Below are 136,102 nucleotides of genomic sequence, written 5' to 3'. Positions count from 1 at the left end.
TCTCTTCTCTTCTCTTCTCTTCTCTTCTCTTCTCTTCTCTTCTCTTCTCTTCTCTTCTCTTCTCTTCTCTTCTCTTCTCTTCTCTTCTCTTCTCTTCTCTTCTCTTCTCTTCTCTTCTCTTCTCTTCTCTTCTCTTCTCTTCTCTTCTCTTCTCCTCTTCTCTCCACTTCTCAGTTGTACTAAAGTTTATATGCAAAATAAAAAAAATGTTGAAAACAAAATTAATGTTGATAAACAAAACAGCATTTCACAAAACATTCACTTTTTTTTCTGTTGTCTGTTTTGTAAAAGAAAGGGGTGGATAATTCCTATGTGACCCATAATTCTGTTCTAACAGGCAGGGCTCAGTTGGTTTAACAAAGAGCTAATTCAGGATAGTTGTGAAGTGTAACAAACAGAATAAGAGCTGGGCTGTTTCATGAAAGTTTTGAAAAGCATTAGTATTTTTTACTTCCTTCTGTTCAACTTTTATGTGAATACAGGCTGAAACATTTCAGGACTAGGTTAAATATTGCTTGAAACGTCCCCTTTCAAAGCTCTGCGTCCCCTAGGTTTTCCCTGTCATGTCTTCTCTGAATGAATGTGGTTCTTGCTTCTAAGTAAATGAGATGTCTTTGAACTGCTCTTGTTGCTTGGTTTGCCCATGTGCGTGCTGTTTTAGGCTAAAAGCTGTCTGCATTCACGCCTGGCTGCGCTGGAAATTTCCCTTGAAGCCAGCTTAGACATTCTGACTTCCCAAGCTGGAGCCCCTGGGGTACTGCTCCCCTCCAGCAAACCCTCTGGGGGTGGCAGGCGCCTCGCCCCCCACACCCTCCCTTCCTGAGGTCCTGGTGCTTGGTGCCGTGTGATGGAGGGGGCTGTGTGGGGCAGGACCCCAAGGCAGGGCTGGCTTTTGGAGGGGAGCAGCCCAGGCAGCACGACTTGAGGCAGGGAGTGGTGCCTCACCTAGCTGGAGCTTTAACAGGCACTTTCCCAGTTCGGCTTTGCATGGTTAAACAGAGATTGAACCCTATTACGTGACCTCTCGGGTCCTCGCCTGTCAATTGAGCCACTTCCCACATGCTGCTCTCCCCATTTACAGCTAGCACCAGACCTTGCCCTCTTAGAAAAGCATCGTGTGAGCGTGACCTACTGCTATTTTAAGTGAAACTCTGCTGTTACCAGCTATTCAGTGACATCTGTAACCAAAACCTGCATTTTCCCTCCCTTCCCCAAAGCGGCCTGAAAACCAGGTCTGAGATTTAACTTCTCACCTGTGTGCATAATGAAAAAGAGAGATTGTTATTTCTGGGCTGATCCTACCCTGCTTGGTTTGCCTTGCACTGGTGCACAGCGCTCTGTCAAGCTCTAAATCTGAATTTGAGGCTTTCCATGCAGGCTGGCTGGGGGAAAAGAGCAGTGCTCTCCCTGACATGTCCCTGGGACATGCAGGCCATGGGTGTTTGCTCCCAATATGCAAAAGATGGGAAAGAAGAAAGCAGCCAGCCCCGTCGCCTCTTGTCAGGTGTTCCTCCATGTCCCTGTGCTGGGAGTTGTGAGCTGGTTTCCAACTTTGCACTGCCAAAGCGCCCATGTCGGCATCGTAATGTCCTTCATGCCCTACTGAAATATGCATGTTAAGTAGTAATAATATAAAGAATTAATGATGCTTATGCTTCTTACTACATGCAACACAATCACTTAAGAAGACATAAGCAAAGCCCTTTTATATCAGAAAATTGTAATTACATCAACATGTGCAGCGGGTCTTAGTCTTTTCAGTGACTCTGGCAAATTCATCTGAAAATATTTTAGGTGCATACAGGTTTTTATTCTGAGAGGTGAAATGAACAAAGCCATTGTACAGGTTCCTACAGTTGTGTTTATTACATTTTTTTGTATGTCTACGAGAAGTTAATGGTAAGTGAAAGCAATGTTGTTAGGGAAACAATAACACTTTTTATCTCTTCTGATAATTGGTTCATCTGAGAAACACAACAAATTCCAAAATAAAGGCATTTATCATCCGCAAATCTCCTGTTGAGAGACCTACAGTAATCTTTCAGCCACGATCACAGTTTGTACTCATACATAACACAAAATCAAGTCGAGAATGCTCTAACCTACCATTTTTAAATGGCGTTGCTCTCTGAAGTGGTGTTGCCCCCTGACATGTGCATTGCTCGTCTGTCCCGCAGGTGTTTGATGCGTCAGAGGGGTGCAGCCATCTCGCTCCAGGGATGAGAGGAGGGCTGCAGCCACAGAGGGGATGGGATTTATAGATCCCCATATCCGGAGGAGCCCCATGTCTAAGGCTGTTTTCAGTGAGATGGTGCTGTGGGGAATAGTGAACGAAGAAGCTGCAAATTCAATGGTTTCAGTGTTTTTTTTTTTTTTTTTTTTTTTTTTTTAAGAAAATAAAATATCAACAATAACCTTCTTAATGGCAACCTTGACTAGCAAATGATGAATTGCTTTAGAAATTGCTAAAAATTACTGTTGTATTTAAGAGATCTACTTGATTACATAAACTTCATTAAAAGCTGTTTTTCTGTTTCAGAGTGGCTGCTGCGAGAGCAAGGTCAGAGCCTGGGTGCCAGTCTGGGAAGCAGGCTCTCCCCTCGGCTCGGCCATTAACTGGATGTAAAACCTGAGCTATGTCCCTTAATCTCTGTTTTGCCTTTCACCTTCTTGGATTTCTGACCTGAAACAGCTTTGATAGAAGCAATAGCGACTCACCAGGGCCATGGCCCCACAGAGTTTAAGGCCAGACATGAGCACAAAGCAGTCCTAGCCTGGCCCCTGTAAATCACAAGCTATTAAGCTGTTTCAGCGGCCCCCAGCACATCCTGCCACTGGTGGGCTTGGCCTGGATGAGCTATTCCTGCATCCTGCCTGTATCATCTTGCCCTGGCAGTAGGGTCCTGCATGCCCCCATACGGTTGAAATGTGGCATTCAGTTCAGGACCCAACCCGTGCTGCTCTCCAGCTGGTGCTGGGAAATCTTTGCAGCTTCTGCAGGCACTGCCATCAAAGATTTCTCACCTGCTTTTGGAATATTGATTAAAAACAAAACAAATAATGTCAGACCTAGTCCCTGCCCTGCAAAAACCCCATTGGATCTGACTCCATTCATGTTCTAGGACCTAGAGAGCCCATTTGTGGTTTGCCTTCATGCACAGCTAACACAGGATTGTTTTAGAACCAAAATATCCATGTCTAGGCTTTGCTCTTTCAAAATCCTGAAGGACAATGTCTGTAGATGGGACCTTAAATATAAATATAAATCAGAAGCAGTCTCAAGGCAAAACCTCCTTGTATTCTCTCACTGCTTGTACAAAGATACATTAATGTAAATACGGTGAGTGACTCTATCGGGTCTGCTAATAGTCACAGCAATCTGAACTGTGGTTAAATGAAGATAGACTCACAGAGGGGAGAGTTCACTGCTGCTAATGTTTTCTTGCAAACGATCATTTTCTTTCAAGCTACCCGTCAGCATCTCGACCTGGCTGAAGGCTTGAACGATGCCTCTGTAAGCCCTACCAGGGACACCCAAGGCCCACAATGCAGTGTCAGTGCAGGATGAGTGGGAACAGCAGGGGGACAGCCACAGACTGCACCAGAGGGGGCAGGAGGAGGGGTGTGAGCCTTCCTGGCTCATCTCACGTTCACAGCGTAATTAGGATCACATAAATGCCAGCGCTGTTAACAGCCACAGCAATGACTGTTGTATCAGAAAAATCCCCCTGCCGCCCGCCTCCCAGGTGTTTGCACTTACACATCGCTCCCCATTAAAATGGTCTGCGGGAGGCGCCGGGGGTGTCAGGGCTGGGTGATGGAATTGAATTAGTTTGAATAACTGAATAAGTTTTAGATTGTGGACTGACAGCTTGTTCACATACATTTTAAATGCCCAGCAGCAGCTGCATAATTTGTTTTACCCAGGCACGGCTGCTCACAGCAGCGAGGCAGGGCTGTACACGGCTGCTGCCTGCTTTTAGCCACACTGCCCTCTCCATACCTTCCTTGTGCATCCTTTGGGGGATGAACCAAAAGAAGCAAGATCAAATAGTCAACTAATTCAGTTCTTGCATTTTTCTTTTACACATATATATATTTAGTGTGGGGAAATGGGGAGGCCTGCAGTTTCTCAGGTACAGGGTAGCTTCAGATTGCCTTGGGGAGTGCTCCCACTGCAGCCTTGCAGAAGATAGCACATGTTCTGCCCTGGGTCTGCTCATCCTGCACAGCACAGGCACTGTACTGAGAAGAAAAGAGTCAAAGAAAGGCATTCTTTTTATCTTCCTCTGAAATCCATATCTGCAGATAAAATAAAGACCAAGAAATAAGATTTTGAAGAAAAAATTAATAAATTATTGTGTACTTGACACCTGTATAGCACCTTTTATCCATGGTTCTTAAAAGACTTCAGACATGTCAATAAATGATACAAGCATAATAACATTGTATTTTAATAAAGCCATTTTGCATATCTATAAACATGAGGAAAATGCATTCCTATCAAGATGAATTGTTTTGTCTATAACCAAAAAAAAGGAGCCTGAAACAAAATGGGATGTAAATGCAGAAATCTTTGTTTCCATCGCCTTCTGGTAGTTTTTAAGGAAATGTGTAGCTTTAGGCAGAACCATTATTTAATACTTAACCAAAAATACCTGTCTGACTGTCATTTATTACTCACGGTGCTTATAAAGCCTCCTACACGTGATGGACGTTTGCCCTCCCGCTTGGTAGCCTGCCAGCAGAAAGGGCTTTACCTCTGTGTAACGCAGCACGGTGGGGCCTCTCTCTCTCTGATTAGACTTGCCTGTGGATATTTTATTCTATATGTTACTGATAAGTAAGATGCTGTCTGTGAAGTCTTCCTCCCGCAAATGCAAAACAGGTGATGGATGGCCATGAACACGGGAGCCACTGCATCCTCAGTCCACCCTGGAGTTTCAATTTCTTTTAAAGACGGCATTGTTTCCTTCCATCATCTGAAGTACATATGGGCAAGTTTTGAGTTTTTAATTGAAGCCTTGCAATAGGTTTTTCAACTTACTGACAGGAGTTTATGCTTTAATAAGGCACAAAGGAAATCAGAGGAAGGAAAGCTACCCAGAACAACAGGCCTCATTCACTGGGAGCTGCTGTGTCCTATAGAGATGTCCTACCACAGCTGTAAGTGCTACAGCAGGACACCTTATTGCAATGTGGCTATTGCCCTGCTGGGGAAGTGGATTCAGAAAAGTTCCAAAAAAATCCATATGACCTCAGTACAATTTTGAGACTCTTTTGCTGTAATCCTTTGGCCTAAGCACAGGATAATAATAATAATAATAATAAATGAACCTGGCTTGTGAGTATTTCTATTGTGCATCAAAGTAATTGAAAATGCAAAAATTAAATGGAACTATTCAGAAGGAAAATGTCTTAATGCACAAAGGTCTTCAAGTAAGAATGGTACACAAAGTACTTAGCATTAAAACAGTGTTATTTGCCAGTGCTTACCACATAGTGGCATCTGAGATGTTATTCTGATAAACTATTCTAAACAGATGGGTTAAGTGTGCCTTCTTAGACCTTCTTGGGAAATGCACTTTTCTTAATTGCAGCAGAATTACCTGCTTTAATGGACATGGCAGGATGTGGGTGAATATGTGCTTGTACTTAAAGCTCTCAAACATTTTCCACACTGCAAGAAGCTGCTTGCTGTTTTATGCAGCATCACCAGGCATTGTCCACCAAGAACACAGGGACCCTGGTTTGGTGGAAAAATGGTCTGGGCAGCTGCAGAGAGGCAGTTTCTCCCTGTCCCATCTGAAAATCTCAAGCATGCCTTGTCTTGAAGTTTCAGAGGTGCTCTGCAATACCACAAGCTTTTGAAATGGAGTAAGGGATTAGGATGGTGATAGCCCAGTGGAAATCCTTTTGATTCTGACTGCAACACACACTTCAGGAAGTATGTAAATATACAATCCAAGGAAATTTGTTAGCATCTGACAACAAATCTTGATGCTCTCATACGCAGACAGACAGGCTAACTATGTGTTTTACCATGTAGCTTTGCATTCCTTTTTTCCTTAGCCTGGTAATTTTCCTCTCTTCCTTAATGTGTTTTTCAGCTCAGTACTTGCTTCAGTTACAGAAGACCTATTTTATTTTTCTATTAAACATAGAGTATTAAAAATGTGTATAAAGATGCAAATATCTGATGGGAACGATCTAGGCTCTCCTCAGTGGTATGCAACAACAGGACAGCAAGCAATTGGCACACAGTGGAATACATGAAGTTATTTTTAAACATAAGATTATTTAATTGTTAGTTTGTTTATCTTGCAGTGGAGATCTAATGGAGGAACAGGTCACCCACAGACGCTGTGACATCTCCACCCATGGAGATACTCAAAACCCATCTGGACACGGTCCTGGGCAGCCTGCTGCAGCCAGTGCTGCTGGAGCAGGGGGCTGGGTGGGATGGTTTGTGCAGGTGCCTGCCAGCCTCAGCTCCTCCATGAATACATCTGGGTTCTGTAACGTGCATAAAAGTGTACTGAAGATTTATGATGCCAAAACATGTCCCAGGGACCTGTGCAAGCCTATGACTCTGCCTGGCGGTCTGGCTTCCTCTATGGCTTGGTCAGGGTCCAGCGGGGACCGAAAACATCCTGAGACGAGAGGAAGGAGGAAGACGGATGTGGCTGGGACTGGGGACCTTCTGGCCTCCTTGGCAGCTGCCTCCCCTGCCCCGGTGGTGAGGCAGCCAGGCGGGCAGATGAGAGGAGGCCGCCACACCTGCATCCCACCAGTGGCTGACACTGGGCACCCACGGGACCTTCCCTTCCCTCTCCCAGCACCGGCAGAGGTGGCAGCCCTTCAGTCCCGAGGGCCACCAGAACCAAGAACAAACCCGTATAGAACCCTCCACAGATAAACAGGTAGAAAAGCTGTGGGAAGACCACCCCAGCTACTTTGACAGCAGCAGTGCAGCTGATGGCTGATTAGAGAGGTAGCTCACCAAAGCCCAATTATAATCTAGTATCTAATTGCTCCCGGCCAGTGCCAGTCCCCCCGGGCAGGAGGCAGCTGGCTGCCTGAAGTCCTCAAACCCCTCAGGAGAAGGGGAAAAAACTTATCTGGCTCTGTGGGTTTTTCTCTTTGGCACAACTTGGGAACAAATCACTCATCATTTTTATTGCTGTAAATATTACGCTTTTTTTTTTTTTTTCCTCTTTACGTGAGGCAACCTCTAATTAGCTGCATGAGTAAGACCATCCTGTCTCTCTTAAATGACTTAAATTCCAGCCTGATAAGGTTGTTTCTTTTGTGGGAAGATAGCAGTTTTTTAGCCCCATCTACTCCTACCCTCCTCGTGGAAAAGCCTACTCCCTGTTCCCCAGCAGAACAGTTTCCTTCCCAACCAGTGCTGCCAGTGACCTTCACATTGCAGGGAGTGGTGGCACTCCCAACCATCCCTGAGACCCTGGGGCAGTGATGAACCTGTGGAGGGAGCCCCCGCCTTGTCCCTGACACCTTGAGCAGCCCCTGCTTTTCCTGGCAAAGTCACACAGAGCTAAAAAAGGGTCAAAGGGCTGCTTCGCACCACATTCCCTACTGCTAGAAAACCTAATTTTTGAAGGGTCAGGGAGAGAAGGGAGAAAGGACTTGCAATCATCAGCTCCTGAGCAATGAACTTCATAAAGGACCACTGCTGAGAACTACTTGCTGTACCAAGAACTGAATATGTGCATTTACATTGTAGTATAATATCAAGCTGTGTATAGACTTTAGTTTGCTTGGTTTTGCTTTTTTTTTTTTTTTTTTTTTTTTTGATTTTGTTTTGCTTTTCTGTTGCTGGTGTCTTGGCTGGTGCCCAGCCTGGCACCCATGGTGTAAATGCACCACACTGAGGGGCTGTGCAAGACCTCTCCCCCTAGGGCATCATTCCACCCCTTCCTGCCCTCAGGCCAAGTCTTTCCCTTTCATTCTTCTTCTGCCCTGTGGAAAAGAACATTTTTGTTCTTTTTGCTTGAAATGGCCATACCTGTGAGCCTGCCCTATATGGAATTCCTTCACATAAGACCATTCTTTTTCTTTTAAACATTTTTCCTCCTGTGTTTCTGCCACCTAAAGTTGCAGGCTCTGGGACTGCACCTTTCCTGAAAGCTGTCCATTAAACAAAGCTATTGGGAAGAGGAGGTGGCTCCTGGCAGATGATGGTGACCTGGGGACGAGGTCCCTCCTGCTTTAATTTCCATATGATGCAGTCACTGAATTTAAAGACTTACTTTCTTTTTGGCCAACTCTAACTATGAGTGAAGTCTAGCATTGTAGCTAGTAGTCTGATCTCTAGATAGACTTGTTTTTCTTACTTTTATTGAAAAATTACGACAAACAAAGATCCTTGAGTTGCATTTATTATGCAAAATGGCATGTATGTTTAAAAGCAAACACTCTGGAGCCTATTCAGTCTTCTGCCAGTCAGCCTAATGCATTTCACATTCTGGGTATTGAGAAAATCCTATATCATTTTGATTATGGGTGAGATGGCTTCTGGACAGTCTCAATAAACTATATGGTAAGTGATTGAGTCAGAGCCCCAGCACTGCAGGCTGACTAACTCATGGCTTGCCTCCACCTTGGAAAGACCCTGTCTGAAAGTTAGGTTTCACTGCATTGACTAATGTAGTATGAATAACTCACATTGGAAATGTGGTTGGCTGTATAGGGTTTTTAATCACTATATGCATGCAGTTATGGGTTATTTAAATGTACAGCCTAACAATAAAGGGGAGCTTCTGTGAATTATTAAAATCTTCAGTAACAGGGCACCCAGTGTAGGCAGTTTTAGGAGAGTGGGGATGTGAGATGCACTTCTACTCGGAAAGTGTTTATATAACAATAGTACAGCTCAACGGGCTTGATTACCTGTCAATTTTAGAGATGAAATTTCATCTAAAAGCATTTTAGCCCTGTTAGTACAGCAGAGCCAGTACATGGGGCTGTACTCTGTCGCAGGCTGCAGAGCCACATCCCATTCCTCTATCCTTGGTGCTTCCAACAGGCTGGTGAGGACAGTCTGTAAGTGCCACAGAGGGTGACCACACAGGGCTATAGACCTGTGAGCAAAGCTGATGGAAGCGAGCGCTGAGCTGTCATCTCGCCTTCACTGGCATGGCACTGCTGTAAGCCCATGCAGCTCTGCCAGGTAGGTCCTCGAGGTTCCTGTCCTTCAATGAGGGCTGTTTTTATGGAGGATCTGGGGCCATCTGCTCTGGGTTGGTTTGGAAGAAGCTCAGCATGATTTTCATGTGTTAAGCATGCTTTCTTCAGGAGGGACCTTGTCCATAAAAAACAGTGGTTTGGGCCCAGTTTTAAGCCCAGGAGCTCACGGAATGAAACCATGCCTAAAGCTGAACATTCCCCTGGACCAGTGGTCAGTTACACTGGCGGCAGGAGTGCCAGCTTTTCCACAGTGCTCTGCCCTCTACTCCCAGACACCCTGCTGAATTTAGTTCCCCAAAGTTCACATTTCCGCACCAGTGGCAAATGCCAGCCCTTGGCCTACCAGCTGCCTGGGCTCTGTGGGCCTAATGAAGCTTTGCTGAAACCTGAGGATGTCCTTCTGTGAATTCTAACCCTAGTTGCCCACAACTACAGCACTGAAATGCGACAGGGACCTTTCCCAGTACCAGCCCTGGACAGTCACTGTGTGTGCTCCAGTTTGCCACTGTCCCTCTCTCTGCTCCCAGGATGAACAAGAGGGGAAAAGCCTGGCAATAAGGGCAGTGCAGCAGGGTTGTGCATACGGCCTGCACTCCTCAGACTCCATCCCAGTAACATGGGGATAACCGTGGGCTGCCCTGCCACCTTCCAATGATGCTGAGGCTGGACAAAACTGAAAATAAAGCCATCATCTTATGTCGGGTGCAGCTGGCAGGGTGGGGGATATCAGTGCACCCAGCTCAGAGAATAAGGATCTGTCAGGACTGAGGAAAGGGTTTTATACTACGCCACTGTTGTCAAATCTAAGATTGTGCTAGTTGTGAGATTAAAAGAAGCCATGTGAGAGAGGCATGCGGGCAGGTAAATTTAGATGTGGCTCTCTATTGCTTAGATAGAGAGCTGGTTTTTCCCAGCTAGAAACTGCGCCTTTTCAGCTAGAAAGAGTGTAGGGACACACTGCTTGCACACAGGCAAGGACAAAGTGCTCTTCTCAGAAAGTCACGTTCTTGGACTTTAATGCCCTGGTCTTTCTGCAATACACCCATCCAGGTCTCTGATTAGCATTGCAGGCTCCATACCAATGAGAAAACACACTGGGCCAGGTGTGAAGACTGTGAAGCCTGAAATATTGCTCTGAGGACTCACAGTCATTGCTTTTCCCTTTTCTGAAACAATTGGGCTTGGGGTGAAGAGTCTTGGTTTGGATCAAAGTTTTTCTTTTCTGTTTAGAGAAGACATTTGATTATCAAAGAGAAAAATGCCCTTCAGATTGCGGGTTGCTGTAGTACAGACCTGTGCTGTTCTTGTCGATACCATCAAAAGGTAAAATTGGCCAGCAAAACCAAACACCGCACCAAAATAATAATAATAATAAAAAAAGGGGTCAGGAGAAACACATGCACACACACAAGTCCTTGAACTTCCACAAAGAGATATCGTGTTACATTTTGCAGTGTTTCCTAGGAAACCAGTTTAGTGTAAAACGAACTCTTTGTCTCCTGCTCTTTGCAAAATTGTTTGAACCACCATATCTCATAAAAGGCTGCTTCACAGGCAATTTAAGCAGCATTAAAAAAAGCTCAATCTGCAGTTTGCTGCACCAACAGAGGCAATACCTTTATCAGCAGACTGAATACTTCAGTTTGTTGAGAACTGATAAGATTATGTCATCATTTCTAAGTCAGAGAAATAAAATCTTGGTTCCCCCCCATGCATACACATAATGTGGAGGGTCTTTCACTGCACACCAAGTCAGCATTAAAAACAAATTAGAAGTTGTTACAGAAAGCTGTTGCCGGTGCCTTTACACTAGCATGTTGTACTTCATTTTTTCCTCTTTGACCACAGGAGAGGCTGAAACAGGGTTTCTGTGAGCACGAGTCTCACTCCTGGGTGAGCAGAAGGCAGCAGCAGTGGACTCATGCCCCCAAACCACATATGCCAGAAGGCAGCAGCAGTGGACTCATGCCCCCAAACCACATATGCCCCACATGTAGACCAGGCCAAGAACCTGCTGAGCCCTGCCCATGCCCATTGCTCTCCCTCATGCCCAGCATATGGGGTCTTCTCCTTCGTCCTAAGGAGGGTGCACATGGGGGCAGGTGGTGCCTGCACTGCTGCGGGCCAGCTGCCGTGTACTCCCCCAGCACTCTGCTTAAAGAGCTGACCTAGCGAGTTTGGGTCCCTGTCATTTATAGTTGTTATAATTTCCTGTCAGAGCTGCTCTTTTCCTCCCCCCTTGTGATATTGCAGGGTTCAGCTCTATGGCTGATGTGCTCTGACTGCAGCCTGCTAGATTTGTCTTCGTCTTAATATATTATTTATGATGCTATTATTCCTTGCAGTGGACTGCCAGCCACATTCTGCCTACAGTTGCTGGCCTTCCGAATACATCATGGCCAGCAAAGGAAAACACTGACCTAATTGAATTAACAGTGGTGCTGTTAGCCTTAATAGAGTTTGTCATGAAACACTAAGCAGATGTGACAATGATCTTGGTTAGTCATATTTTTGTCCCTACTCCCAGACACGGTAACTGTTAGCCAGATCAGTGGGGAGGATAATTCTCCTTTGCTGATCAGTAATTGTGCTTACCTAGACATGTGGCAATCGCTTTGGACTGATGGTTGAAATAAGCCAAGGACTTGAATAGCAGAAAGTTTTATATTCTGATAATAAACTTGGCTAATTAAAACAAGATGCAGATGGTACTGCCACCTAGCAATTTTCACCTCACTTACTCTGACTCCAATTATAGCCTTTCCCTACTGACTTACACTGTTTAAATTACAAAGGCAGGGGACAGATGACTATTTACCTGTTTCTATTCATACAAAGAAGTCTAACACATCGTTTTCCTGCACAAGGCATGTGATGATAGTCTTAGTGCTTATTCCAAAAAGAGAAGTACCTCCTTTCTTTAAAAAGGGAAAAAAAGTAGTAAAAAGACCACTCAGAGACTCATTAGCAGGCACACACATCAGCAGGAAATGTATGAATATTACACACACAATGTGTTCCTCTAACACTTGTTGGTTGGAGCAGGTGCCATACTTCTGGGAAATTAACTTTAATTGGATAAATAGAAAACTCATCTTAACTAAGCCAGTACATCCCACTGTTTTAGCTTATTATTTTCTTTAGACACTCTGAAAAGCCTGGTGCCACTCCCTTGGGTGGTTTTTGCTTCCTCCTGGAGTAAACTGCTTTCACAAGGAGAGGTTGGACAAACAGCTGACAAGAATGGGTTAAGCTTGCTTGGTCCTGGTGCAATGCAGCAGGGCAGACAAGACTACCACTTTGGGTCCTCTACATTTCTCTAAACAAGATCTTTAAGCAAGATGTGTAGAGCAGGAATCCATGTCTAGCCTCAGGAGAGAGCACAGAGCAATCCTACCGTGGCTGTTTTTGTGTTGGAGGAATGATCTGGAGTCACATCCCAAAAATGACTCAAACCATTGGCTGAACCACTTGTTCCCAGTATTGGTGCATCACTGCTGTAGTACCAACTCCTGTCATGCAAAATCACCTGTCCTTCTGTATGTAAACAGCTCTGAACAAGCTGTGCTTTTGCTGTGTTTCTGCCTGCAACTTTGCACCTGAGGATCTTTCAGATGCAAAATATTCCCTGTTGTCAAAGCTGCAATGGGGCAGGACTTAACAAGGTTGTCTTTGAAATTACACTCCTCTGTAGTTTGAAAAGGTGTCTCTACTGGAGGGAGAGGAGAGTGGAAGGCAGTGGAACATGACTTTTTTTATCTTTGTCTTTGAGTAAATCAGCTAGGTTACCTTTCTGTAAAAAAGAATTGTTGAAATTAATGCTGATTGGAAAGGAACTTCCATGCATCCTCAATGACATGTTAAATGAGGCTAACATGAGTACCATTAGTACGATAAATAAGTTAACATTAACTCAATCAAACTGGTCAGATCATCATCCCTGCTTTTCATGTGTATCTTCTTTGTCCAGGCCAAACCCGGTGATTTCCATGGAATGGCACCAGTGCTTCCTGCAGGGGATGGATCTCACCATACAGCTAACTCAGAGTTTTCCTCCCCTGTCAAAAGCCACCCTGCTGGATCATCTGAACTGAAATGCTGAGGGCACTGCCTCTCCTGGGCGAGCTGTGGGTGCTCAGTGGAGCAACCTGTCCTTGGCAGCATCCTGCTGCTTCACAGGCCCAGGTCCCTGTGTCCTTCAGTTGGTCCTATCAGCACAGCCATATGGTGAGACAGCTCTCCTGGTGACTATGTGCATGGGCCCTGGGGAAACGCTGAGAAGGAAAATTGCCTTAAGGGTTCACGCCCCCATTTGTGAAAAAATCTGTGGCACATGAGCAGAACAGTTGCAGAGTCTATTGGGCTCATGCATTAGGGCATCCCCATCCGGCACTCCCTCCTTTGTGCCCATGCTTTAACATGACTTTCCTCTCACTGGCAACAGCGGGATGAGCCTTGCAAGAGAGTCAGCTGGTGCTGCTGCCAGAGGCGATCCTCGTGCCTCTCCGCAGGCCAAGCCCGATCCATGGGAATGACTGAGACTGGCAGCACAGCACACAGCTGAGGGGCACCTTCAGCAAGACCAGGGGTCATTTAACTTAGAAAAACAAACAAAAAGGACCTATGAAGCAGCTGCCTGCAGTTGTTATAGAGGAATACTAATATTAATGTTAATATAGAGGTATCTCTATCTTTGCATAGCTTCCTTAGATGCAGCTTGTATGAAAGCTTTCAGAACAAGCTGGACAGTGTGTCTTCACGGGGGACCAGGTGTAGACTGAAAATGACACATGCTGCCAGGTTTCTAGCAGGTAACACAAAGCTGTGTGGCAAAATAAAACTACTAAGCCCAGTTACTAAAGCAGATGAGTGTTCAGCTTCAGGAGAGAGGCTGTGAGTATGTCTGCACTTACACAAAATCCATGCAGAGGATGTTGGTATGTTTTAATCACTGTCAGGACGACGGACATTGTATATGCTTTTGTTATTTATCTGTTTACTACCATTTTCTTGCAGAAGTAAAGTCTCAGGCAACATCCTCTAAACCAGGCCTATAAAGCAAAATAGATTTATGTGTGCTAAAAGAAAACACAGGCTCCCCCATTATTAATGTGCAAAACCTGGAAATGAAGTCATATCTGTATGATGATCTATTTTGGTGGACCACGTGTGCTTAAATCCCATCCTTGATCTCTTAAACTATCAAGTCTGCCATAAATATTTGATGATGAACAAGCTCATAAAAAGAAAATGTAGAATATGAATAGAGGGAGAGCAAATGTGTGATTCAATTTTTAATTACCATCGCCTTATTCTAAAGTCAAGTTCATCTTTAAGAGACAGAAAACAACAAATTTATTTCTCTAACCTGGCCTAAATGATCAGCATTGCATTTATTTATTTATTTATTTATTTATTTATTTATTTTGAAGGGAAAGGATGAATCCTCACAGAAACCAAACAATAAGGACACAAGAAATAAGGTAGAACAGTCTGGTTTTATTACCATATGTAATCAAGAGCTTTTATTTCCCCTTATTTTCTCATTTCTTTATTTTTCTTTCCCGCTTTTTTCTTTTTCTTTTTTCTTTTTTTTTTCTTTTCTTTTTTATTTTTTTTACAACATACATTAAATTGTGAATCAGATGTTAGGGGGATGTGGAAATGTAGGGAAACTGGTGACATCACGATACTCTACAACTTTACAACAAATGAGAGTCTGAATTTGTTGCATCTACCAGTGTATAGCAAGGGTGGAAAGCAAAGGCACACATAGGTTTATGAACCCCTCAAAACAAGGGGTGGAAGGGAACCGGTGACAGGGAAGGACAAGAAGAGAAGACCCGCTGAGCACCAAATGAGAATTTCAAGGTCAAGCTGGTAGCAGACAAGATGTATATTACAAAGGCAGATCTCTGTACAAGCTGCTGCTGTGATTATTTGCTTCTGCATTTTGACAGGACGCTTTGCTGAGTCATAGCAATGGGGCCCGTGCATTTGGTACTCAGGGGGTTTGGAGCTTGGTGAAAGAGTTGTGAGTGGGTTCTCTTCAAAAATGACCTTGCTACCTATGGTTTTCAAAGTTTTTTTTTTTTTTTATTTTATTTTTTTGTTTTTATTAAAACAACACCATTGCTTTGGATACAGATCTATCTACTCCAGTCTGCATAGTTCACTAAGGGTGAACAAAACTGTTTCATAAAAGAAGCCATGATGAAATGAAAGAACATGCAAGCACCCTTGTTACACACTTTGGTCTAGACCATCCAGACTTTATATATACCATCTATAAGCTAATGGACTTAAAATCTGTCTTTTCAGTCATTCAGAAACAAAACCAAAACCCTGAAAAACAAATGGAAGTATAAAATTTTAAAAAACAAATTGAAACAGAAATAACCACCTTACTCAAACATACTGTTCAGTAGATATATATATATATAAAAAGCTTAGAAGCGATCCCCATCTTTTGTCTACAGTATGTTGACACAGTTATTGTAACAGATTAAAAACACATCTACGTTTTTGCATAAACTGAAAGACTGGAAAGGAACTTACACACCTGCGCGCACACACACGCACACACCTGTGTGCGCGCACACTCCCACACTAGCTACATGCACAGTCACACAAAAGAAACAAAGGAAAAAAAATACACTTTTTTTCCCCGGAGGAGTATATGCAGCATCCTTCTGGAGCAGCAGGTAGCTGCAGCAGGAGCCCGCCTGCCTGTCCTAGCTTCATGTGGCCTGCGTGCTGCGGGACGTGTGGCGGGGCGTGCTGCAGGGCTTGGCCCCGCTCACCACCACCCATCCCCAGCCAGGCAACACGCCGGCCCCGGGGGACAAGGGTGTTTGTAGCTTCTGTGGTGCCCAGGGACATGATGACTGGAGATGGGGCACGGGAGGCAGGGGAGGGTGGCACGGTGCCTTTGGGGCAGCGCAGCTGGAAGGTGGTTTTGGGAGAGGACTTGGCACAGCTGGAAGTGGGACTGACCCGGAGGGTTCGGCACTGGCCCGGTGTCTTGAGGGACGTGGGGTTGTGCCGACAGCCACTACATTCTTCTTCGAATGTCTTTGCTCTGATTCTTGAGAGGGCTTGGAGGAGGAAGGACCAATAAATATTTGCATTACTCCAAGGAGAAAAAGAAAAAGGTTTTACATACTACAGCTCACAATTATACACAACTGAGGGTGTAAGGCACAAATTTACATGTGGAAGAAAACAGGCTATTCACAGATATATTCCCACGAAAAACCCGTGTGATAAGACCATAATTTATGCATGGTAACAGCCGGCATATTAACTAGTTCACACTGTTTGAGGATTTTGTTTGCCGTCTCACATGCAAGGTGAAATGAGATGGCACATCACAAGCTGGTGCCTTCACAGAAAGTATTAGCTACTGACAAAGCCATGTTGATAGCAATGGTGCACAAATGTGCGGCTTTTAAGAGTTTCTCTTGCAATTGCGTTAGAAGTTATGAACTTGCGGTATTTGTTTGTTGCTGTCTTAGGTCAGAGGCCCAGCCGGCTAATTAGCTGAGAGACTTAAATATATATCCCCGTTTTTTTTCAGCTAATCAGACAGTCCAGGCACAAAGTTCAGAATTCCAGCTCCAACTTATTTAACTCAGTGGATTTATTGGAAAAATAAAAGAGTTTTAGTTACTCCAGTTAATGGGTTTCACGTTAAATACGTATAACTTTCAAGGTACTTCTCTGAAGAGCTGCTCACAAGATGATATGCAGAAGTCATTTCCTTAGGAAAAATGAAAGTTGAACAATAAATAAGAGGAGTTACTTGCGTTAACAGTCACATGTTATTCATTAAAAGAGAAGGGTAGCAGAAATCTATGACATAGTTCGCCCAGCATGGCATTTAACTGCTGTAACCAAATGGCTGTAACACTGATGGGCATTTCACAGTACCTGCACTTAGTAAACTTCTGCCATTGTTAAGTCAGAGTTAGCTTTATCAATGCATTCTTTTTTTTTATTATTTTTTTATTTTTTTTATTTTGTTTTTGTAATTATTGGTTTTGCTTTTCAGAGCACTCTTTGCCAGTTCAGGAATGCACTGTGCAGTTGGGGGGGTGAAATGTCACAGTCATTTTTCACCTGTGTGCTTTTGGCTCAATGTTTGTGATGGAGAGTTAGTCTTTTGAGCAAAGAACCGGAGGGCTGTGGGGGCGAGTCCTGCAATCGCAAACCTTTAACCATGGGTCATATGGCTCGGGTTAAAAAAATATTCCACTTTTCCCAGAGAGCAGAATCAACACATCCTCAGCTTGCAACAACCATCTTCTCAGAGGAGCAGTTGCAGAACACTGGCTTTCAAGGGCAACCTCTGCTTAATTGCTGTTCTACCCCCCACCCCACTGTGATTATGTACACGCGTCATTGGGCTTCATGGATGTGGAGAGTGGAGCGAAGGAAGGTTTGGGAGGTACGTCTGGTTTTAGTGAGGGTGTGCGTTTCAGCCCAGACCTTGTCAGAGAGTTGTACGTGGTGAGACTTGGCTGTCGAGATACAGTCACAGCCTGTGCCTGCGCGGCGTGGACCTGTATGGAGTCCACTCGCTGCGGAGCGGGTGGCGGGTTGTCACCCCTGCCAAAGCTCTGATTTCGGGAGAGGTGTGACGAGTTAGAGGAGTTAGTATTGTTTCTTTTGAGAGTTGATGCCTGGTGACTTCTTGTGAGCGAGTTTGTCGGGTAGTTCCTCTTGTAGTCCACGCTGTAGGCAGAAGAATGCATTTCCAGCCGCTTGCTCAGGCCGCTCTGGGACAGCGAGGTGCTCGGGGGCCCAAGGGAGGCTTCCCGCTGGGGCACCTTTGGTGGCATGCTGTCGAGACTCTCCACCAGGTTAACCCCATGGCTGGGGCTTTTGCTGCTGAGATGGTCCTTGATGGTTTTGTACTCAAGGGTGGCATTCTGGTCCTCCACAGACATCTGAGCCCCATCGCTCATTTTTGGCTGGTCAACATACTCGTGCTGGTAGCCTTGCTGGGAAATGGGCAGGACCACAACGCTGGGGATGTGGCTAGGAGAAGCCCTGAGCGGCAGGTCAGTTGGGATAACAGGCGAGGCCATTGGAGGGATATCTTTTGTGCAGGCATTGATGAGGTTCTGGTTTCTTTCCCACTCCCTGCTGCCACGGCTGGGCTTCCTCTTCTGTTGCAGGGTTGGGGTAGATTCAGGGGTTGGCAGAGCAGCCAGGTCCAGGTGGTGCTGGTCGGCCTTGATTAGCATCTTGGCAGTGCTGCCTGGGGTTGCCAGCTTGCCGTTGTGCATCAGGGGCGTGAGGATAGCTTCAGGCTTCGGCTCCTTGGACTGAGCATCTCCGAAGAGGCCGCTGAGCTTGGTAACACTGCTCATGGAGCCGCGGCGGGAGTGGGTCAGCTCTTTCTCCTTCCTCTGCACAACAGCCACATCTCTGCGGCGGTGGTCGCAGATGCAGTACACTATGATTCCCGAAAAGACGGCCCCCATGACAAAAGCAAGAATTACTGCAATGGCCAGCAGGGTAACTGGCACCAGCTGATCATGACCCTTCAGGTAACTCTCCCGAATCACTCCTGAAATAAACAGCATACAATGGTTAAGTAAACCAAGGACAGGGAAAAGCCACTTACCAATAACTACTTCATTCAAAGGCACTCCTTGGGAGGTCTGTTTGTGTTCTGCAAGGTGATTTTTGATCAGCTTGCCCAAATAATAGAGACATACCTGCCAGCTACATCTTACATGCACAGCCTTGTGCTCTCAGTACAGCTTTCAGATCTGGAGCTGAACACTATCAAGTTCAGGGAGAGAGAATTCACTTGCAGGGCAGTTGCAATCAGTTTGAAATCCATGCCCTGGGCAAATTCACACTGACTTCGAGAGGTCAGAGCTATTAGTTTTCTTCCTCTGACATACTGCTCATTCCTCCCCTCCCTCCATCCCATCTCTGCTCAGCTAATGACATCTTATTTTTACTACTGTAAATTGTTCAGACTGAAAATCCTGTAAAAGGAAGAGAGGAGAGAGAAGCTCTACAAATATCAGAGAAGTGCATCCCATGTTGTTTAAGGCTTGTCATTCTGTTATCTTTGTCATGTGTTTTAAAAGTCACTGTCACATGCCTGACCTTCAGGAGGATGCTTAAATAACCATGAAAGACAGAGCACAGTGTGGAAATGTACTGAGCCTTGCAGAGGATTGTCCTTGCTCTTCCAATTTTTAAAGCTCTCTCTTGCTCTAGACTCATGAATAGGTTGACCTCTGCGGTGAAGCTTATCCTTCTTCAGCTGAAAGCTCTGACTTTGAGGGCCTCATTTGGTGGTTCTGTGCTGTGGTCTGAGATTAGTGTCAAATCTTACTTGGCCCTCCAAGCACTCCCTGTCAGTGAGGGCATCTTTGGCAGAGTGTGTCTCCTCAGTCTGAAGTCCCTAACACAGCATTAATCAATACTCTGAATTTCTAAAGAAAGGAACTTTTTCCTGACATAGTTGGGCATCAAGCCAGCAGCACTAATGAAACACAAGCACAGAGCTTGCTTTTTTTTTTTTTTTTTTTTTTTTTTCCTTTTCTTTCTTTTTTCCATTTCTGGTTTTGTTCTTAGTGCTTAACAAGGCACAGCCACTGCCTGACAAGGAGCTGAAGGAACGTCTCTCCCACCTCTTTCTCCAGAGAGCATCCAAATGCCAGGGCATTAAAAGCTCCACATGCTCTAAGGAAATATAAGCCACATCCTTATTAGAGGAGAGACAGCAAGACAGGAAGAAAAGTACCTCCAAGGCTCTCCTGGGACCTTGTGAAGATACAAAACTTTCATTTCATAAATCACCTCCTCCTTTAGAATAATGTCTTTTTGTGTATTTGGCAGACAAGGTATTTGTGGCCCAGAATTAGAACCAAATGCAAAATACTCCTCAGCAAACTATGTTAAAAGAGTACTGAAAAGTTGCCATTATCTCACAGAAACCTTTGATAAGTGTTCTGGGTAGATACAGTTTTGCTTCCACAGCATGTATTTTCTGTCCCCATTTAATTACAGTGTTTAGTTGGACAAGGGATATTTGCTTACAAGATAGGAACTTTATTTTTAAAAGTAAAACAGCTCTTGAAATCATAAGCTTCTGCTGGTGACATCACAGCTATTTGCCATGGAAATTACCATTCTGTGACAACCAGAGGGTTGTGATTTCATGAGGAGAATAAGGAGCAAGGGCACATGATCCCTTAGGAAGCTTAGAGTCTGCATTCATATAAATGTCTTCACAGTAAAAGAGTAGGGGGAGGAAAGAAGACCTCAGGAAACAATGTCTAAGTAGAAACAATCTTTGAATCAAATGCTTCACAGAATACTCTTTCAAAGCCCAAAAGCTTTTTTTTTAGGCAGGCTTTTCTACTCTTTGTCAAGAACACCTAAGAGAAGGTGGTAGTGCCTAGCCCTGTAATTTACATCCACACACAAGGCTCCTGTATATAGTCCAGAAGCACAGTCTGGTGGTTGCAGCATCATCACTAGGAACACCATTTCATTGTGAAGGTGCCAGTCTACTATGAACCTTACACCTGCCAATATTTACTTGCTAGTACACCATAAATTTCAGACCAATTTTTTTCACATTTTAAAAATTTCCTGTGGTCATTAGTTGGAAAACCAAAAGTGGGAAGTCTTGAATGGGTGGTAAGGATGGTCAGGGAAGTGTTAACTCTTATCAAGAAATGCATTGCTAGGCACGATATTAAGGAAAAATTCAGCTTAAAATGCCTGATTTCAGGGACACCTTTCATGGACAAACTTCTCAGAGAAATGCTCCTTTGAGTACTGAAATCTTATGTTGTTTGTTTGTTTGTTTGTTTGTTTGTTTTCATGAAAAAGACTCAAAATCCTGGCTCAATGCCTACCTAAGCACCTACAATCATTAAGTCTGTCTGTATCTGGAAGCAGAAGCCATCCATATCCCAAGAGGAAGGGGCAGGACTTTTCACAGAATCACAGATTGGTTTGGGTTGGAAGGGACCTTAAAAATCATCTAACTCCATCCTCCACCCCCTGCCATGGGCAGGGACGCCTCCCACCAGACCAGGTTGCTCAGCCTAGACTTTTCCTAGCTTATGCATTTTTAGCACTTTAACCATCATTTGCAGTTGTGGCACAGAGGCAGAAAACAGGAGCCTTGTCTTCAGCTCTCCCTGTCTGCTTTTGTAGAAGGACTTGAACCCAGGTGACACAAGGTATGAGAAGCTTTCTCTAATCCCCACATGTGAGGAAAAAGAAACTGACTAATCACTGGGACAGAGGTTTATCTCACATGTTATACCTCTTTCCAATAAGGCGTTACAGCAGATAAACTAGTTTGCGCTGAGGAAGCTTCCTTGCTCTGTTTGTAGCCTGGTGTAACAATGATAGATAGATGGGTGCTCCCTGCCTGGCACTTCCTGATGGCTACGTGAGGCTGCTCTCCTCACTCAGCCTTCTGCTTCAGGCTATTCTACATCTGACAGCTGTAAAACAGAAACCTGCATCCCTGCATACAAAACCAGCATGAAATCTTGCCATCAGTTTTACATTACCAATGGATATGGACTCATTACAACTCACGTTACAAAATTACCACACATTTCAAACTGAGTGACCATGTGTACTCAAGAAAAGAGTAGCTGAAATGCTGCAGCTTGCACTGCAGGTGTTTTATGAGCAGAGATTTATGAGGGCCTTAGAACAGCCTGATTTCAGCTAGTTCCTCCTGAGCTCATACCTTCCTGAAGTTTGTTAGGTTTCCAACACTAGAGTGAAAAGATATTTAACTTTAGTGGCTTTGCCCTAGGCAGGTGGATCTTCTCTGGACACAATCTCAGGTCAATGAGGTAATTTAGTTTTTATGATGAATCACATTCAAGTGTCTATTGTAAGTAATCCCAACAACTTTAACTTAAATAAAATGATTAGGATTGGCATGATTTCACCTGCATTAATGATTATGAACCAGATACAATTAAGTAATGAATAAGTATGAGGAATGTTCAGCATCCTGCTAGCAAGATCACAGGGAGAGAAATCTAATATGAAATAGGCTACCGCAGTTGTCAATCAACATCTCAAGCCCCTAGCATCAGTAGTAACTGCCTTCACAGAACTGGATGAATAGGCAAGTGTGTGATCCTAATGATGGGCCCAGAATGTGCCAGTCTGAAAGCAAACAGTGTTTGTGCCACTTTATATACTTCATTGTGTGTGGTTTTACACATCCTGCGGTTCTTAAAGAACCGTTCACAAGGTTCAGTTCGGCATCATTCATTAGCACACATTACTGAAAGGATTAAAATAAATGAAGAAAATAGTTGAAAATACGTAGGGTCTACATTTCTGAAAGTCAGATAAAATATTTCAACCACCAGCTTTGAGGAAATATCTGTTACTGAAAAGTCTTATAGCTGTATATTATCTGTCATTCTTGACATGGTGTACTGGAAAATTGACTAAGCTGGCTGCATAAAATTCTATGGAACCAGACTGTAAAATATGATAGATATAAATACTGTTATATTAGTTTCATCATATATTTAATAATAAAAAAATATGTGCAAAATACTATTACCTTGCACTTTTAAAATATTCTGTCTAGCACTTTGCTGTTCGCAGTACATTCTTTCCAGATATGAAAATGCAGTATTTATTTCATTTAATGTAGTTAGCAAGTACTCATCCATACTCTTGTTTGTTTTCTGTAGCACCTGAAGACATATCACCATAGATAGTAACCAGCTACTCTCTATTAAGAGAATTACCTGTACTAACACTATACTTGGGAAAGGTCTGGTGGTAAAATAGCAGTAAAACTCAAAAAGCTTCAAAGACATAGACGAGGTTAAATATTTGCACCCTCAAGGATCAGGCTTTACATCTAATGCCACAGACACGCTGGCACTTATCTGTCTCCCTGAGGTCTTCCACTGAAGACAAACTCTGTTGCTCGTGAATCACAACTGGGGTTATGAATGCAGAGTCTTCCGATGTGTGATGTACTATTATTTCTGGCTTTGAAAAGAGCCAGGCTAGTGACCTGATATTCTCCACTTTCCATGGCTATTGTGATTCTCACAGACAACCTGATCCTTCTTCTTCCACTAACTTTCTGAAATTTCACCCCATGTCCTTTTGTTTGTATCATCTAACATCAACATTAATTTTTCTGAGAATATACAGTATACTGTACTGTACTGTATACTCTGGAACACAAAAAAATCACCACTTCTTGCTAATCTAATGAAAGAGAAGACCTGATATATAACTCACTACTTCTTCCAGCAGAGCTTATAGGTAAGATACAGAGAGCTGGCTGATCGGTTGGTTAAGAAGACACTAAGAAAAATGTTTCGGAACATCCAAAGTGTTTCAGTTCTGAAATGAGTTAGTGCTTGCATAAATCATATTACTAGAATATTGATCTAACTTGTTCCCCAAAAGGTAGCTGGGGAAAAAGCAAAGAGACATACATTTTATGCCAGTAATATAAATAATTTTTCTAAAGTTCTGGAAAAAGTGAGAAGCAAATTTTTTGAACACCTCTGGATGAAAATAAGAGAGAAAAGATAAGATGTGATGTAATGACCTAGATCTATGGAACAGTAGATAGGAAGTAGGAAAGAGATGAGGCTTCCTCTCATCAGCTAACAAAAGTATTCAAGGGTTAAGACTTCACCTGGACACCTGTTAAAAAGCAGTACAACAAGATATGCACAGTGCTTAATGTGTTACCACATAGAAATGTTGATGGCACTATTCTCTGCATGTTCTGGTTGTTCTAATTCTAACAGAAAGAAACAAAACAAAACAAAACAACAACAAAAAAAAATAACACCAAATTCTGAGTGCAGAAACATAATCAGTTTCACTTAAATAAAGGAACAGAGTTCATCAACATAAGAATATATGGCATGAGTATAATAGAATAGGAATAATGAATGCCAGTATGTTAAGTTTGAATAAAGAAGGACAAATAATGAAAGATACAGAGATTGAAGCATTTACAATTTTTTCTGCTTTACTTTTCAGCAAGAATCCACACCCTGGTCTGTGATCAGAAATGTAACAAATTCAGGCAATGCAGTGCTGACCAGAACAGAGAAAAGAGACACAAAAATTCAGATCATGTGTATGTTTTCAAATTGTGTAATGGAATTGGCCAAAGCAGTTTCTAGACACTGTGCAGGTTCTTGGATGATGCTGAAGGAACCATGAGCAGCAGGAGCTCTGGAAAAGGGCAAGCAGTTTACCTGTCTTTGGGATGGGCTAAAAGGAGAACCTAGCAGACAACAGACCTGACAGTCCAATTTTTAGAATGGGAATGACAGTAAAATGAATGATCAAACTATCAATTTTGTAATCATTCTAAGGATAATACAGTCATTATATACATATAAGCTGAAGAAAATTTGCCAAGAGTAAATTACATTAAACTAGCTAAAATTCCTTCCTTGACAGGATAAATGGTTTACTTTTTGTGGAGAAACATTAAGTATGATACATTTTGACTCATTTTGTCACAAGCAAATAAAAGTGAGCTAACACCTGCTGAAAAGCTGCACTTGAGAAGTATTGATCGATGATCTGCTTGGAAAGAGACCTGAAGTAGGTTGTCCTCCACAGGATTCTCTGTTTAGACAAAGGGAAGTCCAAGGAACCCTTGTTCAGCTGTGGTAAATGGTTTTGTTTCTGCGGAAGGAGGTGCAAACTTTCACAAGCATGTGAAATCAATGCTACAGAATTAAATGGTGGAAGTATGACAAAATAAAGAACCAAAACAGTTCCTTAGAAAAAGGTGGATTGGGTAGTATTATAAATGCAATGGCTCCACACGGATTTTTATTACTCTTGGAGCACTAGTTTCCTTATAACTGTTTTGAATGAACTGTCTGTCTCAGGAGAAGAGCAATTCAGAGGCATCTGCAGGAAGGAGACCTCAAGTCCAGAGGCTTAACAAAAGAGATGTATCCCTTTAGCATGTGCAGCACAAACAGAAGTCTTTTGTGATGAAGGCTGTTTTTCTTTCATCTGAGATCAGGGATAGAGATGGCAAAACCTCAAGATGAGTCCCATAGTCACTTTTCCTCTAAATCTGTTTCTGTCTATGCTTCACAAACGGAAATTCCAGCTAATAACACCCACAACTGCTTGATGAACAAAAACAAACAACCCGACTTCCTAGTTTGACTAGCTTAATGTGAGGCTGCTTTAGTGATACAATAGGCCGGATGCGGCCTGCTTTTATGACCAAGCTAAAGTCAGCGAGAATAACAGGAGCAGGGCAGAGAGCAATATCTGGTCCTGTAACTACAAGTTCCTGTGTGTGAACAACCTCATTACCTGTCATCAAAAATAATGCATTTCTGTTTGAGTACTACAGCTAGCTGTGGTATGGATACAAAGACACCTCTGTTCCAGATATGATTTATGGCCCTGAGAGGTGCATGCTGGACAATGAGGTGACCACATGCCATGTGCATCAAGAACGCTCTGTGAGCATCTCTGCAGGGAGCTCTCATTGTCTAGTTTTCCAATATTGCCTGTGACAGATGGTAAAGTAATAACCCCAAATGGTGGCACACATGAAACTGAAAAACAGAGGTGGGAAATGAAGAATGATGTTTTGGCAGGGAAGTGGGGGAATAACTACCAAGGAATAAGGTAATATTTAAGCCTAGACCACACATTAACAGCAGTCAGGGAGTGGGTGTCTTTGTTGTCTTAAACTTCACCTCTCTAAATGGAAATCAGCCCACTTCCATCTCCAACACCTACAAAATCACTTGAGACTTTCCACAGAGCAAGTCATTGTTCCACAAAGGCACAATGGTTTCGTTATTGTTGTTATTTAAGGAGAAAACCTTCCAGTTAATTTCTTTCTTCAGTTCAGGCTTTTCTGTCTCATGTATGTCTCCGTCTGCTTAGACTTGCAAGAATGCTGGTATAGGCTCATTATGAATGGAGGTTTTTACAGGCTTCAGAACATCTTTTTTTTTAAATGCCACTGAAAAGGTTTTCAACATGTGTCTCCAGGTGTTAGAACTGTGTTTACAGGCAGTCTCATGCTGCTGAAAGACTATTTCAGCCTGGAAAATCTCTGCAGGTATTAACAAGCTTTCTTCTCTCTCTCTCTTTTTTTTTTTTTTTTTTTTTTAAACCAGACATAGGAATAAAAAAAAATAAAAAAAATCAGATGAATTTAGACTGGACACTCAAAATTAAAGTGACAGCAGGTTCAGGAATGACCAGAGTTTACCATGCATTTCTGAGATCTCATCTTATTGTTTTTCTTGAAGAAATAATTTCAAGGTTTCAGAATAAACGAACCACATCATAATCCCAATGATTTGATGTTAGCCACTGTATTGGAACTGCTTTATTGACAAAGATAAGTAACCTCTTACTTAAAGGTAAGTACAGCCCCCCCTGTAAAGCTGTATTGTTGATTTGTAAAGGTCTGTAACCATAAGTTTTGAAGTTTTGCATGACTGCTGAAAAGCACAATCCATCTCCTTATGAATCCAATGCCTCCTCGTGGCTCCTAAAGCTGGTTGCCCAAGCTAGTTCAGATATTTAGCAAACAAAAAGAGAATGCATGTGCTTCGAGGGAAGAATGAGTTTAGCAAGAAAAAGCCTTCAGTTGCAAGAGGCACAAGGATCCTCAGAGGTACAAAGAGAAAGTGTACTTCAGAACTCTGAAAACAAAATCGATACATAAAATGTCTGAACTAACATGTAACAAGCCTGAGAAGGATATAAGCAATCAGATCAGACACAGAGGCCTCTGTCAAGGTATTTTGGCCCATAGTCAGACCAATTTCAGAGGCAATACCTCCAGGACAGGTTCATCTATTGACCCTTAAGGTTTTACTTTTTCAAGCAGTCCAAATTCTGTTACTTCTCCCATCTAATGAATAACTGTCAACAAAACTCTCCATAGAAAAAAAGTTGGTTGCAACTTCCTACAGGGGGTGAGATCAACACATAGCTCTGCTCTCAATGGGAAGATGCAGAATATTAATTCCTGCATTTCTTATGATATATAAATTATGCAAGAAAGTTTAAAGAAATGACTCCACCAAGTCCTTATGAGATAACATATGAGTCTTGAAGTATCATTTTCAAACAAGTTTTCAATTATCTGTTTTTATGAGCTTGCAATCCAATTTCTCTGCATGTCACAGCAGCCATACGAAACCTATACAATTGTCATATATGTGAATTTTGACAAATTAGAAGGGAGCAGGCCTTTTCTGAATGGGATTAATATAGATGGAAATTACAAGCTCTGAACTAGCAAATTAATGCCCAGATTATCTCCCACCCCACTGAAATGAAGGGCTGGCAGACTGGAAAATGACCAGAGCAGCAAGCTCTTAGAATATTTTAAGTTGCATTACTTATAAGCAGTAACTCTGTAAATAAGCCAATTTATTAAGTTTTCAGATATGAGAGGAGCTTTAAGGTACAGAGCCCCCTGGATCTACAATGCAATGAGAGTCATCACAGTCCAGAAAGCCAGTCCAATTTTATTTGTTGCAGTGGCTTTGCTGAAGGCCAGCTTTTGCACTAGAAAGCACTTGAGAAACTTTCTCCCACTGGCAGACAACATGCAGTGACTGATCACTTTGAACTTTCCTGATTTCAGTACTTTCCTTCACCTCTCACCCTTTCCCAGTGAGCAACAATTTTTTTTTTTTAGATGCCAGTGTGATGGGGAATAAGCAGATATAGCAAGTCCCTTAAAACAGTAAACCAGGCGTCTGCTATAGTTGAAAAAAGATGCATAAAACCCAAATGTCAACGAAAATTAATTCTTTTGTAGCCTGTCTCGGTAGAGGCTAGCTTTATACTGCTTTGCAGCTTAAAAACACAAATTTCCTTTAAAGTCTGCTGTGTTTCCTCTAATGACGTAAAAGAAGCTCAGTGCACATTCTGGGACCATTCTACTATGCCTGGGATGAGCTTAAACATACCCAGCTGCTCTTTATTAGTTTACTTCAGGGGATCTTTCACAGCTGGGTTAAACCAGATTTACATATGTTTGGCTGAATATGCATGATTTCAGGGCTCCAGAGAAGTTGTCCTAGCCTGCAAAGTGAATCTCTCATCTTCACAGTTCCCTTTTCACTGCATGGAGCTCTTCTGACAGTGCAGAACAAATGATGGTGCTTTTTTTTTTTTTTTTTTTTTTTTTTTCCTGGTGTGGGCATTATGTATTCTAGGCAACCCAGTGCCTTTCTGGAAGCAGTTTTTATGTACAGTGTCAAGGAAAGAGAAGCTGTCAGTGAGAAATTCTGTGGCTTTCCTTTTCCTTTCTTACAGCCTGTTTTGAACTATGGCCTTTCTGCACAACAGGGAGAAGTGAAGTTTTCTGAATGTCAACAAGAGCAGCTCTGCTTAGCAGGCTGAAGCTCAAAGCAGCCATACAGAAGAATTGGGGTTAAATTTCAAACACTTTATACGACCTAGAAACAAAAATTCTTTCCTCATCAGGTCTGATCTTCTTTAAATACACATAAAATGGAAACGATGGTTTTAAGCGGGTGACTAAACACATCGCAGCAGAACTACCAAAGCAGCCATCTATTAAACATCCAAGACATTTAAGTAAGACTGTGCTCTATCTGCTCTATTCCCCGAGGTCCTTGGAAAGGATTATTGAAGTTGAACAGCTAGGTGACCAAGCCTATCTATAGTATCTATATTTACTGGTGCATATTGACTGTACTTCCTAGAGATTGTCCTCCTGTCCACAGCTGGGTTGCTGGTTAGGAACGTAGCTGGACCCCATGTTAGGCCTCCTCTTTTAAAGAGGGCATATGAAACCTCTTCCATCACTTATATGCCTAAAATGTATATTTTCTGACAGAAAGCAATACTGTGGATTAATTCTTCATTTTCCCTACACTCATGCAGGTATTTTCTTCAAGACCTGGACTTCAGAATTAAAACATGCTCCCAGTGGTCGGTTAAAGACCACTAGAAATATTTACAGGGCTGGGTCTGTAGACCAAAAATAGCTTATATATGGCTGGTGTTTGGTATATCTTTTCCCTCTTTATTGTAGTCCCATAGTCTCACCTGTCACTGAATACATTAAGTGACTGGGAAATTGCAGTGAGTTTGAAACCCTGGCCACAACAGTCAGCAAGACAGATTTTACCTCTAGTTCTTTCTCTGTATCTCAATACTCTTCCAATATAAGTATTAGAAGCCTTATTTCCTCTCAGTTACATTCATTCAGATCTGCAATCCCTACAGTAAAGCAAGCAGGGTTACTCCAGTTACATCCTGAGGCAAAAGACAGCATTTTCCTACTGTTCTTCTCATCCTGTTGCCGCTATCATTTCTCACTTCATTCTCTGTCTCCAGTGCTGGCTTCTTTCATGCATTTTTCCTTTTGTCTGTCAAGTTTCTCTGCATTTTTTTACTTAACTTTTAAAATCTAATTTTTTTACCATCTCCCCATCTTGCAGAAACTGCATGCACATCTATGCTTTGATGCTGTAACTTCACTAACACTTCGTATTTGTGAATTTTTTAACGTGCTCACTGATAGCAGTGGCCAATCTGCTAAAGTGACTTCTGTAACTTCATTTTACGGTGCATGGTATGGCAAGTAGGTACCTGACCTCCCTTTGAGACGGTTGCCCTGGGGCCAGCACCAATCTTGCCACAGTGGCATGCCCAAACCAGCTTCCTCTGCAACACACTCACAGCCCTTCCAGGTGCCCTCTGGCTGCCCAGCTGCAGGCCAGGCATATTTGCTTTATGGCACATCTCATCATCATCAGCGTGTCTGCATTACAACAACTTCCCCAGCCTTCCACTTGTTTCTGGTACTGTTTCTAATCCTCTTTTTTTCTGGACTTACAGTAATGTTTGTTCATTTTCTGCTCTTGCTCTTTTTTAGGTCAGTATTTCCCACCGCTGCAAGCAAACCAGGGATGCTTGCACGGCTAATTAATCAACATGAAGGTAAGTGCTAGAACAAGGAACTGACCAGCTTTTCTCATATCTGTAGGCTAGTTTTCAATATATGTTTACTGGTCTAGAGATACACAAATTTCCATGTGAGAAGTTAGCATCTCTCTTTTTTTATTTTTATTTTTATTTTTATTTTTATATTTTTTTATATTTTTTTTTTCTGGCACTGGGACTGTAACAAGTTTTATCACAATCTCTATGATACATTTTCTCTTTCCTCCTTTCTAAACACAGTGCAGGCAGGTGAGTCCAAACCTTTCAGGGAAGCATATGTGATGTTATCAAGTTGTCTTGCCATGAGGAAGCACAGATAAACTGTATTGTCTTTTCAGGTCTGGATGCTGGGTGTCTGAAAGTACCTGCTGATAATACTAATTCGGTTCAGTGTGTGAGAACTGCACACCAAGCCACATAACTACCCCCAGGGACCACTGGGTATTGCAAATTACTTTGTCTTACTAGGTGAATGCCTCGGGGCATTGCTTGTAGCCTGGTCATATTTAGACTAAAAACATATAAAGTGCTGCAGGACTGTAAGACATCTTTAAGATGCTGAATAAAGACTAGTGTTTTGCAGAGATAAAGATGAATGTTATCTACCAAACAAACAAACAAACAAACAAAAAAGAGCAGCACTCTTTATGTTCTTTATTATAAGCTGAGATTGCCCAAACCTCTGGGCAGGCTCTGTGGTGAATGCAAGAGGTTCAGTGGGGAGTGCACACGGAGGAAGGGACAGAGGGCACCCCTGCTCTGTGCCCTTCTCTGAGAACATGGGAGTCACTCAGCTGTGAACACACACGGAGAATGGTTGAACTGTTTGGTGGAAGCTGTACGCTGATGCGAGATATTAGATTTCTCCCGTGCTGACCACAGGCTCGAAGCAACTACCAGCTGCCTTTTCTGCACCGAATGACAAGACCACTAGCTTCTTAAAACAATGACAACTACAACAAAAAATGCTACTCAGTTTTTACACAGCTTTATGACTTATGCCTCGCTTACCCTTGTCAGCTAGCTAGACTGAGTTTAACTTTATAAGCAGAGGTAGACAGGTGCCTTGTTCTATTTTTTTCCATAGCTTCTTGTAAAACAAATTCATTGTATTTACTGACATGAATGACTGTCCTAGATTTTTTATTTTAATTAATTAATTATTATTATTATTTTTTTTTTTCGCCAGGATTATAGCTATGTTTGCAAACAGTAACTCAGTAGTTTTCTGAACTTTCCAATTGAAAACAATTGGAAAATATACTCTTCTCAAAGGAGTTTTGGCTTTATCTTGCTGAAGGCTTTGGTGTACTGCCATTCAGGAGGTGTTTCTTTGCAGACTTAAATTCAATGTCTGAGTTGGTATTGTTTGTTTTAGCAATTGCATATCTTTTGGGCTCTCAGAAAAAAAAAATGTTTCTTTCTGGAAGAACGTGATAGCGAATAGCTGTAAGGCTTTAAAAATGAGTCTCTGTCCCCCACCGTACCCTTCCCTTCTACCCCCCCCACCCCCCCTTTTTTTTTAACAGCTGCTCTATTATTTTCTATCACAATTGTGGGTAAGATGGGATGGAGTATGAACAAGATGGAATATTATTGACTACATGCAGCTGGTGTTATTTTCCAATTAAAAAATTCCTTGTTGGGCATATGAAAGAACTGCCTCATTTATGCCCAGTTGTGATGATGTTATCAAGTTGCACCTTCATCTGAGATTTTATTTCACAGAAAATAGAAATCTCTGGTTGTTGCTGGAAGGACTACAGTTTAATATCTAGGGCTATGCGTTTTGGTAGGCATGGGAGGCTGGGACTGGTCTATCCATTGGGACTCACTGTTTCAGAGCATTACAGGTACTCTTCCTGGTCAACGTGAAGTTGATGATTAATGTGCTGCTGGCCATTTCCAAATGTTTGCTGTATTGTACAGCTGTGCCAGAGATGCCCCTTAATGCTCCCTGAGCAACTTCTCTATAAACTGCCCTAAGCTCTTCTAATGTCAATGCAGCTGTTAAAATTTACTTCAGCAGAGAATCTGACTTACTCTGATCTGCTGGGGCAGTGAGAGCTGTCAGACTATCAGCTGGATAGCTAAAGTGCTTATCAATCATACCGCCAATACTCAGTGTACACGGAGTTGTCTGTGTATTTAGCTGCCAAATGGTGACAAGTGTCTTCTGGGTATGAACAGACTGAGGTTTTTCAACAGCTTAGAACTTGGCCAGTGGAGCTATTTTTTTTTTCCAAACAGTTATGTCAGGATGCACATTTTTGATATAATGGTAAATTTGCTCTATTCTCTTAAAAACTTCACAATAAAATGTCCATAAGATTCTGTTTTGTAAGAAGAGAATAAGAACATATTTTTCTCTCTCCTCTTTCCTAGCTACTCGCACAAAAATCTTGGAACACACAATTAAAATCTAGAAAGTCATAGCAACAGTAATTGGAGACCAGAGACTATGGTGTCTCACTAAATTGTTAAGTAGCTCAAAGTAGCACTTCTCTAAACACCTGGCTAAACTAAAGATATTCATAGAAAAGACTACTTTCCAAATGTGACAACACTTGTTATCTGTATTTAATGCTAAATATGATTAACATGGCAAAATCTAAATTATGACCTCTCCGGTCTTTTTTTTTTTTTTTTTTTTTTTTTTTTTAAATTAACAACATTCTGTAATCAGTACACACCAGCCCATTTTGATGTAAAAAATATGCTTGCTTTTTGACAGTCTTAAAGAAAATTAAGTAAAAAAGGAAGACAGTCAGTCAGTATCTTACCCATGGAAAGAGATATAGATACTGTTCACTGTAAGGTTATCTATATGAGAAGAAATTACGTGGTGTTTTATACAGAGTCATGTAATTAATAAACATTTCACAGTCCACATATTATATTGAAAGTGCTCTGAACCAGGACTGTCATTGCTTAGGTTGTTGAAAATTTACTACAGGACATCTTACCTATTAATTAATACAATTATTGAAACTATGCACATCCTATGTAAGAAAAATGAATTATTCAATATCTTTAACAGCATATTGACATTTTAATTACACTGGCATTAATTTAACACCAAAAGGCACTTTAAGACTCTTTTGGCTGTAAGATTTTCTGCTGTTAAACCCCTTCACATTTTGAAACCTTTTCAGAAATCTCTTACTTAAAGGGCTAAGTCCTTTCCTGCCTGTTCAGCATGTTTGCATTGCACAGTGCCTCCCTGTACTCAACATATACATCCTCAGAATGAAACGTGGTGTTATTTAGCATCTTGAACACCAATTATTCCTCACAGCTTCCAGAAAGAGTAGTGGCCCTGTAGGGCTAGCATACCCTACAGTGAATTCCCAGCCCTTGATAAATATGTCAGCACTACAAGGGTCAAACAAGAGCAAGAGGCAGCCTGTGTTTCTCCACCAGGCTGTCCTCACCGGGTGACTGTGGATGAACACAGCTGGGAATCTCGTCCATCACACAATAGCTCTAATGCCCTGAACTCTGAGCAGCTGCCTTGACAAATTAGACATGGCCTCTTTTATTGAAAAAGTAGATCAAGGTCCTGGGGCAATGACAGTTTTTCCCTGTTTTAGTAAGACATGCTTCTGCTGCTCATTGCAGCCTGTAAATGGATAACCTGACCTTAAATCTATGCAGGTGGACAATTACAGGTCAAGGACACCCGCTGTTTCCTGCAGCCATTTGACATTTGATGAGCTCTATTTTAAACTTCACCCTTCCTTTATTTGGAGAATTCTGAAGTATGGGGGCATATTTACAAAGGAAAACTCCATTGCTGGTTTTCATAACCAGGACTTGCACATCAACACAACCACTCTTATTATCATATAATCTATATTTTTTATTTTTTTTTTCCTTTTTTTTTTTCCTACTGAATAAATGATATGTCACTTGACCCTGGGTTCAAAGCTGACTATTCATACTTCCACTTTCGTTAGTTAAATCTGAAATCCATACTGCTAGTGAAACATGGAAACATTTTGATTTCTGCAAAAAGCAAGCTAGATCCAGTGATGAAGGATAGTTATTTCTTTAGGTATAGCACAGACGCTTGGTGTGTGTTGGAATATACCCATTCCCTTACACTATTTTACTCTTCCTTGATCATATGAAACACAGAGAAAAGTGATCATCTTCTTACACTTTCAAAAAGATCCTACAGAATATCTGTGACTAAATGAACTAGATTTTATTTTATTTTATTTTATTTCTAATGTAAGGTTCAAAATGAAGTCTAGCCACAGATAAGACACACTAAACCACCGCCCTTTATTCCTATCACAATCCCTATTTTTAAGCTAAAATGGGTTTAAGGGTATGGAGCTGCCCATGGACTTAGTTTCTTGTTGTCTTTTCTGCATGCTTACTGTCCTCACTGTTTCTTTACTCTTGCTCTCATAGAAACTTAAAAACCATAATGAAAGCAAGTTTGAAGAAAATCTGTTGCCAGAAATGTTCCTTCCAGCATTCTTCTTTCATCAATTTCACATACAATTCCTATTTTACTTATTAGCTCCTAGTTCTCTCCTCCCAGTGTTTGAACTCAGGGATGCAATCTGGGATGATTAGCTGTCGCCAGCTCTTGGACCAGATCTTGTACATACAAGACAGAACAGAGGAAGGATCAGTGTCACTCCTCTGGACGGACAGGTCTGGTGTGCTCCCTTAATCCTGACTGCACAGTGTTCTTGTCTGTGTCACAGAGTACCTGCAGCTCCAGCAGGGAGAGCTTATCAACCTCCTGGCATGTTTGCGAGTTATTAGCCTGGTCTTGTGATACAGATATCTGGCTAATAGAGCTCTTCTGAGAAATTTGGTCTCATTTAACTGTTATCAATGGTTTTCTGGTATTGATTTGGTACAGAGCTAAAATGGCGTCCTACAGAAGGTTTCTGGTATGCTGTGATTAGTCTCTGAGACTATCAGTTTCTGGACAAGTTGCTTTTTAGAGGTATTCTAAACCAATATGTTTGTTTGTTTGTTTTGGTTTGTTTTTAAATATTTTAATATTCCACCAAAGCAGCTAGTATATGTGACAAACATAAATAAGGTGCCCTCACAAAACAGGGATGTTTACAGGTGCTAATTTACCTAAGAACATTTAACAAATAAAATCTGTAGGGCTCTGTTAGCATGTACTCATCCAACCAGCCTCTGTTTAAATCCTAATGGGAAAAGTAATTAGGTTTTAGTTTAGATGTGAATCTATAAAAACTTAAATGAACTAGGTCCATTTAAGTCTTGTGTACATGAAATCCCTTTGTGAAGCATTACAGCTCGAAGTAATCAAACCTCTCACTTCAAGCCTCAGCTAAATGCTTCCAAATCATATACAGTCAGGACAAATTAACTACTCCCTTTCTTACACCACTCTTTTACTGGACTGTGGGCAGAAATGTACGGAAAATGAAGGATCAGGTTTGATTCTATCTTCATTGTTTCCTCAACACTTGAAAGTGTTAGTGAATGGCAAAGTACTTGCAATCTGTTTTATGTTTGTGTGGACAGTGGTTTGAGACAGGGAAAAGAATAGCAATGTTTGTAATATCTTCCTCCAGGGCCATATGCTTTGAATTTACAGTGCTTCCTGAGCCACATCTAGTCAGAGCTGACTATGAGCCTCTCATCTGATTAGCCTAACACTTTTTTAGGAAGCAGTCAATTCCTTCTGACTTTGCCAGAACTATGACACAGATAAAATACAGGGTATTTGCTTCACCTTGAAAATCCAAGCCCTTCCCCTTCAGACCTGTAAACGCTGACTCCAAAAACAGCCTTGACAAATTCTGTGCCACTTTAAATCCTCTTCTGAATTATTACAAAATGCCAGTAAGATAATAATGACTTCTCCCTGCTTCCTCTGATAAAACATGTTTTGAATCTTTTAGATCCTTGCACATATCAGAATACAACGTTCTGTGTAAAAACAGACTGCAAATGTACTTCCTGGTGCAAAACTCAGCCTTCCCATGATCAACACTGGCTGCTTAATTTATGCCAAAAGAGTCCAAAGCTTTGCTTTGCCACAGATATTTTACCACTTTTTTTCATGTCTATGTGGAAAGTATCTTGTTAAATCAGCACTTTGCGTTCTTTGTTATAACTATACCTGAAATTTCATACAATTCTCCCTCCCTGGAGCAGAATCTGCTGTAACATTTGCAGACTCTCCAGAGACAAGCATTGTCAGCACTTAGCAGGTCTTTCAAGTAGTGATAATCACAGTAAAAATTAGTAACACTGCCACTTGTGTACAATAAGAAACATCTTATGGAGTCAGATTTTGAAATGAACAGCCCTTGGGCACCCCAATAACACAGACTTCTCCAAATTGTTCACTACTGCTAATGACACCTAGGTCTGTACCACCCAAAGGGCTGCAGTTGTTAACAGTTATGTGTAAAATAATATACTCTAAAGCACGACATATCTACAGGAGTATTCTTAACATTTAAATACACCAGCAGGTCTTAACCGTATAAACTGTGTGCAGCACGTCCCACTTCCAGACAGTTTTTTTAAGATTGGCATGTGGCCATTGACAAAAGTTTTGTTAAGAAAAGGAGACACCACCTCATAATCTTCACTTAATGAGTGTTGAGACAAGTAAGAATACAAACATTAAACCTGTTCAAAATAACGCTACACTTTAAGCAGTCAATGCCCAGCTAAACCATGTCCACCTGAATGCGTCAGAAAAGAAGCTGTGGAAAGAAATCATAAACCAAATCTACAACCAGTTTATCAACACTGTGATTGAAAGGTAAGCTCCGTATGTTTAGGGAGTAAATAATAAAACTAAGCAGTTGGCTACATTGTACTAACAAACCAGGACTAGAAAAACATGAGGCATTTCTAGAAGGAGGCAGAAGGGACAGGAGACAGCAGAGAAGGGCCAGCAGGGTAATGAGGGAGCAAGGCCAGTTACTCCTGAAGAAAATTACTTTGTTTTCTTCATGAAGGCCTCTCTGCCAGCAGTGCGTACTATTTTTTTCTACTCCCCCTTCGTTAGTAGAACAACTACAGAGACACAGTACTAGGTCACTACTGGGGTGTACAGGGTAAAGCCTTGGAGTGCTCCACAGGAGGAGCTTCATGACTGCTGAGGGCAGGAGGGAGGCTCAGTACAATGGCAGCAGAAGGGGAGGTTAGACTGCAAGGTTAGGAAAACTCTTTTGACAAAGGTGAGAAACACACAAATTAAGACTAAAACACAGCAAGAAAGGAAACCAAACATAAACATACTCTAGAACATGTTTTTTTCTTTTTTTTTTTTCTTTTTTTCTTTTTTTTTTTTGGTTGTTGGAGGAGATGGAGAAGAGGAAAGAGGGTGCAGTTTACCCAATCAGAGCTGATTTTTTTTGTTTGCAATGCAAAGGGCAGATTCCTTAATGGCCAAAATGAAAATGCAAGTTTGAAGGCAACACATAATTCCCACTCTATGGGTTGCTCTACACATTTTCATCTTGGCAAGAAATATGAGGTAGCTCAGAAACAACAATTCCAGAGTATATTTAGCTACTAAAGCTGTGGCACACAAATGTCACATTCCCATGAGTCAACCCTTTTAAAGAACCCCCTCTTCACGCCCCCACAGATATTCCCCAAGATGCCTGCACTGAATTAAAAGTGAAGCATATGGATGGATGTGACATCATCAAAGCACCCGTGTTACAGAAAAAAAAAAAAGAAAAAAAAAAAAAGCAGCAAGTGGATTCTGTACAATTAGTACAATCAGAAGGAAGTTGTTTGTGAGTACAGGAAAAGAAAGAAAACACTGTCCAAATGACTAGACACAACCAATGAAGAACACCACAAAGCACCTTGCAAAGCAAAGAGAAAATGTTAAAAAAGAAGAAAAAAAGAAGGAAAAAAAAAAGAACAAAAAAATAACATTTTTTTTTTCTCTCTGAATGTGCAAAAATGAAAGAAACCACAGCAAAAGTGAAAACAAAACCTTGATGAAAGGATAGTAAGCTTAACATTTTCTGATTTAATTTTGTGCAAGTGTCCTTGTGTCCTTTGCCCTTTAAAAACAACAAATCAATAGCAATTTTGGAGCCAACCAGCTTTGATTGGGCAAGGCAAGGAGTAACAACACACAGGTAGATGGTAATCGTAAACAACCATGCGGTCACCTCTGCCGCCATTGTTTTAATTGTGTGTAGACTGCTTCCAGCTTTGTCAATATTCATAATTAGGCAACAAAGAATGCATGATATTTAAATGACCCTGTCAAGAGCTAATAAGGATCTTTGGTAACCATCACTCCCTGAGGAGGGAACTATTGAATGCAAGCCACCTCATCAGTCAGTGAATTGAAGTGAAAATTATTCGAATCCAACAGCTATACGTTTATTAATATTTTCACTGCATGCTCCTCTGAAAGCTGATGCTGGCATACAAGATGCTTTTAAGAGCTAGCTTTCCATTTACTAAGCACTACTTTGCAAAAGATTTGTAAAGTACAGATCCACACATAACAAATAGTGTCATTAAAATGCATACACATCTGCACGTAAAGGGCCAGATCTTCTGCTATTGGTGATTTCTGACCTAGCATCCCTGACTGACACTGCAGAAGAGCTGGGTTCAAGGATCTGTTCCTTCCTTCCTCATCAAGTCTGCTTAATGACATCCCCTCTTCCCAGGGAGGAGGAGAAAAACACCACTTACTTTCAGGAGAGGGAACACTATTTTCTAGGAAATGTTCTCTCAGCTTAAGAAGTTTGAATACCAGGTGTTACCAAGAGGCCAGACAGAAAAAGAAAAAAAAAATAGCTGTCGGCATTGTCATTGATTTATTTCTCTTATAAAAAGGAGTGATAGGTAAATCACATCCATCTTTAGAAGACCATGCAGGGTTATCTGCTTTCTCTCCTCTATGTACCTGACACCCAGAAATAACATCTTTTAAATTGCCATTCTGCAGCTGAAGAGCAAGGTCTGAGGAACAGAGTTCAGATTCAAAAAATGAGGATGATTTCTCAAACTGAGCGTAAGTAGGGATTTGGAATCTGACCTTTTGTCTTCAACACCCCAAAACACTTGCCCCTTGCATTATGGTTTTGAACCAGAGTAATGCAGCTGCCTGAAATTCTTCTGCAGAGACTCTGCAGCTCACAGGTCTGCGTGGTGCAGGGGAGCTCTGTGCTTACGTCACAGGTAAGTCTGATCAAATTCATATTTTTATTTATTTATTTATTTTTTTCCTTTAGATTTGCAGCTAGTTTCCTATGCTGATCATGTCTCCATGATCAAGCTCAGAAAAAAAATATAAAAATCTGGGAACAGTAGTCTCTTCTGAAATCCAGCTGAAGGAAAGAGTACATGGGAGTTCCTCATTTTTTTTTTCATTTTTTTTTTTTTTTTTCAGGAAAAACTGCTGGTAGGTAGGAGACAAGTCACACCTTCTGATCTTCTGCCTGGGGGAATTCAAATATTCCTATTCTATTTGCTGCCATCAAGCCTAAAAGCCAAGGATACTAGATTAATTGTCTCCTTGGCATCTCAGGAAATTTTACTGCTTCTCCTGCCTAATTTGACCAGCTTATTGGCTGGAAAGCTTCTTCAGACTTTGTCTTGGGTGGGCCAGCCAGGTGATGCACACTGCCGCTGTGGACAGGAGCTGTGAAGGCTCTTTGAGGAGAGTTCAATGAGAAATCTCCGGGATATCCCAGGACTACGGGAGACGTTGTGTGTCTGGTGCTGCTGTGAATGCCAGGCACTGAGTTTACAGTCCAGACCATTGCAAGCTGCTCGTGAATCTCTGCTGAAAACTGTGTTGCAATGTTAACATGCTCATTACCCCCTGCTGAAAGTCTCCGCAGTGAATGCAGAGAATTCAAGATTCAGTGGGTCAGGCAGAGGGGAAGGAATATGATTTACTAACCTACTAGTTTGGGCAGACAATTCAAAGCAGTAGGTCTGGCATGCTAGTAGCTTCTCCAGGAACAGCTGATGCTTTTGTCTAATGAGTTTTTCATGTAAAATGCATGAACAACAGAGACTGGGATCCACATTTCAATTAATATTTTAAGTGTTTTTTATAAAGTATTCATAGTAGAAAGGCCTGAAGCTCATGTGTGTTCCTGCCCCTGGTGAGTGCCCTAACCACTCAGCAAGTGAGTTTTGCTTATACCCATCCTCCTTCTGGCCTGTTGAGTACTTAATTAGTCCATACAGAGTGAAACATCTTCAACAGAGAAGAGATTGAAAGAAGAGATCTAAGAACACCCTGGAGAAGAATAACAAGGACTTAAATCTCTCTAGGCAGAGGAGATATTTGAACCTAAGTCCCCTATTTACAAAGGAACCATTTTAACCTCATTCAGATACGGATTGAAAACAGCAGAAAGAATGATGGAGGGCCATGACAGAATGATGGGTCACTACCATCCTCGCTCAGGAGGAAAGCTACTCTTTCCCTAAGCAGCTTCAAGTGGAAAGTTTAGGAAATTCTCTGCCTAATTCTCTGCATGCATAGCAAAGCAGGACTAGAGGCCAAATGGCATGGCTGTCCTTTGTCTCAGGCACAAGCGTGCTTCAGCACAGGGCTGAACAGGGTGAAACACCACCTAAATCAAAGCACATTTTGGTGCTTTAAAAATGCATCAGAGAAAGTCTCTCCACCAGCAACCACCTAAGTATCTTTTGAAATACACTAATGGTCTCTGCAGCCCCCATTCTCAAAGACATTTGATGCTCAGGTCCAGTAGCTAGGACCAGCATCTGTGTAACTCCACCAGTTAAAGCAGAGCCAACCTCGGAGCTTCAGTATCTCTTCCTGACAGAGAGAGACAGAAATAATGTGAAATTAGCTGCGACCCACTGTGCTGCCCTGGGAATTCAGACAAAGAGGCAATATAAAAGTGCACTCTTAAGAAAAATGGAAAGCCACGAATCTGCCTTTGTCAGACAAGGGGGAGATCAAGTTTAAAGAGAACTAAATCCCCACTGTTTCCCTCCTTCCCATGCACATGTACAATACACACGGCAAAGGCATACATTTCTATTTGTTTTGTGTGGTTTCCTCAGGCAGCGAATTATCTAGGACTGAGTCTGAGATTGGCTGTTTAGTTTCAGGCTTTACGATAAGCTTTTAATTATAGCACAGGAGTTTTATTACATGTTGCTCTGAGCCAGCTGGAAGCAGTTACACTTCAGTCCTCCCCCCCTCCCTTCTCACCACAGGAAGTCATTTCCAAGGCCTTACCCTTCTTGTCTTGATGATTATGGGATGAAACTGCCACATATGGGTCTGTATTTTCAGATGAACCAAGAGGATCCTTCCAATCCAGCATGCGTCCCCTAGCATCATAACCCTGTCGAGCCCGAGAGTCAGAAGAGGTGGTGCTTGGAACTAGTGAACTGGAGTGTCCTGTTTACATTATAAATACAGGTAGGGAAGACAAGTCTCATTAGTCACTTACCATGCCACCTCATGCGCAGGAGCACAAGCTTTGCTTTCCTCCATGGGTGAACCTCGTAGGCTGAGCATGGCTTTGAAGGCCTTGCAAAGTGTTGCTCGAAGGAAACACAGAATTTGGACTTTCCAGATCATCCAGTGGGCTGGTGTTAATGGCTGCGTGTGTGGTTGGCTGCGGCTCAGATTGCAATTGTGTGTTTTTGCCCAGCAGTGTTAAATGCATGAGGACACTTTGTCTTAGTCAAATGTCCTTCAGCTGGATTCTGCACATGAGCCTGACTGATACCGAAGTATCAGTCCACACTGTCTGGCACTGGCTTAGGTTGAAAACCAATTTCAAAGGCAATTTAAGCATTAAAATGGAACAATTTCTAGCACCATCAAAACTGGAAGGGAATGCCAGAAGAGCTACAACATGATGATGTTGTTTACCCTCTGCCTTGTGTCCCTGAGAGAATGAAAAGCCGCCCACAACCTGTGCATTGGGGATGGAAAACACGCTGGGTTCATGCCTACTTGCACCATTGCCACCAGTCTTGTCTGAGTGGTGGTCCACAATAGCTCAGAGATAAGGACTGCTAGCACAGAGCCACACATCATTTCTGTTCAAATTAACAGTGAAGAGAAAGCCTTACTACATGAACTGTAACAAGTAACTGTAACAGCCAGGGCTTTCAAAGCACACTTGGTTAGTAGACCTCTTAGTACAGAGATGTGGCATTGCTTGCTTGCTACAGGCCCCTTCAAACACTTGCAGGCTTGTTTTGAAGGAGAAAAGTTTAGGATGTGATCTGTTTTGTGTTTGTCACACAGGGTGGACCTCTTGACTGGAAGAGAGGATTACACAGCCCTACTCCCCTGAGTTTCACAGCTGCTCTAGACATTGTCACTGCCACCCTGAATACAACTGAGGAACTCCTTTCTGGTTGAATACACCCTAACAAACAGCACACTCACAGGACATGACCCGCTGGAAACACTGTTCAATTTAACACTGGTTTGGCTCAGGCATAAACATATTTGCAGATATTTATGTCCTTTGCAGCTCAACCCCAGGAGACAGGTCAGCAAGCAAAATGCAGTATAGTTGGAGTCTATGGTCTCAGATGGCTCCAACCTGGACTTTCCCGTGGCTCAGCTGCTCCATGATTCCTGGGAAAGAGGGCACTGAAAATCCATCCAAACCGCATTTTGACCTTAAAATCACACATATTTCTGAAAGTTCTTTCTCACCACTTGCACCAAAATGATTTATTTTCAGCAGGACTAAAAGTGCTCTGGGACTTAATGTGGAGTAACTCCATCTCCCTTTGCCTACTCACCTGAGAGAGCCCACCAAAAGAAGGACTTCTGAAACATGCTCAGATTTAAACTAACAGAATCAGATTATTTGGACAGAATGGCAGATAATGCTTTCATTACAGAGAGCACTGGACAGACTAGCTAATACCAGCCCTTCTGTCTCCTGCTTCTCTTTTTAATAGCAACTCTATTTTCCTTTCACAGATGTGAGTCTCCCTTGGGGAGGAGGCCAGTCACCAGGCTACAGACTGCTCTAGCAGGGACTCTCCCCTCTTCTTCCCCAACTGTTGTTTCACTGCTTACAAAGAATTTGAGACTCACTGGGGCAGAGGTATAGTAACACAAGGAGCCCCATGGTGAAGGCACAGAGCTGGGCGCAAGGAGACTGTGCTTCTTTATTTTAACAGTCTCTGGATGCACATAAAGCTTTAGGAAGATGTACCCTGAAAATGTTGAAAAGGTTAGGTAGCTTCTTAGTCAGTGCTTTGGCCACTCTGGTCCCTACTCTCAGAAGTAACCTCAGTCTCTGCAGTGCACAGAGAGCTGATGAACTTCAGCTTCCCAGCTACCCTCTAGCCATCAGAAATCTGAATGTTTTTCGATACACCCATGTGCTTCATTTTATCCAGCCCTTTTAACAGCTTCACCAGATTGAAATATTGATGAAATCAGCAAAAAAGCTGCAGCTTCTGTTAAGATGCTGCTATGATTTAAAGAAGTTCTGCTGAATATTAATGATCTTGGAGGGGAAGAAAATGGTTGTGCTCCTCTGCATATGTTTGAGGAGCACTTTTGATTTAGTGTGCAGGATTGTATGCAGCAGCACTTTGGACTGTGTTTTGCACAACACATGGACAGAACTATCTCCTGTAACCAGTGCTCTTTGTAGGGCAGGTTGGTCAGATTCAGCATTCTCACCGTGGAGCATTCTCACCCTTCAGATACTACAGGTAATCATTAACACATTGAGTACTGGACCTCAGGCTGAAGACTTATGCTGACCAGGGCAGGACATTATTTTTTCTCTGGAAGGGTGGAAGGGTTGGAAGGGTTGGAAGGGTGGTCTCCTCTAGTCATCTTTCTTTAACATGGCAAACTAGAGGCTGTATTTTGTTTAAGACAGAGTTTTTAATGTTGCTCAAATAGGAAAGAGAAGCCAAACATTATTCTGTTCTAGAAGGTTCCCATAAGCAAGAGCATGGCTAGAAGCACTGGTAACAGACAGGTAGATGGATGATTGTCTTCAATCCAGACTTGCTGCCTGTTCCACAGCAGTTCTGCAGGGCTTCCTGTTTCCAAAAGGACGGGTAGAGGCCCAATGGCTGAAAACATGTGCCCTTTTGAAGCAAGAATACACTGGAGCATGAAAGCTATCACTTCTATACCAATTTACACTTGTCAATTCCTGTGCTCACTCTCAAGAAATAAAAGGAACAATGGGACATATAACAGGCCAGAAAATGGAAGTTATGAGATTTCCATGTATTCTTTTCCCTAAGGACTGAACCACAGTGCCAGCATTCATGGGGTTACAGTCTCCAAGTTAATATCCCATTCAATGTCCACAATAATGTGAACAATATTTGGTCAGCCAACAAATAGTGCTGCACTCAACATAAGAAAGCAATTAGGCAAAGCTTGATAAGGAGGTGGAAGAGAAGAAAATCTTGCAAAGCAGCAATCATATTTTATACCTGCCTTACATTTGCATTTATATGTCCATATCTCTGTCCAGACACTTTCACTTTAGGTGTGCTTAAAGGGACAATTTTAAGGAAAAGCCAAAAGTACGGCTGAAGAAAAACATTTCTTAATACAGTAATCTAGAGGAAATATATGCCTAAGGGACACATTTTCTAAAAAAAAAATAAATTAAAAAAATTCCTCAACCATATGCTGCAAATACATGGAGAAGTTATTGGAAATGGAAAGCTTAGGCTTTGTGAAGATAGTAATGTGTACCAGATGGCAGTTAGGTAGAGAAAGGTTTCACACAATTGAGATAAATCAGTCTACTTGCTCTGTTACTAATATGCTAGTCTAGTACACACTGAGAAACGGTCCTCCACATGTAATCAACATAAAATTTCTTCCATTTTGTGGAAGCAGGGCAGGAGCAGATTAACCTCAATAACCCACCCCGCTTGTGTTAGAGCTGTATTCTGCAAACACTTGCTACTGGGCAGTGGCTGCCACACCAGACACCATAAGCACTATCACCGTGTCTTGTAAGTGGCTGAACAGTCAGTCCTGCTGGGTGAATTTTACCTCCGAGCTGAGTGGCACCACAAATGTGTGAGCTAGTTGTTTCTCTCATAAACAGAGAAAAGGGTGAAGTGGCAGGCAACCCACTCCTGTCCCTTTCACACACAGCCATTATTAAACCTTTACAATGTGCTGTATCATTTGCAACACGTAGTGGGCCTTTTTTTCCTCATCACACCATTTTTACCACTCTGACTGTGTAAATAGGCTTTGCTGCAATTTAAAGAGGCTGTAGCATATCTGAGACGTAGCCTCTGTGTTAGTATTGACTAGCTTTTCATACACCTAAACATCTAAAAACAGATGATCTGCCTTTGTTTTAAAACAATCCACCTGAAAAGCTGTAGACATAGTGCTTTTCAAACTTCTTTGTGTAAGGCAAACATGAAAAATTCAAAATAGACAGGCTTTTAAAAAAATCCGCTTTAGGGTGCTTCCATTATTTGCAAAAACTTTTCATTTGGAGTGCTGTAATCAAGTTAATAGGACCGCAGTGAAAGCACTTAGTGTCTATGGGCATGGATAATGATTCAGAAGGGCTGCACTTCTATAACTACAGCTTGTTCTGAAGTGCACTTGTAAAATATAAGGAGATTTTTTCAGCTTTAAAACAAAGACAGGGATTCAAAATGTATTTGATAGTTGCTCTAATATGCACAAGTCATTAGGATCTCAGAGGTTAAGATGTCCACACACTATCCTATTAACAGCTATAGCAAACTAATTAGACAATTAGAGGGAAAGGCTAAATCAATACTACAGAGGGAAAAAGGAATATGGCTAGGGGGTAAGATAAGGGCCCAATTCACTAAGAATTGATGTTTCCAAAGGTAATTGAAGCTGCTTACAATTTTGTGGAAGAATCTAAACTCATCTCTTTGTTTAAATATGTCTCTCACATCATTCTTCTCTGACCTTCTGCAGCAGAACTTCAGCCTGCTATTCTCACCTTGGGTGTCAAAAGGGATGTACTTGAATAGCCACCTATGTGGACTTTGCACTTTTGTTACTTGTTTACAACTGATCATGTAAGTCTGCCCCAGAAAAGGGAGCCCATCTGCCAATTTTAGGAGGAAGCTGATGTAAGGAATACAAAGATTAAGGGCACAATTCTCCTTTCATGTACACTGCTACAGAGTGGCAGTAAGTCTACCAAAGAGAGCTGATTTATACTGGTGTAAATCAGCTGAAAGGGGTAATCTAGCTATAAGACTTCTTCCGCGTCTGAGCATTTTGCATCCTGAGCATTCACTTGATTGGCATCCTGGTATGTCCTGGTGTTCTGAGGTTTAATCTATTATGAAATACCATTTAGTTACACATTTAATTGTATTCAATAACACTAAAATAAACTATTTATAAAATTTTGTTTTCTCAAGAAAAAAATACTCAGAGCAGACATAACATTTAGCAAACATGAGCATGTTTACTGAGACTGGTTTACTGTCTAGTGCTGGAATATTTTATAGTCCTCTTGGGGAAGATCAGGAGAGATGACTAGCACTTTTCCTTTTGCATTTTGCCCTGGTAGGTGGAATGAGACTAACTACAGTAACATCATCAAGGTTATTTCAACTGAACTCATAAAGGAAGGGCTGTCTTGCCTAGTGACCATGTATCAGGATCTACATTAGAGATGTCAATGAAATCATCTGTGAAAGAGGGCATGAATGGGAACTAACGTTTGTGTTGGGTCAGCATTTTTCTCCCACGTTTGGCAGTAGGATCTTATTTTAAGAGCTGGGTTCATTCACAAAATCTATCACTGTGCTTGACATGCAAGTATAGTAACCTATACTACCCTGGGACTACAGCTTTTTTCATTTTGACACTCACTTGAACCATTTTTCTGCTTTCTTGGTCAAATTAAAATACCAGCTTTGGCTAAAGTCCCTACTAATATGGTAGCTGATGGGATCCAGAACCAGAGCCTACAGCTATAAGTGTGCAGCCTCCAACACACTTAGTAGTAGGAATCCTAAGACATTTCTGGCATGTTAGCAGTAGGCCCAGGGCTATTTTCTTTTCTTTTAGATTCAGCAGTATGGGTTTCATTATAACTACTTATCCTTTAATTACTGCTCTATGTTTTGGATATATAGCAATTTTAACAGAAAGAAACTACAAACTGTATATGCAGATGAAACCATCAGTCTTCCATACATTATGAAGTCTCAACTTGTCTTAGATTTTGTGTATTCCCCTCATTGATTTTCATTATCATACTTGCAAACAAGTGTGCATACTTGCACACTTTCCATTTCCTGGTAATAAATAACATGGGAAATTTTATTTAATCTATTTTTAAATGCTGATCAGTATTATTGTGTTATTTACATTCTGCTGTACTATCATGTGTTGCTGTTACTTCTGTTTGCATCTACATATTTTGCAGGCAGGAGATGAAGGGACCAACCTAATGTGCATTGTCACAACAGCAAACTAACCTACATCTAGCTACATTCAGCCAAACATACTTTAATTTTGTCCGAGCTCTGATGAACTGTTAGTCCTGCACAGCCTGAATGAAAGCAATTTCACAAGCAAGTTCCCAGCCCTCCAAATTGCCAAATGGAAATTTGCCATTGCCGTCACTGGGAATAGTATCACACATCCTCTTAGCTTGTGAGAACTTGTCTTTGTTCAGGACATCTAGGAAGAGAAGCTATTGCAATATAAGTCTAGGTTTGAATTTAAAGTGATTATTTATTCTGCAATAATTCCTAAAGAAGACACTCATTCTGCACTCCAAGTGACACCGTAATCCACTTCCAAACATAGAACAAAGTGGTGTAAAGTACTGCAAGTGCAGATTAACAGCTGCCTGGTGGGAAACTGCTACTCTAGGCTAGCAAAAATGCTCCTTTCAGCTTTGGTCATTGAATTTGCTGTGTGAATCCCCCTTTTTATTTACAGACCAGGTACCATAGGGGTATTGTGATACTGCAAGCATGTACAACATAAATGACTCGCTCCAGAAGTGAGAGAAACCTCAGGACTCAGGGCATTACCCCATCTCATCTGACACAGGTAATAGTTAATTTTCTTTATGAGAGATTTCCTATCACCCGTGGACAGTTCTGCTCCTGTCCCTAAGTTATCGGTGACTAGCTGCTGTAGCAGCCATGACACCAGCCTGGACGACTCATGAGTGGGATGTAAGCTATTTTGTTTTTTCCAGGGAACAGATAAGATGCATCACTGTTTCCAAGTGTTCCTTTGTCTGAGTGTTCAGATGAAGCATGCTCTTAATCATGTCTGCTGGAGTGCCATTAAAATTGGCCATATCTGACTTTAATTTGATGGAGACAGTTTTGAGGGAGGACTAGGAAAGAGGGATTGCAAATCAAGAAGCATGACTTAATCTTACTTGTGATTAGTGAATCAGGCCCTCAAAACCAAGACAAAACAAATAAGAAAGGGTTAGCAGCTATTTGACTAGAGAAACTACTAGCTAATACAAGGATCCAGGGAGAATTTTTTAAAATGCCAATAAACTGACCATACACTGTGTCGTAAGACATTTCATGATCAGGTGAAGCAGTTGAAATGTCTATGAACAAAATAAATTGGGAAGAAACATTAAATAAAACAAAAAATATGAAAATACATAAAAGTTTAGTAAAAAGTGATTCCTCCAAAATGGATTTTCTGTCAGTAAAAAGTGAAACTATGAACTTCCTTACCATTCAGGGCTACGAAGGAATCTGAAAGACAAATAACAGGGGAAAAATCATTATTTCTCTCTCATTATTTTTCTTGTTTGTTTTTAATAGTTTGCTGCTAGCAACCTTTTATGCTTCAGCTGATATCTATATGTATGTGATTATTATCCTAAGGATCCAGGCAAAACTAATATTCAGACATACCTTTAAACAATGTCTGACTTTAAAAGTGTTCGTGACTAGCCCTGTACAAGGGACAAGTGGGAAGAACAGTTTTCCCTCTGCCATGTCTTTCTTTGCAAGGTCACGTCCTATTCCAATGCAAGGCACAACGAGTGATGCAGCTAGAATCATGAGCTGATGAGGACAAAACTTGCATGATCCAAGACCACATAAAGTAAAAAGATCAGTCAGCTTAGCAGGGAGTGAAATCTACCCCTGTGCAGTGTCAAGGTTCAATGCATCATTCGGGGCTGAAGAGGGACTTAGGCAGGGTATTGGCTTTACTGCTCACTATACAGGAGCAGAACTCTCTCCATGAGCACAACTTGCTCTTTCTGAATCATCTCCCACACTTCTTTAATGTGTAACAGATGTCAGGTAGACTCCACTCCTGACTAACCTATTTGCCCAAGGAGAGCAGAACTATGTTGAAAAGGGCTGAAAAGGGCAAAGTTGTACCAGCTGGGAACTGACCTGGTTTTAGTGCTAGCCCATTTTACAGGGAGCACAGAAAGGACTGTGTGTACACCTCCTTCAAAAAACTTAAGAGACTGCCTAAACGGCCCTGTTTTAGGGCACAGGGAGGTGCAGCTGAGACAAGTGCATGCAGAGGCTGAAATCCTTGTACTCCCATAAGCACAGTGATCACAATAATAAATGACTCTTGAACAAGGATGTGCAAGGCATGAGAATGTTCTAGCTTTCTCCACAGAGTATGGACTGCACTGTATCCCAGAGCACAATCTTGCCCTCTGTTATTTTGCTCTGTATTCCAAAAGTAATGACTCTCTCACTTCCTGAGCTTTTTTTTTTTTTTTTTTTCTCTGTGTGTGCGTGTGTTTGTGTGTGTTGTTTTTATTTTTGTTTTGGGTGTGTGTCTACAGGCATTAGTGCAAATTGCACCAAAAAGAATGTGATTCTTGATTTCATAAGGTTTGTAAATAATAGTTGGGGCTCACAATTAAGCCAACTTTGGCAAGAACATTTGGAACAACAGCTGTCTTGAACAAGCTACACAGCTGCTAGTGTTCCTGACAGCTCAGAAATCAGCATCCAAGGTTTCTTTGTACATAGTGCAAGCTGGGCATTTTTAAGCATCTCAGTGCAAAATGTAAATGTTTAAAGACTGTGTTTTAGATTCCAACTCATGCTGTCAGTACCTAAGTTTTACCATTAACATTTCTTAGGCAGGATCTGTAATGCCTGATCCTTAACATTGCTATGTTGTCCAGCCTGGTTGTAAAATCAACTAAGTTTCACAAACACATACATTCCCACTTCTTGATTTGGATCCAAAGCTGAAGACATGTTTCACTGTCTCCCTGTTATGCATGGGAGAGCAGTCCAAGTCACAGTCTATACCAAGAAATCAAGCTCCTTCCGCACATCTACATAAACAACCCAACCAACATGACCGATAAACACAATGGAAACTTATTATTTCATTGCTATAATCGGTATCCTCTAGAACCACAGTCTTCCCACTACGTAACTGCTATGAAGACCAGTGTTTGTATAAATCACATCAATTGGTCTATTTAAATACATTTAAACAGATGGTCCTCCTCTTCCTGCACCTTTATCTGCAGTTGCTGTCCCTGTTGTGCCTTACATTGCTACAAAAGAATGCCCAACAGGTAATGGCGATTTGAGGCATTCAGAAAGATGCTGTTACACATGGTAAATAGAGGGTAAAAGCTTTGCTTACTTTGGCAGTCACCCAGGCCATCTGTATTGCCATGTTCTATGTCCTGCTCAAATGCCAGCCTAAATAATAAAAAGAAACATAACAGTATGAGTAACGACAGTCACAAGCACCACCAGAAAGAAATTATTGCATCTGCAACTGAAATGAAGACACACCATGAAACCAGTCATTTCTTTGGAACTTCCCCATGAAAGCTAAAAATTCCAAGACAGGTATTCAATTATTTTGTCACTGCTAAGTGATTCTTTGGCTTCCTTGTGTTTTTTTCTTCTTTGAAAATCTACTGCATACCTCATTGTCAAGGGAGGCAAACATGCATATATTTTTAAACTGTTAAATCCAGAAAAAATATGACATTATCATGAGCAGTTATGATCCTACCTTGATTTGTCCATACAGTAGTCATGGTGCACCAATGTTTTGACATGGGAAGGAAGCTAAACTATTGGCTAAGTACTGTGCTGGGGGGACAAACACTTGCATTTTCAAAATTTTTTAGGTAGTGCACTGAACATGGTTACAGGGCCTGTACTGATAAATACTTACAGTCTTTCCTAGCTGACATGCCCAATTCAGACTCCTAACCTGTGCCAGTGATTTTGGATAACTAGTGAAGCTGTTCTTCCAAGTTCCCAATATGGTAAGAGATGAGTGACAAGAGCCCTGGAAAACCTCCAATACAAGCTCTTGTTTACATTAGTCAGGATCCTGCCGTTGAGGCATAATTACCCATATAGACACTTAATACCCAGCACTATGTTCTTAAAACTACTGCTCATCTGTCACCTACTCCAGGAGGGCACCTAACACCTCTGCCTCCTGTTGGTTAATTTAGAAGTCCATCAGACATCCAAACAGTTGATCTGGATCTCCTCCCAAGTGCTTTGCTTTGGATGGACAGCAACTTGCCATGCTCACCTGTGGGCTGCACCACCGCAAGCTGCACTAACTCTGTCTTGCTGGATTTATTGATAAACAGTATGGACACTTTTGAAAGTAAGGTACGAAACTCCCCATAACCTTGTCATGGCAAGTGCAAAAAACCTGAAGAACCTCTAGAAGGCTGAGAAAACCTCGTATGCACACAGGTGAGCTTAAATGGTATATTACTAAATATCCAACAGAAACAGTCCCCACTTTTGTAATAAATCATATGGGTTTATAGACATAGCTATAGTTTCCACAGTGGACAAGACAATTTGAATTGAAATGGCAAATGAAGCATGAATGGCACATGAAACAATCACAGGGATGATAACTCATCAATTATATACTGAAGACCATGTACTGAGGTAGGGTTAAGCTGGGCTGGCTGTGGGGCTATTGGGGTTATGTGATGTTTGTGCTACAATGTTTGTGCTACGATGTTTGTGCTACACTTACACCATTATCTTGAAGTTTAACTGTACATCAGAGTGGGGAAGTGTGACAAGTGTGAGCTGTGTCAGATGTGTCCAAAAAGTGAGAGGTCTGAAGTAGGTCTGTTTCCTGCAAGGCTTAAGTAACCATACTTAAACAAAACCTCACAGACTTTCATTATTATAAAATAATTAAATTCTACTGTTAAGCAAGGGGAGATCCAGCACTTCTCTGAATCTACTTTAAGCTCTTACTGTGCTCTGTGATTCCTCTTAGTAATGCACAGTAAATTAGAAGGACTGGTTTTGTTTTCAGTGGACAAATTGCTTCAGTAATTTAATTTGGATTCTATTGCCTCTTTAATCAGCTGTGATGGCTCCAGTGTGGGCTGGTCCAGACACAGCCATCCAGTTCCCCCTTTTCAACAACACGTGGGCCTTAGTACAGCTCTTTCATTTTATTCTTCCTCTTCTTTCAGCAGTCACCAATCAGCTGACAGTTCACACCAAAAAAAAAAAAATTGTGAGAAATTTCAGAGAATGCAAATAAGGTAGGAACAAACACTACATGCATTTTTTCTACCCTGAGAGCCCCACATTTCAAACAGCTCACTCCAAGTCTGTCCGGCGCCACCGCCAGTGCTTCATGGCCCTTCCAGCAAGAGCCATTACTCACTTAGCGCCAATGACCAGCTGTGTGCATGCCCCGCTCTCCTTCACCCAGCCGCAGTAGGGGTCTCGGGATGCTATGCAGGCCCTTGAGAAAGAAGAGCAGAAGGAGGCATTCTTGAGTGCTCTTGCATTCCCCATGCCTGGAACACGGGCTTCCAACAAGAGGGCAAGTGCCACCACAAAGCACATACTTTTTGCATTTGCCATGGCGCTCACACCTCCCCAGAGGAACCTTGATGACGCAGGTGGAGAAGGCAATGTAAAGGGCGCTGCTGGGTTTGTCAAGCTGCATACCCACAATCCGCTTGTCTTCCACGCCGTCGTAACTGCACCTGATTCAAAAACGTGAGCTACAAGTGAGTTCCTCTGGATGAGGAAACCAGATGAAAACCTAATGATTCCTCAACCTCAAAACAAAACAAAACAGAACAAAGCAAAACAAAAACAAACCACCAAACCAACATAAACAAAACCTGAAAAAGGGAGAACTGAACAAGCCAAGGAAGAAAAAGAATACACAATAGCCACTAAATGCAGTGTTAGAAAGATATATAAGCAAGTATTAAAGCATGCATTAAAAATGCATGGGGCCAGAGAAGTGGAGAGATACTACACACCAGACAAGCTTTCTGAGGGCCCTTCAGTTTTTTCTGTTTATCCTTCTCCAGCACTCAAAGTAGCTGAAATTTCTGCATGCTTATGACCCACTTCAAAGCCCCCTTAGGCATATTTGAGGAAGGCTAATATGTGGGAAATTTCCCTTGGAGAGTAGCTTGCTGGTTGGTGAGTTATTTGGAGAGGAATCAGTTTTTTATAGGATTAGAAAATTAATCTCCCTTTGCAGAATTTTGCTTTTAATTATCCCTGCATAGGATGATGGGCTATTTTGTAGACATGCTGAAAAAAACATTTTATTTCAATGTAGAGACTGACAACCAGACATCCCCCCTACCCCCTAAAGAATATATAATGACTCAGAGAACTTGGCTTCTTCTAGCCTGCTTCCCTTTTCATGGGACAACTTGCTCTCTGGGAAATCAGGAGTGTCAAAAGTCACCCATACATGAGTACAAAGAATCAGATACATACTTTTCAGGATTGTAAACGTTAATCTCCTCCAGGAAAAGGCTGTCATTTAGGAAACCACTGTTTCCTGTCCGTGCCAAGAACTTCAGGATGATTCCCTTCTCTGATCCCAAGAAAACCACAGTGTAGTTCTGATATGGCCCAGCAGCAGAGTCGACAGCAATTTTGGTCAGGCGGTATCTAGGAAAACAATATAGCATTTTGCATCATGTGGATTAAATTGACATTTATTTTATCACTTTTTTTGCACTTCAAATAACTGTGTGATAGCCTTTGAGCAACCATATAGCATATTTAAGCACTTCTAACTGAATAACCCTGTAAATCAACACAGACTGTACCGGTTTGGCTCCCCAAATGGTGGGGAATTTCCATGTGTTTGTGTGCTTATCCAGATGTCAAATAGTTAGCAGACATATTTGCAACAGCAAACCTCATTCAGAAGACTGAAGGGCTGTTAAGAGTCTGAGACAATTTAGGAATTGTCTTTCCAAACAAAACTGAAGTACTAGCCTGATGATTTCTACAGTCAGGGAAGGAAAACCAGAACAGTGATTTTTTATTTTTATTTTTTTTAATTTCAAGTTCAGTTACATTAAAAGCAGCAATACTGATAACAGATCTACATTCAACTTCTTTCTTCCTTTTTTTTTTTTTTTTTTTTTAAGGAAAAGCTTTGCCTGTACAATGCTGAAAAGGTAAACATTTTTTTATCTGACTAAAAATAATCATATAGCAACTACTAAGCAAGTTCAATGTTAAGGCAGTATCAAATTGTAGGATCACATCATTTATTAAAGATGAGCACTGGTGATTTGGTACTAGTTATCAGGTATTGGAGATCAAAGGAAAGCACTCTACGGAGCTGCTGTTCTCATCTTTGGTTGGAGGTATGTAACTGGAATGCAGCAGAGAAATGTTGTTGGGCTTGAAACCACCAGGTCTTTATAAACCCCAGGGTTTTCAACATTTCCTCAGGAACATAGTTTACTGTGACCTCACGACAACTCTTTGCACCAGCTGTCCATGCAGCATTAAACACAGGGTCTCTGCTTTAACCTAAAGGCACACCAGCCATGGCACTTTGGCTCCCAAGTGAGGCCCCTGATATAACATGACTGGAAACTAAAGATGACCCACGTGAGAAGCAGCTTGTCCAGGACTAGTCTAAGATCAGAGAACTGATGCCCTTATGAGCCAGGGATCATCACGTGTCATCGTTTCTTTTGCTCCAAATCGAAAATCAGTGCCCTTTGATCCAGCCTAAGTACCTGACAGAACATACACTACTAAAACTAAGTCATATCCTTCCAGTGCTAAACACTACTCATAATATGGCAAATAATATGAGAAATATGGCAAAAGTTAGTCACTTTATTCCAACCACAGCTGGAGGGCAGAAAAGTAGCATAGTGACCACAGCATGACACAGGAGAGTGGGAACATATTTTCAGAGGAAGGGTATGGTTTATTTGAGGCTTTTTGATATTTGAGTCTTTGTTCAAGTCTCTTCTTTATTATTTTTCTCTTGTTGTCATAGGAAGGATACAGATTATGTGATTACTTCTGCCTGCACACTTCTGTAAACAGTAAAACATACCAGTACATATCACAACAGACATCTTCATATCCTGTGAACATATCCTGGTAGGCATGCCTGTATCCTGTATACATATCCCTGGGCTATCTGTTGATCCTTGCCCAAAGTTTTCTACAGAGCTGTCTCAAACACTGACCCATAAGCCAAGAGGCAGGTCAACATTCCCTGCACTTCATTTCCCCCAGGATCCTGTTTTAGCCCAGCATAGTTGGGAAGAGGTGAGGTTTTTTTCCTATCTTGGAAGCTGCTCAGGGAGTTCTACAGCATCTGCTCAGCACTGCCATCTTTCCTAGCTGGAGTCATGCCCCGCACACCAGGGATGTTTACAGAATTTGAGATCATTGTAAGCAAGATCATTAGCACAACTTGACAGCACGCTATAATGAGGAAGAATCCATATGGAGGCACTTACCTGACCATTGTTCTCAGGAACCAGGGTCGATTGACAATTGAAGGTACGGCCTCATCCATCAGTGGATGTGTTTTGATGAAATTCAGAGTATCGTCTGGGAACTCATTAGAGGTTACATATTTCTCTAATGATGTAGAGCCTGCACAGGAACCAGGCCTAAATAAAACAGGAAGGCAAATCCAGAACAGTTATTTGATGTCTAAGTGCAATCTCTTTTCTGTAACTGTCATGATGTCCTCAGTAAAATTTGAAGTGCATTTCAATGTTTCAAATGAAGGATTGAGAAGTCTCTTAGACTTGTTTAACCCCTCAGGAAAGCCCCAAAGCCTTCTATCCTCCACTCCAGACCAAAAGAACTTCCATGCTGCCACGTAAAAGAACAAATCCATTTCTTTAGCAGGAGTTTGATGTGAACAGTTTGTAGTTCATCCACTCACATGGAACCTAATTACTGTATCTGTGTATTTGACTTAATGCTGTTCACTGCAGAGGCACTTTCTGATCTGTTACTTGACTAGCTGACTGTTCTTTCCTGGAATAAATCTATATCATATGGAATGAAATTGTTTTTATGGTTCAGAATGCTGATTTCAGTACTTTCTGGTAGAAAGAGGACTCCTGAAGAAGACAACCCTGCAAGCATCCATGTAAACATTTGTTTTACCTTTCTTTCAGGGAGAATTTAAGTGTTGTAGCACATAGAGGACTTTCACGGAGAAGTTAAATAATAATTCTTGGACAATTCAAATGCAAATCTAATCACTGTATTCCTAAAATCTTTCCTCTTCCTCTAAGGTAATTTAACCTTCCTGCCTCAACAGGTAATCTCTACACTGGAAGCAGCATCATTCTCTCTCATATCTATTAATAATTTGTGGATTACATTCTCCAGCAAAAAATTCATTTGATGCCATTTCCTGGGCTATTATGATTCTTCAGCCTTTGAGCCACTGTGAGATGAGAAGATAAGCCACTCATAATCATTCTGCAGTGTCCAGTCTTCATTTGATCTAAAGTGGGTAGAGCCACTGACATCAGTGAAGTCATTCCACCTTGAACAAAGTATAATTCTGGTCCTGTCATATCTGCCACTCTGATTTAGACAAATATTCAAAACTTAGGTAACCAAATGTTATGTAGGAAGCTAACACAGGACCAGAAGGACTAACTGGGTCAATGAATATAGTCCTGCACAGATGTGTAATAAACGTTATGTGCAGAGATTGTGTGCTCTGCCTCTCCAGATCCAAAATATTCTGGTGGTTTCGTGACTACATACAGAATTACCAATAAAGGGAGAGAAGGAGAAATCAAGGGCATCACTGATCTCCTAAGTCCTTGACAAGGGCATTGATTTATTGGGTGAAATTCTCTAGGGAGCAGCCTATGCTTTCTGGCACTTCAGTACCTAGAGTTTCTGTACATCTAATCTGGAGGCCTATTTTTTCCTAAATCTTAATCACATGATTGGATTAATCCTGTTATAATCTCAAAACTGGCTTAATTAAATAAACATATAACTGAGTAAACCCTCCTGTTCATCTCAGCAAAAAGGGAAGCAAGACCCCTGAAAGGTTCCAGTAAGCCTCTGACAAATGTTAGGATCAATAGGAGCACTAATGTTTCTGCACCACACTGAGATAGCCAAACAAAAATGACCTTATTTCAAAGGCCTCTTATGAATTTCAACATGAGTTGCTAGTAATGATTATTTCCATTAAGCGGATTGATGGCCAAATATTATATGAAACACTGTTTACTGGTTCAGCTCTCATTGTCTCCTACTGACTTAGAAGAAGTAACAGTATCCTATTTTCACTGTGACTGTTACCATGCTATTGGATCATCTCACAAACTTTCAAGGCAACTTTCTCTTCTCCTCTTCCACTGAAAAGAAATAAGATTTTTCTTTATGCTTTTCCCTTGTCCCTGCAAATATTCTTTATATATGATCTTGGAGCCCTCATGCAGCCTTTCTTCACCAAGGCAGCCCATCACAGCAGTGAGCTGCTGATACACTGAAAAAAGGAGAAGAAAATCCAGGGCTAGTGCAAGCAGATGCCTTTCTAGGGCTCAGACTGAAAACAGACAAAGAATTTATGAGATTTTCCAGGCATTACCAGGTTCTTCTCTTGACTGACAATGTCAGAGTAAACACAGCATTGGGACAGTATACTTGGTAAGTCTCTGAAACACGGTGGGCTAAATCAGGACTTGTGTAGAATCCTAGTAGCCACCACAGAGCTTTAGATATTTATTTATCTTATTTATTTATTTATTTATTTATTTTAAGTTATGAAAGATAACACAGATAATATAAAACATATATTAAGGTGGTAGATCTTGTGCAAGATAAATTAATTGGCTCTATCTACTTTTACATCATATTCTTAGAGCAAAATAACATGGATCAACAAATGACTGTCAACACCATTTTGCACAAAAGGGGTGCTTGTATGGCATACAAAGAAAGTGTAATAAGGGAACTACTTGGAAACAGAAGGGAAGTGGAAGCAGGAAAAGCAACTCAGGAGAAATGACGTAAAACAAACCTCTATTTTGATAGAACGCTGCCTGCCCTGCCTCCCCATCCTCTATTGCAAGTGAATTGTATGTTAACCCCAGAAGAGCAAATCTCAGAACTAGTGCAGACTTTGCTACAAGAAACATCCATTACTGAACCAATTTGCAACACGTAATTATTAGCTGTATTAAAATGCCAGTTATTCTGACCAAACGGGTATGATGCTGGCCTGATTTATTTTACATAATATGGTTTAAGTGAAAAAAATCTCATTCTCATATCTTAACTCCAAATGTAACTTAACTCCTTTTTCGTTACTACAATATATATATTCATTTGGATCTGTACTTTAAAAGGCTATTCAAATAGTCAAAAACTCTGCATGCAGTAGAACAATATCACTACACATGAAACATACCTGGGTTTGGGCACTCGTTCATCAGGAACCGGTGTCCATGTGGAATCTGGAGACTTTTGTTCTTTGAATCTCCCAGTAAATACATTGGCAATGTCAAGCATGTCATAGGCACAGACTGCAGAGCCAGGGATGCTGCAAAGTGATATTTCCCAGAAATTGTTACTCACTCTGCAGTTATGCATAAAATCTTGAGTGAAAAACATGCTGTATAGAAGTCTTCCTGTCACAGGCTACTCAATCCCGAACTTTGTAACCTCTGAGTATTGACAGGAAAAGCCAGCCCCATGGAAAAGACTGAAATGTACCAATCAGCAGACAGCTCCTGCCAGCACAATTTGTTTCAAAGCCTCTACAGAAAGAAGTAATTGCAATAATCTTGAAGAGGGGAAAGAATCTGGGAAACTCTGTGTACCACTGATAATGCATGAGAAGTAATAGCCAGTCTCATTTAGAGCCCATTATTTGGAAATTTAAGTTCTTGTAAGTCACAACATTTTCTCAGTATGAATTTTCACAGTCTCTGTCATGCCTCAAAAACAGACTGCTGACAGTTCAGAAGCTGGAGCTGATCAAACTGGAAGTGTGCTGCACTGTGCCACTGGCCTGGTATTTGCACATTATTACTCCATCCTCTTACAGCCTCATCTCTGGCAGATTTTCCCAATGGAAAGAAGTTAACTATGCTCAGCAATTTGCTTAACTCAATTATTCAATGAGGTGTAAAGAGCTTGTAGAAGCAAATACAATCACATTTTCAGATGATGAAGTTGTAAATTTCAACTCTTTGATTATTTGCATGCAACTGCATGGTAGCATTGTCTAAACATAATTATAACCTTACCTACATGCTTTCTGAAAAGCCTAGGGTTTTCCCATGGTCAGTCACTTGGAAGCATGAATTATTCATTTATCCACCTTTCATTTTTTTACACATGAACTACTGTATTCATGTCTGACTTTCACTGCTTGATTTTATCAGATAAATAGCATGAACCCAGCTGGCTGAAGCTTTCAATCCTGCTTTTAGCTAGTAGGTTATTATACACCAAAGAGAAAACGTAGGAACTATAATACTGTTACAGAGAATAAAACTAAACTCATAAGGGTACATAAATTGATAGGAAAATAATTGCTTGAATATTTAAAGGTTTTGAAATGCTTATTATTGAAGGAAACAACAAGTAGGGAGATGGTATTAGTCTTACTTTCATCTCCACAGGACGGGTTTTTATATGGAAGGAAACTTACTTCAAAGCTTTATATTAACACGATACTGCACAGCAAGAGTTTTAAGGCGAGGCAGCCACATATATTTCAACGTAAGGGTTGGTCAGGGGTGTATTTGGCTGCATGCAGGACCGCATCCTAAGGCATTGCAAGTCCCACTACAGATAGAAGGTTTTACACATTGCTGGATTAAGCACTAAAGAAAAATCAATGCTAAAATCTTCAGGCTTACTCTATAGAACTAAATGCGCTGAGAACTGTCCTCATCACGTATCTCCACAGAGTCAGAGGGATCACTACAGTGAGAAGACTGCAGAAACTTTTTCCACTGGGGATGGCAATTAGCAGGTCCACAGTGTCATAAAACAATATGGATGGAGCACTGTGGGTCAAAGACAGGCAATCTCTTACCCACTGACTACAACCCACCACCAGCTCCCACCCAGGGTGATCTCAGATTGGATTGAGGAATCTGTGCCAGCTCACTCTAGGGGGATGCTCTTGTTCCAGAGATCAAAGAAATTTGAATTTAAAAACAAGTACTTAGATTCTAAAACACAGGGTTTCAAGTAAAGGATTATTCATGACATACCACAGGAAATACTAGCAGAGTATTATATACATCTCAGTGTATAGATAATCTCAAGATACAGCTATATTACTTATGCTGATTCTCTGTTTATTTGTTTTTATTTAAACAGTTTACAAAAAAAAAAAAAAAGAGATAATATAAAACTGCATTCCCTATTGGTGGCATTATTTTTTTCCACTGCAATTCCTATTGTTTTGATATCAAAAGCAGTGATTAAACAGGAGAAGGCTGTGCTTACTCTCATTTGATATCAGCACTGTGCATGACCTCACTAGGGCCAGGCTTTGACAAGAGGTGGCAAGTGTACAGCAAAACCAGATAAATTTCAGCAATAAAATTCCCCTTTCAGCTCAAGCATTATGCCGTGAAACAGCAATATATTTTTTAATTAGACTGTTAGTAGTATTTTTTTTTTACTTCTGTAGGAGAACTCAATAATTAGATACAGTTACTATTCTAATAACTTCTGGAGAAACATGTCATAATGTGTAATGGCAATAAATACTTAACAGATGAACTGATGCTTTTTGGAAACCACGTGAGCAGTGAAATACAGGTGTTTGAAGAATGGCTCTTCTTATTGGTACCTGCTTGTGTTATGGCTGTATTTCAGCAAGGTTAGGACTCTTGTGTGTAGGTTCTGCAGCACAAAGCCATGTTGATGTGGCCAGGAAGAGACTTTTCATTTAGCTTGGCTCCTCCTTTTCCCCTTGCTCACAGAAACCTCTGTTAAGAGCATCACGGGTTGCAGCTCCAGGGGTTAAAAAGCTGAAAGACTGGCTGACTCAGTATGAAGGGTTCAAGACACCCCTCTATGAGAATAAATAGGCAAAGTAGGAACTGACAGACTGTGAAGCTTTAGACAGCTCCACTACTCCCCTCTCTTTGATCTAGAGACCTTCCTTGCAGAGAGCAGGAAGGATGAAGACATTGGCTCTCCCAGGACAAAATGTTGGTAGAGATGCATGAAAGAGAGGAAAGGAGGATGTGAACAGGACAGACCCAGTCCTTTCTCTGCAAGAAAGGAAAACTGTATTTTCTCTTTGTAATAACCTTCTGCAAGTTACACTCTGCAAAACTTCTTGGTGGCTGGTCTGAATTATTCTCATGTAAAGAAAATGTCCAAGGAATGTGTCCAGATAGTAAATGTTTGAAAACTGCTCTAAAGTATCAAATATAAAATGCAGTAAGCAATGGCAGGGTACCTTAAAATGAAACACAAACTCTCAGTAAGTGCATGGTATATAATAATTACATTGTATGAGCAATCACTTCTTGGACCTTTATGGAGTAAAAACAAACTGCAATGAAAAGTGAAACGTAAAGGAAACAAAAGGTTATTGCGCCTATTACCTATTATATGGAGTGGAGAAGGTTGCTAAAACAACATCCCGGCCATTGAAATGGATAACATCTGTAACTGCCTGCAGTATATTGAAATAGAAGTGCGAATCGCCAGGAACTGAGCAGTTCAAACGAGCCTTGAGAAAGGAAGTCCACTGTTTTTCCAGCACTCTCTGAGATCCTCCCATGTCATTTTTGCAAACCTGAGCCACCCTTGGGAAAACTACCTGGAAAGAGTAGAGCAAAAAATAATTTAGAAAATGAAATGTTTGTTTGAACTTGAAGACTCTCCAGGAATTTCGCATTTAAACCATTTGAAATAACACAGCAAGGTGCTTATTTTAATCCCATGTTTCCATAATCTGTGACAAATAAGAAACAGAAAAAAACCAGCTTTGGAACAGAGTACTATAAAAGATAAGGCTGTGGCATTTAATATACAGTCATAAATCCTTCAGGAGATCTGTTCTCAACCCATATAAAACTAATTTCCATACAGACTGCTTAGCTTTCTATTTCCCCAAACAAAAGCACATTTTATATTCACAATCCCTGCAGCCCACGCTGCCTGCTCTGACTCTTGTATTTTCAGCACTTAAAAACTATGCAAATCTTTCTGGGCTTTTATTCCTGCCCTCCACCTTTGTGACCTTGGTCAGCTTTTCCAACTGCTTAGTCAGAACGCTATTGTGAAATTCACAAAAATGCAGAAAGTGTTTAATTATTCTTTGAAGAATGGCAGAGCAAAAAATTCCTACCCATGTTTACTCCAATTCAGATTTCTTAAAGAGAAATATCTCCTTGCTTTAGAAGCCATTTTTAACATCTGCCTAGTATGCTAACTAACTACATTTGCCTTGTGCTTTTTATGGCTGGGAAAAGAGATTCCGGCATATGTTGCCACAACCAGAAACCACCCCGTATCCTTTCAAGACAGTGCAATGTTTCTCTCCAACCCACCTTTTGGCTTGAGCAATAAGAATCTTCTCAAAATGATGACCTTGTCATCGTGATTTATGGTTCTCATTTCAAGGTCACTCCTAATAGCACTGGTCCAAGAATAGCATATGTTTTTCTCCTCCCGAATGTCACTAAGTCATCTGAGGCAATGTTTTTGCCCTTACCTTTCCCATGCTGTTGTACTCCACTGCTATTTCCCGGAAGAAGAAGTAAATATAATTGCCGTAGTCCACTGCCTGCACAAAGTATGGTTCTAGAAAAAAAAAGAGAAGGCATCCTATCTGTGCATCGTGCACAGTATACAGCACAAAAACACACTATGGGTGCAAAGGAAAGCCAAATTCCTTCTCACTAAACGTCAACAATTAAATGCCCACGTGAGGCAAGCTTGCTCAGTTGTCAGAAGTGGCAGCGGCACCACCGCAGAGGAGCCACTGCTTGGGACATGCAGCACAGCTGGAGGCCAGCCTGGGGAAAGTCCCTGCAAGGCAGCGAGGTGTTAGCCAGTGCTGTGTCTGCCCTGGACACAAGGAAAGGTAGAGAGGCAATATGTAATGGCATGCCTGAGGGCTCCAAGCAGGGCTCTTTATGGCCTGCAGACTGTGTGTGGAGGGAATAACAAGCCCCATAACTGTTTCTGCCCATACATGTCTGCAGCAACAAGCAAAGCGGGACAGCTAAAGTCGACACCTGGCAAAACATTTCTGCATGCAGCAAAAGCCTTCAAACTTCAGTTTTGCTCACTATTAAAATCACTCCAAATGTTAACTATTCATAACGCCTACGTGAAGCAAAACAGCACCGCTCTTAACAATGAGGGCATTTAGAGCACGCATTGCTTAATTCAATGGCAGCTGCACAGTACCTAGGAACTAGAAAAGGAAGCCTTTGTGCAATATTCCCATAATTTTATTTTTCATTGATGAATCTTAATAGTTCAGGACAACTTCGCTGTCCTTCATGAAGCCCTTGCTGGTACCTAATGCTCTCCCAAGGAATGGTTTGCTTCAAACAGAGCCTGAGTACATGAAGTATACATGAAGTATATTGAGCCCTGCAAATTCCAGCCTTCACATCCAACAGCTGTAAATTGTTGATTTCAACTTGGAAAGCTCTCTGGAATATATTCTGGCCTACTACGCTCACAGTTTCTGTCAAGACCAGTAAGCTGGGGTTGGGAGAGGAGGAAAAGAGATAAACAGATCAGCGTAAGTAAAGGGATGTAATTTAGTTCCTTCTTTTTGCCAGACACTGTTACTGAAATGAAATGACAGAGAGGTCTGTCAGGAATCCAAGATTGTCATAAGAGACGTGGCTTTCTTTTTTTATTATTATTATTTATTTATTTATTTTTGTTTGTTTATCTACCTTTCAACCACTTTGAGTCATGTTTCACTGTCCGCAGAGTTGGGCTGTCTCCAAGGCTCCGGTATATGACTGCATCTATTGCAAGGAAGTCGGTCACTGTGGCAGAATACAGCTTTCCCTCTGGGGAGGAAGGAAAGAAGAAACAAGGTGGGAAGTGATAGGAAAAATGTAATTACTTTTGCTCATGAATCAAATGAGAATCTCCTTCAGGAACACTGAAGTGAAAAAATCCAACAAGGTAAATGGGACTGAACATCAATTTTTAAAAAGAGGGTTGTTGTGGGAGAAGAAACCTTATGAAGTAGTTCTTCATCGGTTTAGCTAAGGCATACTAATCTACCCTATCCAATTTATCTGGAAATTTCTCTAGCTCAATACTTATAAATTCTGCTTATAAATACAGAGGTGCCTCAACAGAACTGTTGGTTTTAACCAGGAGGACAAACCAGACAGGTCCTGGGGAATACCAGCTAATTGACATTTCTTCAAGTTTCTCCCTCTGTGAGTACTTCTGGGCCAAAGGTTATTAGGCAAAAATTAAATAGAGCACAGGGAGCCCAGGCGATGCAGGGATGCAAAGACATGGAGGAGGATTGCCTGTCTATGTTTCTCTTCTATAACGTGTTTTAGGCATTTCACACATGAATTATGCATTCTTCTCCTTTAAAGAATGCTGGAGGACAAGTGATAAGAAATGGCCTACAAAATGACACCCCAAGGACAACCAAAAGTATCTGGATGTAGAAGCACAAGCCCTGACAATAGTTTAGATTGATACTTGTCAGAACTGTTCTCAGGTCACAATAACACAGGGCTGTTTTCACTTGTGAGACAGACCTTGGAACCATGGCGGCTGGTAGTATCACAAGCATCATGGCGTGAACCCCAGCAGCTTGTCTCTGTTATGTCTCCAGAAAATCAGAACAGCCTGCCTCTAGGTTAACAGAGATTGTCTTGAGCCTTGAAAGCACTGACTGCATATTCAGGGCTAAGCAGAGAGCCCCTTGTGATAATAAGTTCCCCTTACTGTACGTAAAAACAACATTTAATTTCAGCTCAGGGTTTAAAAATCGTAACTGCTTTTTTACTAGCAGGACTGTACTTTTCGTTCTGAACCCTGCAATTCCAGTCAGCATTTGGCTACTTAGAAATGGGCTTTTTTTTTTTTTTCTTAGCAAAACCAGAAAAAAATAATTGCGAATAAAAGCAGATACTAAAAACAATTTAAAATAGAATAAAAAGATGAATTGTTTAGTTATGGATGTCTGAACTCATGTTAATACAATCACACATTTATTTTCTTTCCTGCCAAGTTCCTGAAGACCATGTGACTAATTACAATTCACACATATCATCTAAAATAGCTACAAGCTGCAAGAAGAGCCATATTCTCAGAAGTGCACCCAGCAGACTAAGAAATGCTGGATTAGTGCCCTGAACTGCTCTGAAACTGCTTTTTGCTGCACTCTGAAACATTATCATGGGGATCAATATGTATGCCATATCAAACAGTGATTTTAGCAGATATATTCCATAAGGATTTATTTGAACAGTATAATTTTTACTCTGAACCATCCCAAGAGATAGAATTATGATTTCTATAAATTTATTTTAATTTTCAGATAATGTGAGGACTTCTTCAGTGACAGAGTGGTAGTCTTTTTACCTAACTTCAGTTGCATGTAGGTAAATGTCTAGGTTAAGTTGAACTTAAATGCCTTCTCTGGCCAGTGTGGTGAACAAGGCATGTCAGGGAGATGACTCAGACTGCCCTAACGACAGGAATTGTGGAATGAACCTTGGGACGTATCTTTTTCTGAAGGTGTGTTTCTGTATTTGCGGCTTATGAATTACCTGCTACAGAGAATTTCTACTTTTTGATCTTTTAACTATAATTAAGAAATTACATAGTAACACCATCCTCACGACCATTATTATTTTGAAACAAAAGGACCCATTGATATACACTACAGGAAACAAAAATATTTTTTGAGACTTGCTATGAAATCTCTCCTTTGTAAAGCAGATCATGCCAGCTCTAACATAGTAGTGGCTAATAGAGTACTTTGACCACAGACACGGTCTTTACTTAAGGATAGCTGGAATACATACAAACTCCTACACCCTCAGAGGAATTGCTAAAGTATTTCCACATAAGAACCCAGTCACTGCTTTCAGCACACCTGTTGAAGAGGATTGATGTTATCATGGGTGGCTTTTGTATTGCTTTTGCCACCCATTTTACAGCCAAATATAATAAAAGATTGGCAGGGTTCACTCTAAAAGAACTTCAGTAAAGAAACAGTTTAATCTGGAATTCATGAAGAGAGATAGCGAGATACCATTTCACAATCAACAGCTCAAACTAACCCCATTAATAAGCATTCCCTATTTTACCTGCTCTAGTAGAATCAGAATTAACTGTATTCTGCTGCATGCACAATAAATCATCATTAACCAACAGGTTTCTCTCCTTTGCCTAGTAAGCTGGTAATGGAACATCATGATGTTTTCTGCTTAAAAATAAGATCACCTTCCCTTCCCATTTTAGATCTAAGAAAGGTGGTATCAGAGCATATTCTTTTTCTTTTATTATGAATGCCAACTTAAGTTTAGAGTTGTTAAAGAGCATATCCTGCCTCCTCCTCCTCAAAGTTCATATAAGTCTTGTCCTTGTCCTTTGTAGAAGGAGGATGCTGCCAGAAACGATGCCTCACACTGGTCTGGCATAATATTATCGCAAATCCAGGAAATACTGAAATATTGAGCCAGGAAACTGAGGCTTCGAGCAAAGTTGTTTGTGGTAGTGAAACTAATCCCAGAGAAGGCAAGGCTTCCTGTGCAAGTGATTTCCTAATGGCCCCTATTTTTAGTCATTATTCACTCCCTTTGCCACGTTTTAGATTCTGGCATTCTGGACTCAAGAGACACAGTACTATGGCAAGCCTGCAGGGCAGGAAGGAAAGCAAAAGAGTTTTTTTCAGTTATTCTTTTTTACCTGCAAACAACGCAACATTGGCATGCTTTGCATCGTAGGGGCACCTGGCCATTCCACTGAACTCATCTCCCAGGAACTCCAGTGTATCCATCTGAAAAACAAAAGGGAGCTCCTCAGATATAGAAAATAAACCTCTTACCCAAGCCCAGGATTATGGTAGCCTTTCTTCATTTCTGGGTAGGGAGGAAAGCTTTTTCTACAGCTGTGCTCCTGGCTATGAATGAAGAACCTGACAAAAATCACAGTGTTAAATAAAATCAGGCTGAAAAAAGCCCGTCCAGTAAGTCAGGCATTCTTTCAAAGCTAATCACTCCTACTTTTTACATATATTTTAGGAAAGTCTTCAGTCAATATTTTATCTGTACACAAGCTTCCTGCTGAACTGCAGCAAGCTATGTGGTCTGTGGTTCTGGCACAGACTCAAAATTTATCCTGAGCAGTGATCCAACAGAAGCGCTCTTATACACAGCAAAAGACTGCAAGCCATAGTAGTGAGGAGAAACAACACTAGGACAATTATCTGCGCGTGCATTTTTCTCCCCAAAGTCCGGAGATCCTTCTGCTCTAGTCACAACAGCGGTGCTCTCTTCCTTGACTTGCATACTCAGAAGGATGCTCTCCAAGTGTTATTGCATCAGTTGAGTCTGTGTCATGGAGAAATCCTCTTACCATCAGGCTAGAATTAATCTGTGCAGAAGTCTGAGGCTTAAGTGTAACTCCTGGGAGACAAATTCACCCCAGGCACCGATAATTATACAAATACACAGATCAACTTTACATTAAGTTCAAGAGGGTTTAGCAAGCTATGTGGAAAAGGTATAGCTCTTACCTGTTTAAGATTCTTATACTGCAGTATTTTGGGAATAAGCATCTCCCTAGCATACTCAAGTAATTGGAGGAGCTCACGCTATGAAAACCACATACAGTACAGATTCACAAAGCATGAAAAACAACCCATCTGGCACCATCACCTACTCCCACCAACTTCTAGGTTGTAAGTTACAGCACCTAAGTCCTCCAGTGGGGATGATCTGTCAGCATTTGTTTTTTGTCATGTGTCTTTTCTGTCAAAACCCACTGTGAAGGGAATTAGCTGCACTTATTTGAGGACAGAAAAGCATTTCAGTTAATAATGAAGGGAAATGAGCTGCAGTCCCAAGCAAATCTCCCTGTACTGATCTCGGCACTGCAAACTGTTCTGCACTTCCACTTTGCAGTGAGGAGGGATAGCCCTGCTTTCTGTTTGGCTCCTCTTTAGTGCTCTCTTTCTGTAATGCAGAAGAGGAAAGGTCAGGGTAGGTGTCGGGGTGACCTGCTCTGACTCCTAGAAGCATTACTGCCTGGGCAGCAGCAGCTCAGCAACAGGTGAGGTAGCCTGCAGGGGCCATGCATCAAGGGAATGAGATGCCTGCAGCAATGGTTACAAGGGCCATTTATAACCCCCACAGATGCCAAGGAGATTTAAAGTTGTATTAAAAGACAGCTTTCCAACAAAGGTGGCTGTTAGAGATTTGTTAGCTGCATTAATGGCATGGAGCATGAAGCAATAACAAAGCAGTGCTGTAGTACTGAATACTTCACTCAAGCCAGGAAGCCTTGCTTCACACTAGGAGTGGGATGCAAGGAGAGGAAGAAGAGGAGAGATGGCTGTTACAAGAACACCAGAGCCATCTGTATCAAATGGTTACCATGATGCAAGCTCGTATGTGATAAATCTGTTCTTCCTCCAAAGACTAAAAGGACTCGTCTAATGTGTTTCGTAGACTATGGCCATTATAATGGCTAAACAAGGTAAATCAGCAGTGCAGAAAAAGCAAGGAAGAGCAGCAGTCACAGTGAATACCAGTCTGGAAGCTGTTTTCCTCAATGTTAATGTCTTTATGTTGTTTTTTACTCTGACAACACTGAAGAGAATGAGAACTGAACCATGATTTCATCAGAAGCAGCATCGTTGAAGCTAAATTTTCTTTTTCTCGAAGAATAAGAAATGACTTGTGAGACATAGATATGCCGAAAAAACAAAGTCTAGATATCAAGGCCTAACTGAACTAATTTAACAGCTACTCCAAAAACATCCACTGATGGTGGTTGTATCACATTATATTGCTGCATGGCTGAGAAAATGGGAAATATTTGAATAGATGGACCCTGCCAATATGAAGATGATGGAGACACACTATGTCAAAAGAAGAAACTGGGGTCAATGAACTATTGTCCAATATCCACAATTGCCCTGCTGTTTTGTCTTTCCCAGTGGAGATTTGCTGTCAGGCACTGCTACAGTACGTAACATTGCAGAATCTTTACAACTTCTTTATCTGCTAGGTTCCCAACACTAATCTTCCCAGGTTATAGGGCACTGACTCCTTAAGTGTCTTCAGAACTGGCCCTGGGACGGAAAATAGGACCACAGGTACATTTAAAGCATGTTACCCCAGAGATCATGCTCAGCATCAGCCTGTGTGTTGATGTGGGTGTCAGTGGCAAGCTTAGGAACTTTCTCATGAGCAACTGCATCTGGAAGCAGGAATCTGGAAGTCTTTGCATTTATGGACGGCAATGCAAAGTGGCAATAAACTCTGATGTGTGGGAGCTGCAAAGAAGCAGGTAACCCAAGCAATCTTCAGGAATCTAATCAACATTGAGTTCTGTAGCACTGAAACAAATCAGGATAAATGCTACAGGGTTGAAAGAGGAACTGCTGAATGACACACATCATGCTATTGCCAGCATAGTCACAATAAATCCAACTGAAAGAAAGGTCATAAATCCCAGAAACAGATCACATACCTTGTAGTTCCTGCAAGAAGGGTTGAATGCATTTGTTCCACAGATAAACAATGTATCCTCATTTCTTTTTAGGAGAACCTTAATAAAATTATGACATTCATCCTGAAGAAAAAATAATAAAAAATATTTAAACTACTGTATTTTGGTTGTCTGGTTTCATTTTGTTGGTATGATCTTTCATTGTCAGGTCTAAAATGAAATTGGCTGGTAGTCACTGTGATATTCTGGGCTTTATTTCAACTGTGTTTAACTGACAATGAGCAAGATGCAATTGATTTCCATTCTAGTGAAAATGGTTACATAGAACTGAGGCTATGATATTCATATTACAGTTCAGATTCTGCTATTGTTCACTTAGGATAATTTTGTTTGAACATTGTTGCCTTCCTCAAGAGTGAAAATCTAATCTTGTCATCTATGTCGCTGTAAGACAGTACCATCATCAATGCAACGTACTGGTATAAAGCAGCTGTAACTAGAAGAGGAAGCAGGTATAAAGAATCAGAGTCTGCATCTAATTCTGACTTGACATATGTTAGTCATAAGCTACACTAAGGGAAGACTGGTGTGAGAAACAGTGGTTCTATATCTGTACACACTCAGGCTTCCACAACCTCTCATTAAACTCATACAGAAGGATGGACAGCAGCATTTAGCTTTTGAGGCAATGTTAAGCAAAATCAGGACATTTGGCATTATGTTCAAAATCTCCAGATCTCTAAGCATTTCAGGATGTTGCTGTGGCTCCTGTCGTAATGTTTTATCACATTAAAAGTAAACTATTTTTGCAAATTAAAGCCTTCAGTAGGCTGATGGAAAAAGCAATTACAAGCAGAGAAGTGAATGGCATGATCCATTCCACATCACAGACAGCAGCCTAAAATAATAGTGAAGCAGCTAAACTAAAGTGGCAGATGCAGAAGAAATGAAAATTGCCTACCTTATGTTTTCCCTTCATTCTGCATGTGTCTACATCAGCTTGTCTAGATTTCCATGTCAATTTCTGCAAGGATCAAAAAAGAAATCAATTAGAGCCCAGAGGTTGTTGCATTTGATTTCAGAAGTAGAAGTCCCCTAGGGGAGACTTACTGTTGAACATATATTTGTTGAAAGCTTTCCACACCCTTTCTCCATGATTAATTCACCGTAACAATGAAAGATCAGTGATGTGGAACATTCACTTAATTTTGTGTTGCTGCCTATTCATTAGACCAGAAATCTATCCAATTTTTTTCTGAAAGCCTAGAACTATTGAATTCAACACTAGGCTAACATTTGAAAATATGAGCACTTTTCTAAAAGTACTAGGTGCTCTCTTCTTCTAATTTGATATTGTTTTGCAAATCAGAATAAACATTTATGGACTATATATCCTGACTGGAACCTAAATGGAGTATGTATTTTGGAAGCCAACATTTTAGATTAGCAAAGAGACTGCAATTCTGCTAATTCTTATAACTTCAAGTTAGCCAATTGGCTCAGAGGGTGCTCTACCTATCATGATAGTGCTGATTTTATCCACTAGTATTCTTCCTCTGGAACACTTACAGGTAAATCCCAGCCTTAATTTATTAATTATTTTATTTATTTATTTATTTGTTTGTTTTACAGTGAGTTCCAGAAAATGTTACACATGGTAGGCTAATTAATTCTAATCAAACTTTATTTAAGAACAAGTGGCCTAAGATAGTATTAACACCTTAGACACTCTAACCATGACTTTCCTCCTGACAGTCTTTCCCGTTAGTAAAATGATGCACTACCCATTTGCTTAAGGACCCCAAACTGAAAGAATAAGCATGGATGTAGCAACATTGCTTTCATTTTCATGACAAGCCTGTGACCTCAATTTTTTGAAGAGCAGCAAGGCATAAGCTCATCTTCAGCATCGTTCATAACTATAATGAAACACTATTTCCTCCTACAGTAGATTCCACCCAATGGTCAAATTACATGGTTGTCTGCTGGACCAAGGCTGTTTGCCACGTGTTACATAAAGTGAGTACAATCTAAAGGAGCTAAAGGGAGATTATTTCTAGCATGTTTATGTTAATATGCAACGTGGTAATGCAGACAAAGCTCTTTCTTAATTTGAATGTAACTTCCCATGGAGATAATGTGAATACATCTACAAAGTGATGCTATAATAAGATTTTATTTAGTGAGTACTTGCATGAGTGAATTTGTGTGCATGAAAATATGTAAATAGCACTTGCTTTTTATGATGAAAGTTTCAGTATACTTAATTGGGATAGTATAGCCATTATAGAAAGCTGCTGAATATAAATGAATATGTTTGACGTATGTTCCATCAGGGACTGCACTGTATTTCAGTACGGATAGCTTATCAACCCAGCTAAATCACTTATCAGAGATTCACAGAGGACATGATTGCTAGTCTAGCTTTCCCCAAATATGATTAGCAATGCCATCTTACTTGCTTATTACAGTTTTTATAGCAGCGCTGGCAAGTTGTTTGAAACAATGTCATCTTCCTATTTATTTGAAGCTTGTTCTAGTGTCCTTGGTTTCTGGAAGATGATAAAAGCTACTTACTTTGCTAAAATAAATTTCTTCTGTATGTGATGTGTCCATATCAACAGTATAAATATGGTCCCTGTAAACAAAGGCAAATGAATCCAAAGTCAAATGAAGTAGTCAAACCATTCATTTATTATGAGGAGAATTATCTATCACCAGGTAATCCATAATCCTTACAAAAAAATATATATATATATAATCACAGGTCTCACCAGGAAACATTACAAACAGCATTGCATGCTTCCCCCAGAAAAGCATTTCCATATATAAACTATCTTCCTTTCCATTATGAAAAAAGGAGAAAAAAAAAAAGGAAAATTCTACAAAACTTCAAAGCAATATTATTTCTTAAAAGGGATTGTTTCAACAAATAAGATTTTGCAAAGGAGATGAGCCTTGTATTTTTTCTACTCCCCAGGACTTACAGCAGATGCCATGGTCTAGCAAGCAGATGCTTTTATGTATCTGAAATCAGCTGCAATAGTTTGTGACAGTCACTAGCAGTCACTGTGCCATATTTAGCCATTCAGGGTTAAAAAGAGGTTAATGCTTTTTTCTTTCCTTCTTTCCTTCTTTCCTTCTTTCTAATTATGTGTCTAACCTCAGCTGTGATTATTTGATTGACAATATGGTAGGCAAAAGGTTGACAGCCATGAAACTCTTCCCAGGAATCATTCTTCTCTTCACACACTGATGGCCAAAGTAAAGCGTAAAATATTCCTCTGCAAAAAGTTCACATTTCTAACCTTGCATTTGCTTTTCTGTTTTCCTGAGAGCCTGACTCTCTCTACAATTAGCTGCCAATCTCTCTTTGGAAAGGGTAAATAGACTCAGATACTCAGGTAAAGAGGCATTTTAAAATATTCTTTTCTGCACAAACTGAGAACAAGGACATTTCTGAACCTAAAATCTGAAAAAAAAAAAAAAAAAAAAAAAAAATTAAAAAATTTTAAAAAAAACTAAACCAAATTGGGAATGAAGAGAAAAATATGGAGTATCTCATTTCTTCTTGAAATAACACTAACTTTTTTTTCAAAATGTGGGAAGGTGTGCAGCTGGAGAATGATCCAGGGCATTAGAGGGGTCTACACAGGCATATGCTGAAAGTAAGATACTGACTGCAGACTGCTTCCATTTTAGAAATTTCTGCTTTTAAGACTAACTTCACTTTATTGGGTTTGGGGGAAACAGTGTTCTCTCTCAAATAAAACAAACACAAAACATTATCAAAACGAGAATTAGCAAAACTTCTCTCATGCGGAGAAAAGAGGCAGCATTGTTACATGGAACTGGCTTTTTAAAACCTTCTGTCTGCTACAGCACTTGAGGCTATTTACTTTTTAAGACATAAAACTGAGTTTTTTTTTTTGTTTTTTTTTTTTCTCCTCCAGACTCTGTAACACCAGAACTGTCATTTTCTCTCAAGATTGGTTTAATGCTTCAGTGTATTATTGGCCTTACTTTACTGGCAGAGCAGTGGTCAGGGTTGGTGCTGGGCTCAGATTACCGGTTAGCGTTGTATCAGTTTTATAGACTACTGCACGATTCCCTTTTTATGTACATTGCTCTTTGTTGCTGTTACTCCTACTATGTAAAAGTGGGAACAAAGTCTCTTGAATTGCAAATTAGGTGCTGCTGGATCTCTAAAAATGTTCTTCCAGCACAGCTCTTGATTTTAATTATCAGTCTTAGTTTACAGCAGTTAAGATTTTTTCTTTTTAAACAAGATAATTAAAAGTACAGTGATGTTATTCAGAAAGAGGCTTAGTTCCACCCTCAGTAAAATATCTTTCAGGGGGCTCACTTTCTGGTTTAAAAAATAATTCAAAGAAAATTCAGACTCTGAGTTATGAGATCATGTTAAATAGGGTTAATATCAGGTAAATTACATATCACTTTCTCATTCTGCATTTGAAACAAATTTGCTGACAATGACAGTAGAGAGGGAGAGAGCTGTCAGATCATGGGGAACCTTCTCCAGCCACAGACAATACCCGATTATCCTTGCCCTCCTTTTCCCACTGCTGCCCAACTCCTACTATCCACTAGCTGTGGTATGTGTACAGCTCGCTGCTAATTAAGTTATTCTAACACAAATTGACTTAATCCTAGAGCTTCCGTTTTTCCCACCTCCAGTCAGCAGAACCGAGTTTTGTTGCCATGGCATAATCTTGTGGAGGAAGGGAATTTAAATCATGCCACCGGCTGTGCATGACCCCTGGCCACTCGGTGCAGCGTCTGGAAATGTGTAACAGCAAGTGAAGAGGGAGCCATCCCGATGCTTCATGGGCTCAATAAACTGTTTTGTACGCACACATGAAGGGTGACAGATAATGTGGACAAAAGCAGTCACCACAGAAGATGGTGGGAGGAGGAGGGATGGCAAACTTAGAAAAGTGTGTGTGTGTGTATGAGTGTGAGAGAGACAGTGAGATGGTACTCTTCCCATGAGAAAAAAGAAAACAGCTGTTCCTTTACACGCTGTACCTCACACATCCTAGATGCAGAGCAACATGGTTTCATGGGCTTTGGTTGAGTTACGCTAATTTATCTCTGCCTGATAATATGTAAGCCTTTCCAAAGTGACACAGAATTCCATTTGATAGTACTCAATACAGAAGTCACACACACTTTATGACGAAAGACATGATGGACAGACAGAAATTATGTTCTGTGTCAGTCACTCAGTAGTAAAGTGCCGGCAGTTCTGAAACCTGAGTTCATCCTCTCCTCCTGGAAGAGACTATCTGCAAAGCAAACACTGGATTTTCCAAAACAAGCAAATAAACAAAGTAAAACCCAAGACCAGCAACACCAAAACAAAACTGTCAATGTTTAATCATTTGTTTTGATTGCTTTTCTGCTAATGGTACAAATGTAAATTTAGCATTGCCATACTGAAAGCATGAAAGCAACACCTGATATGATAGCTAAGGGATTTACATTAGCTGCAGTTTTCAATGAATCTTGCTGCAAAAGGCTTTAAGAAACACCTTCAATTGTGTACACATTTACTTCAGTCTCTAGATGTGTTACTGCCTCTGAAACAAAAGCAGTATTGTAAACTTTCATTTACACTAATTACCAAAAGATGACTAATTCCCTGAAGTTTATTACTTAAAAATGACCTTTGAATTTTAACTTATATGACACTGGTGTTTCAGCCCAGCAGGGGCTTTATTCAGTAATATGTGGAGGTGGGAAAGAATATGTCAAAGATTGTTTGAGTTACCAGAGGAAAAAAATGTAAGGAGATTTTTTGTGCCTGTGTAAATACAAAACAGACTAAGACTTTATGCTTTCTTTGCAGGTCAATAGGCTCAAGGAGTATAGAAACACTCCTATTATAATAAAATGTTTTATACAAGTATATAGCTACAGAATATGTAAAAATGCATATTCACACACCAATACACATATTCACCCCAAATGTTTGCATTCTTTATATAACTTATGCACATAGTAGTTTTGTGTCCCAAAATGGGTTTTCCCAGATTAGGCTTGGGAAACTTGGGCACTGTGACTCTAATTGTGTCAATCTTTCAGTCTGGGAACAAACTATGAGCACAACAGAGCAAAATCCACAAAAGCAGATTTACCACCTTCTCCCTGCAAATGATTTCCTAGTTTAAAGGAAAACAAATATGGAAAGCAAACGGAACTCAGCTATGAAAAGGAGGAAATCCTGCTGCCACCTTCCAAGTAGCTTCAGCCCGCTCCCCCTTCCCTGCTCATTATCACACTGAAGGCAGCAGAAATGCTAAGCCCTGGGCTGTAACAAAGTGCAGGGTGGCCTTTCCTTGGGACTGTCCACTGCAGCCAGTGCCACTGCAGCTCCTGCACCAGGGGGAAGATGCCCCAGGCCTGAGCGCCTGGCAGCAGACTGCCCAGCAAACAGATCTGCAAGGTGAATGTGAATCCCTTGTGGAAGGGATTCTTGTGCCCTACAGCCACTCTTGGTATTTGGTCTACATGCTATGTTCAGGACTTGAGGCAAGAAGAAAATGAGGGGCTGGCCCATGTCACTTGGCATGACCTGAGAGCAGGCCCTGCCACAATGAGTTCCAGGCCTGATGTGAGTGCAGGCTGGGCATCAGGGATGTGTGATCTGAGCAGTGCTATGACCCCTTGGGGAAGGTCAGGAAAAAGATCAGTATTGAAAAAAAAGCAAAAAGCAAACTGACAGTGTTCAGAAAAAAAAATGATGTTCTCTGCTGGAAAACCTCAAATTCCACAACAACTTGGCTTTAAGACTCTGGTTCTTGATGTTGCTTTTGGGAGTGAAAGCTATGGCAGTGGAGGCTGAAAGGAAACCAACACGGCTTGGCATGAGCGAGAGACCAAAAGCCTGCCACATGGATGAAATACAAATTCAAGTAAGTGAGAAGCCTGAAGAAGCTGTGTTTAGCCTATACAACTGCAATGCCTGGGTAGGTGAGCAGTTACAAGTGCAGTTTTCAAGCAGCCAGAGAAACAGCTATGTAAAAACATCACCCAATGACTCTGCTGGTCTAAAGAAACGGGTTACTTGGTGTTGAGTGGAGATCAATAGGCAGATCTCCACCACAGGGCACATCTGACCACACAGAAGATGGGGAGTGACTATTTGAAAAGGAGCTCCTGGCGCTACCAAGGGCTTTGAGGACAGGGGTGGTGGTGAGGAGCTGCCTGTTCAGCAGCTGTTCCTTCACCTTCTTGCCATCCCACCTACCTCCTCTCCCATCTGCAGCAACAGCCTGGCTCACTGTGGCACACAGAAGGTTGCATATTTCGCAGGTGGAGGAGAAGGACCAGAAAAATGACAGGAAATAAGCTACTACTAGAGGGGCAGGTTTCCCAAACAGGATCTGGAACTGAGAGGTCCTGAGATGAACTACCCACCCTTGCTAATCAGGGCTCTTCCTGCATTCGTCTTGTTTCCGTCAGGTAATTCCCCCTATGAAATCATCAGCCTCCTTTGCTAACAGCAGGCAGGGAGAGGAAGTGTTAATGTTGGATCTGTGCCAGGTTGGCAGCTGTATAAATCAGTGTAGCGCCAGCGAGGCTGATAGGGCTACGCTGAATTACTCTGACTGAATGGGTGGCTCTATATGCAATTTTTATAAAGGGGCATGTGTTTGTATCTGCACAGTATAGCTGTCCAAAAATAAATAAATAAATAAATAAAAATCCAAACACCAAATTCAATTAATCTGAGTACATCAAAAGAACAGTAGCAAACATGTTTCCACCTCACTTTTTGTTTGTTTGTTTTATAATATTAAAAATATGCCTCAACCAGCAACATTAAAGTTTAACAACTCTTAACCAAACATGCCTTTGTGCACTACCAGAATCACTCTCTAAAATATGTAATTAATTTTGTGCACAAGCAAAATTACAGGATGAGGACAGACTTCTATTCCACGGCACTGAAAAATTTATATGGCAAATTCCCTTTTCTCTGACTCAAAGGGAGGCGGAGGTATGTAGTCCTGAAAGGAATGGCTCAGTACCTTGCAAAACTAAGCCTTAGTTGACTGACTAACAAGGTGTCCAATATGTCTCACTAACAGGCTGCAAACCCCTCTCTGAGTGTGAGAAAATCCTAAAAATAACATGCCCAGCAGAGAAGAACTCAGAATATCTCTCCTCTTCTCCCTTCTGCTCTGCAAGCAGCAAGGAAGGAATGGTGAAGAAAAGGGCTACTGACCTAGCAGCAACGTAGAGGGTTCTGTTCATGACCATGATCAGCTGGATGTCCAGCCGGTGCCTCTGTGTGGTGTTCCGTCCCGGCTTGTGACCCACAAACACCGGATACTGTCTTGTATCTGCAGGAAAGTAAGAAAAACAGGGTTATGGAGAAGAAGTACAAGAGAGTCACAAACTGAAACCATGCTAACACAGAGCACCCTGGTGCCTGGCTGTGGCTGAAATCTGTGGTTTCTCTTTTCCCCCAGTAGCATGGCCTGGGGCAGGAAGGTATTGGCACTAAGAACTGGACAGTTCTTCATGGTTAGTCTTTGCAGTTGTAGGGAAGAAAGTCATTACTTTTTTAAAAGACAAAAACTGGGAATTTCTTTAGAATGTAAAGCTGCTCTAGAGCTCTTGGCACACAGGTACATGGCACTTCTCACAGTTTTTCTTTCACTGCTTGCAGAGTTTAAATGCTGGCTCCTGGCTGCCAAAATGTATCTAGCAGGACAAAGCTGTTTTACAGTGGCCCATCAATCAACACAATGACTGAACTGGTAGTGGTTAAAGCAAAAGACTTGGCTCTGCATGGCTCAGACTGCCAGCTGCATGGCTTTCCTACCGGATTGGACTGCTATTGTAGAGCAGCTGTGGGGATTTCTGAGAAACTGTGGGTAACCACTACTTGAACTTTTTAAAATGAAAGTCACTGCATATTATTTTGGCAACCAGTAGGATACTGCAGTTCTTCTGGCAACTGGACAACAATACTGACTGGAAGCCCTCTGTTGAGTTTATGCTATCAACAAGCCAGCTTTTTCCCTCACTCTACCAATCAGCAAGAGCATTTATTCACTCTATAACAACTGTGAACCCTTTTGACCGAGACCCACCTTGCTGTTAGATTGCACAAATACATGATCATGATGTTTAGATGCACATACTAGGGAAATAGTTAAATAAATGAAAAGACAATTAGAAGACAAGAGGAGGGTAAACTTGTGATTAACATCACCATAAGGCAGAACTGCTGTCTGAGTATATTCACAGAATCACAGGCTGTTTGATGTTGGCAGGGACCTCTGGAGGCCATCTGGTCCAACCCCCATCGCTCAAGCAGGACCACCAATGCTGGTTGCCTAAGCCCATGTCCATATGTCTTTTGAACATCTCTGGGAAGGGAGACTCTCTGTGCAACCTATGCCAGCGCTCATTACGCAGATTTGACTAGCCTTGAGCCATGTCTGAACATACATTTTCCCCATCAATATTTCTCAGAAACCTGGAGATATTTGATGGAGTTTTTGTTTGTTTGTTTGTTTGTTTTCAGAAACTCAGTTACTGCGTTAGTATTTTTATCTGTTGTCCTCTAAAAGTATTCTCCCTGTCAAGTTTGGTCAAACTACTGACTTTGCCAGTGCAGTGTATCTTTTGCAAAGCACTTGAGAGCACCATGTGTCAGAAAGCCTGGCAACAAAATGATAGAAAGAGAAACTTATCTGTCCCCAGACGCTGAGGACTCTTGGAGAAACAAATTATCAGATTCCAACCAAGATATATGTTCAGAAGCTTAATGCTTCTGATCAAGACCTACATACAAAATGCCAAGTTCCAACTTTCAAACTCTTCTTTGTTCAGTACTGTTTCCTCTGTAGCTCACTGATCTAGCAGGAGCTGGTATGCTCACTTGCATTTCATGATAGGCTGGAGAGAAGTTACCCTATGTTTCATGTGAAAAATCAGCATCACCCTTCTGGACTGGAACAAAGTTGGTGCTGAAGACCCAGTGGTCGCTCTAGACAGGGTTCAGTGAGGTTTGCTTCAGAGCAGTTCTGCCATGTTCCTGTAATCGAGATGCCTACTAGCAGTTGGAGCACATCAACTGCACACCAGTTTAGTGTTCCCCAAGACAAACAGGCTTCAGGATGTCCAGGCCCCCACAAAGCAGAGTAAGCAAGGACAATTAGGAGATTCAATGCAAAATCAAATGCCTGGTCCAAAGTAGATTTAAACATAAGCCTATTCATTGCTGACCTGCTATTCCTTAGCATGCTATTACAGAGTTACGTACTAAGTACTTCTTATTAAATATCTCAACCTTTGGGACTTCAGAAGACTTTTGTTTAGAGTAATCATAATTGAGCTGTGGTAAATGTGAAGGAATCACTTATGTTAAGCCTGACTTGCATGGTGAAATGCAGAGAAAGCTCTCCACCTGTTTAGCCAGTAAATCTCAGTACTGACTTGCAGCTGTCTGTGTTACCCTAGATTTTTTAGTCTGCCAATTACTACTGGTGAGAAAGAAGAGATATTCTGTTACAAAAGATTCGTTGTCTTGCCTTTTTTTTTTTTTTTTTTAATCTACATTTCAGCCAAAAAGGCCAAATGCTGACCTAGAATCCATCAGAGCTTAAAGAAGTAAGACTGGATATTTGTATTAGCTCAACCAATTGTCATTTTAGAACTCAGCTGTTTCAGCGTGCTATGCTTGATATCCTGAGATGTATCAAGGGCTATGCAGAACTACAGTTTCACAAGTCAGGTGAGGAATTTCTTGATCATGGAGAAAAAAGAAAAAAGAGTTTCCTTCATTTTCTGCTGGATAAAACAAGGTATTTTGTTTGATTATACTACTGAAAGGTCTGTTTGGGGAGGAAAAAGGTTGTGGTTTTGGGGGATCAAACAGCTTACCACCCAGCAGTTACTAATCAACATTAGAAAGTCTTGTTCTTAGTATCTGAGATTGTAAATTGATTTATCTGGGAGAAATCAGGAAAAACAACTTTATTTATTGCACTTGAAATTTGCAAAATACTGTTGATTGAAGTCCAGCGATCACTGCTAAGCAAATGAAGACCTCTGGCCTCTTATACTTACAGTTGCCATGCGAAATACTGATCGGCTCAGAATCTTCTGGGAAACCAGCCCCAGCAAAGTGTAGCAGTGTGAAATATAGCAGCAAGGCTTCTGACCTCATAGTAGTTCAGCTGGGAGACTTTACTTCTTCAGTTCACCCTGTGGAAGACAAACAAGGGCATAAGTCATTCAGTTTCAACCAGTGCACATGAAAACATAAAAAGCACGAATGAAAAGGACAGAATCATAGAATCGCCTAGGTTAGACAAGACCTTCAAGGTCATCAAGTGCATCAACCTGACCTACCAAGTCTTGTCACTAAACCATGTCTCTTAGTGATATGTCTGCATGTCTCTTGTATACCTCCAGTGGTGACTCTACAACTTCTCTGAGCAGCCCATTCCAATACTTGATCACCCTCTCTGAGAAGAAATTCTTCCTAATGTTCAACCTAAACCACCACTACTGCAACTTGAGACCATTTCTTCATGTCCTATCCCTTGTCACCTGAGAAAAACAAACAAACAAACAAACAACAACAACAACAAAAAAACACCCTCCTTGCTGCAGCTTCCTTTTTGTGTACTTGTAGAGAGTGATGAGGTCTCCACTCAGCCACTTCTCCACACTAAACTCGCCTTGTCTTCTAGTACCTTCCCCAGCTTTGTTGCTCTTCCCTAAACATGCTCAAGCAACTCAATATCCTTGCAGTCAGGGACACAACACAGCGGGAACTTTTCTTCTCTCCAAGCTTCTCCCTGTAACTGAGGAGGCATGCTGAGTTTCTAAGTAGAAGCTGCCCCAGCATGCATTTCCCTTCTAGCCCGTGCCCCAGCAGTGCCAAGTTGTGGTGGAAGACAGGCTAAGTACCTGTGAATTAGAGTTTTCTGCCTGATCTGCTTACATGCAACAGAGAAACTTTGTGTCCTGCACTGATCAATAGCTGACAAGTTTTACAGGAAATATTGAGTTTGCATTTTTTTTTTTCTTTACATAATTAGATGATGACATACATGATAAATAAATAAGAACTACACTACACTATTCTGGTTAAGAAGAGATTAAGGGTTATGCTACAGGACTGATTCATACCCTGCAGAGTAGTGAATCAAGTGAAGAAACACAGAGAGAGCCTGATGGAGCATGCAGAGCATGTCATTGGGCTTTGCCATAAAAATATGTACCCATAAATTTTGGTGCCATAAAACCAATACTCCAACTTGTGATAAAATAAGAGAGAACAGAACTGTCTAAAACCAGCATTTTTTCCCTGAGTTCCACTGATGCATTCACTCATTCACATTTCATGTACAAAAATACCCCTAAATCTTGAAGATAAAAGGAACCACAGGGGCCTTCAGATATAGTGAAAGAAAACAGTGCATAATACAGTAAATAGCTCATAATTCCCAGGCAAATTTCACACAGACGTTGATCTGCAGGGGAAATCAGTGTAAAAGTGGGGTTTTCTTTTCATCCCTTCCAGAGTTTCAAACCTTTGATGCCGTCTGCCAAAGATTCCTTCTGAACAAAGCTATTTTACAGTAGCCTGTCAGTCACTCAAGATTTATGGGCAGAAAGTCAAACTTCATAACCTACATAGTCTTTGAAACTTAATTTGGCAAACAAAGTGCTAACTTGCCCTTCTGCAACACCACTTAATATTAGATACCTATGTCTCCTTCTCCATGCCAAAAAAAGCATTAACAAGTCTTGAGTGTTGCATTTTCATCTGTAATTTCACAGACACAGCTGATTCCCCATCTTTTACCCAATTCAAAATGTCATGATAATTAATTTCCCTTATCAGATATTTGCTTTTAAGTAAAATTTCAGTTCCTCTAACTGGATTGGAATAGAGCTCTGTTGTAGGGCAATACAGTCCATAAGGGCTAATGATTTATTACGTTCTGTGTTGGACTATTATTCAAACACACAAACTGGAAACTTGGCTGATTCTCTCTTTCTATTAACAAACTAGCTGAGAGACTGAGTTAGAGTGACACCGGAAAAAAAAAAAAAAATAAATAATATGAGTCAATGACTGACACCTTAACTGAGCAAAGTGTCAGACGGATGGCAAAGAATAAAAATAGCAAGAATAAATACAGCACAATACAGAAACTGTCTATTATACCTTATGTGAAAATGCATACTGGAAGATAGTACATACAAGCCCCAAGAGAAGCATTTCCATCTAGCACTGGTTAGGCTGATAGCTGTGTATGATTACTGACACAGTTACATCTGCCTGCAGACACTTTCTTTAACTGTTTCCTCCATTTGTCTCTTTAATCACCTCTTACATTTTGTCTTGACTGCTGCTCTCAGGGGCAGGAACTGTTTCTTTCTATTTGTTTCCATGCCCAGTGAAACCTCATTTGGGGGCCTTAGGGATGCCCAAAGTAGAAATAAACATCAGAAGTAAATACAATACTTGGAAATAGTTTCCCTCAAAAGGCTTGAATTAGTGGTAAGGTATGCATTAAAGGTATACATTTCTTTCTCTTCTCAGAATTTGAAATGCAATTTCACCACTTTTAAAATTTTGTCACCAGAAAGTGGCCAAACAAAGTATCTGATCTTAATATACAGAGACTTAAATTCTTTCCTTCTTGAAATTGCTACAGTCCAATGCAAAACTCTTTTCTGAAATGCACATGAGCAGCAACAGTTTAACAGAGAGAAGCTTATGAAGCAATCCATTTCTTCCACTTGAGCCTTATTCATCCACAGTATCAGTCTGCAGGCTGACAATTCAAACCACTTGGCTCACAGTGAGACTCTGGAGCAGAAGAATAGCTTGCTGCTACCACCCATCAGCACAACATCCACTATCCAACACCGTGTGTTTGCTACCAGGAAAGCATTAAGGTACTGCAGACATATTGCTGCCTCTTTGCCTTAGAGCCTGGAAGACTTGTGGGTGATTCTGCACCATCACTGACTTCTCATTAAGACGTGCATACCATTCCACAGAAATATATACCAGAGACACCTGCCAGCAAATGTACAACATCCAGCATGCTTACACTGTCATTTTATATATATGTAATTGGACCATATCTTTTTTTCTTTACCTGAAAAGAATTAGCCATTGAACTGTCATATTGCCTTTTAACCAAGATCAGATTAGTAGGCTTTGAAGTATATGGAACTCTGTCATTCCTAAAGGTATTTTCTGTGGAGGAGAAGAAGGAGAAGACAGAAAAAGAAGCATAATTCTCTGTTGCTCTAATACTAATGTATTTGATTGAATTCATAGAAAGCAACTGCAAAATGTCTAATTTGATCTGTCTGTGTTTCAGGTGGACTACAAATCTGTACCACTGCTTGTTCCAATAAAGTAACATCGAGTATGACACAAGTTGCATCCAAAGGCAACTTTCCACAAGGAGGTAATTATTCAAACAATGTTACTTTTGCTGCTCTTACAATGGTGGAAAGGTCTGTACTGTTTCAGTGGAATTTCAGAAGAGTGCTGATTCAAGAAGGTCACACTTATTTTTAGTACAACCTTCCTTTTCAGCAAATCCTCAGCTCTGGTTGGGCTCCTGGGAGTGATGTAAATATTCTCAATTGCAACTGTACAGAATCTACTTCCTAATCAAAAATGCTTCTAAATGCAGTGTTTGAGGAAGCAAGAGTAGCTAAGTGGCAATGCTGGGTGAGTACAGGTGCCATCTCCAAATAAACATTTTGCAAACATCAGTGGAGAGACCTTCAGTCAATGTAAACCACTGTAGTTCAATCGAATTTGCATTAAGTCGTACTGGTTACTCAGCCAGAGGAAGTTCTCAGAGCCCCTGTTCTCCCTGCTCAAAATATACTTATTGCTCCCTTAAAGGATGCTAGTATTCACAACAAGAGTGAGTTGTGCTGTTCTTTTACTGGTGGACCCCTGGATTTTTTTTTTATTTTTTATTTTTATTTTTTATTTTTTCCTAAGACCAACACAAATAAAGCTTCATGCAAGGTACTTTGGTGCTCTGATTCTTCTTTCTGAAGTTTGTGATTTCAAATACTGTGTATGTAAGATGACTTTTTCTTGTTCCCTCTGTGTTCCTTCCTTTTTGTCATAGTGTGATTAGGTATAAATAGACCATATAATTTCCTAACGTATGTGGAAACCAAAGTTTTACCTGCTTAGATGGAATATATTTTTCTGTTTGTACAGTGCAGCCCAAAGTGGAACCAGCTTTGAATAGCATGTTTGAATATTAGTGCAATACAATTGCTATTACTATTATATTTATTTACTCAAAGCCTCCTTATACATATGTAAGTACATATATATACACGTATATGTACATATACATCTATGTATACTTTGTCCCCAACGTATATGCATGACACATCAGCATTAATTTAGTAAGAACCACACTGCTGGGATGAAGGAATTTCTGACTTTAAGAAAAAAATATTCATTCTTATATGGTTTCTGAATCAAAGAGAAAAGACTGAGCTTAGTGCTCTTCCTGGATTTTAGAATCTATGGCTAAGGCAGCATGATGAGCTCTGTTTTCTGCTGACTGAACTTTTCAGTCTCTAGTGAACAACAGTATGGGTGGAAATGGATATAGAATAACTGCCCGGGCAAGGAAATGATCACATGGCTACAGAAATACCTCCCTAGTAGTAATAGGGCTATTGTAAGCTTGCAATCTCCAGCAAGGTTATATCATCATATGAAAAGTCCTACATGGAATTACTGACTTCATGGTAAACTCCAAAAGTGAATGATCTCAAGAACAAATTCAGCAGCAACAGCAATGACCCATCTATAAGAAATGATCGGCAAAGACAGTATTCCATTTTAGAAAACCTCACATCTTGCTGCCTCGGCCTCACTGTGCATTCAGCTACCCCTGTAAAAGTCCAAGAAAAATCACAGAATGTAACCATGTCAGCATTTTCCCATGATACAGAAAGTCTAATCAGTAATGGACAGATCTTGTTATATTCATTTATTACGGACCTTTTTTACACTGTGATGGGATGTGTTCATGCACAACAGCTGCACTTCAATCCACAAATTATTAGGCTTAATGTGAGAATTACCAGACAAAATTCAATGGTCTGTGTTATGCATGAAGCAAGACCAGAAAATCTAAGGGCCATAAAAAACATGACAGTGTTAAACAAAATCTTTTATTTCAACAAACATGTAGGGATAACTGATTCTCCTTCAAACAGCCTAGAAGTCTAGTAAAAAGGAATAGCATTTAACCGAACAACAAGGAAACCAAAAATTTATGAAACTGAACTACTGCATAAGAAAAAACACATAACCAGAAAAAGCAGCAGCCTCTATGAAATGACTGCAGAAATATTCAACAAATAGTGCTTCTATCACATTCAACATTCCTTATCCTGGGAAATGCAAAAGGACCACAAAAAACAGGCAAACGAACAAAAAAAAAAAACCTGACCAGGTTTGTGTAACACAAATAACAAAAAGGTTTGAGGTTCTCCTGTGGTAAGAATTTTAAAAGCATACACGTGAATGAGAAACCCAAGTTCTACTTCAATGTCTCATCAGAAGATAGCAAGACCTACCTACCCACATGTAAAAAACACATACTGATCAACATACACATGCCTTGCCATGTTGAAGGCAGAGTGCATAAACCAGCTGTCTGACCTGAATTCTATTCCCTGCTATTATGCTGCTTTGCCATGTGATGCTGGCAAGCTTCTTTTGCTTCCTTTGGCTAACCAAGCCTTTGGAAACCTCTGAGTGGAAGATGTTGTTACTGCTATTTACCCTTTTAAATTCACAGTTCCTAGAAAGTGAAAGACAAGAGTTCTTTGCAAGCCAGGGAAAGGAATTAGTAATAACACAACAACAATATAAATAACTTCAACAACAAGAAGACAGGAATACAACCTGCAGGCTGTGGTTTCCAGAAAACGAGGATAGGTAGGCCAGCACAGCGGAGCTGTTCAGGAAAGCATCCTTTGTCTGATCCTGTTTGGGTGGTGGGCTGACTGCTCCTCAAGCACCTTGTGTGGCTGCATCTGGTAGCAGAAGGGATCATACAAGATGCCCAGGCTGAATGGTGCCAAGGGGATCAGGCAGATGTGAGCAAACAGAAGCTCAGTGTTTGGGAGGCTCAGAAGACAGGAGAAACAAGTGGCTATCAGCAAGATGCAGCATGGAGTGCCAGACATCACAACCGAACTGGCATGTGGCAAGACAATGGCCAGGGTGGCCAGCTCATTTTCTCCTGTCATTTCTCTAACGGTTGCTGCTCAGCCACGTGAATGGTGGCGCAGGTGGCCACAGGAACTTCTTGCCAGCTCTTTGCCCACTGCCACTACCAGCCTCCAACATCTTTTCGTGACTGGCAGTGCAGCCATCATTCATCTTTCCTCTCCTGTCCTGTTCCTGTTGTCTCTACAGCTGGCCATTCATTTCATGTGGCCAAAAAAGCAGTCTAGCACTCCAGGTATCTGGCCCTTATGTCAGGGAGGCTGGTGTGTGAACGCAGTGGGCAATCACCACAACTCCTTTAACTCACACGGTGGCTTGGGGTCTCTCCTGAATGCTGGCAGGGGGAGGGAGGCAGAGCCCAAGGAAGGCTCCCACCTCTCCAACATCCCTTTTGAACCTAACTTTTGTGTACAAAGCACATTCTCTCTAACCTTTTCTGTGTATCAGAATTCTCCCCGACTGTAAGAGGAATGCATGGGTGCCCTCTGCTATACATGCTTTACTACCATTTTAATTGGATTCAGCACTGCTTACTCATTGCCCAGCTGCTGTGGGCTGCACGCCAGATGTGACGATTAGGCCCAAGGGAAAGACACCAGTAAGAGTGATTTTGCCTCGTATAGTAAGCAACAGCATCTACCTTTATTTAAAAGAACAGTGCAAACGTTATTACTAGTTTGATGAAATGCAGATACACCGACCATGCAGAGCATTCCATTAAGATCTGCAGAAACGCATGGCTAAAATAAAATTTGCAAAATTTGCAAAATGCAAAGTGCTTTTCAAGTGATTCCGGGTTATCTCCTTATTTTGTTCAGATCTATGTAAACATAAGTACTAACCAGCTCTCCTGTCCCTTTGTTTGCAAGTGATTCAGGGTTATCTCCTTATTTTGTTCATATCTATGTAAACTTAAGAACTAACCAGCTCTCCTGTCCCTTTGTTTGCAACGTTACAAGGCCATATATCAGGCACAATAATGTCAACTATGATATGTAACTTCACTACCTCCTGCCTCTGTAAGTGATAAGCTGAAAAGATTTGGACAACCCCCAGGCAGAACTGATGAGCCTCAGCCTGCAGAACGGTAGTAGCAGGTGTCAAGTCAGTAGGCAAAACTCAGCATGCCTAATGCTGGCAACTTGTCTTGTCAAGATCAACACTACTGCTCGATCCAGCACAGTACGAAAAGAAAACGTAAAGAACAAATGGAGGCCTAAATAGGAGAAACCTTCTCCTGACCTGGGTGAGACATCCCTGATGACTGCCGCGTTAATAAGATGCTGCTGTTCAGAGAGGGAACAGTCAGATGGAAGATGAACATCTCCCAGATGGAATTAGAAGCATCTCAGGCCTATCGATTTTGGTTGTAACCTTTACTGTAAACAGTCCACGGGGGCCTCATCAGCCACCTGTTCAGTGATATTTGCATTGAAATATAGAGCCAAAGCAAATGAGAAAATGGCCACAGTTCCTTGCTAAAGCATCTGCTCTGTTCCATTCCTCTGTCTATACAGCACCAGAAATAGTAAAGGTACACATTTTAAAGGAAGGGGTAACACAGTGGCACTAGCTCTTTCACACAGCACCAGAAACAATGAACACACCATTTGTCATGATGTTGATGGTGGCGGTAGTGGTATTATGTCATGCAATATTTCACTTTCTAATAATTGCTCAATTCTATACTGAAATCAGGCTTGCCAAAACTGGGAGGAAAGCCATCTGTGCCTGGAGGATGACTGCCAGAAACATTTGCAATTTTATTTTGGGGTTATAAACCTGCAGAATGGAACAAAAGCAATGCCTAAATAACCCCTTTCACTCACCACCCCCAACCACATACAACAGACCTAACCCTGGAACAGCTTGGCCGGTCATTACAAAGATGTCTTTATTATTTTTAAAAGCCTCACATTTAAGAGATAAAAATAGCTCTATTGATTATTTGTGGGACTTCAGCAAACCTCTGTCAAGGTTTTGAATTGATTTAAGAGCTAAATGTAGCAATCACTGCCTTTTGACAGGAGAGAATGCCATCTCTAATATATACTCTGCTGTTTCATCTCAGCATGCTTAATAGAAAACAGATACACTACCAGCAACATCATTACTCTCCCCAAGCCTCACTTTGCCTGGGAAATATCAGTGCCAGTCAGCTGACCTTCCATTCTCTCATATGATAGATGGAATAAAAATTATGTAGCTGCAGGTGACCCAAAGCTATAATGGGAGTGAAATGTGGCCTCCTTTTGTTTTCCTTTCCTTTTAGATAACAAAGGTGAAACATGGAGCCTGCTGTATTTACACAGCAATATTGACAAGTGCCACTGATTAAAAGTTTGAACACAGACCTGCAGACATTGTCTCAGCTGCCATGTGTCTGCTGTAAATGTAACATTAGGATCAGGCAGTAATCTTAAAACAATCTCTCCAGCTCAGTCAGATCTTCAGGTCAGATATCCTCAGTTCTTTAGCATGTGCCTGCTTTCAGTGCTGGTACGTACTTAAATGGATTCCAGACCTTCTTCACCCTCTGACCAGAAAGAAAGCCTTAATTACCACTCCTCTTACCTCTGTGTAACAGATCGGATTGATACACAAAGGCACAGGTTAACTCTGAAGACAAAATTAGGATCCCACAGAAGATACTGCTGTGTTTTAAAGCACCTAATTGCCGCTTAACACAATCACAAAAAAACTCTGCTCTTTATTTATTTTTATTTTTTTAATGTGAGAAACATCATGTTATCTCTTCATGTATGAAATCCAGCTATATTCTTCAGGAAGCTTGTCCCATTTATTTGAAATAAAAGTGATGGACATTTTTGTAAGGTGATAAAACAGCAGAGAAATGCAGATCCTCACATTTAAATCAGCTGTTAAGTAATCAGATCACACTGCTGAGTTTTTGTGCAATTTGGCCAGTTGCAGCCCTAAATACATTTCTGCAAAAGTTGACGTACTGGTAAATGGCTTCATTTACCCTGAATTAAATTGCAAGTTTTGCCAGAGTATTTTCCAAAATGCACCAATCGGGTATGAAGTGGTTTGATACAATACCAAGGTACTCCCCTATCCTCAAAATATAAATGAATTCTACTGCAAATGCTACGAACGGACATGGATATCTACATATAAATTACTCCAGCAGTCGATGCCATGCTACCCGAAAGTGCTGCACTTGGGAGCAGCATCTGGGCAGCCCACCACTGCTCCGCATGGCAGCAGCCTAGTCATGGCAACAGCAAGATTTCTGCAGACCTCAGCATCACCTGCTGTGGAAGGCTGCTCAGCACAAGAAAATGCAGACATGGAACCATCAGGTGAGCCGAATCCTAAAGGCAAAGGGTCTTGTCCCCTTGGAAATCAGGCAAATTCATCTTGATAAGTTATGCTTTTCCATGTCAGATAAGAACTGCAGGTAAGGAAAGAGTTTGCAGTACGTATTTATAACTTTACCCCCCAAAGTGTTTATGATATCAGCTTTCTCAGGTTTCTCTGCACCTTCCAGAAGAGCATGAAAGAGACTACTGCAAACATGAATAATATTCACAAAAAAATGTAATCCCTGAAGAGAATGTTAGAAGTGCTGGTGGATAAACACAAGTGCATGGGAAAAAAAACAAACAAAAAACCCCACCTCTGAGTGCTAAAGAAACAATTAAATTAAGTGGGAAAACTGTTATTCAGCACTGCACCTGACATTTCTCATCCTTGAACATCTGTCCGTCTGTCCGTCTGTCCATCCATCCATCCATCCATCCATCCACATGTCCATACACACAGACATTCACCTCAAATTTAAAAGGCTCATTTATCACAGGAGAGGGTTTTTATTAAAACTTTAGAGAAATTTCATAGATCCATCTTTCACAATTACTCTTCACAGCCCTATGTTTTTTTTTTTTTCTGATATTTTTGGAAACTTTAAGAGTAAAATAAATCTGACTCTGAGACAGAAAATCTATGTAGTTTTCTTTTCCTCTGAGATGAGCATGATGCTTGCAATAATCCAGTTCCTGCAGTTTGCTAGTAATTGCTAGCTGCAAGTGGCACTATCTGAGCTTTGTTCTGCCTAGATTCGTGCCCAAACAATTCCCAGATTTTACATTACATATAATCCTAACAGCTTTATGGACAAGTATCTTGGGGATAGAAAGAACCCTATCCCCAAGAATGCCTCTTAGGTAAAGGGATGAACTCAGTGTGGCCACATGACACATTCTTCACTCATACCTTCACTGCACCACAAAAAGGTTATAAAAAAACCACACAGGGGGCAAAGCAAGAAGCCAACAGATACATTAAAAAAAATCCTATTTCCAGGATACTGATGAGACAAATGATATTGTCAGTTAACCTGGACATAAGGTTAATTACTGTAATTCAATTTATTTTAAGGGAAAATGCTATATGCAGATATAATCTATTAACCTCTGCATATAAAAATCACAATTCCTTTAATTAATAGAACAGTGCAAGATCACTTTAATTACTGGGAGTCTGTTACTGAGGGGAAACACAAAATTATCTGATGTGATTTTAAGGGCAAACTTAACATTGAGTTATTGTGGATCAGAAAAAGTGAAAAGAGATTACAATTAGACAGAGACAAGGCCCTGCACCACACTAATACACTGCTCTCTTCTCCTGACACACATTCACCCACACACTGAAGAATACAAGCATCCTTACACGTTCAGTCACACCTGCTTCTTAGCACAGCATGAAGGAATTAGAGCAGCATAGAAAAGGGAGTCAAAAGCAGCATTGACAAATAACTGTACTACAAGTTACAAAAGCAATAGCTCTGTTATTATGTTCTTTACTTCTCTGGTAAAGCTGTGGAGAAAAAGGTTCAGTGTAGCAAGAGAGAACGAGCCCACAGAGTATGACTGCCTGAATGGGGCATGATGGATGAGCTTCCTCGCGGATAGGAAAAGCCTCTAATCCGTTCTCTGGCTCATTGGTGGAGCAAGGCAAAGCCACTCTCTTCTTCTCTGGGAAATATTATCTGCCTTTTCAAAACCACGTGCAGGGGTTTTGCAAAGGACAACCCTGACTGTCACCCAGATGAGGCAGCAGTCTGTTTCCAGGTCCTGTGCTAGGGCAGGCTCAGCTATGCAGCCTTCAGCACAACACCGAGACAAAGACATTTCTATATTGCTTGCAGTTTCTACAGCTATTTTAGGGATGATTGGCTGCATTCAGGTTCCAACAACAATAATGAGATACATGGGAAGAGAAGTTATTTTCACAGCACCAGAGCCCAGCTAATGATTATGCTGAAAACATCATTATTAATACTCCAGCTAATTTCATGGAGTTGAAAATAACAAGACTGTGCAACAAAGAGAATGTAGGCATCATCCCCATGGTGAAACCACATCCACCAGTACCAGGACAGGAGGAGTCTCACCTTAGAGTTCACTGAGGAAAGTCCAACTCTAACTGTAAGACCACTCCTTTCTCAGACAACTCAAGACCTATTCCCAAACTTCCTGCTCTTTTATCCCCCAGCCCCACAACTTTCCTCCTAAAAGATGGGAAACACAGGAAAAGCAATGGTTCGTTAATTGAATGCACCTACATGAATTCAGCAAGACTGCTCGATGAGTAGGCACACACATTCATGGGTTTTCTACAAGTCTGCCAGGTGTTTTTGGACCCAGATGAATTCTTCATAGTTTCCCTGACAGAACAGAAATTCCTGTGTAACAACAGGGAAGAAGACAGCATAGCTGGCAAGCTGCTGCTGTTATTTCTTACTCTGCAGTTCTGCTGCTTATGTGATTTATATCAAATGCTGCAGAGTTTCCTCTAACTTTGGGTTGGCCTCAATAATGTGGACATTCAGCTGATCAGCTGCCAGGAGCTGACCTACAGCCAAGACCCAAATTCCTGCCAGCAGAGAGAAGAGAAAAAAAGCACAAAATACCTTAGACCATAAAATCAAATTACTTTCTAGTGAGACTGAAGGCTGAATGCACGCACTGTGCTGACCTCACTAGAAAAGCTTGAAGAGATCCAGGTTGCCATAAAGGTGTAGACTCCAATCTGGCAAACCCCTACCAAGCCTTGCTTACATATATGAGTAACATCCCAGACATACCACAGAGTAATGATGATCCAGCTTCTAGCAAAACTACACAGTTAGCAGTTTCAATTAAAGGACATTGTCTTGTTTTTATTTATACTACTGGAAACACTGACCTTGATATCTGCTGGACTGTAAATAGCAACTAGATATCTGTTCCCACTGGACTTCAGGGAAAACTGTAGTTGCTGTAGAGATGATTCCATCTGCATCAGCTCATGGGTTACGTTGCTTCACCTATTTATATGCCTTCCATGTACAAAGAACTACACATACTTAACTGCATCCTCATGAAAACACATATCCTTACATAAAGACTCAGTTACATTCTGCTAACTTTATGGCTTTTGGGCAATGTCTCTCATCTAAAGTAAGGAAATGGAAATACCACATCCAGATTTCCTGTGAAATTTGAGGTTGTCATTAACCTTCCAGAAGAAAATCTTTTAGTTTGAGTTCTTGCTTTCTTAAAGTAACCAAACGAGATGCTTTTGGTCGTATTGCATGCTGTATTTCTTGTCATTAAAATTTGCCTGTGAGCAATTCAAAAGGGAATCTCATGAATTTTACTCTTCAGTTGTAAACACTACCACATTAGATTTAAGTAAGAGACTATTCTTTGCACGTGCAAGTACCTATATTAAAACCCCGCTTGTGAAAAACTCAATTTTAGAATATCTATGACTATACACATCGGCAATTTCTGGTATCCTGAACAACGGATTCACCTACATAATGGTCTATGATGGCTCAGTAAAAAAGCTTTCAGATCCAAATATAGCACAGACAACACATCTACACAAAAGTGTTAAAATATTCAGGCTTAAAAAAAAAAAAAAAAAAAAAAAAGTGTGACATACAAAAGATGAAAACATGGGCAAGTTTCCTGAAGCAGCTTTTTGGAAGACCTCTCTCAATGACTTGCAGTAACAAAGCCATGTGAAAGGACTTCCTTTAGGCTCTTCTCTTCTGGTGGAAATTTGAAGAAAGCACTAACCTATAAAATCTTTTTGGGAAGCTGAGAGCGACCTGAGCTCTGCTACCTGACATCTTCATTACTTCAGGGTTCTTAGCAATAGCTTTTCCTAGATATCTGTCATAGATGTACCTCAGTGGGGAAAACAGCCCAGAACTTTCCCACATTCGCAAAAACTTCAGGAAAGGAAGCCCCGTATTTAGTTCATTTATCAGACAGCAACTCTCACTGCTTTTGGATTCAGAAACACAACTAGCCACAAAACAAATGGCACTCTCCAAACACGCCAATCAAAAATTTTAAACAAAACAAACAACAAAACATAATTTTGAATATTGAGAATGTTCTTACATATTTCAAAAATACATGGAAAAATAAAGGTTGAAATTTACTGAACCACCTCATTGAATGCTCAGTTCTACCATAACTATCCTCCTTAATTTGAAGCTAGAAATCATGTTTGTTTGGTTTGTTTTTCCCTCAGCAAATAACCATACTTTTTTCCTCTTTGTCCTTAAAGAATTGCATAGTCCCCCTGTACAGGAAAAAAACACCAGCACAGGATCCGAATGGAGGAGCATGGAGTCATTAGGGGCAGCAGGAACCTATGACTAGCAAGGCTGAGGTGCAGACTGGCAATGATAAATAAAATGTTTTAATAAAGAACAACATTTGTTTGTGAAAATGAGAATTGATGCCTTGCTGGTATAGGCTGCAAGAAATGCTTGTACTCTTCCTTTTTTAATTCTTAAGGAGCTCCCCGTAATCTCTTTCCTTCATTGCAGTTACTTCCAGGAACACTCTCTTGTAAAAGAACTTGGCTTTCCTCACACAAGAACAGATTTGGCTTTCCTTACACCAGAACAGATTACTCCCCTTACTCATACGCACCCTTACATTCCCCCAAAACTGAGAATGTTATTTCTGCTGCAAGCTCATGGGGACATATGGTATCTTCCCTCCTTATTTTGGGAGTGCTTTCAGATGATCTCTAATGCTTCACATAAAATAGAATTTAAAACAACAACAACGATAACAACAACAAAACCTGGTTCTTTAAGATCGAGAGATAACTAAACTTGGAATACACCTTTTAACACACATTTTGTTAAAGCTGAATTGTGATATTCTCTTTTCTGGAAGTTGTTAAGCTCTGAAGAGAGGTTTTATATGAAGGAATTGGGATAAAGAGATGTAGTAGATTTCTCACAGGGGTTGGATAAGGAAGAAGAAGAAAAGGAAAAGGAAGTTGCTTCCTTCTGGAGCTCTCCAGCCATGTTCCTTCTTTTTGCATCATGGATATAGACCAACTGCCTTGCTCTTTCTCAGTTGCTAGAGCTAGGCACCCTGCTTTCCCTTGACCTGTCAAACAAAGGTAACATCTCCCTCTGCCAGGAACTAAGCGTGCAGCCCCTGCTGTGTGTTCCCCAGGGGCATGACACAGTGATCCAGAAGAATTTTTCCTGGCTGGAAATGCAAAAGGAAGGGCACAGAAATCTTTTCATAAAAAATTTCACTGCTTTCTCATCTCTTGCTGTGCATGCTTAGAAATGTACAAGGTCAAACATATTAGGACAAAAATGCTAAGCCAACTCATGCTTCATAGGCTCTTCCTACCTAGATTTCTCTTAAACCGGATTGATTTTACTGCATGAACCAACAAACACAACTTGTCTTAAAAACTTTCCTTTCCAATATACTACTTTCAAGGTATTTCTAATGTAAATACACGCAAAAGGTACACTCTCTTTTATGATGACAGCCCTGAAATAAAGGAGCTCTAATTAGCAAAACCAGATTTGACTTTAGAGGTAACACAGTTTTGAATGCTACAGTAAGAAACCTCTCCTTTCAGTTTATTCAGTAGCAACCACTCTCACTTTTCCTCTTTCTTACACCTTTTCCTCTTTGACTTTGCAAATCTATACAGTAGATGAATTGATGATTTCCTACAATACGAATCTGATTACTGATTGCTACTTTGTCACAAACCACCTGCACATCATCTACAGTTAATCAATGTCCTGTATAAGCTGACAAAGTCCCATCCTGTCCAAACTATTGTAGCTATTTCTACCTAGATCCAAATACACATAAATTGTAAAGCTGTAACCCAGTTTCTGCCAAATTATACGGTTTGGGTTACAACCCATATGGCAAAATACTGCTAGGGATTAAAGCAGAGAATGTGATCAACACAGATACCAAGAGCAAGAAAAGAATTTAAGAAAGATATTACTCTGCTGGAAGAATATACTGCTCCACTGGAGCTCCTTCTGGTTATTCTTTTTCTAAATTTGCGTTTTACCCCAAGAATGCTGTGCAATTTTTAAGAAAAAAAAAAGATTGAAAAGTTTACAATCCATGTAGACAACACATACATTTGTGGATGAAGCATTTTTTTTTCCAAATTTTTACAAGAAAAACAGTTAGATGAAAACATACAAGCCTTCTTTGACTTTGTTCTTTCTCTAAACAAACTAGACTGTAAAAGTATTGATGGTATTCCTATACCATAGCAGCCGCAGTAATAACAGAGTTCCAACATCCCAAACTGCTGCTCAGGTCAACAGAGTTTTAGGCTTGAACAAACGCAGTGAATCGCTGACCTCCAGTCCAGCGCCAAGTCCTTCAAAACTCAACCACCCACGCACGCACACACATGGATGCGTTCCCCAAGACAGAAGAATTATTGCTTGCAGTTTGTTTCGGCAGGGACATGGCTTTGGAGCACAGTTTTCCAGTTCAGGAAGCGCAAACAGGGTTCATCTCACAGGCAATGCTCAATTCATAATCATCTATTTGTTTGGTGTTTCCATCATTACCAACTGATCAGTCAGAGTTACCTCTTTTCCTAGATACAAACTTTTTAAAAAAATTATTTAAATAGAAAAAAGTTATTATTATTACTATTATTATTCCCAAACAGTAGACTTCAGAAACATTGGTGCTTGAAAAACCTGGGCAGGGTCTGCTAATGGATTGCACAATTCACCACTGGGGCTTGGTTCAATAACAAGAGAAATGATTCCCCACATTTTTCAATTGTCCTATAAGAGTTTTTCTTTTTTCTGTCCAATCAATTGAGTTAAATTAACTATTAGACTGCAACAGCTGCATTTATCTAGAATACTTCAATCACCACAGTAAATTTACACTTAAAAGCAAACCTCAGAATGTCTTGGACAAATTTAAGGTTTAACATGCAAACAGTTACCAGATGATAGAACTAAAATAATATGGTTTCAATCAACAGTCATTAATTTTTAAGTTTCAATTTTAGCAGTAATAAGACAATATTAAATGTTACTTCTTTTTTATTATTTTAAAAAAGAAATTAAGACAAAGAGTCAAGGGTCAGTACTGAAGGAAAACAGTATCATGAGCGCCAGTAACAAAAAGGGAAAAAAATACAACCCAGCACATTACAGCTTTCAGCTAAAATCACAGCCAGATCTTTCATGATATAAACAGCAACAGCAGTTCCCTTGAGACTGCAATGTTACGCACAAAACACTTCATTGATGTCTCTGAGGGACCAAAGGAAGCTGAAGGTCTGTTTTAGCTAACTATTCTAATCCTCCAATCACCTCCCCAAGAATCAACACTCACCTTCTTCTTTAACCATAGCAGCAGCTAAGAGCCCAACTGCTCACTGCTTTGAAGAACTTGCACTACATAAAGCTCTGTAAGTTTGATTTCTAAGTTTTTCTAAATTAAACAAACAAAAAAACAACAGGAAACTAAAATTTTATTGTATAGAGTTTGTCAATCTTTATCTTCAGTATCCAAAAGCAGTGAAGGCTTCTAAAAGGCTAGCAAGTATCTCAGAGGCAGGCAGTGAACACCACCTCATCTCAGTCTTGCATTGCTGTTCTCATTGCCGGGGGGGGCGCCACTCCCCCCTTATTTTGTTGACATCAAGATGGACAATATATGAAAATTTGATTCTTGGTAAGACGAGTCATGCAAATTAGCTTAATGAAACAGATGACTTTGTGTATGTCCCTTTGATACTGATTAAGCTCAAGTATCCACTCAGCTAATGACTAAAGCAATACCATGAGAGCTCATGTCGAAGTGTCATAGCTATACTTTTTTTCTACACAGCTCTTTACTCAGCACTTATGTCTATCTCAGGTCCCCCCAGCCAGGAAAACAGGCCAGCTTCCAAACAGCAGACAGAAGCAGTTAACTGCTTAAGACATGACTGATGCAACATAAAAATCTGCAGCTACTTTACACAGCTTGGGCTTCACTGTATAAAGGAGATATGCTTTTGTGTCCCCAGTTTTCAAAGCAGATTACCAGTGCACTGCAAGAGGCTGCTTTGACTCTGTAATTATAGCCATCTTAATAATGATCTGTTCAATGGCTGCCTACTGCTGGTGCCCAGACAGTTTAATCACTATGCACTCAGCTGTGGAGAACTAGCTATCCTTCCTGTCATTTGAAACATGGGACATGTTGTGTGAAGGCGGTGTAAATGAACATCTCCTGAACTAGCTGGCTAATATACTTTCATTATTTAAAGCCTAAACTATAAAGTAGACTAGTAAAAGTGATAGCACTTTGCCTCGTATTACAAAAAGATTCTTCACCTCAGCTGTACTAGATGAACAGTCCCTTCTTACCAGGCCTATACATATATTATTTATTGAGCACCAGCTGTGTGCTCAGCACTGTACAGGTACAGAGAGATGCAATCACTACTCCTGGGAAGTTTTTACACTCAAAAGTAGAGGAATTTGGCAGTCATTCTGCATGTACAAAACCCATTGACTTCACTACTGGGAGCTGTTGCAGAAGCAGGCATTACGGCATTTGTTGAAGCCAGTACAGTACCAGGTGGTAGGTGCAGTGAGATATGAAATCAGTGCAGTGTTCCTACATGGACCTGTGAACTTTTAGGCCTTGTGGAAAGTACTGTGAAGACCAACACAGAAGACCTATGAATATTGCCCAGCATATGCAAAGATGCAGAAAGATGATGCAGTACTACAAGTTCCAATAGTTCTTTGTTGCTGATGCTAGATTTCTCTCTACATCTCACTACTTATGCTTGCTGTCTTAATCTGTTCTCATGCTATGATAGTTTCAAGGCAATATTGATTCAGGTATGTTCATCAACAGAAGAACCAATGTCCAATTTCCTCCAGTACCAGGGATTTATTAAGATTCCTAAGTAAACACCAGGAGTTGGCCTAATGTGAGAAGGAGACATGAATCACCATCAAGACCTCCAAAACACATTTTATACTTGAGATTAAATCCTACTCTCAGATTCCTACAAAGATTTCCCACCCCTAAAGAACAGGAGTGTCTGAAGTTACAGTTGTACTTATACTTACGGGTGGAAAAAGCTGAAAATGAAATGGAGAAGATCAAGGCTCAAGAGGAAAAAAAGGGGGTAGACCTAGATACAGAAACTGGGCAACAGAGAACAAACAAAGCTAAAACTGGGAAGCTGGAGGTTCAAAGAGCTAGAACAGCTATGGAGAGAGAGAACCATCACAGCATCTGGGCATGGAGGAAGAGAAACGACTGGCAATGTGAGTGGGAGATGCAGAGAAAAATATAAAGATAAGAAGGACATTTTAAATGAATATAGCTGTAAAAAGACTGCAAGGCAGACAGACAGATGCAGATATGTGTAAAAGAATCTTTAGAAAGGAAGGAAGGCAATTACAGGCAAAGGGAGAAGAAAGAGAAAAGATTCAGAGGAAATTCATAAGAAAAGGAAATAAGAAGGACATCATCTGGATGGAAAGAATTGAAAGAGTAAGAGAACACATCATTAAGACTTCTGTTGAATGTTATATTCATTTTCATTTGAAGCCTCTGCTTAGAAATTGGGTCTCATGGATACGAGTTATTTTGTTCCTTTACTAAATCACCAACTTTTTAATCTTACAGAAATAATTAAAGGAGAGGGAAGGGCACAGGGAAGTCTTCTGTGTATTGACTGATGCCATGAATTAAATAGGTAAAGACATTGCCCTCCCCACAGCTGGCTCACAGGAAGACCATGGGTCCCAGTACCACAGCTACACACAACACAGGTTCATAGCCTGCATCCTGGAGGTCTCTACTGGACCAAAAGCCTTCCCCATTGCTTCTGTTAGCTTCTCTCTGGTCATGTGTCATTGACACTGCTTCTATATCAGCTTCTAAATCACATAAATACATTAAAACACAGTAAATACTTCCTTACATGCAGTTTTCCATATCACTAGTCACTGTAGTTGTCTTAGAGATAGATTTTGATCACACACAAAAGGAAAAGTAACTTCTAGATTGTGGCTGGAAAGGCAGGTGGTCCACAAAACAACTATATCACTCCTGTGAGACTTAAACTAAAAAAGCTGGAGACTTACTGAGCCAAGGGAATTTTGCCTGTGCATGAGAATTGTCCTTATGTTTAAGAGATGAAGAATTTGGAGTCTGGGCCCAGCTCCCTGTGTGTATCCATGTGTGGCTTGATTTATATAGTAATTGTGTCTGTTGCCTGCAGCACATGTACTTGTTATAAAAGCATGGGAAAATGTCTTCCCACAGAGCACTATCATACACCTCAGACACTGGCTGCAAAGGAGAGGACTGACAAATGGCCCATAAGAAAGGGAAAAAAAACATCTAAGATGCAAGGTGGCATGGAAGAACACGATGGGAAGGACAGAGGCAGGGGGAAAAGTAAGGACAATGGAAAGGGAACCTCAAAGATCTAAAAAGGGGCAAGAACATGCACAGAAAGCCTACCACATCATAGACCTCACTTGTCTCATGGGCGTTGAGCAGATAAATCTAAATAGAATAGACCTCCATTTTCATACAGCTGCAAAGATAAACATCCTTCCCATGAAACCATTATAAATCCCTAATCTTCAGGGTTGATTTAAAAATTGTAACTCAGCTGTTGCAATTTGTATCGGACTGGAATTTGGCAGACCCAGACGTCAAATCAGTTCCACATGAGAAGGGAATCTAAAATACTCCATTTTACAGCCTGAAATTGCACTTTCAAGGGTTTTGGATGCTTTCTACACTACTCCAAAGTGAAAGAAAGAGTAGGGTAATTTTTCAAGCTAGAGATCATTTCAGCTCTCAGTACAGTCAATGGAAAGATTCCCACTGGTTATAAAGGACCCAGTCAGAAATACAGACGACATGCTTTTGACATCGCTCTTCTCAAAAACAATTAAGAAAATAAAAATAATGCATAAATATTTAAGATTAGGGCATTTACATCCTGAATATGTACAATAGATTATTTGACATTAACATATCACTTACCAGCCTGACATGCTGTTATGCAACATATTGTTCAGTCATTCATTGCATAGTCATTCATTGATTTCCACGCATTTTTACAGGCGTTTTTTTTTTTTTTTTTTTTTTTTTTTTTTTCTTTTTCTAATACCATCTTATTTTAACGGGGTTACATGTCCCACATAAGGTTCATATTCCATATGGCAAAGATCATGAGCTATGCACTGTTATACACTCAAACTGTTAAAAGAATGCAAACTGCAGATCTGGATCCTGAAATACATAGGCAGACAAAACTGCCATTTAATTTAATAAAGTCAATGGGAGTGCAGCCAGTAAATCCGACCTTATGAAATTAATATTCTGCACTAGCTAGTCTGCTAGTTTATGTTATAGGATGTGTCGGGCACTGCGAAAGGCAACGTACTGAATTCAGCCTCACACAACCCTACAGCAGGAACGCTCTGTTTATTTATATGGAAACGTTCCTACTAAACAAGCTCTGGAACCTGTGAAGGCTGGTTTGCTAGGAATTTGTGTCTTTAAAAGGACAGAGTTCCCTGTATGCCCTTTTCCCCTCTAGAGGCCCCAGTGAAGTTGCACTCTACCTGCATGCTGGGTTTCATGAAACTTGCAGTACCTTGGAAAACCACTGTCTTGGTTTGGGCCAAGTCAACCCCAGCCCTCAAAAGTTACTGTGGAAGAGCTGACAGCCACATGTGTGCAGACAATATGATCACAGAAGCTTTTTTCTTTAGGATGTCAGGCTAAAAATATATCAATTTGCATTAATTGCGCAGAAGAATTTCAGCCCTGGAACTACAGTGGGAATTGTACCCCAAGTTGCTCAGAGCCAAATTTAGCACTGGAGACTGAAAGAGGCTCAGCTTATCTCTGAATCCCCTCAGTTCTGTGGGTTTCAGACACTTCCTTCACACTGTCCCCACACAGTTGTTTGCATTTAATGGGAAAAAGTTGAGTTTCCTGTTAACTTGTAAGCAAACAAAGCACTCTCTCCATGAGTGCCGGGGTCCCTGCTTGGCTGCCTTTAAATAGCCAAGGCTGACCAGATAGTGACCGTCAGTTCAGCGAAGAAAGGGCCGTTGTGCCAGCCTGCTGCCCCCCTGGGAGCTGGGCCACACAGTGCTGCCATCGACTGTCACAGCACCGCTCGCAGCTTGGGGAGGTAGGCCAAGCAGACAACAAGAGCTGGCTGTCAACGTGTCAGGGCGACATCATCGTGCAAAAATCCTGGAACAGATGCTGGCGGGTGGACAAAAATTTGTTACTTATTTGCAGGGATTTTACAATGGGAAAGGCACAGGGGGAGTAAAATACCTCAACTCTCCACGCAGGGATCTGGCAAAATCCCAAACCCTACTCCTCCTGAAAAGCTCCGTGTGCCAGCGTTTCCTTCAGGTACTACGGCTGCGTCGACAGCAAGATGTTCTCAGCAGCCGAGTAACAGCTGCACAATACAAGCAGCAACTGAATGGCTGAACAGCTCTTTATACAGGCGTGGTGTGATAAAAACCTGGTGTTCTTTTGTGCTCCACAAAGCCTCTACTTTGCTGACTCCAAGTTCAAATCTCACGGGCTATTAGGAGAAGGAAGAAGGACAATGCATTAACATGCACCGTAGAAAAGAATATGCTTTATTCTGGAAACCAAGCCTGCACTAAGAGCTGTGTTACATCCTAAATACCAAGCCAGAAGCAGCTTTCATGTCAATTAGAAGGTAAGTATTTTGGCACACAGTGATTGAGCCTTCAGTCGCAGTGCAACTCAAGCCTGATCTACATGATGTGGTGAAAGTGGAGCACTGTCCCCTCACTAGCTGTGCTCTCTAGTAAGGACAAATGTAGGAGATACAAAGCCATCACCAAATGGCAGTCTTGCATCTTATTTTTTAGAAGTGATTTTTATTTTTTATTTTTATTTTTTTTTCCCGAAAGTTCTCAGTCTTCACTCCCCATAGAATAAATAAGATCCACATAAATGAGAGGTTGGAAACTCTGTTTATACCAATGAGTCAAACCTTATGTGAGCAGAGATAGTTAGGCCACTTCTAACTCATTTGAATTGCGCTGAAGTAACAATAAGAGGAAAAATATATAGATCAGGAGACCATGGTACAGAAAGGTGGAGAAGGACTGGAGTGGCTATTCTTGGTGGCAAGCTAGGATCCAACCGAGATACCTGGTCTCCAAATTTCCTCTTCTGGGGAGTTATCTAATGCTCTTCTCCTCATGTTCAAATTTTGTCCAGAAGAGGGCTTGTAAGGAAGCCATACCAAATTCAGGTGGAACAGTGCATGACTGGTAGGTACCTGTCCACAGCATGCTATCTGGTGTTTGCCCCCAGATCCACATCTCTTGAGAATATTTATGACCTTGCTGAGAGTCCAAATTGCATGAGGCCTTTGATTATTCCTCTGCAAATCAGCATCACAATACAGTACCTGCCTCACAAGGTAGTTATGAGGCTCCATTGATTCTCATAATGCACAACACGATAATCAAATAAAGGATGCTAGGCAAGTGTATGATGATGTTATTGCTCCCTGGAAATCCCCCCTTTTCCTAGTTGGCACAGTTTTCCCTTTTCTCTGTTTAATCTTAATCTCTCTTAGCCCTTGGGCTACAGTTTACTGCTCTGTTTCTAAACTGAGGCCAAAAACTCTTTGCAAATAAATCTTCACTAGCAAAGTTGAGTCAGTGTCAGAATTTTTAGTGTAAACTATGGGAATTAAAACAAGTTACATTGTCAGGAATATAAAAATTCAGCTCTCTCATCCCTATTGCAAAAACCTTTTATAGAGCTCTCTAAAAGAAGACTAAGTGTTTGAAGGTCAACAATTGGTTTTGTGCCATATGTGCTTAAGGCTGAATATCCCTATGAACACTTGCACAGATCTGGGGGGAGGAGGGGCAGGTGTAGGGTGTAGTGAGAGAAGGCCCAGCAGTTGAGGAAAGCTTGAATTACATGCTGGCCTTGCAGAAGCAAACTGCTAATTAATAAGAATTATCTTAAGTCTAAAAATCCTGAACAATGTTGGAACTGAAACCAGACAGCACAGTCCTTCCACCTATCAGTTTTCTAAAAACAAGGTGATCATTTTGAGAAGGAAAAGAACAACTGCACAGACATTTAATTTGAAAGAAATGATGTTCTGAATTAATAAATTTTATAAGATAGGGTACTAAAAATATGGTTGAAATAACTGCTAAAAAAGGAGATTACCATAGATGTAATGAATGGTTAATTATTATATACTGATGATGATACTCCACCAACATTGCTCTTGTCTGTCAGTACTTAACACATTATTATCATTACAGGTTCAAATACTGTACCAATTCTGCTTGCTTGCTGGTATCTTTCACATGGCTGGATATATAGGACAGGAGAATCTCTAAGTTCTGTAAGCCTTAAAGAAGACTGATTTATCCAAGCAGGAATATTCATGTGTAGCTGTAGTATACCCTTGTGTGCATGTTTTTTTTTTTTTTTTTCCTTTCTGCAACTCCCATTACTAAATTAATGCTCTCTTACTTCAATGAGTTATTTCACCCTACCAGATTTCATAAAATCTCTTTAATCTAAAATAGAACAGAGGCATTCAAAGATGTGCAGCAGACCTTACACTAGCATACTGCAGAAGGTGCTCCTGGATGCTCATGAGGACAACCTTGGCCCTCATCGATGTCAGTTCACCATCACGGTGATCCATGAAAAGGAACTTTAATCTTCTACCTACCGAAAAATATGCATCCTGCAAGTCCCAGTGAAGAATGCACTGGTGGCTGTAGTGCATGATTTTCAGTTGTTCTGCTCTGCAGGACAATTTCTTATTAGATTCCCACTGAAATAAAGGATCCTTACCTAGCTGCCACCAGTTTCATTCATACTAAACAATAGTATTTGCTGAAGCAAATGGTACAATTCCCTATTTCCTTCACTATGAGATTAAAATGAAGTACAGCTCTCTTTTTACTAGAATTCAGTGGACAGATAACCTCCACAGTTCTCATTACAAAGCACATGTTTTTTAGCCTCTGTGGTGCTTAGTAACATGATGCTGTGCTCTGGGGGCCTCTCTTCTTGAAATAATAAATAATAAATAAATACTAAATACTAAATATAACATATGTTGTCAATTGTACTCATGTTTCATTTTATGTGCTGTTTTTCTCTTTGTCTAATGACTTGGGAAGCGCAGTCTACTAATTACTAAGAATGCATAAATCCAAGTGGAAAGAATTAGCTTTTTTTCCAGAATCACACACACGAAAGTAATGACACTTCTCGTGTTAAGGAACTTTCAGAATACAACTTTTTTTTTTTCTTTTTTTTTTTTTTCAACCAGTTTTGAACTACATTCTTTGCTTCTTAAAAAGTTCAATTAAACCATTTAAAAGACTCAATTCTCAAGACTGTCTGCACTCATATTTGTCATATTTGTTGACTCTGTTTGCAATGAATAATCAACATGTTAAAACAGGCTAACAAAATTTTTGATAAATCACAGCACTGTGACTAGAGACCTCTTTCAGCTTAAGTGGCATTTTTATTTACTTGAAGATTATAAAAAGTTGTGCAGATGAAACAAGGGTAAAGGCATATAAGCCCTCACCTTTTAGTAAAACATTCTTTCAAAGGCACTTAAGGTGATGACAGTCTTGACTAAGTGCCAGCTGTAACTGGTGCAACTTTAAAGAGTGCAAGTGAATGTGTTCATTATTTTTTTTCTGGCCAGACCTGAGCAACTGTATCTTGGATACACTCCTCGTTAGTGCACTGAAACAGCCCCCGTCACCAGGGATTCCAACTGGACTGCTTCAGTGAGCCACTCACAAACCGAACACTGCATGAAAGATGATCCGACTCTCCTCGTTTTTCCCATTCTCCATCTCATTTTCCCTTTTGAGAATTTATTTTCAGTCAACAGATCGCCTCCATCTTCACTTCCTCCTTTGTCCATCATTAAAATCAACAGAATAAATTCCAGGCCACAACAAATGGAGGCATCAGAGTTAAAATAAAAATGCTTGAACTATTACAGACTTTCCAAATGGAGGAGCAACATGTGCTGCTCTTAGACACACACCCCACCTCTGCACTGGCACTTTTTGTCAATTATGGGTTTCAGAAGAGGAGAGAAAGAAGCCTTGATCCAGATGAGAGAGAGACGAGCTGGTTCTGCCTGAGAGGCAGCTCTGTCTGCTGCTAGTTCAGAGAGCTGAGAGCACAGACCATGCTGACAGGGCGTAATGAGGGGGACACAAAATGTTTCATCCCCTGATAAATCAACATGTTAAGAGCAGCTGCACAGTATCCTGGAACAAAATCACAATCAGTGAGAGTTTTGCCACTGATCTCACATGAGCAAGTATTTCTCTCTTGATGTAAGGCTCACGCTCACTCTCACTGATGCCAGCAGGAAAGCACAAAGTTTTTAAAGATGAAGAACAGGAAAGCGCTCATTCTTCTAAGACGAAGATCACTTTGGCAGGTATTTCTGCCTACTTTATACAGTAGCCATTAGTTAATATCCTAAGATAAATAAAAGGTACATGTTTTGCAGCTAATCATGTAGACAGACCTGCAGGTGACTGGTTCCATAGGGTACTCATTCTCAGGCATTCACTATAGGTAACACTTTCTGTGTCTGCAAGTGCAGGAACTACTAAAAATGATTAAACTAAAAAAAAGAGCTCTTCTACTGATGACTCAGTTCATATTAGCAGGTTATTTATGTTGGCCAAACTATTTTCAAAGATATAGAAAAATAATCTGAAGTCTCTTCCTACAATATGAAATTTAATTTTTATTTGAGCTAGTGGTAATCACCTTTACCTGGGAAAAAAAACATTAAGCTGGAACTAGAACTCCAGCTCACATCCTGAATCCCATCCACATTTTCCTACAATCTGCCTGAATAATGCCTCATCTCTGTGCTAGGCTCCCTGCTTATGAAGAATGTATCTTTATTGATATAACATGGGGATCAGCATAGGTGAAGTTCTCTGCTTTTTGGAGATCTCCTGAATCTCAGGTGATTCTGTCTTTCCTCAAAGACTGACTGTGCAATATGCATCAAAGAGCACGATGATCAGACCTCCTGAGACGTTGTCACACAGCAGAAGACAAGGGTGAGCAGACAACCTAACAAGAGGTAAAGAGACAGAAACTAAGCAGAAGAAGGAAGGATATGAAGGAGCAGACACCACTGCAATCAAGATTTGGAAAGAAAAGCATCTGCAATTACAGAGAAGGAAGAAAGACTTGAAATATGAATCCTTTAGATGAAGAAAGGATTTGGTTGAACTGCAGTAAAGATTAGGAGCTTGTCAATAGTGGGATCCTGAGGAAAGCTAAGACAATTGAAGAAAGATGTGAATTTGAAGTTTATTCTTTAAACACACTAATCTTCTAAAGCATGCAGAGTTAAGCTGAGGTAAGGCCACTTCAGAATAAGATCACTCATGCAGGAATCAATGCATTCTAATTAAACCATGGTTGTAGCCAATGAATCTTAACTGTCTGTGTCCTAGAGAACAAGGAGATGCAGAGAAAAGAAGATACCGGGAAACAGAAGTTATAGTGAAAAGAAGAGACATGAAAAAGTTTTGTTGACAAAATAAAAAATGTTAAGATTTTATCCCAGCTGTCCAGATATTTGACATCCTCACTGCACTCAATTTCTCTGAAACACTTATATGTAGGAGTAATATTTGGCATTGCTGCAAGTTGTAAAAAGTTTCTTCTGCAGGTCCAGCAAGATATTACATCCTAGAAGGTTCCTGTGAAGATCATGAAGTCTGCTCTGGCTAATCAGGTGGATATCCTGTGTGTATTACTACAGGAAACATTGAAAAATGCAAAAGCATTTCAAGTGAGAGCACAGGATATTTCACCTTCCTTGTTCCTGTTATTTAAAAATTTAGCTGAGGCGGTAGGACTGCAGGATTCTGGGTTGTTTCTTCACTGCTGAGCCCACTTCCCACCGCCATCCTGCCAGCAGTCAGGTGCCAGTTCTACTAGGTCCTTCCCAGCCACCTGTACACACACAGGGTTTGTCTATTTACCCTGCTCCCTTCAGAGTGAGGGAAAGCCCTAACGTTTTATAAGATGTTTTTCAGCCCCGAACCACAACAGCTCCCTGAACAGATGAAATAAAAGTAACTTTTTTCACGTAACTGTTGTTGAGCGCTCTGATAAGGATAAAGCTAGTACAAGCAACAGCCTGATCTGGGGTAATTCTTCCCACCGTTTCCAGTCAGCAGAGTCTGGAGTCGCTGTTTACCTTGATATGTCTCCCATCGTTATCTATGAAGAATCCAGTGCTGTAGCATGCAGGTGTTGTATTCCATAAGGCACGAAAAAAGCGGAGGTCTATGGCAATTGGTTTTCAGATGAAGTCTGGCAGCACTGTGTTTTAAGCACGAGTAACAAAAATAAAAACTGTGTTCTAAAATTAAAGGGAGTTGAAAAAACTGATGCTAACAAATATTTTCTTATCCCTTCCTGTTTCATGGTAGAGAACTACTTCTGCTCTTGAACCACTAACATAGCCAGCAATTTTTTGGCCAGCTCACAGGGCACGGTTTTATGATTCAGACCCTTTCAGTGCTCTCAACCTCCTTTGGAGGGCAAACCTGACACAGACCCATGCAGCTGAGCCACCACAAGGCATTTTCTGAAAGGGAGTCTTCTGATGTTGGTGCAGAGCTGCCAGTCTGTGTCCTTAAACACTATTTCCCATACAGTGGTGTTTTGGGAAGGAAAGAGGGGGAAGAAGCAGTGAACAGTGCATCTTTGTGTCCTACAGATTTCCAGGAATAGTACATCCATGCCCTGGCTGTGACATGGTTTTCACATACCTTTCTTTCCCTAGCACATACTATGCCAGGCTTCTGTAATCCAAGCTAATCCAAAGCATCATCAGGCCATGTTTGAGGTTCCTGAAGGTTTCTGCCAGTCTCAGTGATCCTACAAGCTGCTGAAGGCAATGGGAACCATCTTGCATAGAGTCTGTAGTCAGAGTCTAAAGTGTTTTTTTTTTTTTTCATTTTTTTTCCCCTCCTTTTCAAACTATTAAAATTACAATATTGTACTTCGTCACAGCAGTTTCAAAGAGCTGCAAATTAGATACGTGAAAATAGGCTGAATAGCTTCTAACCATTGTGATTTCCACTGAAAATTTCATTTCCACTGACTTTATTTCAAAAGTGTTTATACACTAGAAAGACAGGCTGCAAATACAGTTTTTATGTGAATTGAAGATGTAGGATATATATATATATTTTAATGGCAAGTAATTATCAAATATTAGGTCTTCTATAAGGAAGAGAGATACCACTTAGCACTGATTTAATATATCTACTTTATCTGGAGGCTATATCCTGTTTTTGAAAGCAGGTGCAAAACTTAATATCCCTACCATCCATAAGTCTATCTGATTCACTTGTGATCATTACCACAAAATGTTTCTGTCTACAATTTTACACTTCTTTTCATGTCTAATAGGAGCAGTACTACTGACAATTCCCAGCACTAAAATTTGTACAAACCTCATATATATTGATATGGTAAAATAACAACAGTGAGTCTACACCAAACAAAGGAGTGAGTTTACCAAAAGACCCTTAAAACCAGAATTTATTGACCACAGCTGAGCCCTGTGCTAACACACACAGTGCCTTGCACAAAATCACTGAGAGCTAATTGGTGAACTGCTGTGTGCTGAGCTGTGACAACACCCCTCCTGCTTCTGTGCTCCAGTGCCCACATACACTCTACAAGACCACCTAGCTTGTGGGGACACAGAGCTGTTGCAAACCCATTCACCGGGTAGTGAATATACTTGGAGTAAATTTACTAAACCAATTTCTCTCTCTCTTTTTTTTTTTTTTTTTTTAAATAGGGTCATTGTTAATTGTGCTGGTGACTGTGGGACTACCCTCAGCCTATTCAGAGTGACCTTCCCTTCTCATAATTTTTTTCTCTGTCAGCCCTGATTTAGCAGCTTTGGTTCCTACTTTCAAATGCAACAGGATTGACAATCAGATGAAAGTTCTGAAGACTCTGCTGTTTTGCGTTGTTGGTTTTTATTGTTGCTTTTTAAGAAAAAAAAAAAAGGGTTCATTGCAGATGATATTTCTTTTCCCAGTGAGAGTCTGATTGCTGATGACAGCCAGAATTTCTTGTATAAAGTTCAAGAATCAAACTGCAGTGTCACTGCTTTTCACATTCTCCAGAAGCTGTAAAAAACTATTTCCCTAGAGTCAAGCTCTTCCCTATTTTCCTCTCGTGCTACCTTATCACTCCTGAATTTTTAAAATTGTTCCTAGCTCCCTCAGAACTGAGACGTACATACGCAATATAACCCACAGAACTGTAGTTTTTTTTTTTCTTTTTTCTTTTCTTTTTCTTTTTGCTTTTAAATAAAGTACCAGAGACCTGCTTGCATTTTTCAACCATGCTTATGCTCTTCAGCTTTAATAACTACAGGACAGATTCTACACTGACCTTGGTTTCTAGTCCCTCTATTTATGAATAAAGCAGTTTAATACATGACTTACAGCTGATTTGCAAGAAATCCATCACTAAACAAGGCTGGGGTCTGAAGGCATACCATTAGCTTCATGCTCTGTTTGCTCACAGGGCACATCTCCATGTTGACTCTGAGATAGCCAACAATGAATGAACAGTAACACCAAAGTTTATAAAGTAATTGTTTCTTTATTCATCAAGCCAACCTTTGTGTTAAGTGACAGCTGACAAAAACATACTTCTTTTTGAAGATAAGAATTACCAGAAGACCACTTGCCACCTAATGCAGTGCATCCTTATACTTTTAAAGGGAAGTTTTCCTTTGTGCCAGTGTTGGTAACTCCTGCAATTTTTTTCACAAGGCTGATAACATTTTCACTGATGCTCTAGCTCCTGGAATTGTGTCAGGAGTAAGAGGATTCGATGGTTCCTCAGTACACTTTATAAGCTTCCTGATTTCACTGTTTGGCAGACCTGAACAACGGACCTTGACAACACCTACCTCCTCATAATTATGGTAATAATTATTCATAATTATTATCCTCATAATTATTCTGGTAATTATAATTACCAGAAAAATAGCATTCTCCTGCTTTCATGCCTAGACATAACGAAAGACTCAGTAACATATTTGACTGCCACAAGTCAGACCCAGGCTGAGGCGCTCAAGCCACTGACAAAACTGAGCATTTCGAGCACCAGTGCCTGAAGACAGAGGCGAGCTTGTTCTGCCCATGGTTGGGAGGCTCCTGCAGCAGCATGGGGGGTGCCTTCCCTCCAGCAGCACCCATCCCACCTCGAGAACCCACACAGTGGGAGTGGAGGAGAGGTGAGGTGCAGCGGGGGGCTCGGGTGGGTAGCCCACATCAGGGCAGCCTGTGGCCTGAGCCCAGCACATGCCAACAAAGGGCTGTACAGAGAGACACCAGGGTACACCACCATACTTTCTGGTCCTTCTGGAACAGGAAAAAAGGAGATAATGGACTCAGATTACACTGTTTTTATCATTTTTATTTTTTTTTAAATACTCACTCTAATCCAAACATGGGCTGATTCCACAGCCTTCCTCTCCAGTTCCAAAAGTCCACAGAGATTTTGCATAAACAAGAGCTACAAGATCTGGTTAAAGGAAAGACCTGCTTATTCTTGCAAGTAAAAAGTACAGATCTGTGGCCTGCATTTTAGAAACATACTGCACCTTCAATTGCCACTGATTTCACAAGGAAGTGTTGAATATTAAGCAATTCTGAGAGTCACGACACCTTCCCTAATCCTCCATAAATGCAAACGAAGCTAAACCATAAGAGCAAACACTTGGGTAAAATAAAACATAAAAATCTCCTTATTTGTAATACTGTGAAAATCATCACATGCACCTCTAATGAAACATTTCCTTTATCATTAGCCTTCATTATTAAGCAAAATAATAAAACTGATACCTCTGTAGCTTTTCTCTTAAAAATACAGGATGAGTAATTAATATTACATCTCTTCATAACACTATGTAGAAAATATTTTTTTTTCAATTTTGAAAGAAAAAATTGAACTAAGACAATGTATTTAGTGGCTAGCCTCAAGCCATCTATGTCTATAACTGAAGGAATCAGAATGAAAATAACTTTACCCAGAGTGCTTTACCTGCCAGTCCAGCTCTCCTATGTATAGTACCTAACTAGGTCTCTGATAAAGAATTCAGGCTCCTTTTCTACATAATCCTACAAAGAACATTATTCAGCCATATTTCCATTTTACTTTACAATATCTAGATCAGTTCTCATACATGCTGAATATTAATTAACAAGAAACAATCAGAGAGATCATCCTTTACAACATACATCTATCCTTCAACACCTTTCCAAAATACAAATTTTAATGTCTGCAGATCTTCATAATCTTTAACACAGTCTTTTCCTAATGCGAATTTCTAAACCTTTAATCTTCTCATTCAGAAGACACAAGCATAAGCAGAACTTGTTTCTGTTTAATCACGGCAACTGAAATGAACCTCCAGACTGACAGTCACCCCAAAATCAAGACTTGCAATTATTGTGGAAAGGCTACACAGAGATGCAGTCTCTCAGTTGTTACTTGATACTAGTTGACTGGCAGTCCTTTAATTCCTGGGCTTGAAATTAGCACTGTAAAATAACTGAGGGAAATCACTAATGGTGACGTAATTCTGCTGCATAAGTAGTCTGTGAAAACTACCATGTCACAGAATTGGCATATGGTTATCACAACTTTTCCTATATTATTTTGTTGACCTGGCCATGGCAAAGAGCCACAGTAGCAACACTAGTAATTTTTGTTCAGTTTGCATACAAAAGGTCCTCAAGAAACTCTTTGGCCAAACAGCAGACAAGGTCCATATCTGAGGCTGTTCACACCTTGTTGGTACTGGAATTGTCATACCGTCTATTAAGACTACAAGTCCACCTACTGGGCCATCCACCTTTAGCAACAGTCACAAACAAACCCCCCAGAGAAAAGCCATGATTAGCAGAAGCATTACTGAATGCTTGTAGCATTTCACATTTAAACTGTCATATGGCTTCATACCACTTTGCATGCTTTTATGAATATCAAAATTTAATGCTGTAGCTAGCTAGAATCTATTTTCAGAAGTAGATAGAGAAGGGAAGGGAGAAAAAAAAATCCAATTTGTAAATCTCAGAATGACCCAGTCTAGATTTATTAGGTTTATTAATGCTTTCCATTCCAATACCTATGTAAGTCACACAAGTAGGAAGCGACTAAAAAAAAAAAAAAAAAAGAAAAGAAAAAAGGTTTTATCCTTGGCAAATGTACTTCTAGATAGGAAATTCTTCATTTGTTGGGTGAAAAGGCAACCCTTCTGTTTTTTTATTTTTTTCTTCCTGTAAGAAAATGGCAGCTGCCTGAAGCTGTTTAAGACGACTGAAATGGTTAGTAATCTAGAGGGAGAATTAGGAAACAAAGTGCAAGTAAGGTGGCTATTTAATGTGTGACTGCCATTCATCATGGATGTCACTGAACATGTGTGGTGTATACAAAAGCATTAACAAATGCCACAAAAGGACTTTCTCAGATGACTTTTTTTCTTTTTCTTCTTCTAAATAGCATGTTTGGTCTTGGTTCAGCTTTATTTATTATTATTATTATTATTATTTTAAATTATGTTGCATTATCTGGCTTAGAAAGAACAAAACAGTATTTTTAAAACTTTATTTCAATGTTGATAAAGTATAATACAAACTCAGCAACTGCTTACCAAATCTCTTCCCTCAGGACCACCCTGAAATTCTAAACAAGTCAAAAGGGCCACACTGAGAATAAATATCAAAGGCATTGCCAACTTTGTATTTTTATTTAATTAGCCGACAAGCTCATTAGCAGGGAGCTGTATAGCAGTGCACTACGCCTGCAGCCGCTGCTCACGTCAGGAATTGCAGAGAAGCAGGCTGTAGCTACTACACATGCTGGAAGCTGCAGAGCAGTGGTAGGACTTGGGGGAGCTGGAGTGGGGGAAGACAATCCTCCCAGCCAAGCCAAAATTCTGCATTGTACTGGCCCTTCAAGTAAAACTCAGAACCTTCAGGGGAAAATCAAACCACAAAAACAGCAGCACAGGGAATATCCCCACTCCTTAAACCATGGCTGCCTTCTATGTGCTGGAGGAGCAGGTGGGAAGGATGACCTGCTCCTCAGCATCTGAACACTGTCTTTTTCCACAGAGCACCATGCTGCAAATAAGCCAACTCAGATATGGGTCAAAACACAACACTACTAGAAAATATACGTGTGTGTGGTTTAATTTACAGCTCAGCAATGGCTGCCTGCTTCTGGGTTCAAGCAGTCTGCCACCAAGCAGTGTCATTTACAATTAAGTTAGATTTTAGTACTTGTGTGATATGGAGCCAGCAATACTCACAGAACGTCCTAGGAATTGAAAAGACAGTTTGTCTGAACTAAAGGCAGTTTATTGCAGCCTATCCAAGTAGGAGTGCATCTGTCTGATTATTACTAGGACAGTCAGGCACTTTTTAGCTTAAGATAAAAGCAAAATCTTCATTTAAAATAATTTGAGTATTTCTTCAACTCTCTCCAGTTGAAAAAAAAATCAGGGAATTGAGGAGTCACAGCTGTTGCTAATAAAATTTATTTAAAAGAATAATGTGAAACAGTGTGTTTGTGAAGGTTCATAATCACAGCAGAATTAAATCATTTTTACAGAGCATTTATTTGAAAAGTTCTGTACACAAACTCTGGATATGGCAGAGAATATTTCCCTCACAGTCTAGGTTTGATTTCATTCCTGGAAACCGCTATAAAAATCTTGCGCACTCGCAGCAGGGTTCTTTATTTACCCTTGGTTTTAGTTTTAAGACCTGTGACAAATACCAGATTGTTCACGTCCACCACAAAGCAGACGGAGCAGCCGCACATACTGCCCTGCCTCCTGGTGTTACCCGGCTGCCACGCTGTGCTCCTGCCACGCTGCAGAGCTGCGCACTCTGCAGGGTTTTCCTCTGCAGCCATCCAGGTCTTGAGCTGGAGAACAGGCTGCACAGGCATATGGGCACGTCACCATTTACAGCAAATGCATGACATCATGCCTTAAAGCGATGATCTTCGCTGTGATGTTCATCTTGGGTATCAAAGCTAAGTCCTGCAAGGGGCTCAGATCCACCAGAGGTGGCAAACAGGGCCTGGGGGCCTACTGCCCGCAGAGCCACCAGCTTCTCCCTCTTCTGGCCCACTGACAAAAGCCCTCTCTTGGAAAACACAGAACACCTCTTTATAAATAATAATAAGAATAATAATAAAAGTATAATGTATTAAATTCTAAATTTAGGGAGCTCAACCTCTGTGCCCACCTAGGCTTTTACTACCCTGCCCAAGCTGCAATTTTCCCAAACAGTGCCAGGTGCAGGGCTTGTTTTTGTTTTGTTTTACAGGAAGTTTTATTATATCACTGGAAACTGGAAAAAAGCTACAAACTTGTTTCAAACCGCCGACCAGCCAGCTGCACAAGGTAACGCCAATGCCCTTCCCACGTGCTGCAGCCATGTAAACTCAGTATCGGCCCAGCACCAAGAAATCCATACAGCCCTTAGTAACTTCCCTCAGAACATATGTACTGTAAGTACTGTAAGGTCTCCTTCCTCCTCTTTACCCAAGATTTAGACTACAACAAAATTGCTGTATACCAATCTCACAGAGAAGCCCACAACTAGAGAGAGAAGCCCACCACTAGAGAGGCTTGGCAATGACGGAAACCCTTTCTCTTTTCTCTACCAACAGCTTGTAAGAGAAGTCAAAGAAATCATGTGAGATTTCCTAGCACCAGGAGGAGGCCATGAGGACAGAGGAAGGTCTTTTTTTTTTTTTTTTTTTTTTTTTTTCCCCTCCACCTACAATGTTCTATACAAAAGGTGAAGAAATCAGGCAGAGAGACAAACTATGTCGCTTTCTCCTCTCCTGTGCCATCAATTTTTCTCATTGTAAGCTTCCTAAATACTCTTGACAGGGACTCTTATCACAAAGGAAGCATTCCATGGAAAACTGCAGGTTTTCAATGAAGTAAAGCACTTTCATCCTGCCTTCTCCTCCTGTCCCTCAGCATCCCTGCTATCATTGTGTATTAGTGCAGACACATTCCCAATAGCAGTTCCCTTAACTCCTCTGTTTCTACAAACCTTCTACCACTCAGTCCTGAGCTTATGTTCCTTGCTCCCCATAGCCATTTTACTATAAAACTTACTCTGCGTATTTGTCCCTCCACTTGCGTAGTAGTTGGGATCAATCGTGAGCACAATCGTTCCACAGCCAAATCTACTCTTAATTTACAGGCTTATGGGTTTCTGGTTGACTTAGTCACAATGATATCTTTTAACTGATAATGTTTTTGAGATATTACATATACTGAAAGCACAGATATGCCTACATAAATTTAACTCCAACCTGATTGGGAAGAACCAATCAAAAACATCTCTCTTTTCATTAAAATATTTTGAGTGAAGCATTAGTCAAAAAAACATAGTCAAGATAGTGATACCTGGGCCATCTTAGCTGTTTTGCTATGGGGAAAAAATCAATTTTCTGGAAATTATTCATAGCTTTCTGGCAATCTCTCTCTCAAGCATGCAGAGCAGGCATGAGTTCAACATATAAACTTTTCCAAGTATTATTAACACTTCAAAGACACCACAAATATTGATGTGGATAAATTCTGCATTACTTATTCTCCTCCAGCATATCCTTCATCAGGACAACACAGCTTCCCATCCTTTAACCTGCTGAGTTAATGTAGAAAATATGCACTAGGTATGAAGCACTCAGTCCAGGAAGAGGATTTCATTTAAAGTTATAAAAAGTAAGGATTTTTCTGCGGTTAGGGGAAACATCTTGTCCTTAGTTTTCCATTTAGTCTTGCATGTTCAGACAAACGTTTAATCTATTTATATCTTACACTATAATATAAAGGTATGATGGAGTTCAAAGCAGAGAATGACAATAGTGACTTTAAGATGTCCTATAGTTTTTTAAGCCAAAGACACAGCCAAAGTCAGTGTCCTTGTTTCATGTCCGTTGATGCCAGTAGAAATACTGCATATACTCCTAGGAAAATCACAGGTTCCATCACAAGCGTGTAACAATGCCTTATCGAGTGTCCCATCTATTTCTTAAAAGGTAATCTGCTAGTTAAAATGAATTGCCTTGTCATTCAAGTGGCTCCTCTGTTCTTCCTAACTGCATCACACAGCCAAGAAAACACCTTTCCTTGTTTGAATCTGTGAGACCTGAATGGTGGAGCTGGAGATGGCAATGTACCTGCAGAGCGAGGGCTCTCAGAAAGAAGGCTCCATGATAGAACACATTGTTCATCTTTTCTCAATTTGTGCTGGTCCCACTGAAAATCCAATATCCTCTCCAACATACAACCTCCCTATTTTCCAGGCTGTTCAGGAGGTACTGAGATGGCTTGGGACAGATGCCAGAGTCTGTGAGGCGTACTGAGAAGAACTATATGCTTGCAGTCTTTCTTAAAAAGTGAGACCTGATTAGATGAGACCAAAGAACTTAGGACCGCCTTTGTGCACACACCTTTCTTCTACACACAATGCCAGTTGCTCAACAGCAGTTTTTCACCCAATGCTTTGCTGGAATTATAGAAACATAGTATCGTTTAGGTTGGAAATGACCTGCAGCCTTACTGAATTATGAGTGAGGCATGGATTGAGCACCGGGAAAGGTGTGAACGAGGCTAAGAGGAAAGGAATTTTTTTTTAAATCATCCAACCATACAGCAACTGCAGCATGAGAATGAAAACATGTCACCTTTTCTAAATGGTCTTCTACTGTTGGAGCAGTACCCAGGAGAGTGTATCTGGCAGAACAGATTCAGTAGTGGCACAAGGTTAAAACCACAAGACAAGTCAACAGGCCCCAAATAAGCACATGAGCTTAACCAGTCATCAGTTCCCTTCTGCTGATCTCTGTCTGCGTGATCAACATATCACACAGGAGTGAGAGCAGAATTACTCCAAAATATATAAAATTCCCTCTGTGGGTATCCTGCTTTGAAGTCAAAAAAAACAACATGTGAATCCCTCCAAGTTATATTTGTCAAGACTTGAGTGCTTGGGATTGATGCTAAAAGTCATTACAAGATGACTAAAAGAATCACTTCCATAATCTTTGTTTTACCTGTTCTAGACCCATAATAATCCTTTTTTTTTTTTTTTTTCCTTTCGAATTCTTTCGAATTCTGAAAGATGCTGTGTCTTGGCAAGACAGAAACAAAATGGTTTAAAGCAAGGACTGAGCTCACATGGAACTGACCTGAGGAAAAATCTAAATCCAAACATGCACGGTTTTCCTCAAGAAGTTAAAAAAATGATTGGAAAATTAAAAATTAAAGTGGCCTTAGATATTTGGATCAAACCTATTTTTATCCATTTCAAATGTAATTTAGGAATCAAAGAATTATACAAATTACTATTTCTTTATTCTTCTAAACACTGGCACAACATACATCTGCTGCAGTTTATTCTTTGTCTTGCAAAAACTTCCTATATATTTCTAAATTCTAGAAGCTCTTTAAACATGAGAGTATATAAATACCCGTTTAAGCTACATAAAATATACTTCATATGACTAAGGGGAAGTGGTAGGACTACTGCCAGAAACTGTTTAATAGCTTGGAGCAAACATTACCGTCCTGTTTGAATGGCACGGAAAAAAAAAAAAAAAGAAGTCTGAAGAAGATGGAACCTCTTTCTATATTTCCCTCTCTCAGAAAAAAAAAAAAAAAGAATAACAACAACAAAGTAAACTAATTTGAACTAATTTGTCTTGACACAATCTGTGCTTTTTGCTGCCCTTTTCTGCCCTTCTCCGACTACTAAAAAACTAAGCAGAAAGACGACAAAAGCTCAAGACAGACCAAGTGAACGTTTAGCCAGGACACCATTTTGCACAGCCACAGTTTTTGCTTGGCACAAGTTGTATTATTTTATATTCAACTGGTTGCACTCGTATAGCTTGATTGTCTTAACGGCCGTGTAGGGCTGACTGATTCTGTAGCCAGAATCATGCAACCATTGAGACTAAACTTGAATTTATTTTCTGCAAAAGCAGAGCTAAGACATGAAAACTGTCAAGGAATCTTTTTAGCAATTCCTTGTGTAGGCAGCACACATTGCTTTAATCAAGTGCGTTATGGCCTTTACCCATGACTGTGAACTGACTCCTGGATCTTTTCTGCATATCAGTTTGGATAACCCACTTTCAAATATCTCTGTGTCTGCATAAGAAAGCTGAAAAATATATTGCTTCTTACACTGTAAACAGCAAGACAACACACACATAAAAATTCATTACCTTTGAAGAGCATGGCTTGTGTCCATCATTTCCTGTTATTCAATGTTTTTCACTACCCTAGTTATCATCTGGATGCTTGAAGTGTCTGCACTGAGATTTTAAAACACAAGAGGGCAGGCTACATGCAACGTAAAAAGCACAGTGTATTTTCCTACTAGTTTTCACCATGTAGATAGTCCAGTTCAACAAACTTTAAAAGACAAGCATTTCTCACTTTCAGCATAAAAACATGTGGTCAATCCCTGCTTCTTTTTCTTTAGACAGCATACTATTAGTTACTGCTTTGCCCATGGACTTAGAGAATGTGTCAAAATGTGAAAGGTCTTTTCCTCTGGAAACCTAGAGCAATGTCTAAGGCCACCATATAACAGCAAGAAAAGTTATTTGCCCACTTCCAGGTTTAGACATGCAATCTAAGGAAAATGGAGTGAATTCTCTCTCAGTAAGTTCTACTCATTGAAATCTTTAAGACTTACTCCTCTTTCTGTAAATGGATTTTGTTCATTCTTCCACAAGTTTATTTATTTATTTATTTTTTAAGGCAGACAGTTGTTACAACAGGCGATCACAGGGTGGTTGTCTAGGGGAAGGCAACACAGCTGTTAAGCAACATTACAGCCTGGCAACTTACATGTTCTCTGGTGCTTTATTTCTGAAAAAAATTTCCAGTACTAGACTCTGTAAAGTTAAAATATCAATTCAACATATAGATGCCATTATATTCTGCAGAACCATGTCTTATTTATGGTTTTAATATTAGCAGGATCATGAGGTCATATTTTTCCAAAAATTTAAATTTTGGAATTAACAACTACTTAAGTCAACAAGACTTATGTTACTAATATGAATGAGTTAGAGCATAGCCTTTCTAGGCAAGTCCAATTCCTGGTGACATAAATACAGACAGAGTCTGAAGCAAAACTGTGACCTCATTTTTCTGTTTGATGTTAAGAGACCAAAAGTCAGGTCCTGCTAACCCATATTTTTGTACCTCAGCCCAGCCCCTCTACACTTACTTATGCAAGTAATATAATTGCTTCTGATGACATACTCATGTAAGCTAAGGTGATTTGTTTGTACAGACTTTTACAGCAGAAAATCCAAATATTCATCTTTTGGGAGCATGGCACAAAGGAGGAGGTCTGTATTAGTCCTCCTAAAAAAAGAAAAAAAAAATCCACAGTAGTTTGTGCATCCGCGTAGGTGTTCCATATTTTGAAAAGTTCTTTGACTGTGACAACAATGAATTCTTTCATCTGCTTTAAACTAAAAATGATTGCTGACCATATATGAAAAAAAAAGAAGTCGGAAGAACTGATTTGCTATTCAAGGTAAATCAGTGCAAGCATTCTTACAGATACCTTCTCTGACATTAGCAGTCATTACACAGTCCACATTTTCCACCCTTCTCTCTACATTATGAGCATTTAGTTGCAGCAATGCGTTACCAGAAAAGTCCAGGCTGAACCGCCTCTTTCACTCAAACAACAATTGAGTTGGGCGCTACTTGTGTTTTTTTGCAAATGATGTCACCTCCAGGATTTCAGCTACATATGATAGTTGATGACATAAGCACAGATGAACACAAATGAAAACAATTGGCCAAAAATATAAAAGGTGAAATGAAAAGGAATTGGAATTCATATGTGAGAGAACTTACTCTATTAGACACTGCTTTTCAGTGTCTTTTTGTTTGTTTGTTTGTTTTTGTTTTGTTTTTTTCCCTACTGGTAGATTCTTTAATACTCTTATGTAGTACGCTAAGAAAAATGTTCTGACAAATCAAAACTGCATTATTCTCACTTTCAGCCAGTCAGTCACTAGCCTTCATCTCACACCTTCAGGCTATTAGCTCCAGGTTGGCTAAATATGACTTTTGGACTACACGCGCTGTTGAACAGGAACAGGATTTTTTTTTTTTTTTTTTTAATCTTGGGAAAGGAAGTGTTCTGGCAGTATCTCTAGGTCTTATGCTTAGAACAGGATAAAGCAAAAAAGACGACACCACCCTACAACATAAGCGTCTCATGACGGAATTAATCAGTGTATCTGAACATGCTGAACTTCCCTACAACAGAATTAAAAGGAAACACCTTGCAGATAAAAATGAAAAAGTATAGTACCTCATGCAAAAATCTTTCCTCTTCCCACGGCAGCTCTTTAAGGATTAAATCCTTAATTTCTTTGTAAAGAAAAACACTTTCCTATCTAAATTCAAAAGTAATTTTAGCAGGTGAGAAAAAAATGCATCCCAAAGAATCACTAAAAAAATTGCCCTTTTTTTTTTTTTCTTTGCACAAACTGAAGTGTCTCTCCTCCCTAATCCTTCTCCAACAAGAAAAAAATTTATGCCCAATGTATTTCTAGAAAAGAATATCTTACTGGATGGACACAGTTCTTAAAAAATATGTCATATATTAACTTCCCTATAATAGACGATAGCAAATTTTAAAAATCAATTTAACTTAGGTCATTTCGCATTAAGATGGTTAAGATCAATACTTTGCAATTGCAAAAACTAAGCATTTGTAATTAATAAGAACAAATTACTCGGAAGTGGAATAGGTTGAACACTCATATAAGTTTATACACATAGTACCACACTCAGTTCATACAAAAAATAAATTCAGAAGTTGATTTTGATGCATTATGCCATTCTTTCATTAAAAAGCTATGATGAAAAGCCATTACTATAAAGACTATGACCTGAGGTTCAAGATTGCAGTTAAACAGCCTGCGATCCTCTCTATATAATAAAAAAGGCATTTTGAATCAAATACCAGGCTGCATTTAGCCGTGCTTGTGAATTACTGCTCAAGACAGATAATCCCACAGGACTCAACCTCTGTGCTGCCAACAGACAATAGACACTGAACTGTACCCTGCATGTTGAGCCAGGTACTGGGCAGCCCAGTGGATGAACTAGGGAGGACTTTCCTTTCTCCCATCCTTTCAAGAACATCCAGCCCAAGATGAGTCCTAATCTTTCAGGAATACTCTGGCATTAAGATGCTATTAAATGTGTGCAAGGCTTGCAAAGGAAACTGATTAAAGTTGCTAAAAAAACACAGATACAATAAATACCTACTTTTCCAGTAATTATTATTTTATTTCCTTGATGAGACCAGTATATTGCTACTAAAATTTAGTTGCTTGGGGATATAGAATAACTCTTATGAACAACTGTGAAAAAAACTGACAGGACTACATTGAATGGTAAGTGGAGCAAGGGTTTGCTGCTGAGGTGTTCAGTAGAAACTCTGCTCTTCAACAGGAATGAGACTGGGCCTCAATACTGAGTACACAATCACTTATCACTCATATCTAAATATATTGTGAATAAAGAAAATAATAATAATAAATTAATCTTTACTTAAAGAAAGTACAAATGAACCTTAAGAGAAATGCTTAAATACATTTCTATACAGAATGATTCTATGCCGAACCTGAAGCTAAATGGAGTACAACTACAAAATGACCAGGGCATATTACTTTGCCCTATCAGACTGACAGTCTGCTATATATGTGTGCATTGTGGGTTTAACAGTAAAACAGTTTGGGATTCGATTCATGTAAAATATGCATATACAACAGAGTATGCAAAAAGCAGACTGTAAAACAGGAACTTGCATACTATGTGAGAGAGTACAAAACTGCAAATACAGATTTTTTGTGCATCCACCAGCAAACAAATCTTTATCATCTTTAAAATTCATGTGAAAGTTTTGGACTTAAAATCTGTTCAGTTGGTAGGAGTCCTGAGGGTGGATTACAAATAATAAGCACATGTTCTCAATCTGCTTGTTGATCTCACTTGAAAAATTGACAAGACTCGGTAGTAATGTACCAGACTGAAGCTTTAAAAACTAATCTTTGAATGCAAACTAACCATTTGAAAGTTTAAAAAGTGGCTAATTTTCCAGATTAGTTCCAATTATACTGAATTCCTTAAGCTAAACGGCACAGCTTTTAACATGATTCTCTGCCTGATAGGAATTTTCAAGGCTCTTTTTCTGAACAGAAAATACCTATCAAGCTTATCTGTGCAAGAACCAAATTGCTTTATTAAAACTAGCAGGAAATCACTTAATTCTGGAGACACTATAATATAAAGTGCAGGAGAAATGGATATAAATTTCTGCTAAACCATGTGGCTTATTTCTGCTCACATGGAAGTGATGAATTTTTTTTGCTTTATTGAAAGAGGGCCTTGATTTGCTTAGTGAAAGACGTTTGTGCATTATTTTCTATAATATGTAGCAGATAAAACAACAACAACAAAAACCCTTCCAACACTTCATGAAAAAGTCATGGTCTTCCAGCTATTTTTTTTTTTTTGCTAGATCTATTTATTACTTTATAACTTTTATCATTTGTCAAAAAAAAAAAAAAAAAAAAAACTATTCCTGACTACTAACAGCTCTCCATTTCCAAAAGTATTCATGTTTTAATGCTGAATTTGTGAACAGATATTGAAACATAATTAAAAAAAAAAAATACTGCCAATGTCAACACAATGCTGAAAGAACACTAGTTCTGGCAAAAGTTTATTTCCCTTTTGCTACTTTGTAATCCAAGCTGTTCTGTGGCTAACAGAAGGGTACTTATTGTCATTTATTAAATTTAAGGTAACAATGGAAACAATAAACATTAACTCAGTCTCAAACATGATGTCATGTTTTATGTAGCTAGGTTAAAAAAGACTATAAAACAAATTACCTGGATTGCTTAGGAAACCCTAAATCCCCTATTTACCCAACCATTTATCAGCAGAACTAATGAAAAGCCTTTCTTGCTCTTGCAGTGGATAAAGGTAGCCATTAGTCTCTGAAGTGTACAATTTGACCAGCAAGACAAAACAAAAAGCAAATCTTGGGAGTAAATATCAGCTGGATGTTCACATAACAAGGTCCAGAGAGACATATCCAGAAGTTTCCTCTTTTAATCCAACTCTGAATAATGTTGGATGCTGTTCTCTGTTCCTTCAGAGCACTACCACTGCCAAAATAACTGCAAGGCTTGCAAGTCCGAGTATATCTCAAGCCTTTCCCAAGGCACCCCAACACTATCTGAGGCACTGAAACTATGGCAACCGAATAAGAAAGCAGCTCCCATGATTAATAGATGAAGATCCCAGCGACAGTGCCTAGCTAGGCCATAATTCAGGAATGCAAAAGGAATTAGCATAGAATCCACCTCAATCTACCAATAAAAAGTAAATTTTGAAAGGCATCAACAAAACAGCATTATTTTTCTTCTAAAAGAAAATATTCTACAGAACTAGAAACTGTTCAAATTCTTATTAACATTTCAATGAACGGCTGCCTCGAGTGCAAATGCAAGTAATGGATAAACGGTCACTAACAATGGTGAAGGAACCAACACAGCAAATTTCCCATCTGAGTATCAAAGCCTTATGTAAAAATACTCAGAACACCTGAATGAAGCTGAGAAGCTGGAGATAAGAAAGTAGAAATAATGTTTGCTGCAGTCAGGTATATATTTGGACACAGATTTTTCCCATTGTGTTGGGATTCATATGAGAGAGTACTTTTTCCATCTGCTGAACTGGAACATCCTACCGTATCTATTATATACTCTACGCATTTTCATTACTAGAAGGCCCCATGAGTCTGTCAGGGTCATTGCAAAATTGATGAGAGGTTAGAAATACATTTTTTAAGTGAACAATCAAACTTCCACTGTTATCTCCAGTAAAAATACCACCATTGTAGTCTCCATCCACTAGATGGTTTCAGACTAAGGCAAAATGATGCAATAGAGTTATTCTTAATTTCTATCTACTTTTATAAACATTAAGATTTCACTAAAGGTGATTGGCTACAGAGATCATAGAAGCACAGGAATGCTTTCTCAGCCCTTATCACTGACCCTACAGACATGTAGGCATGACTTTACCTACAAAGCGTATGGGAGAAGGAGCTAAAGGCTTCCTGTGTGGAAGACAGCACACATGCAATACTACGCATCTCCCCCCAGAAATTCTTACAACATTAATGTCATGCTGAAAAGTGTATTTCTATGAAAAGTTCCTCATTAGCAGTTCTGTCAGTAGCTAAAAAAATATTAAAAAATGGCATGGGGTAGTTCATGACATGTGAATTTCAAGTATCTGTTATAAATACTCTATATAGAAATGCCTATTATTAACAATACTTTTAAAGGAAAGGTCATCACTGAATGCAGTGAATTACCATATGTCTTCACTCTAGAGATACAGCAACTGGCAGTTCTGTTAATAGCTGGTTTATCTACTTCATTTTACATCTCTATTTCAGCCACTATGGAAACACTTTGGGGATTGGGGAAAAATTCCTTCCATATAGAAATGTCTCTGTATTCACAGAGTAAAGTATATCACTCCTTATCACTGATAAATAACTCCAGTTCCACACTGGGAAAGAGTTAACTACCAGGAGGCTTCTGCCAGTGAATTATGAGCTAATTCATGGATTTTTTTTTTCCCCTCTCATTTTCTCCTTCCTTTTTTGCAGCCTTTTTTTTTTTTTTTTTTTTTTAAGCGCCTTTTTTTTAAAGCTATAGTAGATCTAAACTTTAGACTTAGAGGACAGAAGTCTGGCAGTCTCTTATACCTTTGTCTAGTCCATGAAAGCTGATAACATGATTATTTCATAAGGATAGGCATAGATATCTCATCCCATTTCCTATTTCCTGTGGCCCCACTACTAAACGTTAGCAGCTTTTGCAAGTCTGAAGTGACAAAAACAGCAAATACATCTATGTATATCTTTTAATAAACCATTCATAAGACTTTCTGAATATCCTGATGCACACCTGTATTCTGTTTTTTTTCCCTTCATTCCCGTATCATGTGGAATATTGGATCCTTTCATATCTCCCAGCTTCTAAAATAGGATTGCCGAGTGAGAAGCTTGGCAACTCCAGAAGACGTGCAGGACATGCAATATGTGTAATTATGACACAGTAGGTGGCACTCTTCCCTTTAAATCCTAAAGCAGTGTCTTTGAGCTTCGCTGCCATACTTGCCATGTTGTAGTCAAGACCAAAAACCAAAGCCTTGTTTGCTGTGGACAATTTAAGATCCCTTAACACATATAATTGTAAACATTCAGTTATTTCCACAGCCAGAATTAATGGCTTAGTTGTCTCAGAAGACAGCAGATAAAGAAAATAAAGGCATACAAACTCTGGTCTGCCAGGTTTGCACTTGAATTGGGGAGGTTCACTTCTGCCTTCAGAGGCCCTACAAACATCTGAGTTGTTCCTCACTCAAGTGATTGATGCGACAGGCCCAAAATAAAAATATCCCTATGGAGAAGTTTTGTTCTCAGCCCCTGAGTTTTCCCTCAGCTGCTTGTTTCTGATTTTAAACACTGTTCCTGGCTGCTGTATGTTGTTGGAGTTGGACTCCAATACTGGCTATATCTTATTACCAACATGATCTCTGTGTATTCCTCACCCATCACAGGGTAGTCCTGAACCACAGAATTAACAGTGATAGAATGCTGAAACGGTTTCCAGCAGAAAACATTGCTTATTCTTCTCCTTCTTCTGTTTCCCTGTCAAGGCAAAGTTTGTCACAATTTGTTGTAGGTCTGAGTCAAATGCTGCTTGCTCCAGAAGACTTGGACCTAGGTTTGACTTAACGCTGAAGGTTGATCCAGAGCAAATGGACTCGCACCAGTTTCAGGTCCTCATCAAGTACTGATTCCCACCAGAGAACAGGAGAAACCAAAACATGAAAAAATGCCCGAGTAATATTTCAGCAACTGCCTTTATTCTCATTCAATTACTGAGGAAAGCAAGGCTTAGCTGTGTGAATAAAGCTCACTTGGGTGAGTGAGACTGGTAAGGACAAGGGCTAAAGACTTACCTCCTTAAGAAATGAATAGCAGTAGGTAAAATACTACAGCATCTGTATCAAATTAGGTTAGCAAAAACTTCTGTTTTAGTACGGTTCAACTTTTCTCTAGCATATGCTCTGCCTAATAGCGTAGAATGTTATTTTCCAGAATTTACACTGTTGTTTGTTTTCAGCACTCTGGTAGAGTGCATGGGAATCAGATACTATACACAAAGCATTTGTTTGGGAAGTATAACAATGTGTTCTTGCAAACAAGTTGGATGTGAGGCATATATTAGCTCAGGTCAATTTAATCCGAAAACATTTTATGTCTCCCCTGCTGTAAACCATGTGAACTCTTTTCATGTGTATTTATGTATGGCTCTTCAAAACAAGATGACAAATTTCCCCTTCCCTTCACAAAACATGCACAAGCAAGTTCACAATCACCTACTTCCTTTTTAATGCAAACAGTTCTATTCTGGATTTATCACAGGTCATTAATTTGATCTTTCCCTTTTTCTTCTTCTGCCCTCCAACCCTTGCCCGGGGCCCCCCCCCCCCCAAAAAAAAAAAAAAAAAATCAGTGAGGGCAATTCCTTATCCTTAGCCTGACCTACCTACCTCTTTCTTCACTCTCAAACAGCAGAAACGGTGCTCCTCAATTTACAAACATTAAAGAGGGGACTAAGACTAATATTCACTTCCACCTTCAAGCAGCTGAAGATGCTAGCCAGTCTTGTAACATAGATGTTACTGCCCAACAGTTTTTTGGTTCAAGAGGTACAAGCTTATTTGACAAGGCTGGTTTTGCCATTAGAAGTAAGAATAATAGTTTTAGACCAATTGAGAATACACAGAACATCTGTGACCATACAATTTATTTTCCTTCAGAATACTCAACCACGCTTCAAGCATTTGATTTCTACTACAGGAAGAGCAAATGTAGCAATTATACTTTATGGTATTAATTACTATTTTAAAATTAATTTTGCATTCACACAGAAACCTCATCTGGGCATTCTGCTCCTGAGCTAAACTTGTATGAAAGCCAGAGATTTTCTGCAGTGAAGAGTAGTGGTGAACTGTGAACAACATTTTCATGCATAGGAAATTGTTTGGCTTTAAAGAGAGTGTATTTTATCTTCAGAATATATCTTACAAGAAGCTACCACATTAAAAACAGGATCCTTTTAGACAAAATTATACCCTAGACAATGAAACGCTTTGGCAACTGTACTTTTCTAAGAGTGACGAACCTTCCGATCTTACTGAAGCTAGTATATCCTTTCAAACACGTATGAGGCAATTCCGTGAAGAAAAGGTTTTGCTGGAGCAGACCCAATTTTCTTCACAATACACTAGATTACTAGATTAGTCTCATTAAAAAAAAAAAAGAAAAAAAAAGAAAAAAAAAAAGAAAAAAGAAAAGAAACACCATAGAAGTTAACCAGAGCAAGATCATTTTGCTTTTCTGGTCTAAAAACAAATAGTAAAGGAACCTCCGAATGTGATAACAGTTGTATAAATCTTACTGTCAGAGAGGTGCCACTGACTCCTCAAAACCTCCACGAGTTCTGCAATTAAGAGCCTGACTCTGCCGGTCGTTGATGCCAAAGGATTTACCCGCCAAGTAAAGCTTACTGGCACGAGAATACCTAACTGAATTACATACACATTAAACGAATGCAAACCAAACGCAGTCACTGAAATAATTTTTGCAAGGACAGAGTAGCTTGAGGCATGGTTTTCCCCACTATTTTTGAGGTTAACTTAATAATTAATACGGGTGCTGGAGGACACTAAGCAAAAGTTAGCCGAATCTATGTCAAACGATGAGCTACTGCACGCAGCCCTGTGACAGAAAATGGTTGTGGAAATTCATTATTTACAACACCTGCAATCCGCGTGTGCCCCTTTTGTAGGATCAAGCGTTCACCTTGAAGAGTCAGGAATCAGCGCCTTTTAAAATTTATTGCAGAGCTGACTACAGCCTTTACCTCTGCAGGTCTATTAGTGAAAATAATAATAATAATAAAAAAATCCAACTACGGCAAGTAAAGACCCGTGCTGCAAAGGCGCTGGCGGAAGCGCGCTGGTTTACAAACTTCGAAAGCAGCGATTAGCTCCGGAGAGGAGAAGGAGAACAAACCTCCCTCCGACGAAGCGGCCAAGGTTAGGGAAGGCAGAGCCGCTCTCCCGAGGAAAACCCAGCGGCTGCCGCCTCGCGACTCACCCTGGGAAGAGCCAGGCAGGACCGACTCGGCGGCGGCGGGCAGAAGAGCATCTCCGCTGCAGCTGACCGGGCTCCAGGCTCAGCCCCGCTTCTCCGCCAGCCCCCCTCCCGCTCGCCGCCCGGAGCCACCCCCGGGAAACGCCTCCCTGGAGCAGGAAGGGGCGGTGGGACGGCCGAGCCCTCACAAGGAGCAGGTACTTTCTCCACGCGTGGAGGAGACGCAAACTTTCTGCCGCCCACGCCGTCGGCGGACACCGGGGCGGCGCTGACCCTTCGCCGCCCCCCCGAGGGATGCCCCCGACAGCAGCAGCAGCGGCGCCCAAAGAAGGGGGATTTGCAGGCTCCCACCGAGCCTCAGCCGGGAGCTGAGCCCTGCCCGTGCGTGGACGGGGCGGGGGCGAAGCCCACCCCTCGTCGCCCACCCAGGCACTGGCGGGTCACCGGCGGGGGCGATGCGCCGTGCCGCTCCTCCCCGGCCCGGCGGCAGCTCCTTTGTGCCAGCCGTCCCGGTGCTTCTTTCACCCTTAGAAAAACTTTCTCCGCCGCTCCCCGGCTCACCCCCGGGGGTGCAGCAGGCGAGAGGACCAAGGAGTGGCAGGGGAAAGGCGGAGGGCGAGGAGTGGGGCTTGCCCCGCGGAGGAGCGACTAGCAGAGAGACTTCGGCCCGCGGGGAAGAGGAGAGGCTGCCAGCGCCCCGGGGAAGGGGGCGGGGATGGACCCTGCCCCGGAGCCACCCTTCTCCCCCGAGCGGCGGCCGGGCAGCCCCTGCCGGCGGCGGAGGGGGTCCGGGCGATGGAGGCCGGGGGATGGAAGCCGGCGGCGAGGGGAGCCCGCGGCCTCAGCCCATGCTCGCGAACAAAGCCCCCGGCAGCACCGGGGGAAAGCGAAGTTTCCTCGGTTGCCGTCCTCTTCCCCCCACCCCAGAACGCAGCCCCAGGCCGACAATTAATAACGCTAATAATGAATAAAACCGAGGCACGCTGCCGCAGCCCAACTACCCCGCACCGATGAGATGAGCGCGGGGTTACGCCTCTGCGCGGAGCGCCCGCACCGTGCCTCTAACAAAGAGCCCACCGCCCCTCGGCCCAGCCCGACCCCCGGTCGGCGAGAAGGGCTCGGGGCTGGGCAGCCGGGAGATGAGGAGGGGAGCCCGAGTACCGAGCATGCAAGCCGTGCCAGCGGGGAAGGGAGGGACGCTAGCACGGTAAGCAGCCGGGGTGGGAGGGTGGGGGAAGAGAAAAAGGGGGGGGGGGGGGGGGAAGGGAGGGGGGAGAAGAGAGAGAAGAAAGGCGAAGCCACGAGATGCCTGGAAAGTGGCAGCGGTGAGCGCAGCGTGTGCACTTGCAGGCGGCTCTCCTCCTCCTCCTCCTCCTCCTCCTCCCCTCGGCGCCGCGATCGCTGCCGAGGCAGAAGGCAGCCGCCGGCCTCACACCCCGCACCGCTCCCGGGGCGAGCCCTGAGCTTTCCTCTCCCCGCGACCCCAAAACGTCGGATACGGACGCGGACAGGGGAGTACTGTACCTTGTCGGTGCATGTATCTAGGCAGCTAGAGGACAGAACTAGCTGATGTAGTGTCCCATTTAGTAATCCATTTAAGGGGATCTCTCTGGGAAACTGGAGCCACTCTCTCCTTTGCAATCCTTTGTCATTACTACCTGTGTGCTTCGCGGGGGACGGACGGAGTATTTAGTATTTCTACTTTCTGAATTGCAAATGCGATTTGTTCATTTCCAATGATGGGCGAAAAGAGGGGAGAGAACGGGAAAAAAATAATAATAATAAAAAAAAAAGCGTTAGCAACTCCTCTCCAAACCCAAATTCCACTATGGTTCCACTCCAGAAAGTCCCCTTCAGCCGTGCCGCGGGAGGTAAGTCATTTCGGGCTCTCGTCCTGCTCCCTTTCTACCAAAAGTGCTCCCCGGCGCGAAGGCTGCTTCAGCAAAACTCCGGGGCCGGCGGCGCCCGCCAGGAAAGCGCGGTGGCTCCTAGCCCCGGGCTGCCGGGCATGGGGCTGGGGGCGCCGGCTGCCTGCCGCTGCGCTGCGCTGCTCCGCCCGGCTCCGGCTGACTCCGGCTCCTGCTCCCAGCTCCCGCTCCCGGCCCCCCACTCCCTGCCCCTGGGACGCGGCTCCGCCGGCGGAGGCGGAGACAAAGCGCGGACTGGATCGCGCAGGGCGGGAGCGCCCCGCCCGGCCCCGCCCCGGCCCCGCCTCCTCCCCGCCCGGTCACCGCCACCGCCTCCCTGCGGCGCGATCGTTCCGCGCCCCCCGCGGCCGCCTCCGGGCGCCGTGGCCCCGTGGCCGGCGGGAGCAGGGCGGGAGCAGGGCGGTCTCGTGGAAGCCCGCAGGGCTGAAACAGTGGCCCCCGTCCCCTGGATCACGGCGGGGAGAGCCTCGCGTACAAGCGCGATTGCCTTAACGTGATTTATGCTTTTTCTTTCTTTCTTTTTTTTTTTTCTTTTTTTTTTCTTTTTTTTTTTTTTTGTTTTTTTTTTTTTTTTTTTTTTCCCAAACCAGGTAAGTGAAAAAGCAGACGCAACTCGGACCACAAAGCGTGGCATTAGAATTAAAATAATGGCTTCTTTATGACAGCTGCTTCTCTGCATTTTATTTCCATCTAATGAAAGGACCCTGAGAAATTGGTTTGGGTTCGGCATTTGATTTGGGATCTAAAATTACACACGCGTCCTTTCAATTTCTAGTCACTGGGTTACAAGGGAAGACATTAATCTGTATCGAGGAAAAGTTTCTTTGCTTTCAGTCAGTTTAAGCTGAATGTATACTTAGGATAATTTTCTAACCAAAGGAACTGGGACTTAACATATATTTTCTTTCTTTTCCCTGAAAATCTAAAACAGAAGAGAGTTCTGCACCAAAGAGAATAATTGCTGGGGATAGATAAATTTTAGTTAAACAATCCTAAGCTAGATCTGAAAGCAATTAGGGGAACTGAACTAGTACAAATAATTTCTGGGTACCCAACCATGTGTCAGGGGGGTAAACCAGATGAATGGACCTTGATTTGCCAAGCCCCCGAACCCTGTTTCCACAAAGAGGCCCCAGATCATCTCATCCTACTACTCCTCTCTCTGTCAGGAAATGAGAACAGAGACCAAGCTCCGCCTGGGTTTGCGGGAAATATCCATCCACCATTACCAAATGCTGACATTCAATCACTGCATTATGCTCAATCACTGCATGCGTTTTGAGGTGTTCAGAACTTCTACTGACTTTGTTGTGGGTTTGAATTGTAAGCAGATCTGGATTGAGCCCTTGCTGTGCACTTCACATATACTTCACAAATATTTCCGCAATACTGAACAGTTTATTTTACACTTGCATTTCCTCATTAATCAAAAAGGGCTCTCTGGCAGTGAACATTTTTTGTCCCCTATATTTAGGGTTTTGAAAAATACAGACCAGATTTTTATATTATGAAAGTTCTGTAAGAAGCAGAAAGCACTAAAAAATCCTATTTTCCATACATTGGTATTGGCTGTGGCATCAGTTGCCAGAAGTTTATATTCAGATTCTTTTACAAAAGTGTCTTCTTTCTTTCATCCACTGTATTTAATTTCCAAGCCTGCACTGACTAATTTCCTTGCTTAAATCACACACTGTAACCACACGCTTAGCCTTCTGCTAGAACTTAAGCTGGCTCTCCTGCCTCTGTTCTCTTGTTGCTCCTTCTGCTCTTAGCTTGCTAGAATTGGTCCGCAAAACCTCATGTGTCTCCACAGCTTAAAAATGTCACCCTCCTTTCTTCTACCTGACAACTTATTCCCTTCTCTTCTCTGTACTCAACCTGGTAAACCATACTCATATTTTCTCTCCCGCCGAGTCACGTTAGGCCATTTTCATGGAATTCTGTACCAATCTCAGTTCTTCTTTCTGTCAGATTTCCTGAAATCACAGACAAAACCTTCTCTCTTTTGCCTGGACTAGTTAAAAACTGTGGGTTATTCACAGTGGCCTAGGGAAGGGAATTGCTCTTGCTCATGGGAATATATTTTCTCACTGGCTGCATTTTGGCAGCAGCATTGATAGAGCACCATGGGTTTTCCAGTCTCTGTTCAGCAAGGATGGTTGGTGAGGTCTCCATGGAGCTGCACATTATCCAAAAAAAATCACACAAGCGACAGAGAAGTTCTCCCACCTACTCCAAATCCTCTTTAGACAAGGTCTCTAGCAGAGATTTAACTTGAGCTGGCATGAAAATGTTACCTCTGCCCTTTCTTACTAATCACATACAAAATGTGTTGACGTTAGTGGGACACTTGGGCAGTGTCAGGGAAGAGCACTCGCACATCTTTCACTGTAGGCAGCAGGCTCCTTTAGCTGGCTTGTGTTGAATCCAGCCACTGTGCTGAGACCCCCACTGAACACATTTGCTACTCTACAACTGTGTGGAGCCAAGTGACTGTAGGAACAGCTTCCCATTAGGTGCAGTTCTGAAGAGGTGTACTGCAGCCATGCAGAGGCACCTTGCAGTGGCTGAGCAAGTCCCCAGTCATTATCTTCCCACATCAGAATAATCTGTGCAACACTTTGGGAGACACTTTCTTCATCATCTATTATTATTCTCAGTACAGTTTATTCTTGCCCCTATTGCAAAGTTTCAAAGTACAGCAGAGTTTTATGTTGACAGGAAGTAACGTGAGAGTGGCAGAGGAGAGGTTTCTGACAGCTGTCTGAGAAACACTGGGGGCTTTTGCCGCAAGGAAGGAATAAGATGGTTTTGATGTCCAGGAGATACTCAAAGTCTGTAATCCTAGGAGGGTCTGTAACTGCTTTTTTTCCCTCTACCAGCAATGTAGGAAATACCCTTACCTGTAGGGATATACCTTAACAGAAATAAAATGCTGAGTACAGAGACGTCTTAATATAAAGAACTGTTTACATCTTTAATCTTACAGCAACAATGAAAGCTCATCAAATTGTAAATATGATTTTGTTGAGACAACATTATTGAATGCCTGGTGAAGTAATTACTCCTACGCAGATCAAAATAAGATCTTTCTTTTAATCACTTCAGAGGACTTCACCAAACTCAGCTTACTCTGAAAATGTGGTTGAAAGTGAGTAGTTTTTTAGTTAGGATGTAGCTGTTTTTGGCATACTGCACTACAGCTAAAGGTGACTCTTAAAAACCAACATGTACCCGTTTCTTGGTTGTTTAATATAAAAGAACAATAGGCTTGCAGAGTCAGGCACATTGTTTAGGATTATGACATTTTCCAGACCACTGTAAACAAGTAAAATGAGATCAGAGTAAGAACAGGTAGGCCATGAGTTTCTTCTCTGGAAGTGATTTTAATGGTTTGAAAATCTCTGCAAAATTAATTCTGTAACTAAGGACCTTACTAGAAATGCCAACATTTTGCATTTCCAGGTAGCATGTATGGATTTGCTTTTCTTAATCTCTTGTTCAGACGCCTTCCAAGTGAAGCATAGATACCCGAGTAACCAACCATAGGCTGACCTGGGATATACTCAGCAGGGGCACCCAAAGTATTTATAATTCATAAACATATTTCAAAATATTCACTGGAAATAGCAGGGACTCGACAGAAGGATTTGCCTGGGAACCCAAAGGAAGTTTCCCTGTTCCAGTTCTGTGCAGGATGGTTGGTGTTTATGACTACGGAGAGTTTTGGAAGGCAAGCCAGGCTATGGAGCAGATGTTTTATGCAGGAGGCTGCCCTGGTCAGCCCCTGCTGTATTGTGCCAGAAAAATCAGCAGAAATTCATGTTGCACTGTGAGCAACATTCACATGTCACCGTGTCATCTAGT

At 40.9% G+C, this 136,102-nt stretch overlaps 1 protein-coding gene across 7 annotated transcripts; it reads right to left on the bottom strand.

Moving 5' to 3' along the window:
• Nucleotides 1-14,689: 14,689 nt before the first annotated feature.
• Nucleotides 14,690-132,704, bottom strand: SEMA6A (semaphorin 6A). Of its 7 annotated transcripts, none has more exons than XM_035310163.1 (20): nt 131,832-132,704; nt 81,265-81,402; nt 78,407-78,524; nt 72,730-72,790; nt 71,114-71,176; nt 70,174-70,275; nt 67,384-67,474; nt 64,386-64,505; nt 63,182-63,270; nt 62,067-62,284; nt 58,895-59,026; nt 55,953-56,108; nt 53,944-54,120; nt 53,046-53,186; nt 52,859-52,939; nt 50,825-50,883; nt 48,916-48,936; nt 48,732-48,782; nt 41,450-41,614; nt 14,690-18,787 (listed from the first exon to the last, which is right to left on the bottom strand). In XM_035310163.1, exons 2-20 carry the CDS (start codon nt 81,362-81,364, stop codon nt 17,598-17,600), a joined length of 3,135 nt encoding a protein of 1,044 aa, XP_035166054.1. In that variant the 5' UTR covers nt 81,365-81,402; nt 131,832-132,704; the 3' UTR covers nt 14,690-17,597. The 7 variants fall into 7 exon arrangements, with proteins under 7 accessions (XP_035166054.1, XP_035166055.1, XP_035166053.1 ...); XM_035310164.1 differs by lacking the exon at nt 131,832-132,704 and adding an exon at nt 130,227-131,201; XM_035310162.1 differs by lacking the exon at nt 131,832-132,704 and adding an exon at nt 130,311-131,201.
• Between the last annotated feature and the right edge of the window lie 3,398 nt (nt 132,705-136,102).

This window comes from Oxyura jamaicensis, chromosome Z (genome assembly GCF_011077185.1).
Source record: "Oxyura jamaicensis isolate SHBP4307 breed ruddy duck chromosome Z, BPBGC_Ojam_1.0, whole genome shotgun sequence".
Lineage (NCBI taxonomy): Eukaryota > Metazoa > Chordata > Aves > Anseriformes > Anatidae > Oxyura > Oxyura jamaicensis.
This window is presented reverse-complemented; position numbering and strand designations above follow the sequence as displayed.

Bases quoted from the DNA above. Each gene is read 5' to 3' on its own strand.
- SEMA6A (XM_035310163.1), bottom strand. From the start codon at position 81,364: ATGAGGTCAGAAGCCTTGCTGCTATATTTCACACTGCTACACTTTGCT. The intron at 64,506-67,383 runs GTAAAAAAGAAT...CTTCCTCCCCAG, and splicing joins CAATGTTGCGTTGTTTGCAG to AGGGAAAGCTGTATTCTGCC. The intron at 59,027-62,066 runs GTAATAGGCGCA...ATCACTTTGCAG, and splicing joins TTCTCCACTCCATATAATAG to CATCCCTGGCTCTGCAGTCT.